Below are 144179 nucleotides of genomic sequence, written 5' to 3' on the forward strand. Positions count from 1 at the left end.
CAGCAAATCTCAAGCAGCACCTCGTAAATCCGCTGCTTATCCAGGATCTCGTCGACAAGCTTCCTGACAGTGAAAAACGACAGTGGGTTCGCTTCAAGCGGTGCGCCGATGAAGTAACATTGAGGACATTCACAGAGTTTCTGTCAGAAATAGTGTCGGACGCTTGCGAAGCGAATGTAAGCATGGAGTACAAGCTCGCGACTAAACCTGCAAGCGGTGGCCAGTTCGGGAGAGAACACGCAAAAGGGAGAGGAGCAATGTACTACCATAGTGAAGAGGAGAACTTGGATGAAACCGCGAACGTCAAGCGGACAAGCTTTCGGCCGTGCAAAGTGTGTCAGTGTACTGACCATCGTCTGCGGCATTGTGCAGAGTTTAAGAAATTACGATATGTTGACCGGCTGAAGGTTGTGAATCACTGGAAACTTTGCTGTGTTTGTCTGAATGACCACAGCGGACGGTGCGGTTTCAAAATACAGTGCAATGTGGGAGAATGCAGAGAACGACACAATCCGTTGATGCATCCGGTGAATACCGTGGTTGGTATAAGTGCTCACATCTGGAATCAAACGAAAGTTATGTTTCGAATGATTCCCGCTCAGTTGCACTTTGGAGGGCGATCGATTACGGTACTGGCGTTTTTGGACGAAGGACCGTCCGTTACACTCATCGAGAAAAGGATGGCAGATCGTCTTGGACTTGTGGGTGTCCCGGAGAAGCTGACCATTAAGTGGACAGCAGATATCACGCGAGTGGAGAAGGATTCCAGCCGGATGAATGTGTGGGCATCGGCAGTCGGAAGTAAGGACAAGGTGCTGCTGCACACGGTTCGAACGGTAGAGAATCTGATGTTGCCGCATCAAAAACTGGACTCCAAGGAGATTGCAACCCAGTTCAAGCACATGCGGGGATTACCGATCGCGTCGTACGATGGACAACCCGGAATACTTATAGGGCTCAACAATGTGCATTCATTTGTGCCGTTGGAAGCGAAGATCGGTGCGACTGCAGAGCCAATAGCGGTGAAGTGCAAACTTGGATGGACTGTGTACGGCCCGAGACAGTCGAACACTGCTTTTGATGGTGGGTATATGGGTTATCACCACGAAGTAAGCAACGAGGCCCTGCATGACCTGCTGAAAGGCCACTACGCTCTGGAGGAATCGGTCGTGGTGGTCGCGCAGGAATCGGCAGAGGATAAACGAGCGCGAGAGATAATGGAGCGGACCACAAAAAGGGTGGGAAATCGCTTCGAGACCGGACTACTGTGGAGGACAGATGATCCACGATTTCCGGACAGCTTTCCGATGGCTCTGCACAGGATGAAGCAGCTGGAGAAAAAACTGGAGAGAAATCCGGAGTTGCACAAGAACGTTTGTCGGCAGATAGAAGAGTTTCAGCAGAAAGGATATGCACACCTGGCAACTCCAGAAGAATTGATCCGTACGGAAACAGATAAGGTGTGGTACCTACCGTTGAATGTGGTGACAAATCCCAGAAAGCCTGGCAAAGTGCGCTTGGTATGGGACGCCGCAGCTTCGGTGCAAGGAGTGTCACTCAACACGCAGCTACTGACGGGACCCGACTTGCTGATTCCACTGGTGCAAGTGATAGTAGGTTTCCGGGAGCGACGGATTGCATTCGGTGGCGATCTTCGAGAAATGTACCACCAGGTGAAGATCGTCGAACGCGACAGACAGGCTCAACGCTTCGTGTTCCGGAAGAATTTCGGGGAGAAGCCAAGCATTTTTGTAATGGACGTTGCGACGTTTGGCTCTACATGCTCTCCTAGTTCGGCACAGTACATCAAAAACAAGAACGCAGAAGAACACGCTGTTCAATATCCAGAGGCGGCAGCGGCCATAATCCATCGTCACTACGTCCACGATTATTTCGACAGTGTCGACACCGTCGAAGAGGCCATCAACCGGGCGATGCAGGTGCGTACAATTCACAAAAATGGTGGGTTTGAAATCCGGAACTGGGTTTCCAATGTACCTGAAGTTCTCCGAATGCTGGGGGAAGAAAAGCAAGTCACGCCAGTACACTTTGGTCGGGACAAGCAGAGTTGCAGTGAACGAGTTCTTGGCATCATTTGGGATCCAAACATGGATGAGTTTTCCTTCTCTACGCTGCACCGTCCGGAGATGATGGCGTACTTATGCAACGAGAAACGACCCACGAAGCAGATTGCATTAAGCTGCGTGATGGGATTCTTTGACCCGATGGGATTGCTGTCTCCTTTCACAATCCACGGCAAAATAATCATCCAGCACCTCTGGCGATTGGGCTGCGATTGGAAGCAGGAGATCGACGACGAGAGCTGGCGCTTATGGAAGCGATGGACTGGCCTGCTGCCAGAGGTGGATGCAGTTCGGATCACACGCTGCTACCTCGGGAATGCTGCGTCTTCAGCCGTTGAGTCGCTGGAACTTCACATCTTTACTGATGCCAGTGAACACGCATACGGATGTGTAGCGTACTTGCGAGCGGTGATCAACGGAAACGTACGATGTAGCTTAGTGATGTCACGAGCGAAAGTGGCTCCACTGAAACGTCAGTCGATTCCACGGTTGGAATTAATGGCTGCCGTCCTCGGTGCTCGACTGAGTCGAACGGTTCTAGGGATGCACTCCCTGGAAATTACACGTTGCATTTTATGGACGGATTCTCGTACGGTGTGTAGCTGGCTGCAATCGGATCAGTACAAGTTTAAGCAGTTCATAGCCTTCAGAGTCGGCGAAATTCTTGAACTGACAAGGGTAATCGACTGGCGCTGGTTGCCGACGAAGCTGAATATTGCGGATGTGCTGACTAAGTGGGGATCCGGGCCCCCGCTGAGCAGCGACGGAGAGTGGTTCAACGGGAAATCATTCCTGTATTATCCGGAAGAGGAGTGGCCGAGCAAGGTGATGCCGTTTGAGGAAACTAGCGAAGAGGCGAGAGGAGTAGTGCTATTCCAAGAACTGATCGACGTCAAGGCTACTTCGCGGTGGATGGCACTGGTGAGAGTGACTGCAAGCGTGGTTCGCTTCATTGCGAATTGTCGGCGAAAAAAAATGGGACAGCCGATCGTGACGTCGAAAGCCACGGAGACTCAACAGCGGTCGATTAAGTCGAAGTATTTGGCGATTGTAAAACCGCTCCAGCAGGAGGAACTCCTGGAAGCCGAAACGATCCTGTGGAAGCAGGCGCAGTTCGACAGTTTCCCGGACGAAATGAGTGCGTTGACCAAGAATCTCAATCTGGAGCCGGGACAGATGCGTTCGAAAATACAGCGGTCGAGTACCCTGGTCAAACTGACTCCGATACTGGACGATGAAGGTGTGCTGCGGATGGGAGGAAGATTCGAAAAATCGGACGACATCTCGTTCGACCAGAAGTTTCCGATCATTCTTGCTCGGCAGCACGACATCACCAAGAAGTTGATTCAGTGCTACCACGAAAGGTTCGGACATGCGAATCGAGAGACGGTTTGCAACGAGTTGCGTCAGAAGTTCTGGATTCCGAATATCCGTGCAGCGATTATGGAAGTGATGCGGGAGTGCATGTGGTGCAAAGTCCATAGATGTCGTCCACAAGTACCAATGATGGCGCCTCTCCCGACTCGACGCATCAGAGCAGGAATTCGTCCTTTCAGTTCGGTCGGCTTAGACTACTTGGGACCAGTAGATGTATCGGTGGGAAGAAGAAAAGAGAAGCGATGGGTGGCCGTGTTTACGTGTCTCGCCATCAGAGCGGTGCATCTCGAGGTGGTGAACAGCCTGACAACACAATCGTGCTTGATGGCCATCCGCCGGTTTTCCTGTAAGCGGGGTGCTCCTGATATTATATTTTCAGATAACGCCACTTGCTTTAAGGGTGCTAACAACGAGATGCTGAAAACGTTACATGGCGATTGTGAGGAAGAAATCACAACTGCAAGAACGGCCTGGCGATTCATTCCGCCTGGCACCCCGCACATGGGTGGTGCATGGGAGCGAATGGTTCGTTCCGTGAAGGAGGCAATGAAGGCATTGGAAGATGGAAGGAAGCTGACAGACGAGATTCTGGTGACAACACTGGCGGAGGCAGAGGACATGATAAACACACGTCCTCTCACGTACATGCCTCAGGCGTCTGCCGAAAATGAAGCTCTGACACCGAACCATTTTCTACGAGGAATAGTAAAGGGCGCGGATCTCCTAGTGGACAGGGGTGGGAATCTAGCGGAGGCTTTGCGTGACGTGTACAAGCGATCGCAGTACCTGGCAGACCGGATGTGGGAACGTTGGAGCAAAGAATATTTGCCAACGATAAACCGTCGCACAAAGTGGTATGATGAACGAAAGCCGCTGGAAGCAGGCGACCTTGTCTTCGTCGTGGATGGTAAGGACCGGAAGAATTGGTCTAGAGGAATTGTCGAGGAGGTGGTTCAAGGGTCCGATGGTCGGATACGTGAAGCGAAAATAAGGACTGCGACAGGGATCCATAGACGAGCCGTCGCGAATCTGGCGGTGCTAGAAATCAAGGATGGTAAATCCGGATGTTCCGAGGAAATACCGGATGTTACGGGCTGGGGTGTCAACACCGCTGGACACACTGGAGTTGACCCAATCGACTAATGTGCCGAATCGGTTGAACCCTCTCCAGATTGACAGAGGATATGTGTTGATAAACAAATAGTAGCAGAAGGAAATCGTGAATTGAATTGGCAAAGTGTAGAAGAAGTTTTTTTTTGATATTTGGGAAAAGTAGAGATTTAGTAGTTTGTAGTTGTTGTGTCGACCTGTAAGTAAAAGCAAAATTCATTTAAAATTAAGTGTTAGGCGAAACAGTTTACTTACCCGTTTGTAACCTACCTGTAGACACACCTACGAAGGAATCTAGCAGAGAAGAGGAAAGGACACGGAAGAATCTGGGATCAGGTAGAGGATAAGAATTGACATTGTAAGTAAATTGAATTTATTGAAAATTTATCTACTGATACTATTCAAGAAAACAACAGGATAGTATATTTTCGGATTCATTACACCGGACGGTGAGAAGAGATTCAACTAGGGTAAAACCACAAATTGTGAGTCGAGTGTATTTAAGTTTAAACAAACGGTTAATTTTATTAAATTATATTCACAGTTTGAGCTGCTGAAAATTAGCTGCTACACAAAGGGTTTTAGTTCTATCCGAACACAACTAATTCCTGATTCACACCCAGAGCGAAAAGTTGGACACCGTGAGGCACTTCGCGTCCGCCTGATATCGGACAGACTCTTTCAGAAAATAGTGTGATATTTCGTAAATACGGATGATTGCGACATTTCGGCTAAAAAGCCAAAAATATGAAATTGTGTAAAAGTCGTAAGTAAAAATCATATCCAACGAACAGTCTAGATGTGCTCTAAATACTCGTCGGAAATCTACGCTATCATTAATACTAAACTGAATCATTTTTCTACAAATAAGTTAAAATAACCTAAACGAGTATAATACCGACTACAACTTATATCACAAGCTGCATACCATCCTAACTGTATAACGATGCGGTTGAGATATCACCGGTATCTCCGCCCGTACCGTCTTTGATGAGCACGTCAGCTGTTCGCTGCTTTGATCCAAATGCTCAGTGGTCACGGGTAAGATGCGGCACGGGAAACCACGATTCGTACAATGTGACCTACCCTGCTTGCTAGTACTTGGGTGCCTTGGTGTGGGTACGTTTTGCGATTTTCGACTCTCGATGAACACGTACCGTAGACACAGGGAGCGCGGGATGAGATTTAAATCCAATATTTACTCCCGTATGTTTTGTTTTTACGCTTCCGCCTCCTTCGCTGGCACCCACCCGCCTCATTGCGTCATCGGAGGGATAAAAAACGCGAACAGAATAAATGAAATATTTGTTATGATTTTCGGCCCTTCTCTGTTTATACTTTGTTCGCGTTTAGTTCGCTGCTTTTGTATCCTGCCCTCACCGAACTTGATCCCGACGTGCATTCATTTGTTAGTTAGCACCTAGCAGCTAGGTCGTGGACGGAATAATTTTGGGATAAATCCGGTGTAGGGTGAAGTGACTAAGGGTTGCGTAGATTTCGGCACAGAACAGGTTCACCGATATTAATGAGTTATGGGCTCTTACACCAAGAAAAGACTTTTTGTTAGGCAGTCACAAGAGCTTTAAATCATTTTAATTTGAAAATTCGATGCGTGCAAAGGATAATACCATAACGGATCACAGGATAGGTTTGCTCTCACTTGTTACTTCGATAAGCCTTGAAATATCAAAATCATTTGTGAGGCACACTGCGATTCCGTTTTCACTTTCGCGAACAATATACCGGGATTTTATTATTTATGCTCCGGGGGAGTGGTCCATCACTTATTCACGGCATGGCGTCCATTTTTCAAGTACCCCCTACCTACTAGCTGGGAACTCAGAGCGTTCTAGCGGACAGCAACTGATTGGATTTCAGACAACTGGCAGAAAAGCCGTCCACCCACTTCAGTTCAGGTTTAAGCTGATATGTGTTGTCGAGTGATATTATTATAGACTTAGGTTGCGGAAGCCTTGCGTAGATAGGTTTTGCGATGACAGTTGGCAGGGGAGGGTTGATTACTCTAGCATCCCATGGACGGAGTATTAGAAAACTTTTTAGATTGAAAATAAATATTTAGGGTGGGTGAGCCTCATTAGTAATGTATTGTATTGATTTTTTTTGCGTTTTTCCTGTAATATTTCAATCGTTCCTATATGAATCTTATTTATACGAAATCAATCTTAATCAATTTAATGGTGTAATTATCTTTACAAACGTCTTTTATTGTAATGAATATGTATTCTGTAGTTTAAGGATGTTATATTTAGCACATATACGCCGAATTTGATTTTTGTTTCCTTGCACGATACTTTTGTCCAAAGCGTGTAAAACGCTTTGTCGAACTTACACGATTTATTCGAATAAAATATTAAATTATAATTCACTATAGGAATCACGACCTGACTTTTACGTAAAACACCACCTCAACTTTAACGCTTCTACAGCAAATGTCATTGTAAGATGCCTGGCCGTCGAGAGGGGAGAGGAGAAGGGCTGCTTTCTTCCGGGCCCGGAGTTGTGGAGGGGCCCGGGGTTTAAACAGAAGGAATGATTCTGACAAAGATTATTTCAGTAACAATTTATTCGAAAATGCAATTATACTTGGTATGATTTAATTAGGATAGCTTGTCTAAATTCAAAATTGCAGCTTGTTGTAAAACAAATATATGACTTTCTCAATTAGAATATCAATTGAATCAGAGGTAAATTATTTTTTGTGGTTCCAAAATATAGCTAAGGTTCAAACTAAAAATTAGGACCAATAATCAATAAATTCTTTCTCATTTACCTACCTAAAAAGGCGATTTGCTTGGGTAGATCCGAATAGCTCCGGATTCCCTAATATTTTGCTCCATATTTGTCTTTTTCTATTTTAACCATTTTTGACACTTTTTTAAAAATTGTCCCATTTTTTCAAATCGTTTAACCTTATCATGTTTTTATATTTTATCTATCGTTTTATTGGTTTCTTTTACATCCGTTTGTTCAATTAATTTCATAACATTTATTTAATTTATTTTACTAATATTTTATTTAATATTATTTTTTTCTTTTTTTATTTTCAATAAAAAAATTTTGGCGTCCTTTTTCCATATTTTTCATTTTCAGGTTTCTCTCTTTTTCTAAAAAAAAACATTTTTTGTAGCTTTTGTTTTAATTTTTATTATGTTGTGAATTTTTATATTCTCCATTTATCATTTTTTAAGTTTTTACTTTTTTTGTATGGCTTTTTTCAATATTCTCCCATTTTTTTTACTGTTATGTTCCACTTCTTTTAACATTTTCCTTTATTACTCATATCAACAATTTTGAATTTCATGTTTCTTATTTTATTCATTTTCTCATTTGAACATTTTTACCAGTGTTGCATTTTGAACCTTTTGCCTTTTATTTAATTTTTAATGTTTTCCACTTTTATTTTATTTTATTACTTTTTAAATTTTCTCTTATTTTTCTTTATAGTAATATTTTTATTTTCCCCATTTCTTCTAGCTCATTTACCCACATTTTATCCATTTTGATTTTACATATTTCCTATGATATCACTTTTGTATGTTTTGGGCTACTTCCACATAAAATTTGGGAAAAATGTTTTCTATTTTTCTTCAATCTATTCCATCGAAGTTTTCCCATTTATTTCTATTTCTCTTATGCCATATTCAATTCTAAATTAGTTATTAAACATTATTTGTCTGCTTTTTAATTTTTCGTTGTTATTTTATTTTTCTCTATTTTTTCCATTTTTGTTCTTATTATTTTTTTTCATTTTGAAATATTTAATAACATGTTTCCTATTACATTTACATTTTTTTTGTCACCAATTTTTATATTTCAAACATTTTGTATTATTGTTATTTCTACGTCTAACTCAATTGATCCATTTTGTTCATTTCTATATTTGTTAACGTTTGTGTAGCTTTGTTTTTTTTATTTTTTGTCGCATTCATTTTTCTTCCTTTTGCTGGTTTTGCTATATTTCATGCTTATGATATTTTATTTTTCATTTTGCCGTTTACTCGTTTTTCATTTGTTTAACCACTTAGCAATATTTTCCTATTTCTTAGATTTTTGTCTAATTTCCCTTTTTATTTCAATTTGTTTTAAATATCCAATCTATCTTATTTTGCTATTTCTTCAAATTGTTCACATACTTTCAAATTTTAACTTTTCCAATGTATTTCTACTTTGAGTTTTTTTCTTTGCCATTTTCGATATTGTTACGTTTTTGACTATTTGCATATGATTATTCTTTTTCCAATATTTTATGTTTCATATTTAAGCCTTCTCGTTTTGTTTAATTTCTACCTATTTAGTAATTTTTCCTGGCTTGTTCCTTTTTTTCTCTTCATGAATTCTCTGCATTGAAGGATCTTTTTGTTTTTTAACGAATTCTGGATAAATATGAATTATTGATAAATCGACTCCTTTCAAAACCACTAAAAATTTCGCAGGTTTTGACATCAAAATTTGGTCGATTTGACGCCTTTCTAAAAGAAAGTGGCGCAGCAAAAAAAAAAATTCGGGGGGGGGGGGGATATGGATATTTTTTGCACATGTATGAAAAAAAATTCAAAGGCATTCTGAGCAGGAAAAAATGTACAAAAACCAACAACCCGACCCGCTAATACAACTAATCTTGCACGAAACCTGATTACTCCCCGGCATTACTCCGAGAAGAGATTTTGTTTTGTGTGCAGCACACACTCCTATCCAACTAGTTCTTTCAGTAGGGTTACAGCACCCATCCTCGACACGCTACTAGTTTTCGACCATCCGCACTACGTGGCAATTTCGGTATAGTAGTGGGAAAGCTATCTGTGGGTCTAGAATTCGTGCTCTTCCCCTACGAGGACAATCTGGGCGGCAAACTTCAGACTGTCTAATTTACTGAGCCCTTCAGTTCCCTTGTGCGTTGAGCTTCCGACTGGTTCACGAACTACTCGGTTTAGTTCCCGACGATGGATCTAGTCTACTCCGACAAAGAGTTCCCCTGCGAGAGAAGTTCAAAAGCAAGCCAACCAGCCAGGTGCCGAGGTCAGTTCGGCGATTCCAGTGGAGTAGGGCGTCCGTCGCGGTCTACGTAGTCCAGTTCCCGGTGGTGAATCTGACTGTACGTTGACGAAGAGTTCACCGGCAAAAGAAGTTCTCCCGATACCGATTATTATTAAGCTTCAGTACTACAACTTCTTGAGCCCTTTGGCTCCGTGATCGGTGCCATTTAGCGCCGCAACTCTTTTAAGCCCTTTAGTTCTCTTCTTCGGCCATTTGGCACTACTTCCTTGATGAACCATTCAGCTCCTCGACTTGTTCGCGAACTACTCGCTCTAGTCCCCGACGATGGACCTACTCCAACAGAGAGAAGTTCTCCTATAACCGAGCGAATCAGCTTGATGCCGAAGTCAGTTCAGCGATTGCGGTGAAGTAGGGCGGTACCCCGAAGACCCTCGATTGGTGGTGTCTCGTCGCGGTCTACTCAGTCTAGTCCCCAGCGGTGAATCTAACTTACGTTGACGGAGATTTCCATGTCGAAAAAAGTTCTCCAAATACCGATTCTTCTTTGGTTTTCGCTATGTTTCTATCGGAACAACCAGTGGGGTGCCGTGGTCGGTCTGGCGATTCCGGATGGAGCGTGACTTCCGGTTCGCTGGTGTTTCGACGATTCATACTCGGTGCTCTGTTGCAGTCTACTCGACTAATCCTCGGCGGTGGATCTAGCTTATTCCTGCGGAGTTCCCTGGCGGTGATTGCTCTCCCGAAACCGTTGCTCGATGTTCATCACGCCGTTTCCGCTGTAAGACGGTCATGATCTGCATCATAACTCTGTTTACTGCGTTCCACCTCTTTACGTCGCTTATCATTCTGTAGCCGGTAGGTCCACTTTACTTTCTCCGTATTGTCCCATTCCTGCTGCCACATCACCATGGAATCGACTCTCATCATCTTTCTCACGTTTCTGACGTTTGATTGATTGTAGCACTTGATATCCTCCGCCAGGGGGATGCAGATGGGGATCATCTTGGCGATAACGCATACTGCCTTCGGTACGCAATTGCAACTCGTATGACCAGCAACCGGAACGTCCTGTTTAGCTTTTCGCGGTTCCACTTGGTTTTCAGCGCCAAACACCAGGCAGGAACCCCATACTGCAGTATCGATGATGAAACAATAGATATAATACCGACATTTTGTAGGTGTAATCAACGTGGTTGTTAAAGCTCAACCAGTCGTCGATTATCACTCCCAATTTCTTCAGTGCACGCTTCGATGCAATCACATGCCCTTCGACGGTTATCTGTATCCGCTGGACCGCTTTGCAGTTGCTGACCAACAACACATTTGTCTTGTGGTGAGCTATTTGCAGCTTGAACCCGTTCATCCATCTATTGTCTCGATCGCATCTATTGTCTCCGTCATCAACACCTCCATTTCTTCAAGTGTCTCACTCATCACCGTTAGTGACACGTCGTCCACGAAACCCACGATTTTCACTTTTCCGGGCAGCCACAGTCTTAAGACCCCATCGTACTTCTCGTTGAGTTGGACTAATAATGGAGCCCTGAGGAACGCCCGCTACGACTCGCATTGCCTTCTGCCCTTTGTTCGTCTGGTACAGTAGTATTCTATTCTGGAAGTAGCTCTGCAAGATCTGGCTCATTCTTTTGTGCAGCGCTGAGGCATTTTGATCTATACGAGGCTGGATAGCTCGGTTACTTCCCTAGCTTTGGCAACAACATCAGCTTCTGTACTTTTCGGGGAAACTGCCATCATCTAAAGACTTCAGCAGTAGCATCCTGAACATATCCGGATATGCCAGGATCGCAGCTCTCAGCGCCACGGTTGGTATTCCATCCGGATCGGGGGTTTTCTTATGATTTTAGTCACATCGACGCTTCGTTGAGCTCGTCGTTAGTCGCTTGCCACTCGACTGAGTTACTTCCTTTTTCTTCGCCGTACGGTGTCGGTGAACAGGTAGTTGAATCGTGCTTCGGGAAGAGACCCTCAACGATTATCTTTAGCTTACCCGGGGTATATTTCAGCTGGTGTCGATGGGCCCTCATCTTCGTCATGACGACTCAGTACGTGTCCCCCAGTAATCTCCCGTTTTAAAGAGCTCCTAGCTTCTTGAAACGTCGCTTGCGCTCCTCCCTCACTCTCCGATCTTGCGCTCTGAGCCCGCCTTCTGGATCTAAGACAAGCAGCGTGTAGTATACTGAGCTACTACTCATTTAACCAGTAAGCTGCATGCCGTCTACTGCATGGCTCCAGTTTTCGTGGCATTGTAACGTCACAAGCCGTCATAATCGTTCCTGTAAGATCAGCCGCATCAACGTACTTGATTCCGCTGTTCGCCAAAGTGACTCAACAAAGAGGTTTTTGTTAAAGACTTTCATCTTCCACTTTGGCTTGCCGGTCGTCCTCCGTACTGCAGCAGGGTTCCATTGGCCGTTGCGGTAGTGAATCGCCTGGTGGTCGCTATGGGGATTCTTCTCGCACACTCTCCAGTTGGGGAGTTAGGGTTTCGTCCCCAACCCCCCCCCCCCCTCTCTTCTCTTTGTATGACATTCAAAAAATCAGCAAAACCCTCAATTGACTGCTGGACGAAAGATACCAATAAAGCAACACAGCGAAATTTCGCTCGCGTATCGCCTGAATCCGAACTACTCGAGCAACACCGTTTGTTGACGTTTGTGCCAAAGGACAAGAACCCTCCCAAAACAGTAGAGCTCGAACCACTCGAGTAATATTGGTCCATCGTCAAGCGGAACCGGAAGAAGACCAAAACTGTTTAAGTAAACTGGCTGTGGCGAACAAAATGGACGAGGTAGCTGTACATAATTTCATGGCAGATATTCAAAGACTCTCGACTGAAAGCTTAGCTGAACATTTTTCTGTATTTTATACTAATGGAATTTATGCAAAAAACTAGACGAATCGAATTTATTCAAACGACGGTGCCTTTGGTTGAGTGGTAAGCATAACCGGTACTCAACCTAGTAGGACTGGGTTCAATCGTGGTCGTTGAGATTTTGTTAGGTGAAAACTCTATATAACGTCTTCTTTCACAAGGGAAGTAGAAGCGTTCGTCCTGGTCCATGTGTTGATGAACCCATATCTTGTGTGGAGTCACCTCTCTGGCGTCGATGATAAGCACTCTGTGCGGATAAAGACCGACGGAAAAAACAAGAAAAAAATTGACACCCTTTCAAATCAAAAAAAAATTATTTGAATTAACACCACGAAGTTAATTCTGCTATAGTTTCACAATACACAATAGCAGAGAACTATTTTTGTCGTGATTAACGACTTACTTTTCAATATAGGAGCCCCTTTTCAGAATTTCAGAAGAAAAATGATGTAAGATTTTGTTGTACTGAATGGATTTAATCAATTTCTTCGGCATTTTGTCGAAAATATTTGTACCAATGTTGTATTAAATTTTGGAATATGTAGGACATTCATTATCAACAGAAAAAAGTGTTTTGAAAAATCTTTCGAAAACGACTCGGTAAAGTGATATTTTCAGCCCATCCCGCACAGAGCCGTCAATATGGTGCACCAACCGAACAATAAAATGATGAAAAGTTTTGAATAAAGGTCCACTACACTGTTTGTTCCTATGATTATTATTCGTATTGGGTTGCTGACGAGAGTAGTTGGTGGGGGGAAAGCCGGCATATTCGTTTTAATTATGCCATTAGAAGCCGGACGGAAAGGAAAGGCTCATGCACGGCACGAGAACGAGCGAGAAAGCGATAGTAGTGCATATTAGCGAAAACGTTACGTACATTTTGAACCTTAGTAACAGGTTTTTGCAAATCCTTTCAAGAAAATCAGTGAATGTGGCAACTCTACCACTAAGCGAAAGCTACACCAAAACGAATCATGAAAATATCTTCATTTATCGCACAAAAGGAGGGCCTTTCATCTGCACCGAAAAGTTAATAAATAGGAACGCCTTGATGCAAAGCGTGCTCATTCGGTGTGAGCTGCGAAAGGGGAATGATCATATGTGTGTATGCAGTAAAAACAATCATCGGCAAGGTTTAAATTGTTTCAAAAGATTCTTGTATCTTGTATCAACATAGTTATCTACAAACCGTCCTTATTAGGACGAATGCAAAATGGAAAAAGAATTTAATTAGAAAGTTTCTTTTATTAACTAGTATTAAGTTTGCGCTTGTTAATTATGTACTTTTACCAGTGAATCATAAGAAAACGTTTTTCTAATCTACAAACCCGAAAGTTTTTGCAAATCCAAGAAAATCAGTGAATGTGGCAACTCTGCCACTAAGCGAAAGCTACACCAAAACGAATGATGAACATATTTTCATTTATCACACAAAAGGATGGCCTTCCATCTGCACCGAAAAGTTAATAAATAGGAACATAATAACAGGAGGTGTCGTGACCACACTTCGAAGTTATTTCAAATCTTGCAAAGCATAAATTGACATAATTTCAATGATTGTTCCTATATGAATGAAATGACAAATTTCCAGGTCAACGCGGCAATAACTTTGCAATTTATAGAACAATTTTATATTTTTAGTTATCATATTAACTGTCATCTCTTCCAAACAACTTAACCCTCTGCTGCCAACCCCGTGGTTTTGCAAGGTTAAGGAGAATCATTGCAAAATGTCCAATACACGATTTTATGTTGTTACCTCCACTAAAACCACTTCCGAACACTCCCACCTGTCATACATGTACATTGTCTGCTTGTTGAAATCATTCTATGAAATGATTGACCTGTATTCAATGCGGAGAACTCGGTAATAAAATTGTTTTACTGAATATACTAACGAACGGGATCCCCAGGAAAATTTCGCTGAGCCCGGTGAATCGAACTTAATGCGTAAAATTTAGCCATTTGAAAGAGATACAAGCAGAATTTTAAGAATATGATCATCGCGGTTATGTCCCGGACATTACCCGACCCTAGTTTTTCGCTAAGCGTGATTCATTTCTGTACGCTAGGAAAAAGATTCCGATGGTTGTTTCGAGAGATTTTAAAATCTATATGTCAAAACAAGAAAATATGACATTTGTTCATTTCATGAATGAATGTCTCAACGAGCTTGGAATTCAGCGCATCCCCTATCAACGCAGACGCCAACAACAAAGGTTCTTTTCAGAACCACCATAATTGTTATAATAAATAACTTGAAACATTCCCACATATTTTATTTAGTATCATTCATACACTCCGGTTATGTCCTAGACATTACCCACCCATCTTTTTCCAATAGATTTCGAGCTTAACCGATTCTATGTCGAAAAATCTACAATGATGGAGCGGTCCTTATGCTAGACCCCCGGGCCCGTAATTTCTCTCTACAGCCCTGGTAAAATGTAACAGTTATATATTTTAACATTGAAAAAAGCAATGTTTTCCATATATTTTTCAGGAACAACATTTAGCGTTAATTAACTGTTTCATTTTCTGTTGGATAATGAAACATATTGTTACATGAAGTTTAATTGTAGATCGACTGGGAGAATGCTGCACCAAACTATGTGGCAACAGTAATAACCATAATATTTATTGTATGTATATGTGTAAGTGTGTCATTAGAGTAAATACTATTTATAATTGAACTTGAGCCATTAGGTCCGCACATCCATTCGGGTAGTCCTTGGCGGTGAACTTCCGTGAGCTATTTATCTCAAATTTCCGTGAGCCAAGCTTCCAGTTTTGTCGCGATCTACTTGGACAGTCCCCGGCAATCCGACCGAGAGTTCCCCGCGGCGGCGGAATTTCTCCCGATACCGATCACCGTTTCCGTGTGCCATTTAATTTTCTGTGTTGTCCCGATCTACTTGAAAAGCCCCAGCCGTTGTCTAGTCAACTCAACGGACCAACCAAGTAGGTGACGAGGTCTGTCCAGCGATTCCGGACGACTCGATAAGCGTTACTCCAAGGATTGACATTATTGTATCGCATTGCATTGTATCGTATTGATTCGCAATCCCTCATTAACGCTTCCGTCAGTTCGCAGCATCGCTGTCCATGCGAACAGCTTCGACGAGAAGTTCCTTGTCAAAGTCATGGTCGGATCTCGTTCGCTCTACTGCCATAGGGTTCCGTTGGTCAATGCTGTAATGAATAACTGATGGTCGCCTATAGCTCCAGTTTTTCAGAGGTTCCCGCAGGTTGGACCCTCCTGCGTTGGTTTGTCTGCTCCTCCACTCCAACGTCCAGATATTGAAAGCTCCTTCGATGACAACCGGCCGTCGCCCAATCAGCTCGTCGGTTTGTTGTGTTACAGTAATAATGAAATCACAGTTTACCTCGTATACCAGACATTTTTAACCCTCCCGTCATATGATCATATCCGTCCTCCTTTGTGCCAAGTACTTTGTATGTGCGTGTCCCGTCTCTCTGGCGAGGTTGCTGACATTCGCATCGTTCCACTTGAATACAAGCAGTCACTAGCACTACTATGATAAGCATTCGCGATCTACCGCTGGATGTCGATCGTCAGATGTCACGAGAACCAATGCGACACGAAGGACGCTTCGCTGTGAGAATCAACTATCTTGCTCTCTACATCTTCTGTACAGATTAGAGCTGTCCGGCTATTTGCAGTTTCTCGCCTGGTGACCGAAGCATCTTTCCATTTGTTTAGAAATTCTAGGAACAACGTTCAACGACCACGCTGACCACCGAGCCTTTATTCGGGTTGTTCCAATCAGTTTACTAGTTACGTTAATTGAAAACCGTATCGACGCCGTTTGCGTAGCATCCTAATCATTCCTCATTCGGATTACCATTGGTGCATCTCCCGTATAACATTGCTGCTTCAGCGAACTTCCCAGCTCGTCCTTTGTTATAAGGGCGTTCAGTTCTTCAGCCTTACGGTTTCCCCGAACTTTATTTTTTGCGAACTAATGAGTGGGTTTAGCCGTAGTACGTTTAGAATTTTAGTATATATTTGTCGTACGTTTGCAGCTACTAAGTTGCCACCATAGATTAGGATACCTGCCTAGTTTTCGTACTCGTACAATACGGACTTTACAACATCGACTCCCCGAGACGAGATAACACGACAACGCTATACAATACATAACATTTGAATTGTGAAGCAGTGAACGAATTGAGCAGCACAGAAATCAAACTGGTCGCACGTGCTTCCAACAATAGATTCACAAAACGGAATTCACCAACCATCCAGGAGGAGGTCGGAGATTCAATAAGGAATCTAACAAAGGTCAACTGTCAGCACGACGACGGCATGAATATAGCACTTATGACTTATGATTGCTACGAGTTCTATAATCTGGACCTTCAGCCCTGTCAATGACGTCACCCTACGGCTATTCAATATTTGTTATTAAATTTGATTCATCCAAAAATGGGGTGCTGAGAACAAATAAAAAGAGACTTTCACGCAACATTATTCCGCTGTCCAACTGTGGACAATGCAATACCAATGCATACAAGACCCATAGAATCCCTCACGCGCTAACCCTTGATGCGAGATATTTGGTAACTAATTTCAGAAATTTTCTATACACAAAGCACTCAGCCACTCGTACTTAGCTTAATGAATTGGATTCTGCTCGGAATGTGAGAGATCGCATTGAAGCTGCTGCTGCTGCCGCTGCACACAAAACAGCCAGTAAGTAGATGAAACGTAAGATAATGAACTTGGACTGGGCCCCGCCAAGCCAATGTCGGGAAGAAGCGAGAAAAAATGTGCGTGTACCGCACTGCATGAATAATATATGGTTGTTGTTTACTCGAATGTCACCCTCGTCAAGTTGTTAAATTTTGTTTTTATTACAAAGCCAGAGATGAACGCAAAAGAGCCTGATGGACTACACACAGCATCAAGCGACGTTCGAACGGTGGGTTTGGGCTGGGAGGGGAGAGCATATGAAAGCAAAAGGAAAGGCAAAATATGTATAGCTAGGAAATGAGAGTGAAACTGTAGAAGGGATCTCATGTTTGTGTGTGAGATCCGGAGGAAAAGCCAATAAAATTTAGTGCACTGTACGGACTTTAATGGCATGGCCAATCAAGAATATGATGTACAGTGCTATGTACGACCGTCGCTGAAAGTTTCGTGTATATTTTTGTTGTACGTGTTCACTATTTTGTTCAGTATGAGTGAAGAGTGATGCAGTGGATACGGGGGTTAACACGTTCTAACTGACGACCTAAAAGCAATAGAACATAAAAGTCTGAACTTTATAAGACTAAATCCATTACACTGTTACTTGAGAACGAGACCTTGTATATCTATACAGAATCTAATTAGGCCATTATATTCTGCACTCAAAAGTACACCATAAAGAGTCACTCACTTGACTTTTTTATTTTTGTTAATTTTCCATGCACTTCGTGGCTTTGTATATAAGAGAACTGTGCCCAAGACGGATATATTAAGGTTAAATATCAAATTCAACTCATCCATTGATGCATTGCTCGTAAATTATACGCGAATCTTGATTTGAAATCATATTCTATCAATTTAATAACTTATACTAATAAAATTTCAAACAGAAAAATGCACAAAATGATTTTTTATTCAATTCATTTTTTTATAAGGCACGTTTGCGTTATGGCAATATGGTTTGACGTTTTTATCAGTGAGATTATTGGAGCAAATAATGTTTAACTAAGGGGGACAATTTTTACGACTATCTTAAAAGTAGGAATAACTAGAGGGCGTGATTGAATTTTGTAAATATTCGTAATTAGAGTTATTTTATTTGTGGGTAGAAGAGTTGGGCATTTTCAGCGAGATTATATAATATAATAGTTAAAACTAGAAGAGACAGAAAGAGCTAAATGCTTCGGGAAGATATGTGGGGGGTAGGGGTGTTCTGGGTATAAGAGTGAGGGGAGGGAGGGTGGACAAAGATGGCAGGGGGAGAAAATTATTTCAGTTTCAGGCATCGACAGATCTACGGAAGGATTACAGACTCGGGTGGCCTTCATCAGGATGAATCATAAACTGGGACGCCGGTCCTCCTCAAGATGGCAGGGGTTTCTCCAGACGATTTCGTAGTACGGCTCAGATGTGGATCGGCTACATTTCGAGTTAAGCGTGTAATGTTCGTGTTGTAGGTCCCGTGTTTGTCGGCTCATTCGACAGAGATGCATTGTGTCGCCTTGGAGTCGCATCAAACCATCGTGGGTGTATGATACAGGTAGAAGAGGCCGCTTCTGAGAATGATAAGGAAAATAAGAAGGGGCAGTTAAATTTGCATATTGATGGTTTTTTCGAAGATGTATGTAAGGGACATATAGAGGACTTCGCGGCTTGTCAGCACATCTCGAACCGGGACGTTGGTTGGTCTTCCTCGGGCCCGGAGGGTATCCATTAGCCGAGACCTGGCGGAACTGTACTCGGTGCACGCCCAGACAATGTGCTCGATGTCGTGATAGCTGTCGCCATAAGCGCACTATCCACGAGCGCAATACGCCGGAGATGTGCATCCAGCGTGTAATGGTTTGCCATGAGTCGGTACATCACACGAATGAAGGCACGACCCACATCCATCCCCTGAAGTAAGGTTTCGTTGTCCCTTAGGGATTATCGAATGTAGCCACCTTCCTAGCTCCCTACTGCTCCACGAAGTTTGCCAACTTTCGAGGGTTCTCTGATGAGTAATACTAAAAAATTCGCTGAAGCAAATTGGTCTTTCATAAACGTCACCTTATAGGACACCCACCTTAGCTAAGGAGTCCGCCTTCTCATTGCCCGGAATGGAGCAATGAGAAGGGACTCACACCAAGGTAATCTGGAAAGATTTGTCAGATAAAGCACTTAGTAGCTCCCGTATTTTCCCCAAAAAATACGAGGAGTGCTTTCTATGTTTTGTCGAGCAAATTGCATCAATGGAACTGAGGCTATCCGAAACGATGAAGTAATAGGGTAGTGTGTAAATGACCCCAAGGGTATACTGAATAGCAGCTAATTCTGCGGCGTAAACTGAAGCAGGTCACTGATTTTGTAAGAGGCGGTAAACTTTTGATTGAAAATACCGAAGCAAGTGGACCCTTCGAGACTTGATTCGTCAGTATAAAACATCTTAGAGCAGTCGACTTCTCGGAATTTATTATAAAAAATGTTTGGAACCACCTGCGGGCGTATGTGGTCCGAAATTCCACAAATCTCGTCTTTCATGGTTGTGTCGAAGAAAACAGTAGATTCAGAAGTACTTATGAAATGCACACGGTTGGGATTGTAAGAAGAAGGATTAATATTCTGCGCCATGTAGTCAAAATACAGGGACATGAAACCGGTCTGAGAACTGAGCTCAATAAGCCATTCGAAATTTTCAATCACCTCCGGGTTCAAGATATCGCATCGGTATGAGAGTTCCCAAAATAGATTTTTCAGCGGGAAAACGCCCGACAGGACTTCGAGACTCATCGAATGGGTCGACGGTAAGCACCCTAAGGCGATACGCAAACAACGATACTGAGTTCTTTCTAGTTTATTGAAATGTATGTTCCTGGGTGGGCACTCCATCATGTTCCGGTTATTGCACGACGAAAGTTGGTCTTTTGTTGGCATTTTTGGTTCAGATACCAGATGTTGCCTGAGCGATGGTTTGACCCATTAATAGAAGCTGTAGTTGTGCTGATTCACGCTTCCTAGAAAATATAACTAGCTCGATTTTCTCCGTTGAGAATTCGATACCCAGCTTAATAGCCCAAGCAGATAAATTGTCCAAGGTATTCTGTAATGGTCATTGTAGATCGACAGCTTTGGGTCCCGTTACAGAAACCACGCCATCGTCTGCAAATTGCCTTAACGTGCAGGAATTGTCAAGACATTCATCAATGTCGTTGACGTAGAAATTGTATAACAGGGGGCTTAGACATGAGCCCTGGGGAAGGCCCATGTAGCTAAGTCGTGATGACGATAAGTCACCATGCGAAAAACGCATGTGCTTTTCCGACAACAAGTTTGGTAAAAAGTTGTTTAAAGTCGCTGAAAGAACCTTCTTGGCGAAATTGAATATCCAACGGTTTGAATATTCCACGTTCTCGTTATTACTTTTTCGGTTTCGCATACGTCTGGCTGTTCCCCAAAGAGTGCTCATCGATGTTTCTCTCGTTAATCCGTCGACGAACCGGCGCCAAGAACCGCGTTTCTTGGCTTTCATCAAACTCTTTATTCGTTTGTCTAACGTCGCGTACTGTCGAAAACTAGCGGGTAACCCGTCGTTCCGGAAGGTCTTATACGCGGCGACCTTCTGTGCGTACACGTCTTTATCCCGCCACAGATTGGGAGAACGTTTTTGTATGTTCGCGCCGGGTGCTGGCTTAGTCTGAGCTTGATTCGCGCTGTCGAGAATCAAGCCAGCAAAAAAGCTGTACTCTTCCTCCGGAGGAAGTTCTTGAGTAGATTCGATGTTGTTGGATATCGCGGCAGCATAGCTCTTCCATTCGATATTTCGTGTGAGGTCAGACGAAATATTGATTGTTTCCAATGGCCTTGAGCCGTTATTGATTGAGATCACCTTCCACGTGCAATCTAACTGTAGCAAGATCGAGCAAAGGGATAAATCTAATGCGCTGGGGCGCGCTGGTGGGAGAGGAATCCGTGTCATTTCACCCGTATTTAGAATTGTCATATTGAATTTGTCGCAAATAATGTGAATTAAAGAAGAACGGTTATCATCATAGAGGCAACCCCATTCCGTACTGTGAGAGTCTTCTAATACTAGTCGCGATGCAGGCAGGGAAAACGGCCTAAAACGGCCAACCCCGTACTGCAGCAGATCCTCGCATGTCAAAGTTTCATCGGTGACAACGCCTTTAGACTAATCTTTTACAGCTGGAATATACAAGTAATCCTTCGTAAAGTGCTCGCAGCAAGCAATATCGTTTACCTGCTTTGAGTTAGTCAACACGACCCTCAGCCTGTCTGAGCGGACCTCTTTTATTTCGGTCACAGCCGAGAACCGTTCCGTCAGGTCTTTCGAAATCTGTAATAGATTCAGCGGTTTTGTTTTGGGCCGAAAGAGGATCACAAAGAGTCGAGAGCTCTGGATATTGGGTCGGGGGAGAGTCTTAGAAGTCGACTAGATTTCCATTTGGCCATCCGGGGTGGGAGCCATCGGCACCGTCTATGTCAAAAAGATGGATTTCACTTATCTGTATATTTGTTTCCCACAACGCACCAGTCCAGCTTATATAGCTGGTTATTGTTCAATCCTCACTTTGCGAACAAAAGGCTGAGGAATGCGGCCTAACAGTTAACACACACACAAGAGAAGATAAAAGTTCAAAACCTCGAAGTGGCAGAGAATGCGCAAGATAACCTTGAACGCGGATTAGCACTATTCTTTGTCGCACGGACTGGAAACCAAACACTTGTATCTCGATCGAGCGCTCGAAAACGAATGGCCCACTTCTTCATTGAAAGCATAGGGTATTAGGACCAATTTCTTCTTCTAAGTGAATTTGCTAGTGGCGAATTTTGATTTTTTTTTTTTTGAAAAATGGGCCGATTTTGGGTTAAATTTCAAATTCATGCCTGTTCAAGTGCTCCTGGACTGTCTTAAATTTTTTCAGCATGTTTTTCCAAATAGTTAGTTTGAACAAATTTTGGATTATAAGAGCGGCAGAGCCAATAAAACTTGTAAAAAGTGCAGTTTTAGGTGTTTTCCATTAGTTTTACTTCAAAACTGGGTATCCACAAAATTCTCAAAGTTAAGGAAACACTTCAAATAGTTGAAATAGTCGCGGGTCATCGGGGCACCAGTGAACCGGTCGCTCTTCTGAACCGGAATCGCCGAACTGACCTCGGCACCTAGCTGATTGACTCGTTTTCTGGAGAACTTCTCTTGCCGGGTAACTCTTCGTCGGAGTAGGTCAGGTCCATCGTCGGGGACTAGACTGAGGACTGAATAGTTCGCGAGCAAATCGGGGAGCTGAATGGCTCATCAAGGAAGTAGTACTAAATCGCAAAAGAAGGGAACTAAAGGCCTTTAAAGAGTTCCGGTGCTAAATGGTAGCGGACACGGATCCAAAGGGCTCAAGAAGTTGTGGTACTGAAACCAACGATGAATCGGTATCGGGAGCTTCTTTCACCGGGGAACTATCTGTTAGCGTACAGTCAGATTCATCGTCGGGAAGTAGACTGCGACAAGACGCGCCGGGGCTCGAGCAAACCAGACGCCCTACTCCACCGGAATCGCCGAACTGACCTCGGCACCTGAGTAATTCGCGATCAAGTCGAAAGCTCAACGAAGAAGTGGTACTAAATGGCATAAGGGAATTGAAGGGCTCAGTAAATTAAAAAGTCTGAAGTTTGCCGCCTAGATTGTCCTGGTAGAGAAAGAGCACTTATTCTCGAACCACAGCTAGCTTTCCTACGACCATACCGAAATATCCACGTTGTTTGGATGGTCGAAAACTGGTAGTGTGTCGAGGACGGGTGCTGTAACCCTACTGAAAGAACTAATTACTAAGTAGTTGGATAGCAGTGTGTGCTGTGCAGATAAAAAACCTCTTTCCGAAGTAATGCCGTAAGGTAATGCCGTGGAGGAATCAGGTTCTCTGCAAGAGTAGTTGTAGTAGCGGGTCGGGTGGCTATCCAAACCCGTTCTTTGAGTTGTTGGTTTTTGTACATTTTTTCCTGCTAAGATTGTTATTGAACATTTTTCTGCTCTTTAAAAAGCATATATTCATACATACATATATTGCATATATACAAAACAAATTCATATCCCTCCCGAAAAATTTTCTTGCTACGCCACTGGGTTTATCCATATAAAACCTTTTCAAAACTCTAAAAGGAGAATATCAGTCGATTTATAAGATCATCACGATTCAAATTTTGCCAAATAGGTGGTGGAAAAACTATTGATCGATCGAAACGGTGCTTTTGAAAAAGTGGCTGTGATTTTTTTTTTCACACTACCACACTGGGCTGGGCACGCCACACAACTGAGTAATGCAAAATACCACAGCTACTTTTTCAAAACCACCGTTCCGATCGGTCAATTGTTTTTCCGCCAACTATTTGGTATAATTTGAATCGTAATTATCTAATAAATCGACTCAACTCTTTTACAGTTTTGAAAAGGTTTTATATGGATAAACAGGTGGTAAAGCTGAACACAAGTTTTCCTACGCATGCTACTAAGCGTTTAATTCTTACACGCGCTCAAAAATTTTTTTGAGCCTTAACAAGGTCCAAAATATGTGGGGGTCCAAATTAGGTTGGTTACCCTACTGGTCGCAGTGGTTCATCTTCTACAAAAATATTTAATCGGCTCCCAATATTTACTGATGGGTTTTGTCTCCCGAACCCGATTATTTCAACACATTTTCTTGAAATGGGAGATCCTAATTAAAAAACGTTTTTAATCCACCTAACAGTGTGATGAGACATTTCTTATAACTCCTATCACTCTTCGGATATTATATCGTTTGAGAACATTTAGAACTTGATGCTTCGCGATGTTTTTGATAACACATACTATATGGGATAGTGGCAGGACTCAGAGAATCGCTCAAATCAGCATAGGACAACATCAGTGCTAGAAATATCAAACGAAATCAATGGGAAAGCGAAAAAATGACCCATAAAATAGACATACCAACGAATTATTGTTAATGCTCTGTTAATAAAATATCTATATTGTGGTGGGAAACTGAATCTTCCTAAAGGGGTTATACATTGTACTGAGCCAAAAAAAATCGAAATTTTTTTTTAATCGATTTGAATTTTATACTTTACTCAAACTTCCAACGCGACTGAGAACTAAGAAAATGAAATCGCAGCTCCTGATATCACGCTATCACGTAGTATCCTTGATTTGAATTATTATCGCTAATCCTAATGCCAAAGATCAAATAAAAACATCTCGAAAACGAACCGTTTGGGGAAATATTCATCATTACTGGAATTTTCATTTTCACGAAACTTTTCGATAACCTTCCGTCACTTGCGTTAATGCACTGTGTGCACAGTGCTCTAAAAATCTAACGAAATCGTCTTAAGGCACCAGCGGGTCTGTAAAGAATACTAAAAATTAATTTCTATTCCATAATTTTCAGTTCAGCAATTCGAGAGATCGTGCTCACCGCAAGCCATGAAGAATAGACCACGTTGTGAAGCGATGGTCACTATTTATTAAAAAATCACGGTTAAATAAAAAATTAAACTATTAAAAAATTTCAAATAGTTTATAATTTTCACAAACTTATTAGGAAAAATTGTTTAATAAGCTTTCGTAATATTATGTAGGAAAAAAGCTGAAAATTTCAGTATTTTCTCTATCTGCAACATATAAACCCTTAAGTATACCAATTAATTGGTATACGAATTGGAATAGGTTCGCCAAATTTTGGAAGAAGTCTATAAAATAACCCCTTGAAAACTACCTAAAAATTGTTGTAATTCGATGCAATAAAAAAATCTCCAAAAAAGAAATGTACCTATTAATGTGAAACACAGCGAATAATACATACAATAAAGACCCATTTTAATCAGTCTCATGGTGTATTTTAGACTGACAAAATGGGGACATTGACTAAATCGGGCATTTTTTTTCTTTATAATAAACTGAAGCTGTTAAAATATTCTTCTCCTCCCTTGATGTAGTCTGATAACTACTTCTGATTATGATGAACTTTTTATTTTCGCGTATTTCGCATATCTTCATGATAAGGAAAACATGCTCAAAAAAGGATTTACTCGAATTCAGTCTTGTTCGTCTGCTAGAGCCCATCAAACATATGTTCATATTTGGCTGATAAAATCGGGGTTTCAATGTATTATAATAGATATTCAGCATTCGAAGAAGTTTCTTTTGAACGAGTGTAGAACGACTTTGTTTCTACTTGAAATCAGCGGCGTAGCCAGAAATTCGGTTTGGTGAAAATCTATCATACTGTCCAAACGGCATAATTCCGAAACCGTAATTTTTGAAGTTTTAAAATTATGCAGAATTAATTATTCAGAAAATAGTAACAGATTTCTTGTCTTTAGCGAATTTGTTGAGACTTTATTGTAGTCATGAATATTAATCTGAGAAAATTCACCATAAATACTTCTTGGACGATATACCGTCAAAATTATTTTATCAAATGATGCGCTGTTTAACGTTTGTAAAACTCATCGAAGATACTAACCCTCCGAAATTGGCGGTTTCAAAATGATGCTATCTTGACCTTAAATTACTGTTTTTAAGCATTTGACCTATACATATAATTGGTCATACTACAAAAATCAAATGCTCATCAAAATCGATCAGAACCTGCTAGAATCGAATGGAAATCGTCATTTTTCATAAATTTGTCTCTACATTCGGAAAGTGTTATCCTCGTTATTAATCATATTACTTTTTCGTCTCAACTCGACGCATTCCCAAAATAAAAACCTGTTTTAATCCACCTAGTGGTGCAATTGTGCTTGTCTCATTTGTCCAGACTACGATTCCATGGCTGGTTATGTTCAATACAATGGTGGAAATGAATATTACATGTTCAGTACGATTTGCACATACATACAATGGATCGACAGCCACGATCTTGAGATACTATGTGATACTGAAACATCGCTTGAAACCAGCGGCGGACCATGGAGAAAGATCCGGGAGATCCAGGTCCTGCCGAAAATTTTCAACTTGTTAAGAAATTTTAAACTAGTTTTAATTTTAAAGTAGCAACCCCTCACTGCATACTCCCTCCCGGCCGGTATGATTGACGATTTTTTGAGTGATTGCATAACCTTTCTATATGAGAAAGGCAAAAATGTACCAAAGTCCAAAGAAGTCAATTTTTGTCAAACATCTCAATGTTTCATGTATTTTAAAGTCATTTAGCTTCAAAAATACAAATTTGATTTTGAAAATTTTTCATTTCAGTTTATATGGGAATTTGCTGTGTGATTGCACTCTTCAACTCGTAACTCCGGAACTGGAAGTCCAATCAATAAAAAATTCAATAGCAGCCGATGGGAAGGTTGTACCTTTCATTTGAGACTAACTTTATGCAAATCGGTCCAGCCATCTCTGAGAAACAGAGGTCACATTTTTTCTACATACACACACATACATACATACATACACAGACATTTTCCGATCTCGACGAACTCAGTCGATTGGCATATGACACTCGGCCCTCCGGGTCGGAATTAGATTGACGAATTTTAGAGTGAATGAGAAAGGCAAAAACATTTTTAGCAAATGTTGAAAGTTGCATTTTTTGGTGAGCAGTTCTATGTTTCATAGACATTAAATCAATTTTAACTTCGCTTCCTATTAAATAAAGACCCTTATTACAGTACATCTCTACAAAAGCGAGCTCAATTTGAAATCTGAGGATTATGATTGATTACAGAACTCTGGAATTTTCTATTGGAATGTTTTCAGGCAGGAATTTGATATTGATGCTATTAGACAACTGTGAAATCAAGACCAATAGATCAGTTACATATCAGGACCCCATTCCGATAATTTATCAAAAGTTCTCATGATGTTTACAACAACAGGTTATCAATCTACGGATCAGATAATTGTTATTGTAGTATTGAATTAAATCAGTCTGCATCAATAAATTTTCAACTTCAATCCAATTTTTTTTTTGTGTGGTGGGGGGGGGGGGTTGTATGGCGTTAAACCCCAAAACCTTCTCTTGGCTACGCCTTTGCTTGGAGTTATTTATTTCGCTTTTCATTTTCCGATATGTTTCAGATCGATCCGATGGTTATAAGTTAGAAAAATTGCAGTCAGAAGGTTCGCACAAATGAATATTTTTGCACTGATAAGTTATCAAGTTCCTTCCAGACAACTTGAAAGTGTTCGGTGATTATTTCTAGCGGTTGTAGATAGAAAAATGAAATACAAAATTCGTTTTATCGAAATAATATTTGGCTTATTTCAATGGATTATTACTATATTAAACAATAAATAGGCGACAAAGAGTAATCAACAAACAACAAGCCATAACTTTTAAAGTATTCAAAATAGATATTTAAAGTCTTTAGTAAAGTTATTCGCAAAAGTAAGAGCTACAAATTTGCTGAAGACATCATTTCGATATAATCACTTCCAAGAAAATTTGTGAAAATATCTCACTCATAGGGGGATTAATCAGCAAAAGCACAATACCAAAAGAAATTCCATTAAATTCTCCGAATATACTATTGACCTAAAATAAGCCGTTTTGGCGTTAATAATAGATTACATGTTTTTGGTCATATTTCTGGCAATGGGAAATGATAAAAATCTTTCGTCCGCATTTAATGTTAAATATCTCTTTTGATAATAGTCCAATTTCAACAATCTATAGCTTGTTCGAAAGGTATTCGTTAGAGCTGTCTAAAAATACATAAATTAATAATCTATATAGTCAATTTCGGCAGATAATTTAAAAAAACTGCAAAAAACGCCATTTTTACGCATTCAAACATTCATATCTTGGAAACTTAACATCATAATCAAAAACAAATTAATAGCGTTCATACTGTTTTTTAGTTCTTTCATTTAAAATTGGTTTGGATAAGATCGGTTCAGTCATTGCTGAGAAACACGAATGAGAATTTGTCCGTTACATACACACACACACACAGACATTGTCCCAAATCGTCGAGCTGAGTCGATTGGTATATAAGACTCGGCCCTCCGGGCCTCGGAAAAAATCTTGAAAGTTTGAGCGAATTCTATACATTTCTTTTATAAGAAATGTAAAAAAACCAACAGTGAATATTTCCAGATTTGGTTTTATTATGTTTTTAAAAACTAATACAATTACTCCTATTTTACGCCATCGATTTCGTTCCGGTTTTCTCAAAAGAGATCATTGTTACTATTTACAGCTGGTATAAGTTTGATAATCATCAAACAGAACAAAAAACAGTTTCGCCCCTAAGCTGGTAGCAAAAAAGTAAGAAAACAAATCGACACGTTTTGTGTGTTTTATGTTTTTCAAAAAGTGATGCTATGAGAAAAAATAGGAGACCCAAAAGAACTCGTCAAGTGCATATTTTATCAACGATTTCAACAAACCTGAAGCTGAATAGTGTGTGAAATTGCTGCTTGTAATTTCGCGTGGAAAATATCGTTGTATAAATAGCTAATAACGCAAAAGTACTGCAGTGATTACTAGGGCAAAGCAAAACTGCGACTGTGAAATATTGAATTCGATCTAAAGCTTGGTCGCCCCAAATTGCCGCAAAGTAAAGGTGTTCAAACGCAGTTTTAACGATTGCTTATCTGAAATTGGGAAAAGAAAGCAACAGTCATGTACAATATCTGAACGTCACACACAAAATTCAATTGTGATAGGAAATACTATCCGTTTTCCAGAAAAATATTCAGAGAAGTACATCGGAAATATCTTATCAAAAAAATTAAATAATAATTTTATCTCTACAAGTCCATCTGCTATATCTGCTCTGAATATTTTTGAAATGAAAATAGAAACTAATAATATGGCCAGGGACTGTAAAAAATTGAGTCCCGCGATAGAGCTCTAGTCATCTGGTCATTTAAGTCAAACCCCTCAGCGCACATTTGTTTTGAAGAAAAAAAAAATAAATTTATTGCTCAAACTCATCTTTAACCGCACCAAGTTATGCAATGGAGGGTAGATAAGAATGCGTAATAAAATTTTATTGTTTTGTGCTGTTGAGATTTAACAATCAACAAAAAGTAACTATCCTCACATGTTGTTGCTTTCGTAAGTTTCGTCGATTTTTACTTTTTTGACAATTGACATACGAATGTGAGTTTCATAATCGAAATAACCGTACTAAATAATAAGCTATCGTTATTAAAAGATTAAAAATTTCTAGAAGAGGTCGTGAGGTGCCAGCCTTGCTTCCAATTACTCACAAGCAAATCCCACATTTTATCTCAATTAATCATTTTTTCTACAGATGCCTATCTAACTCAAGGTCTATTAAACTTCAAGACATGATCTTCATTATATGTACGTTACTAATCAGGTAATCGCGGCTTGACGTTAAGCCTCTTCCAGTACTCGGAGAAGAAGGAAATGTAAAAGCTAAAAAACAAGTGTCATTGTTCCAACCGAAGCGAATCCATAGCAGGAAGCTAATTTCATCACATCAATAGTGCCGTGTCTGAGAAGTGATCGAATTCTCATATTATACATAACAATACCGAAGGTAGTGGGTGCACGGTAAAGGGAATGACCTAAGGTTTTTTTGTTTTTCATTTGACTACTGATGTTTGCCGAGCTTTTCACTGATGGACAACATCTACACATTTTGCTGGAAGCGATGTTTCATTTATCTAGGGTAAAGAGCTAATCTTGGCTCTATTAGAAAGGGTGCCGCACTATTTTATTGATTACGTAGCCTACAATCGATGAAATGCGTATAATTTGCATCGACATCCTTCCTTCGTCCCTATGAACCAATATATGTACCGACTGATAAATGTCAAAAACTCTCCAAAGAAGACATTAGTAGTGTACAAGATTGTTAGATAGATTATCAAAGTCAATTTGACATTAGATTTTGACGTTCAGATACTTTTTAGTTGGACAATGGTCCAACTAGCGGAGCGGCTGAACTTGAATCGAATGCTCCTAATCTCGCACTACAATTTGAGCCAATGCATTGAACAAAGATGGCAGATGCTGCTCTAGCTGACGGTTTCAAATGGGCAGGGTGAAAATAGGCTCAATACCCTATGCCGGTTGTATGGATAAGTTCAGTCGATACGGTGTAATTGGACAGGCGGGGCTTACTTAACAGTAATTTCGTGAATATTTACCAAATGATTTTAATAACAAATTCCGATATCATCCCATTGTTCGAAAAATTTAATGTCATGATTTAAATACTGACTGGCACGCATGTTGAACTAACAAATTCGATTCACTCGTTGAATCGATTGAGATATATGTTAAAATAACGTATGCAATTAACAAAATGTATTAATTTCGGATGGCGATGAAAAAATACAATTCTTAAATTCTGCGCTTATTAAGCCTTCGACAAATATGCTTCTACGCCTTGCAGAGAATGATATCGGCATGTTCTTCAGCTCGTTCGTGACCTAGGCTAACAACTGCTCCTTTGTTCACTCCATTCACTCTACCCTTGTCCCATGTTCATCTTTTCCAACTAACGCCGCATGTCTAGCTTAGCCATGGTGTTATGGTTTGAAATGAGGATTTTGTGCCTCATTTTCACAACCATTTTAAACATCTTTCTGTTTGAATTTTTATTAGTAGCAGCTACGTGGTATATTGATGGAACATGATCTCAAACCACGGTTTGCTTGCAATGCATCAATCGATAAGTCGATTTAGCTATTTAACTTTCAGGTGTCCGTCTTGAGCTCAGTTCCCCTAAACCTTTTCATGAGCATATTTTTCTTGTTCAAGATGCAAAAATAAAAATCACTAAAGAGGAATATTTTAACAGCTTCGGTTTATTGGAAAGAAAGGGAAAATGGCTCAATTTTCTCAATTTCCCGATTTTGTCAGCCTAAAATACACCAATGAGCTGATAAAGAAAGGCTTTTCACTGTATAGATTTTTATTTATTAAGTTTTGCAAATAGATGCTGAAAGACTACTAAACTATTGAAACTAGTTTTATTCTAATCCAATAAATATATATACTCTCTACAATGCTATATATCTACAATATGTATTCACAAATCTATCGATAGCATTCGACTCAAACGGTTGTAATCCATACTAGTCACTCTTCGTTGATGTTTACCTTCACGATTACACTCGTGATGAACAATGAAAAGTTTCGGTATCAACTTGCGTCTAAATGTAAACTTTAGTGTTTTCTATTCATAAAATTTTATTACACCATGAAAGAATATAATCATAAACAACTTCATTCGTCGCTAGTATTATATGTTATGTACACTCACACGTATAGTAGGTATTCAAGTCAGTATAAATATGAGTGATGAGAATATTGGATAAGTTCGAGCGTTTATAATTCATTAAGGTAACTGTTCCCAAACTATTTAAACTCTCTATTTATCCTGCATATCGGCACACATTAGACCAAATAGAAAGGCATTCAAAAATTGTCACTGTAACCGTATGGAATTTATACAATAATTTACAGTAAAGTGTAATGCCTTTTTGGGTTTAGTATCCAACTGTTCGCCAGTACGGTGCCAGTTACTGATGAGATTGCTATATTTAAATAAATTAGGTATTGTATCCTTCTTGCACAATTTTGATCAATTCAAATTTACTATTGAGAAATCTTTTTCGTCAGCATACTGTCTAGCAATACCATTTCGGATTGAATTCGTTTGAATTAATCTAATAAACCCATCATAATAACCAGTGGTATGGAATTCAATCCATGTGTAGTAAATTTCACAAATTTTTAAAGCGTTGAAGAAATTGACCATCTTTGCAGTCAAAGGAAAATAAATTTTTATAGGCTCAAAACGGGTCTCAACCAAATAGTTATTATTCATGATTTTTTTGTAGAATTGTTAATTTACTTTTTTTAAAGTTATAAAAGTTTTTCTGTAATCGTTCGCGGGGAGACTTGGCCAAAAGAATTCGGAAATATCAGAACAAAAAAATGTCCCAAAACATTCTGTAATCATTTTTTGCCTATCTCAATAGAAAGGTATTGCAATTGCTTTGCAAACCGACTTTTTAACCGAGGCCCGGAGGTGTGCCGAGTGAACCGAGTAACATATACCATTCCACAGTGGTCCAGGAAGCGAAATTAGCGGGAAACAATTAATTACGCTTTCATCTTTGGATTTCGAGATTTGGTGTCTTAGAAACATTTATTGTGTGTGACAAACTGCATCTTTTGGCTGAAACGGTCTTAGGGTGGTCTTTAAAGTTTCAAAGTTGTAGAAATTATTTCAAATTTTAGTTGAAATAGAGTGATACTTTCTTCTACAATATTCTAGAACAATCAATTCTGAGCAACTTTGTTGAAGATTCTAACTTTGTATCTCAAACAGTTTTCATTTTATAGTGAGTTCCATGTCATTACTTAGGGTGTCTCTCAAAAAAACAGTTTTCTCCGTACAGTTTTTTAGTGTGATTTTTCTCACAAAAGTACTCTTCTGTGTTCTTTTAGAGCATAATTAGGGGCAACTTTTTCTGAAAGAAGAAAATTTTTATCTTGTCTGGTTCAAAAGTTATACATAATTTTCACTGAAAAAACGCCCTTTTAAAATGTCGATATCTTAAAAGGGGGCAAACGAAAATTAATAATTTTGATTGCATTTGAAAGGCTGTACTTGTGCCTTTAATATATTAAAAAATTGGAGAACGCTTTTTTCTCTATCTCAAATAAATCAAATTTAAGTAAAAGCATTTTTGCATATATTCCTACAGCGCTCATATAACCAAAAATATTTATTTTACGCAGATTCTGTGAATTTTTACCAAGACTTTTCAAGGACCACATACATTTGCAGGCTTTTCATATTGATGATAGTGTAATGACCATATTTTGAGCCTATTCGTTAGGGTGCCGCACTATATCATCAATTACTCGATCTATGTACAATCGTTGAAATGCATATGAATTATAATCAATGCGTTAGGGTCAATATTTGCCTTATTCCTGAGAACTTGTATATTAAAGAAAAACTTGCATGTAATCGCAATAGAAACTAGAATCGCTTTCCTCTCACTTCCACCTTACCATACTACCAACAATAATGGAGCCAGCGAGAATGCAAATACCAAATATACACTGAAGTCTTTTACGCGCGTATTCCCTGCGTAAAGGAACCTTACCCAAGTAGCAACTGAAGTTTTATGACACTCTTGAAGGAGCTCTCAAAACTTAGACTGCTCTTGTAGTGTGCTATAAAACTTTAAATGTTACTTAGGTAGTGTACATACATTTTTATGGTACAGGGTTATGTTTGTCAACTGTTGTTACGGTATCTAATTAGCAAGGGACTGGAAGGTGAAGTATATTTTTTAATATTAAGAGCCATAGTACTCAAGGGAGAGCAAGGAGTTGAAGGGAGAAAGTTTAGAAAAGCGCGGAAGGGTCATTTGAGCAAGCTTAAAGTTTACCGGCGACTTAACCCTTTGTCTGCTACCGTAGGATTCAAGGTCTTTTGGCATTAGAAATGCGAATCACCTGAGCCTACGGCATGTCCGGACAAGCGTAAAGTAACTTGTTACTTCATGCTGTTGGAACCGACGTTAACAAAAATGGTTAACAAAAAATGGTAAAAATAGGGTTATGTTTGATGATTTAAAATTCATAATTAGCACGTCTTTTAAAGATGTCCAATAGCGGAAAGCGTTTCCAAACATCTTAGCTACCATGAGTCAAACTCTTATCAGTTCACCATTTGATAATCAAAATAATGCTTAGTTTTGGTATTGCACATGTTGTATTCAAGCGCTTTGCAGAGTGGTTTACCAAAACAACGACAGTTTTGAAAATTCGTGTGGGTTTAATTGCAACTTGTTTGAAGAAAAGAAGTAAATCAAAACAAAGTTTAATGACAGTCACAAAGCCAAACAATATTTATGCACCTAATCAAATTTCAGTGAATGATACAGACATACATCTGTACATATTCGTAAATATCTGTAATATAAATCTGTAGATCGGAACATAACTGTATTTCAAAAAGCTTGAAAATGTGTGATGATTTTAAAAAATCTTGGCGATGATTGGAAGCAAATTATAGGTCGGCATTAGTGATACAGAACGGCACCCTAACGAATAGGTCCAAAATAGGATCATTACCCTATCTACAAAATAAAACAGCCTGCATTCTTGAAAAGTGTTGGCAAAAATTCACAGAATCTCCGTAAAACAAATATTTTTTATATGAGCGCTGTAGGAATGTATGCAAAAATGCTTCTACGTAATTTTGGTTTATTTGAGAAAGACAAAAAAGCGTTCTCCAATTTTTTAATATATTAAAAGCACAAGTACAACCTTTCAAATGCAATCAAAATTATCAATTTTCGTTTGCCCCCTTTTAAGATATCGACATTTGAAAAGGGCGTATTTTTCAGTGAAAATTATGTATAACTTTTGAACCAGACAAGATAAAAATTTTCTTTCTTCAGTAAAAGTTGCCCCTAATCATGCTCTAAAAGTACACAGAAGAGTACTTTTGTGAGAAAAATCACACTGAAAAACTGTACGGAGAAAACTGTTTTTTTGAGAGACACCCTAAGTAATGACATGGAACTCACTATAAAATGAAAACTGTTTGAGATACAAAGTTAGAATCTTCAACAAAGTTGCTCAGAATTGATTGTTCTAGAATATTGTAGAAGAAAGTATCACTCTATCTCAACTAAAATTTGAAATAATTTCTACAACTTTGACACTTTAAGGACCACCCTAAGACCGTTTCAGCCAAAAGATGCAGTTTGTCACACACAATAAATGTTTCTAAGACACCAAATCTCTAAATCCAAAGATGAAAGCGCAATTAATTGTTTCCCGCTAATTTCGCTTCCTGGACCACTGTGCATTCGATTCAGTATGGCAGTATGGTAAATGTCTGTGTGTGCATGTGTACGTGCGTCCGTGTCAATTTTCTAAGAGATTATTTTATTTATATGATGTTACATCAATTTATTTGATATAATCTGATCTTCTCCATAACACTCAGTTCGCGGCTGCCTCTCTCCACTCACGGTTGCGTCCTTCTGGATACTTGGTTCGCCATAGAGTCTAGTGAGCTTGTGGTTCATGCTTCGCCTCCACACACCGGCACGCCGCCAAAGATAGTCCTAAGCACACGGCGCTCGAAGACTACGAGTGCATGGTCCAGGTTTCGTGCCCGGAGAGAACCACCGGTCTGATCAGCGTTCTGTACATGGTACTTTTATTGATGGCAATTTCTTTTGGAGCCCATAGTAGGCGCGACATCCATTGATGATGGTCTTCGGATTTCTCGACTGTTATTATTATCAGCCGTTAGCAGAGATCCGAGTTATGCGAATTCCTCCACTACCTCCCCCTAGGCGGGATCTTTCCCGTTTGGTCCCTCCAGTCAGTATGTACTTTGTTTTAGACGCGTTCACCACCAATCCAACGTTTGCTGCTTCTCGTTTCAGTCGGGTGTAAAGCTCAGCGACCGTTTCAAATGTTCTACCAATAAGGTGTCATCCGCAAAGCATACAAATTGGCTGGATCGTGTAAAATCGTGCCTCGGTTGTTAAACCCAGCTCTCCGCATTACACCTTCTAGTGTAATGTTAAACAACAGGCACGAGAGACCATCACCTTGTCTTAGTCTCCGGCAAGATCCGAATGATCTTAAGAGTTCACCCGATATCCTGACACAGTTTTGCACCCCCTCTATCGTCGCTTTACTTAGTCTTGTGAGTTTACCGGGGAAGCCGTGTTTGCTCATAATTTTCCATAGCTCTGTGCGGTTGATGCTATCGTATGTCGCCTCAAAACTGACGAACAGGTGATGCGTTGGGACCTGGTATTCACGGCATTGCTGGAGGTTTTGCCGCACGCTGAAGATCTGGTCTGTTGTCGAGCGTCCGTTGACAAAATCGGCCTGATAACTTCCCACGAACTCATTTGTAATAGGTGATAGGTGTCGGAAGATAACCTGGAATAACACTTTGTAGGCGGCATTCAGGATGGTGAACGCTCTATAGTTCTCACATTTCAACTTGTCGCTGGGGCAAATAACCCCTTGCTTCCACTCCTCCGGTAACTGTTCAGATTCCCAGATTCTGACTATCAGCGTGTGCAGAGAAATGGCCAGCCTTTCCTGGACCGTTTTGATGAGTTCAGCATCCAATACCAGCTGCTTTATTGTTCTTGATCTGTTGAATGGCATCTTTAACTTCCCCCAGCGTGGGCATAGGCTGGTTTCCATCGTCCGCCGTACTGACGTAGTAGTGTCCTCCGCTGCCTTAGCCTTCTGCATCCGTTTCTTCATTGCCGTTAAAGTGTTCAAAGTAGTGTCGCTTCAACCTTTCAGTCACCTCTCGTCTCTCCGTCAGAATGTTTCCATCTTTGTCCCTACACATTTCGGTTCGCGGCACGGAGCCTTTGCGGGATGCGTTAAGCTTCTGATAGAATTTTCGGGTTTCTTGAGAGCGGTACAACTGTTCCATTTCCTCACACTCTGCTTCTTCCAGACGGCGTTTTTTCTTCTGCATTTGGCGAGTCTGTTGCTTCCGCTTCTGTCGGTATCGTTCTACGTACAGCCGCGTTGCATACTGCAGCATCAACGCCCGCGCTGCGTTCTTGGCTCTACACCCCTCGTCAAACCAGTCGTTCCGTTGACTTCGTTCCACATACCCGACGACGCTTTCAGTTGTGTTGTTTATGGCTGCTTTGATAATGTTCCAGCAGTCCTCAAGAGGGGCTCCAACGAGCGCACCCTCATACGGCAACACCGCCACCAGATTCTGCGCGTATGTTGCGGTGACTTGTGGTTGGTTCAGTTGCCCAAAATGATACCGAGGCGGGCGTCAGTATCGTACACTGTTAATTACAGAGAGTTTTGGGCGCAGTTTTACCATTACCAGGTAGTGGTCCGAGTCAATTTTAGCGCTACGATAGGTTCTGACGTCGATAATGTTAGAGAAGTGCCGTCCAGCGATCAAAACGTGGTCGCTTTGTGATTCAGTCTGTTGTGGTGAACTCCAGCTGTACTTATATGGGAGGCTGTGCTGGAAAGAGGTACTACGTATGGCCATATTCTTGGAGGCGGCGAAATCAATTAGTCGTAGGGCGTTGTTGTTCGACTTGCTTACCTTACCTCACCGTTCAGGCTAGCACCTTGTTGTCTCTTGCTGTATGCAGAAGCCGTCTCCACTCCACTCGGTCCATTGCTGCTTGTCGCCAGCCTCGCAGTTTTCGAAGGGTCCGCAGGTCGTCCTCTATCTGGTCGATCCACCGTGCTCGCTGTGCGCCCCGTCTTCTTGATCCTGTAGGGTCGTCCACAAGAACCATCTTCACCGGGTCGTCGTCCTACATCCTTACGACGTATTCAGCTCACCGCAAATGTCCTATTTTTGCGGTATGCGCGATGGATGGTTCTTCCAGTAGCTGATGCAACTCATGGTTCGTTCGCCTGCACCACGTTCCATCTTCCATCTGCACTCCACCATAGATGGTACGCAACACCTTTCGGTCGAAAACTCGCGTTGGCCCTCCTCGATCATAGTGTAGGTCTCGTGACCGTAGAGGACAACCGGTGTAATCAGCGCCTTGTAGATAATCAACTTCGTGCGGCGGTGAATTTTGTTCGACCGGAGCGTCCTCCGGAGTCCAAAGTAGGCGCGATTTCCAACCAAAATCCGTTTCTGAATATCTCTGCTGGTATCATTGTCGGCGGTTACCAGTGAGCCCAAATACACGAATTCGTCGACCATCTCGATTTCATCACCGTCAATCCGAACTCGGGATGGGAGGTTCACATTGTCGTCTCTAGAACCTCTTTCTCTCATGTATTTTATCTTCGAAACGTTGATGGCAAGTCCAATCCTGCTGGTTTCAGCCTTCAGTCTGATGTACGTTTCCGACATCGCCTCAAAGCTCCGTGCCATTATGTCAATGTCATCGGCGAAGCCAAGAAGCGTGACGGACTTCCTGAAGATCATGCCACTCATGTCTATCCCGGCTCTCCTTATTACACCTTCGATCGCAACGTTGAACAGCAGGCACGATATGCCATCACCTTGTCGTAACCCTCTTCGAGATTCAAAGGGACTCCAGAGTATCCCTGATACTCGAACAACGCTCATCATCCGATCCATCGTCGCTTTGACTAATCGTGTTAGCTTGTCCGGAAAACCGTACTCGTACATTATCTGCCATAGCTGATCTCGATCCATTGTGTCATATGCCGATTTGAAATTGATGAACGAATGATCTGTGGGCACGTTGTATTCACGGCACTTCTGAAGAACCTGCCGAATCGCGAATATAACTGTGCAGTACCACTAGTCTAAAATGGGTTATGAAATGGGCGAACTGAGAATGCAATCTAAACATCAAGAACTTGTTTTATTTAAATGAATTTTACTTTTACTAAATCACTGTATATTTGAATTATTGATTGTGTGCATGTTTGGGTATGTGGGTTGTGGGTTTATACTACTACGTACAGCTGCTAATGCTGCAAGTTGTTGGTGGGTCGAAGCCGTTCTACGATCGCTCGCATGACTGCTGCTGACGACGATAGGGTTCGGGAGCTGGTGACAATGGTGGCTACTTTATTTCACTGGTGGGTTTGGTGGGCTGTTGATGGCGTTGGTGAAGTCTAATGGCGGCCGCTGGCGTCTTCCCCTATTGACTAGATATCGACAGGCCCACGACGATGCCGAAATGACCGTGCTGAGAGAGGTAAGTCGTCCTTAGCGTTTATAGCTCAAGGCCATAGGCCGATTGTGGGTCTTTGAAGGATTAGGCGTAGCAAGCATCGAGGGCTCGGTAGACCGAATCGTGTGCTGCCGGGTGGGGACAACCGCGTCACCTCAGGCAATGCAATTTTTATTAAAACCAAAAGGCAAAAGGTCCTGCGAGGTTGTTCAGGAGAAGGGTATTAGTTAAACCCTTGATTACTCTCATCGAGCTGTACTTCAACCTTTATATTACCAGAACAAATATATCACACCTCACTGATATTTTCACCTTTATTTAAATACTCCACTTCTTGGATGTTGAGCACATGAACGCTAGATTATTTCTGAACTTTGGTGGGCTCGTCAAGTAGTCTAGAAATCTTGGATGGCGAAGCATTTTGGCAGTTTTCCACGGTTTTTAGGGGCGAACTTTGAGTATATCGCGCTACCATTTTTCACCTGCCGTATAACAGATTTTCTCCCCTTTCATTATCTGTTATACGATTTGGTTTTCGTTGGTCTTACCACCCACTTGTACCCACTGTGTGTGTTGTTTTAGTGTGTTAACAATTATTTGTGTTTCGTTTTTATACCTGTTAATCCTAATTCTAACAATTAACAAGTAAAAAATTATTCAATTTACATTTATTGTACTAAACCTACTAGCAAATAACCCTTATATTATTTAGAAACGTGACAGTACATTAAACATTTAGGCACATACTTAAAATAAACAGAGGACTTTATAACAAACGGTTATAGAGTATTTCTGAATCGATAAATGGCAAAACAAATAAAACTAATTAATAAATCAATGTTATTACCGCACAAACCTCAACTTTCGTCAATATTAGAATAAAACTGCGGCCAATTTAAAACTAAAACAATGAACTTAGTGCATGTCCAACAACGTTTGATTTTATATAGGCGCCACAAAGTAGAACTGGAATTGAAATATTTACATCCCCAGCATAACGTTTTGTTCCGAACAGGTAAAATTTTAAACTGATATACGCCACTGTTCTATTTGTTGCCCAATTTAAAACAAGTTTATCGTGTGCTCTTCGGCGTGCTGTGCGATTTGAAACTTTGCATACACGATTGAGTTCGTCTGTGCAAAGTTTACCATGCCAACACTGCCGAAGATTTATAGCTTGTCCTACTTATCGAACTGCCCGGACATTATTGCCCAGATGTTGCTAGTTTGAAAAGTGAGCAACGACCGATACAAATGGACGCGCGGTACCTCTATAAGCAACCTCCTCGCATCTGATTGAGTTACTTAGGTGCTCCTCATTGACGACTCTTCCCGAAATAAATTGACATCCATGGGAATTTCTACGTTTTCCGAGATCTATTCATTTTGCTTGTTTTTCAATACTGTGCATGAAAACATAATTTCAATTAATTTCGAAATGTTTGGTGGTAAAAATGGGGAAATTCGTCCATAAATAACTAAGTGACATCGATAGATTTTAGAATGACACGCAGCCCTAGATAGTGCAGTAAGACATTTCCAATGTCAAAATTTTGAAACTGGGTAAAGTTAGAGCCCATGATGGACTGATTAATTTTTTTTTATAAAAATGAAAGAAAACTCTTCTTTGAATCATATCTACAAAAAAAACAAAATTTTAAAAATTTGTTTTTAAAAATTATAAAACATCAATAACTTTGGGGCGCGTATTAATAAAATCCAACTTCGCTCAAATGTTGCCCAATATTTGATACCTTGCTTGTTTTTAGACCGGCGACGGTCAAAATTCCAACTTCGCGCCCAGAGAGTTGTCTCAATGTCACAGAAGAGCGGTAACAAACTTTCTACATATTCCTAAGATGATGAAACGCACGTTTTCTTTTGCGGAACATTAACCATTTTACTTCACGAACAGTGGGACGCATCTTGCTGTACCTAAAATCTACTGCTACTCTATGTTATATTTCTCCTTAGTGAAGAACAATTTTGGTAAAAACTATATTTTCTCTATCAAGGAGAAAATTGTTTAAAACCATCTTTGCTCGTGAAGAGCACATAACCTGTAACTAAATTAGTTATGGAATTTGCGTTTTGACTTCGTCTCATCAGAATCCGACACTAACTTAGTTAACGGACTACGCGCCTAGCTCCGGATTGACACTAGCTCCAAAAACAGAGACACGATTTGTGTCCTTAATGAAGAAAAAATAGTTTTTGCCAAAATTGTTATTCACTAAGGAAAAATATACCACAGTGCATGCTGCTAAGCCAAACCACATGTTTCGATTGCATTAGTTCTCATCAGATCAAAATGAGCTTCTTTTTTGCGGGACATCACGCTTGACTACATGTTTTCTCAGGGGCACAAATTGTGCCCCCGGTTTTTGGAGCTAGCGCCAATCCGGCGTTAGCTTAGTCCGTTAACTAAGTTAGTGTCGGATTCTGATGAGATGAAGTCGAAACGCAAATTCCATAACTAAATCAGCTTCTACTGTTTTCCATAGCATGGCATAGTGAAATGAATTATGAGTGTTAGGGTTCAAAAATGCTTAGTACTCTGCCACTAATTGAATATCGTCGAAATGTAAAATGGTAAATTAAGAAATTATAGAGTATTGAATTTTTATAGCCAAAATATGTTGTACTAAATTTTAACAGATGTTTACTATCATGGAATATATTCTTTAATTTGAATGATATATTAGAAAATAAAGTTATCCTAGGAAGATGTAAAAGCTGTTCTACATTGATGTTTCAAGTTTTTCGACTTGGAAAACTGCCGTTAGAACTGATTTTGCTTTTGAACTTTCAACATTTTATCCAAGGTACACAAAAATTACACTTACACAACTCTTTTGGTTTTTTTTCCTGATACGCCTATTGTCTATGTCAATAACGTTAATAAAAGACGATAGTAGAGTAGCGTAGGGTCAAGTAGGTCAGTTTTTTTTTGATGAGCTCGTGTATTTTTGCACTGATTTTGACAAACAAACACTCGTTGGAAAGGTTATACATCTGGCTACGTTTTTGGTAATTATGATTTTATACATTGCTAAATAATTTTCAAGCTAAATCCAATTAAGCGAAGGTACTTTAACGATGTTTTTCAAATTTGGGGGTTACGATAAGTCACTATATTCGAGGATAAATATAACAATGTAGAATGTACACGCATAGAAAATCAGAAGTTGCGTCTGGTTTTGTACTTGAAAACACGCTTCCTTACTGGTCTCGATTTTAGCTCATTTTCTCTCTTGCAAGCAGTTAAACGCAGTAGGGCTGTTTACTATAGAGATGGGCGAAACAGTTCACTTCGAAGAACCATTCCCGACTGAACAGTTCTGTAAAAAGAACTAGTTCAGATGAACCGTTCTTCCGTTCAGCTGATAATTTACTTGTATCTAGCGAATGTCTCTCAAAACATTCGATTCTTGGAGAGGAACCAAACAGATGCTGCCCAAACTATTATACCCCTGTATGCTTAACAAGTTCATCAAGGGTAGCGATTTCTTCATGATGTATAACTAGAGAAATAGAGAATGTGATGAGTCGTTCTTCGCCGGTTCCATTCTGGGAGAGCACAGAGAGCGGTTTGTGGGACGGCAAGTCGGTTCATTTTCATTCGTTCGCCTAAAAATCGGTCCGAGAAACTCGCCAAACGGCTTTAGGTCAGGTTCAGTTCATTCGCTTTGAAGAGAATTGAGAACTACCGTTCTTTTAAAAAGAACTTCCGTTCGCTCATTCTCTTCGAAGAACCAGTTCACTTGAACCGTTCGCGAACGAATGGCCCATCTCTAGTTTACTAGCTCCCACCGAAAGCGAGAGAACACGCTCTCGAGAATTAAGAAATTTTTTTGTGTTCACACATATCGCTCTACCACGCAGGGGGGATGGTAAAGTATTGATTCTCGCCCAATTCAAGAGGGAGTGTTCATCATCAGATGCTCAGTTACAGAAAGAGCATGTTTGAAAAAAATGCCAATAAAATAAGATGGTTTCAAAAACAACAGAATGGCGATATTTTATATCAAATGAGTGCTTTATTTAGGCTTTGCATATTCAAACCAGCCATTTATATGTACACACTAAGCAAACCCAAACTTGTTCGGTAATTTCATTTGACGGTTTGCACAGTAATATTTAACGGAGATCAGCAATTGATTTAAAAAATTGCGAAAGTGTATTCATTTTTCAGTGACTTTGGTAGTTAATTAATCAAATAACGAGTAATTTGCTGCTAAAACCTGGAATATTTTCAATTGAATTTATTATTACTTTTGCTTTTTTCGGTAAATTATCCACTATGCAGTAAAAAACTGATTTGTTCGGCAAAAGTTAAACGTCATAGAATCTCGTCAAAAACTTCCAAATCATGTACAACAAACCATCTACCATTTTCTGAGAAAAACATTAACTCGACGTGTTTGAACATTGCGAATACTTCTTAGTCTTTCTTAAAACCATAAAGTTTCAACAAAAACCAGGAAAAAAGCAGTTATAGTGAAATTTTTCTGGTCGTCATTATGTTTGAGATATTGACTTGAGCAATTTTACACATGACGATTTTGTATAAAGGATTTGACTCGCAAGTGTGATAGTTAGATAACTAGCCTGATAGTGCAAGGAAGTGTAGCTTCAATCGCGAAAATGTGGAAATAATTCGGCTTTATTGATAATTATTGATAATTTTTGCGAACAAGCGATTTTTTTGATAATGAGAATGTTTTGTGTTAAGAAATCCCGGGCTAAAATTCGTAATCAAGTTCAGGAAATGTAAGATTTCTTTCGATCGTCTTTTAATTTTCTGTGCAACCATTAAAAAGCTGGTAAATTAACTTCCACTACCAATTCGTCAAATTTAATGATCAAATTGCTGAACAAGTCATCAATCCCCATCTGAAAATTTGCTGAGTATTTTTCACGATTGAGTAAAAAGAGAATATTGCGGAGAGTTGGTAACAGAAGTGGTTTACTAAATTGACTACCAAAACCCAAGTAAAATTTTCCATTACTCAATAGTTCAAACTAAGTGTGTAATACACGTTCGGTAGAGCAAATTAATAGACATTTGAGCATTACACTAATGTTAGGACCCTTTTTTAAACATGTATTTGAGAATGATTTGAAGACAACGTTGGTTTTATTTTTGCAATGATTGGATTCAGGTAGAATATTGGTGTTTAAACGCAACGAAAATTTAATTCGAGTGCTCTAATTTTCACCCTGCTATTTGCGACACTGTGATGAAGAAAGATGGCAGACGCCGATTAAGTAAAGGTTTCAAATGAGTAGGGTTATAATATAATTACGATGAAAGTAGTCTCAATATCCTTTAAGGGGTTAAAAAACTGGTTGGAACTCAGAAAATCGGAAAAAAAAAATTATTAGATGTTCTTAAAGTACATGCTTTTGAAAATATCTGTGCAAAATTTCATCCAGATCGAACCATTAAATGTTTAATCACAGCCGTTTGCAGCGCGCTGGTTCTTCCACTAATGAAGTAAGCACAAAACTTTAAACGCTATCATCTCGGAATGAAGTTGTTTGAAAAGTGCCGTTGCGGTGAACGTGATGTCTCAAAAGCTTCCAAAAGAGCTCCGATTTACATAAACTTTGTTTTGAATTGTTTGTATTTACATTCTCGTGTACTTGAACGGTTGCTTTTTCATCTAAAAAATTTCGATTCTTAGCAATAAATTTTTGTTTAAAATTTTTAACACGGAAGAACTCAATTTTTTGGTCAATATGTTTTTTTTGTAAGATAATAAATTTCTTTTAGGAAACCGATCCAATTAAGTACACCACAATACATTTCTCTTCAATAATCTTTAGTTTTTGATTTTCTGTTGAGCGGTTCGGCTTGGAGAGCGTTCACCACAAACCTTTGCCAAAAAACATGCTTTGGGGGATGCACCATAACTCCTTCAATATTTTTTTTAATTCAACTTGTGTTTTCTATCTTCGGTAGTGCTATCAACGAACTTTCTTTCGCCTATTCAAATAAAATTTGCATAAAAAACTTTAAAAAATCACGAACTTAGCTCACTTTTTCGCCACTTATATGTAACCCCTTAAATCAGTCTAATTGGCATTTTAGTGGTTACACCACCGTAGAACTTTTAAAACGTCGAATTTTTATTTATTAGTCTAAAATGCGTTTTAGGATGTTAAAAATTATATCCCAAAAAATGAAAGACGAATACGATATATAAATGCTCAAATTATCAGTTCTTCCGCAACGCTTCTTGTGTTAACCTCATATCCACTTTTTTGAGTTGGCCGGAAATGCAACTCAAACAAATGGCTTTTGATCGTTTTGAAATTTTTACAGCATATTCGAAATGATTTCTCCAGCAACGTGCGTAGGATTTTAATTTCATATTGCTTAATTTTTGTTAAATTAACAATTTGTTTCGATTTTAATAGTATTTTCGGCGTTTTTTCATTTAATAGTGCGCCATTTCGCGAAAAAGCCAAATATCGAAAAAATCCTTCGTAAGTCGCTTACTACTGTCATAAGGAATAAAAAAACATTTTTTTGACTCTAGGTTTAAAATTACGCGAGATAGTTTACAGGCCGTGGACCTCTACCTAAAAAACTTGCATAGGGGGAAAATGCTGCACAGATGCCATCTTGTGATAAAATTACTAGAAAAAATTATTTTTCTGATTCAATACATATGTTATAAATCCCTTTTAACAATATTTCAACTCATCCCTTTATTGTGCCAAGAAAAAATCCGAAATATGCTGAACTGGGAGCTGCCAATTCAAACATCTTTACTATTCCCAGAAGATAAAACATGGATACTTATCATGAAAGCCGAGTGAAATATTTGAACACTGATGTGAAGTGAACTAAATTTGGTCCCCTGAGGGTAAAGAGGAAACTATTTTATTCTCATTTGCCAACTGAGCAATTTATCTCCGTTGCTCCACCAGACTATGATTAGCTAAAAGCAGAGCATCTAATAAAGGTTTGCTCTGTCATAAGCAAGAGGATTCAGCAATGAGAGAATGTGGTTTCTCTCTGCTCTCCTAGTCACTGGGCAAAAAATGCGCACCAAAATAAAACTCATGTTATATGGGGGTAAAATATTTCTCTATCTCTTCGTTGCAAAGATGAGTAAAATGAAGCCTGCTTGAAAATGACATCTTCGGTGTCCTCGTCGCCGCCAGTGTGTGGAATTGAAGTTGTGCTTCGGAGTATTTTTTGATGCTTTTTTCTCTGTTTCGATTATCTACTCCAACAAATCCTTAAAATATTATATTGTTAACTCACGCGAAATATCTGGCGCGCTTTCATTGATGACGAGCACTTTCCTTTCACACAAACACTTAATGTTTCGAACGGAACCTTGAATTGAGTAGAGGCTGATCGAATACTGTCTCCATTTTAAACAGTTGCAATTGCGTTCTTTATATCTTCTTCACTTCGCTGTGGCGTTTTCGCACGACATAGCTCACAATTTACAATTATATGCATCAAAATAATTCATATTTACCATATAGTAGTGACCTATAGTGTCCCCAAACGGCTGACCTATCGTGCCCCCAAGTATATGTTTCATGTTGACATCTGTATTTTTTTTCAAAAACAAAAATATCGAAAAATCAACACAATACTCGTGTTCAGCATTAATTTTTACGTAAGAAGAAACTCACTTGACAGTTTTTTACATTGATTAAATGTGCTGTACTAATGACTAAAAACAATACGTTTTCGCAGAACAACACGCGAAAACATAAATGAGACCGTAACTAATACAGCTGATCCACGGTAACAGCCGAAATGACAGTCGTAAACGATATTATCTATCATGTATCTAACCCACGCACTTTTGTATAAATATACGATAAAACACTAGCGCCTCCACACCAACTTATCCCAACAATCCGTCAAATCTATTCCGGAACCGATTCGAAATCCAGAATGGATTCAGTATGGAATCTGGCTCCAAGAAAACAACCGATTCCGGCTCAATCGGTTGATGCACTTGAGCTGAGCTGGAATCCATGCTAAATCCACTCAGAAGTCCGAACCGGTTCCGGAATGGTTTGACTGGGTAGAGGTATAACCGCTATCAATTCAATCGAACTCAGCCGCTAAAAACATGACGATAGTAGCGCACCTGGTGGAGATATCCCAACTATCTTCGAAAACGTTAGGGATTTTTACACAAGTTGAATGCTGAAGATGGACGTCCGTTCTCTGTGATGTTACGATCTAACCCGCTCGGACGTGCCTGACAGATTCCCCCCCCCCCCCCCCCCCCAAATAGCCGGCAGCGAAATAAAATTCTGGCAGAATTTCTGTGAGTCTGTCAGTCTGCCGGCTCGAATTGTTTCTGGCCGAATTTTGCGCCTTACGGCTATTAACGGTTTTTCCTGCCAAATTTCTGCTAGGCACGTACCGACAGGACCGATTCTGTACCGCTTCGGGCTTTTCTTGTATTTCCTCTCTATTTTTTTAAATTGTAAATATATTTATAACAAAATTATGTCTTCCGAAATTGGAGACATAAAATTAATTACTTACTGTGTTTTAAAACAAAATATTTGTTTCTCCATATATTTTTCATCTGCTAAAACTATCCTTCTTGGAAGTTTGTTGCAAATGTGGCGAAAATTAAACGGCGAATCTGCCCGGCATAACTGGTAGGAGTATAGCTGAATTCTGGCAGCGCCATTTTGATAATTTTGACAGCTGCCGGAACACTGACGGATTTCTGCTGGCTGCCCGATTTTTTTCCATGCGGGAATATAAATCTTTTCATTTGTAATATGAATCGATTAAATTGTGGATCGGCTAATACAGATATACCTCGATAGTACGTACATTTTGCCTCGATAGTACGTACACCTACCATCAAACATTTTTTTCGTTTGATTTTTTAAACTTCAACAAAATAGGACAAATTTTGTGAAAGTTCTATGGGTTTCTGCATACTTTAGAGAAGTTGTGTGCTACTTGGAGTAGTTCTGTAAAGTCCAACAAAGTATTTCAAACTTTAAGTAACTCATAAATTTATCGTGGCAATCTAACAAGTTTAAAAAAAATTGCAAGCTTAAAGGACGCCCTACCAGTTTCAGGAAAGTCATTTATATTTCGGAGACGATTGCAAACTTACAAGGGACACTCAATACTTCAGATAATTTATACGACACCTGTATACCTGTACACATAATTGGGCCAGTCAAATGCTTTTTTCGATTTTTTTTCCGATGCTGCTTACGTTAAAGATACGCAATCGAACTTTTTTTCACTTTTTGTACGAAAAATAACAAATCTTTTTTCTGGGTTAACTGTCAAAAATGCTATCCCATGTGGCTAAATTCCATGTCATGAAAGCTCGATAGTGTCAAATGATGACGTGCTTACATTTTTTTAGAAAATCAAATAAAAATCATTCTGAAATTTTAAAGGTTGAACGTACAATATTGTTATATATAGTAACATGAGCTCTAACGATTTTTGAAATAAAAAGAGACATTTAATGGCCCAATTTCAATTTATGAATAGAATGTATCTAAAAATGGCATACTATTAGCATAATTCAACCACCTCGCAGGAAAATATGTTTATGCACAGTGCCAGATCCATCTCAAGTCAGCCGTCTTAACCGGATCGATAGCTTGCCAAGACTGACTGTGTTGTGCCATCGCTAAACACTGTACCGACCGGTTCGTTCCGAGTGCTGTGCTATCTGTACTCTCACCCGACGATTGAATGACGCGACGAAGCGAAGCAATCTCACTCCAGAACACTTTCTCGGAGAACCATACACGGCCAGCATGAAACCGATGGGGGTATTTGTTTATCAAGTTGATTAGTTCTCTTGGATGCATCAAATGGCGCACCTCTCCGAGGGGTTTTGGCGCGCGAAACAAGTTCAAGGTCATCACACCGTCGCAGCCGGAATGTCTGTGCTCTATGGGTTTGTGCTTATAGAGCACGTATATGTAGGTGTTCTGCGTGAGCGAGAGTGTGACGTCCGTTACACGGTGTATGACAGTGGATGTGCCTCTTCGCGTCGCATAGGACGAATAAAGTCAAAAAGAAACATTTTCCCACGCTGATGATGCTTTCAACTTTAACCGCACACGCGCTACTGCATGCCGGTAGTGCGTTACCCTGGCCGGGAGAGGTTGCACCGAATGGGTCAAACCAGATCAGAAAGTTACACGATGGTTGTGAGTATTCTCTCAATGAATATGGTGGTTTTGCGAAAATCCGAAATAGAGCTTTCTGGAATTTTCGAATTTTCCATATACTTTGTGATTACCTGCATGGGTTCATTCATGATTATTAAAGCACTTCACTGGGACGCAGAACGAGTAAAACCAGTCTATTGAACGTACCCCAAAAGCATTGTTTTGATATCTTGAACTGAACATCTTAAGAGTGTGCACATAAACACTTTAAAGCACATTTTTTCAAACTCTCACTTTCCACAGATCCCATACATCGGAAGAAGCTAACTGATTGTCGGCCAAGTATTGAAGCTTTTCTTCCGGGAAAATCTTTGCACCAATCAGCAGCAGTTGGCCACCGGGAACTGGGCCGTGAGCGACTGGATACTGGATCTGGGTCCCACACCAGTTCATCGTTTTCACCAAACTACCAACATAATGGTGGTGTATCCAGGAATCAGGATGCGCTCGAAAAGTGCAGTCTTGTTTTGACGGCTTTTGTGTGTTGGCTGGATGCAAAAATGCGCTCACCGGAGAATTTCCGCCGCTGCGGATTGTTTTTTGAGAGTGTGAGTAGGTGCCAAATGAGCAAGAGCTGGCGCTCCTTGTGGGGACGTTGAACACGTGATAGTTTTTGGGGGTAAACGCCTGGTGAGTACCCGACGAAACCGGACATTTATAATTAATTCTGGGTTGGTATAATTAGGGTATTAAACAAACGATTTTGTTTTGGTCGATAATAAGTAATTTACGGTCGCTCGAAAAATCAAACCGAATCTTGACGTTTTATATATGTGATAAAAATAGAAATAAAAATAGAGCGTCAAATTTTCCAACAGGGAACACTTTCGTAACAGACATCGAACATTCAAATTTACTATGACAAATTTGACCAGTATTCTTTCTCAAACGTTTCTACATTTTGAAAATTCTCTTTGAAAATAAATGCTCTATGTGACCAGTGGCGTAGCCAGAAATTTGGTTTGGAGGGGGTTTTGACGAAAATCTTTGATTTTTCAAAAATGATGGCGGGTCTATTGATGACATTTAATCTGTAGGTCGCGATCGACTGGGTACTACCGTGTTCTGCAGTAATAGCGAAATGGGATGGTGTGAGCGGGCATGGGCGCTATGACCATACCGTAGGCAGAACTAAATACCTGTCGCATGTGTCAGTTATGTTGGGTGGCGGACTACGAGACAAGTTAGGTCAAGTTCAACGAGTGGCCCAAAAACACCACTTTACTAACAAAAACATGAGCTGAAAACTCGCAACTTCGAAGCCGTAGCATTTGAGGAGCTTTGATAAACGGGGCAGAAGGTGTGGAAATGCGGGGATCGAGCGACGGCACAAGAGCTAGACAAAATGCGCCAACGCGTGATCAAGTGGCAGACCATCAGCGAATGGATGTGTGTAGTGTGGATCAAAAGCCATATCAATGTGCACTGACCTCACATCCGCCGGGGGCATTGTATAAACCGGTTATCGCATAGAATAGTCTGTACACTTTATAAATAATGTGCAAAAATTCTCACGATTGATAAGTATATTATGACGAATACCTAAATAGCGAAGCAGTAGACGACAAGAGTATTGCAAGAATCAGCTTGGAGTCGAGCGCAGTCGACGACGGATTCCGGATCTGCCTAAGATTCATGAAAAAATAGGACGGTTGAACCGCTGGTAATGATAAACTGTCATGTGAACTACTCAAACGCAGAGTAGAGGAATTGGCTAGAGCACTCCACTGGGTGCTTTTGAAAATCTGGAAGGAGGAGATTTCACCGAAGTATAGGAAGTAGGGAGTAGTATGTCCCATCTATAAAAATGGTGTTAAGCGGGATTTTTGCAACTAATTACCGATTAATCACATTACTGAACTGCCCTTGTATGCAAAGGTGACATAAACGCCATCCAGCATATTTTTCAGGAAATCAATTTTCAAATCTTGCATGGTGCGGGTAAAAGGATGCTTTCGCCACTTTGCTTTTCGCATTTCAACAGGTATTTTTTTATTTTCATTTGAAGTCGTTTGCACTGAAAGATGCGAATTTTCGTAGTGAACATAAAAATACGAAAAAGTTAAATTTGACCAAAGTGGCGTTGAAGTCACTTTTGCATACTAGGATAGTAAAAGTCATCTACAAGGTATTCTCCCAAATTCTTTGTTGCCGCCTATAACCGTTAGTAAGGGAATTCGTAGTGCAATATGGGCTATAATGCACAAATACGGGTTGCATTCATATCTTCAACCAATCTATTTGCAATAACATTCTTGAAAACTTTGCTGAAGATACTAAATTTTATTGGAATTAGTACTGCATCCAACTGGAAAAATTAATCAACAAAATTATGCTGCTAAATACTAAAGCTGATGGTTTCCAAATTATGGAATATTGGCGCCATTCAATTCGATACCCAAATGTACATCATAAAAAGCGAAAAACGTTCAAAAAATTTTTTATTACCGATCTTAGCTGGTGGCACTTTACATAAATGCACATAAAAACCGATTCTGACCTGTTAGAGACAAGCGTAAAACGCCATTTTGCATCAGTTTCTATGTAGGCGTTTTCATTGAGCCATTTTGCTTGATATTCACATGATTTATCAACTATAGGATCCTCACTAAAATATTAGTTACAAGATCCCATTCTCACAATTTACAAAAAGTCCCCATAACGTTTAAAACATTAGGTTCTCAATGTAATGAACAGATAATAAACTTCCAAAATTATTATTTGAATATTCAAATAAGCATCAGCATCAAACTTTTTTTCTTCAATTCAAATATTTTGGTTTGGAGGGGGTTTTAACCCCCAAAACCCCCCCTTGGCTACGCCACTGTATGTGCAAAAGGTGCCCACGGTCGAACAACTGAGTATACCATTCGTCGCCTTATAGATCAATTGCGCACCGTATGCGCTCTAATAAACTTTCATTAAACGTTGCATTGCGTTGCGTTGTGATGATGATTTTTGTTGAATGCACACATGGTTTCATCATGTTTCCCTACTGATTATCTAATAAGAGTGGCATAAGAAATGGTACGCACATTAAAATCTCAACAGCGTGATAGCCACTATTGCTGTCTCTCTCATGTCCATCGATTACGAGGAAGAATGAAGCATGGGTAGACGGGAAGTGTTGATGATCTACATCTACTAAATGGAAGAATGACGATTCACCAAATCTTTCCATAGGTTAATACTCGAATGTACGATGACTCGAAGAAGAAATGATCTTGTTTAGTTTTTGAGTTTTTTTTAAATCTAGAACACCAATCGGACGTGGGAATATTGCCTAGATAAGCTAATCTTATCCTCGTAATTGGTGGGTTGATTATTTATTGCAACATAATTTAGATAGATTTTATTATTTATTGGGTTGGAAGCTTCCGAATGATAACGGAGTAATCGTTATGATAACGCTAAATTATATAGACCAACTAGGTTTTTTCTTATTCTTCATATAGCATTGTTAGTGAAATACGAGCGATAATAACGGGAGGGGACGAAATAATCGATGGACATGGGCATTGATATCCGAATATACGAACTTGTTATCATTTACGATACTTGAAATTGGATTCAGAAATGCAGCCGCGATGCATTTCCATTATTGGCATTAATCAGATCATAGTCGGAGTAGAAACGCAGTAGCCGTAGGCGCCGGATGAAAAAGTTGACCTCCGTTAATTTTTGAAAAATGTATGTGCCATGATATCAAAAATCTTTGGGTTTATCTATTGGAATCTATTCTTAGAAGTATTTCGGGGCGATATGAAAATTTATCGCGAAATGGCTGTATCATAAGCGTTTAAAATTGGACCACTTTTCGCTACATATCATTTTTGTAGAATTTGCAAAGTGCACTCCTATATCGAAAACAAAAACGTAGTCCTACGTCAAAAAGTGGCAGGCGCTTTCAACTCAACGTTTGTGTTAAGGAAAAGGAACTGCAACATAGCGGTATTTTGGAAGATATTACGATTACTGGCAGAGGAATCCACAACCAGGGAAGTGCATACCGCATTGAAGTAGAATTATATTGGACCTCGTATTTATCGCAGGGAAGCTCGTTGTGCTTACGTTTGGAATTTTTCATACTTTTTGATTGACCCTCATCCAACAGAAATTATCCAAATAGTTAGATATACAATGAATGTAGGGGAACCTGGGGCTATTCGGACCTACCTACGCAAATCGCTCTTTTAAGTGGATAGATGTGAAGCAATTTATCGGTAAAAGGTCCAAATGGTTAGCTTGAAACCTCAGTTACCTTTTGGTACCATAAAAGCTCATTTGCACCACTCCATGGCAGCACTGGGCGACGATGTGCAAACGGTTTTCCATCCTTTTACAACGCAGGGGTAATTCGGACCTCTCTACGAGGCAATTCAGACGGCAAATTTTTTTCTATTTTTTCTATAATGAATTACCTATGGAATATTTATTGGAGAAACTCCTTAAGAAGCCAGAAAAAAATTGCTTTCCAAAAATTTAATCTGGTTAGTCACAACTGTCAATTGGCGCATCATGTATTTTCTTTGCTGTGGCGTGTGCAATCGTGTGCGTAGCCACAAGACGCTGAACGGTGGTTGATGGAATAGGGAGTCCAAATAGCTTTCGTTCAAAAATGGCGAGCGTCTTGAAAATGTCTATGGTTTCACCCAAACAAAAATCATTCCATAAAATGGGAGCCTCGAGCTTTCCAAAACACTTACCTGTTATTTTTTTCACTTTTATTTGTTGCTTTAATCACGGTTTTACCACTATAATGATTTTTGTTCTGAGGATGCCAAAAAATGAAACACGTTGTATCTCCTTTCTAAATCAGCCAAAAAAATAGATTCAGCTGTCAAAATTAATATTTTAGAATAGCAGTTCCACTAATATGTACCGCAGTCTGAAAGTCTTGTCTTAATTGCTCTTTTAGGAATTTCTCAGTGGATATTTCGGGAAAGATAATACTATTGTCGTACCTTGAAGATTCTTTTATTTTAATGAAAACCACTCTCACTGTTGAAATTATCTGAAACTAACTTTTTTTCAAATTGTCGGTAATTAGATTATTCATCGATTGTTCATTTTACATTTTTGGTCATAATTACAGTTTGATCACTATTAATAGTAGATACAGAACAATAGATTAGTATTGTCGCTGGTGTTCCCATTGTTTTCGCCTCGGAACATGTTTGTTTTGCTTCTGGTATATATCTGTCAAAGTATCGAAAGTCTCTCTAGTAAAAGTCTTTGGTCCGCACTTTTGGTACACGCAGAAAAATATGGCCTGCTTGTAACCACAAACCGTTTAGTTGAACTTTAAATTAGTAAAATGCAGCTTGCCTATTTTTCATTTCAGTCTCGTTTATTTTGCTGTGATTTTTATGTATTCAAGACTGAAAATGTTCAATGGATAAAATTTACAGCAGAATAAACGAGAGGTAAACAGAAAAATGATGTGATATCTACTATAAAACAAATTTCTATGTGGCATACTATTATAACTTCATTAATTTTCACATGATATCTATGCGTGACAGGTAAGTTTTATGTGCTACTACAAATTGCAAAAAATTCTAGAGAAAATTTTCAATAGGACGTAAGTAACATTGAGAGTCTCTCTTTGTTTACTTTCTCTTTCGTTTATTACGACGTCATTACAACACTTTGTACTAATTTCCCAGTACATATCGAAAGCCGACGGTTTTTACTACAATATTATGCAAAGAGTAGAGTAGTAAATGTTGAAATGGCCGAGTAATGAACAGAAGAGGAAGACCTCAAAGAGAATCTCTCATTGTTACTTACGTCCTATTGAAAATTTTCTCTAGAATTATGTGTGAAATCAATATATTCAATATAACGAATTTTCTTGGTGTAAATTTTTGACTGTTATTGTTATGAAATGAAAGAATTTGTATATACCGCACAAGGAAATGAAAATTTACACCGCACAAAGAAATGAAAATTTATCAACATATGAATAAAATTTGCATTTCCTGCAAATTTTTATATTTTTTCTGTTCGACTAGGAATTACTTATCGAAAAACTAATTTTAACTAGTTTAATTCAATCAATCAATGCTTAATCGATTACGAATGAAATGAGGTATTGTTGATTGAAATCGGGAAAATATAGCAGTTATGAGTGTTTCTGCGAACTGTGTAATCGCTTAATTTATCCTAAGGAAGTCATGGAATTCGTTTTGTTCTATTGTTTGTGGCTCCGTGGGTAAAGCTTCCATTTATGCAGATTTATCTGCATTATACAGATTTTTAAGAACAGATACAGACTTGATACAGAATACAGATTTTTAATACACAGTACAGATTAAAACAGATTTTTTGAAATTTCAATTGACAACGTTTTTGACGGATCCTTCCTGCAGCCGTTTTCATTCACTATGGCCATTTCTTCTATAATATTTTGTCAAATTTACCAATTGTATTTAAAAAAATTAAAAACTATTGAGCCGAAAAATGTATAGATTACTTTAAAATACTCAATTTAAATTCCTGTTTAATGCTCGAATTTATAGTAGACAATACTTCAAAATTATAAATGCGCATCAATTATCAAAATTCCTTTTCTTTATTGAATACAGACAAAAACAGATTTTTTAAAACGAGCATACAGATTTTTAAAAATCATCTGGCAGCTCTGTTCGTGTGTAACGCCTCAAATATATGTTGGCGAATTACAAGAATAGACGCTTTCACTAAAATCTTATAACTTAAAGCTTATAATCCCACTATTACTAGATAGATTTTAGCCATTACCAGCCAATTCAGAAATGCCTGATTTAAATATTGGTGATAACTATAATATCTGTATATCTGTATAATAAAAGTAGTCTATAGAATAAAAAAATTAAAAAGTTCACGAAAAAAGAGAAAATTGCCATTCATGAAGCAGCTTTTTCAGGAAGAGACGTAAATAGGAAGCACCTAAATGCCTCAGCAAATACGAGAGGTTTTAAATAGAAGTGCCGCTTGTCTGTTTAAATCAACTGTTGCTCGCATGCCAAACGAGCAATATCATGGTGGATTTTAGGTAGTGCACCGTGCTTTAAAACGGCTTCTTCGTGCTCATAATTAACAGTGTCTAGACCATTAGATTTAGAAATATAGTTTGTTCGGAGAAGTTCTTGCCTTTATGATTACGCAACTACAGGAGTAGGTCGTTCAGTGATTAATTCACCTATAAGTGATGTATAAAATTTATGTTCTGAACTAATCATGATAAAGACTTGGTGAAGACACTATTCTAGCTTTACTATTTTTCAAGTTATGGAACATTTTATTTGGAAGGTCCCTAAAATTATGTTTTAAGCCATTCTCCTACCTTTTTGAAATCTTTCACAGAGTTGTTTGCGGTATTGGCATTAATATTTTTGCGAAACAAAGTAACTTGCTGTTATTTGAATTTGAAAGAATATTTCAAATGTTGTGACATTTCCACCTCCATCTTCAATAACCCGTTAAGGAGCAAACAACATCAAAATATTGAAAGTACTAACTTTCTTTTGTAACTACTAGAATAAACTACGGTCGCCACAGCTCTGTTACCGGACTTCAGCGAGTTTTCAATATAGTAGCCACAAGACTTTCACTAGACCAGAAATACGATTAAAAATAGTTTTTGTTTATCCTTAACTTATCTGTAACTAGGCTAAGAACCATTTGGGGTCGAGGGTTGATTGTTGACCAAGCTGTTGGTAATGATACAAATAAACAAATAAAATACTAACTTTTCACTTTATATATGGTGGCTCAATTGTTTTTCGAACCGAATCTGCCCGAGTGCTATTTTCAAAACAAAATGCCATCGCAGTGGTGGAAATATTCAAGCGGTGTGGCAGAACACACGGTTTGCCAATGTTGTCTACCAAAAATATGTAAACAATCCAGAATCACAACGGGTCGACGTCAGAGAGTTCACACGATTTAAGCGCGATTCAGACGATAAATCAACTTCTGTCAACGTCAACGGAACGTCACCGCTGCGTCAGGATAAGTTAAATACGTTTCTCTTGTGCCCGTTCACACGTGCCATACGTCAAAACGTTCCGTGCCGTTGATGTTGTGTGTGAATGCCTCCATTTAACTGCATGTAACTTATCCTGACGGAACGGTGACGTTCCGTTGACGTTGACGGAAGCTGATGTATCGTCTGAATCGTCCTTTAATAGGAGCGGAACGAACGGTACGACGAAAGCAAGTCATTTTATTCTGAGATCACTCACACCACTCATGTAAGATTCATTTTACGAAGACCAAAGTGCCATCTTAGCCACACCTGTATATATCACATTGAGTACAAATTTCCGTGACGAAGTCTCGCCAGAGGTAGCAGCTAGGATTACTATATCCACCTATTTTTCTGTAATGTCACAGATTTATTGCACAATTTTTGGTCACAGATTATTTTTCAGATTTCATGACAGTGCAAAAAATTTGTCGGTAGTATCGGCAATTAAATTTAAAGTAATTAGAATAGATACGCAATCGAACAACTTTCAAAAACAGGTGAAGATTAATATAGGTGTGTTATTTGATACTGTTCCAGTTATATATAATGTGTGTCATCAATCATTTTGGAACACATATGTTACAGACCCGTGTGCAAGGGGAGGGTTTTGGGGGTTCAAACCCCTCCCATGAGGGTTTCGATTTACTTTTAAAAACTTATGAACTTCCTGTTCAGGAAATAAATATACTGCAAACCGTTTGGACACATAAAATGTCATTGAATTTAGTCACTCTAGAAAACAAGTCGATGAAGAAAACAAAGAATAAACCCTGCAATGGTGGCTGGAAAGGGATGTATGTCAAGTTGGTTGGCTTCTCTGATGGATCGGTACACATTTCGAGAAGTTTCGATATTAGCAGTTGTAACTAGACCAGTTCCACACTAAGGAAGAAAAGCACGAGGTTGGAAAAAAAACTTGATATCGTTATCTGGAGAAATTTCACCACCGATGATCACTCCGTCGGAGTGGCTGACAGCTAAGTGGATCGTGCAAATGGGCATCGCTATCAGGTGAAATACCGCCGCCAAGGAACTCTCAGATAGCAGATAAATAGGAACGAGTAGCGTCAAGAAGGATAAGAAACCCTGCAAAGGTGCTTGTGAAGAGATGTAAATCATTATGGTCGACACCTCCGGATCGGTTTGTGTCTTGCCAGGTTGGAGCAGACCAGAGCAGGTCAGATAAACCGTGAAGGTTGGACAGCGAGCAAAGGAAAGCAGCGAGCAAAGGAAAACATTAACACAACACAAAAAAAGAGTAAGAGCACAATCCCTACTGAAGTAGTACCTAACGGTTGCCCAGACGGATGAGAATTGCGAGATACAAGAGGTTTAAGTTAGGTTTAGGTGATGATTCCTTCTCGATAACAAACATTTACTCAATCTATTGAGCTGAGACGATTGGTACACAAGACTCGGCTCTCCAGGCCTAGGAAAAAATCTTCAATGTTCGAGGGTTTCTATACCTTCCTTTTAAAAGACACATAATTCAAACCCTTCCCCTTAAGAATTTTCTGCGCACGGGCCTGATATGTTATATAACAAGCGTTGCTACGTCGAAAGAAACGAGAATGTAGTCCGATGATAGAATACTGCATTAATGTTTTTACAGAATGTGAAAGAGTCCTTTGTGTTGTATGTAGCTGAGATGGGGTTTTGTATAATTCGTCCAATGAACTTCGACGCGCAGTAAGATGGGACGATCATGTTTGGTGTGAGTGGTTGTAGGGGTAATCCATGTGCCATATTATGCAACCAATTCGAACAGACTTTTTCATGCAAGCTTGTATACAATAAATATTTCGGTTGGAGATGCGCAATGTCATACCAGGTTTACAGTAAAAACACGTTTTTATCAGCTTCTTTGTGATTTTTATGCTAATAAAACGGGGACGTTGAAAAATTCGGGACATATATTTTCTTTTCCTTTTAATAAACCGAAGCTCTTAAAATATTCTTCTTTTGCCCCTACACTGAAAAAAAAACCAAACGTTAATTCTATTCACCTCAAACCACTTAAAATCCATATGAAAAAGAAATGCTAATGTTATCACGCGCACACATACCTTCTATGTGTCAACTGTATAAAATATGTATGCGCACACTGCGTATTGTTATGGAATCGGGTTTTATGTGCCTTATAGTTATGAAATGTGAATGTAAGATTAATATTTCTTATAAATACACACATTAGGTTTATGTGCTAGCAAATAGTGTCTATCTGCCTCCGCTAATTGCAAAAATCTATGTGTAAAATCAATAGGCATAACGTTTACATTTTTTTGAGTGTAGATGTAGTCTCATAACTTTTTCTAATTATTTAGATTAAATTTTCCTTAAGAGGGTCTGACAGTTCGAAATTTCGAAAAAAAAAATTTTTTTTTATTTTTGCATATTTCGGATCTCTAAGATAAAAAAAAATATGCTCAAGAAAGGATTTACTCGAATTCAACTTGGGTCATCTGCTACAGCCCATCAATCTACCAACTATCAATTTTCATATAAGGCTGACAAAATCGGTTCAAAAACCTAATAAAATCGGAGGTGGACAAAATCGGGGGCTGATAAAACCGGGTCTTCACTGTATTTGCTTTGCGCTGTGTTGCTAGTTGGAATTTTTTTATGTCAATGAGTTTAAACTAAATTGTTTAGGGTTGGATTACGATCTAACTTGAGATATCTTTGAGGAACGATGAGTTTCATTCTGGTTTAGTAGTCTGCGACTATCACAAATTCTGTTTCGTTTCCTTTGTCTGGAGAACTGCTACGTCCGTATTCCAAAATACGTGTTGTTTTGCTAGCTGAATGAAAAATGTTCAAATGGATCATTAGTAGTAGGCTATTGCTATAGGCGGTGAAAGTGATTTTGCATGTTGTTAAGGTTCAAATAACTTTCGGTGAGAATTGAACGCTTGATAGTATGTGTTGGAAAAATGTGTTCAGCTTTGCCACCGGATTATCCATACAAAACCTTTTCGAAACTCTAAAAGAAGAAAATCAATCGATTCATTAGATCATCACGATTCAAATCATGCAAAATACCTAATTTTTTGTCACACTACCACACTGTGCTGGGGTACGCAACACAACTGCGCAATAAAAAAAACCATAGCCACTTTTTCAAAAGCACCGTTTAGCTAAGCCGATGGTTTTTTCAGCAAGTATTTTGCATGAATTGAATCGTGATGATCTAATAAATCGACTGATATTCTTCTTTTAGAGTTTTGAAAAGGTTTAAATGGATAATCCGGTGGCAAAGCTGAATACAATTTTTCCTACGCATGCTACCATGCGTTCAATTCTAACACATGCTTAAAAACGGTAACTTGGCTACTACCAAACCCTGGCCAAATGAGAAAAAAAGGTTTTTTGTCTTTTCCCCTTTATTTTTCGTCTAAATTAGTTTTCGAACCATATTTTAATGAATGACTCCAGGAAAATAGGTTAACTGATATTTTTTATATATAAGTATTTGAAAATGGTGAATTTTTATCACATTTAAATAATTTTTTTCACGATTTCCTAATTTGCAAAAACTAATTATACAACATCATTACTTGTTTAAAAATCGTTACTTTCATAACTAACACCAACAACTGTAACCAAAGAAAACTCATTTTTCCTATTTTCTTTCTTTTTTTAGAAGAGCTATGAAAGCGCATTTTTTTTTCAACATCACAAAAAAATTGATAGTGAAAAAAGTAACTTGTCGGGCCTTGTCGGCCAGTTCTGTTTAAAGAACAAAGTTATTTGGGTTATCTTCTCCCAGTTTCACAAAGAAACTATTCACATTTTATCCCATTACGGTTTTTACAGCAGTTTAAAAATGATATGCCTATGCTGAAATATGGGCAAAATAAAAAAAAACAAATACTTCGTTGGGGTTGTCCTAGAGAGCTCATGTGGCCAATGCAATTCGCACTATGCAATATTTTTCTTTAGCGGAGAAAAAATTTGGTGAAACTATTTTTCTCCATTAAGTTGTGTTTAAAACCATCTTTGTGCGTGAAGAGCAAATTGACGTCGAATTGACGCTAGCTCCAAACATCGGACACATAATTTGTGTTCCTCAGCACACCTCTAGTCAAGCGTGATATCCCGCAAGAACATATAATTGTGCCTTCGTTTTTTGGCGTTAGCTTAGTCCTGTCACTAAGTTAGTATCGGATTCTGATGAGACGAAATCGAAACGCAATCTCCATAACTAATTTAGATATAGGTATAGGTTTAGATGGTTTTAAACATTTTCTCCTTATTGGAGAAAAAATAGTTTTTACCTAAATCTTTCTCCACTGAGGAGAAGTATAGCATAGATATTATGATCCCACTACCGCCTAGTCTTTGGTTAGATAAGTTGATAGTTTTTGTTTTCTTTGAATTATATTTTTGCAGGACTGCGTTTGTTAGTGTTACATTATTTTATTTTTTCGCCTGTTGGTATTTCCGTCGTCTATGGAAACTCTTACGGTTCCAAGAGTTTTCCTTAAGTAGATGATAGGGCTATTATGAAATAAAAACACTCGTAAAAGCGTAGCCAGGTGTGTAGAGATGAGCGTATCTACGTCATTGCAGATCGTGCCGAAAACTGTCATGGTAATAGATAGCCTAATAAACATCGTATTTTTAGAACCTAACGACCTCTTCAGAGTATTATCTAAACAATAAGTGGAATCGTTGCACATATGGGTTAAAGTTCGGGTATAATTTTTTTTTTTATTAGGCTAAGCTCAATTCAGCTACTGCATGTAAGTTCCAGGTGTTTGTGCTATGCTATGCTATTAAAAGTGGCATATTTTTGAAGTTATTTAAAACTAAAAATTTCTAGCAACTTAAAAGTACGCTAGGCAAAATTAAGTGCACATGCGTAAAGAAATTTACATGGTGGACGATTTTCATTGTGAGCCGACTTAGATTGAAAGGTTGATCTTTGGAAGGATTACAAGCCTTTAGTTTAAAAGACAAACAAAAACGATGGTAAACATACAAGTTAAATAGTTCAATCCTTCTAAAATGACTCGAATAAGCTACGACGCATTCAAGCATCAAAGAGGAAAACTGCTGCACCGCGTTGTTTGCATATCACTACCAAACATAAATAAACTACACCAACATAAGGTGGGTAAAGAAGAAGTTAAAGTAAACATTCGTAAAATTATGAACAGCTGAGAGAGATGCTTCACGTTTGCCGCCGCACCGCGCGAAACTCGAAAGAGGGTGTGGCCTAAACCTCCGGTTTGACGGCTGTGACCATTTTTTCACCACCGTACGAGTTTTCCAATTTGATCATCGAACGTAGAGGAAAGAAGGAAATACCAACCCGTACCATGCATGGCTGCCAACATGGAACTATTTCACATTCTTCCACTTCCACCGTTTGGATGATTCTATCCCGTTGAACATATTCTTATTGGAACGATGTTAGTTTTCGCTCAAATTCTGATTTCTTTTTTTCCATCATCTATTTCGGTTGAACCAGCATGTAAACGGTCTGCGTTGCGCAATACCAAAAATAAACCTGCCACGTAAACAGTTTCAGTGTCGAGATATATTGTGCAATAGTGATACGATTTTAGCAGGCAGTGGCCATGTCTGCCCGGCTAGCTCAGTCGGTAGAGCATGAGACTCTTAATCTCAGGGTCGTGGGTTCGAGCCCCACGTTGGGCGTGATATTTTTTTATGTATGCAGAATATGTTGTTCAATAGCGCCAACACTAATCCATCTAAATAAAATAAAGAGTATTTTAAAGTGAGCGCGAGACCACAGGGGGGGGGGGGGGGCAATGCGGGACGCACTCAATGAACCATCTTCCTATTGAAGATGATGTTGCGTGTGCATAGATCCTATTTGTAAACTATAGTAAGAAGTTTTCGCTAAGATTCATGACCTGATTCTTACTCATGTGGACATAGACACCATGAGAATCAGAGTATTTTGGTTCTATTTGCACGTTCTCCACGCGTTGTTCGTTGCAGAGGCAGGATACTCACTCTTTCTCTCCCACGCGTTGTAGCAATAAATTTTTACGTGCACGCATTTATCGCGAAAAAATATTATACAGTGTACAACATTTTTGTAATTGTAGACCCCGTTTCTTAAAAAAAACGAATCGAGGATGTTGATAAAAATTAAAGCAAAAATCAACAAATAACGACTAACCATCTTTCTAAATAGTAAATGGGCGCGTAACCATATAAGTGTTGTAGGCTTGTTACAATACTCGATTCATGTTCCATGTTCCCACATACTCTGGAAGAAAAAAACAGCAGAAGAAACTTGCTCCTGTTAACTCTATACCAGTCTTCTACCAGAAGAGGAAGAGAGAGAAAATGAGAACTTCCTTGCATGCTCCGATGTACATACTTCCAGTATCTTCAGGTTTTGGAACAAACCAAATGAATAATTCGTTGGTGAAAATATTAACTATCAATTACGTTGGATAGGATAATAAGCGTATTTTCACCATATTCATATTATCCCCATACCTATTTAAAGCCGTCGATCACAGTAGCGTCTGCCATTACACACGAGTATTTCACCATTGCCATGCCATTTTGTCATTGTACTGGTTTCTAGTACACAATCAAAGATATTAATATCAATTTATGAGCATTAGATCGCTTGAAAGCCGAATAATCAACGAAATAGTGACACTCACCTGAAAAACCGAAATAGGCTCATCACCCTGGGCAGGCTAGAACTCACCACATTCAGCCTGAACGTGAACCTACAGAAAAGCATATCGAAATGTTTCAGGCCACATAAACAAATTCACCACTATGAAATTTTTCGAATGTTGAAATATAACGAGCGTTTGGCTAACTCGAATGCACCAACGCCATTGTAAACCGTAACGTCCCGCACATCACTACATATGCGAACCCAGTGTGAATAATGATGCAGGTCTTTATTTTGTTCTGATTTCGTTCGATATTAGCCCTAGATTTAACGTTTCGATGAACATTGAAAGTCGTTCGTTGAACGATTTTATCAAGAGGGTGACGTAACGTCATATTATCGTAGCCAACATAAGAACATTGTTTGTAACAAAATGAACGAAATTATTTCTAAATACGAACAAGGAGCACTTTAGTTTACATCAAATCAGATGAAGTGTTCATTATTTTCTTTTGTTTACTGCTGCTGTTGTTTGTTGATGACATTTCAAGCGATGTTGACTTTGTCAAACTGACCACCATCGATCGGTGGAAAAACGATGTTGCCTATTCTCGACAAACATGTCAAATGGTCCTAACTGGAAATGAGAGCCTCTCTTTGTTTACTTTCTCTTTGGATTATTACGGCGGCATCATAAAACTTCAATATTGTTTCATGATATATCGAAAAAAATTGATTTCGACTAGCATATTATGCTAAGAGTTAAGGAACAAACGTATAAACGGCCGAGTTCTTAGCGAAAGAGAAAGTAAACAAAGAGAAACTGTCATTTGTACTTAGGATCATTTGACATGTGTGGCTAGTATTATCAAACTCTGTATGTAGAGATAGGGATGCCAGCTGCCAGGATTTTATCCTAAGAGGGAAACAGCACAACCAAACTTTGTTGGACGACTTGTCGACCGTTACCCTGTCAAAAAAATGCGGACGAACATGGTCAGGCGATTTAAAAAGTTTGACGTTTGACTCAACTCGCCTGTGCTAATTGCCCCTAGGAACAAATGCAATATGCGAGTGCGATTTAAAGGCAATTTCAATACTTAGGCAAATTTTCTGGCGGCTGAAATGGACTTGGTTGTTTTTCGCGTTTTTCAAACATGGCGGTTCATGTTTGGTTTAAGCTGAAAATTGTTTTTTGAACAATTGGTGTGTTTTCACTTGTACTTTGTTTGTCTAGTGCACTTCATTTAGCCAACGAATGTGGGAAATTGTGGAATCGTGTGTAAGTATAGTAGAATAAGATCTCTGACCTAAAGTCTTAATGAACGTCAGATTGTGATAAGTTTTAAAGTGCAATACCAATTTCACCATTGATTCTTCCTATAATTTGGTGGTGATTACCTAGTATACTGGTAAGTATATGTGAGTAGATAATGAATCCGAAAATAAGCATTATTTTTAATATTCATATTAGGCAATTAAGGGCGATTAAATGGCGCGTTCCGTGGGCGATTTGGGGGCGATTTAAGGGCGGGTTGGGCGGCAAAAAATGACGGCGGCAAATCGCCCAAATGTTGCATTTGAAATAGCCCCCTAATTGCCAGCAATTTGTTGGCAAATTGAATGGCAATTAGCGCATCCGAGTTGGCAAATAGCCCCCCGTTAGCCAGCAACTTGCCCTTTTTGACTGGATATGCTCAGTGCTCAACGAATCGTTCAACATGGCGCTATTATTGGGCCAATTCGCAACATTTTATTAGGTCTAGAGTATAATTGATACTAGATTCTACACCAAGCACGCATTGCGCTGGGCAGAGGACAACATCAATTACAATAAATAATAATAAATATAATAAATCATATAATTCGTTTAAAATATAACGATTAAAAAATATACAAGTAACTTACGTAACAGTTTGCATATTATAAGAGTCAATGTAATGATAAACTGAATGGTAAACGTAAGATATTTTGTAACTTAATTTATATTGATTCTGCTTAGTTATTTTTGTTACCGATGAATTATACTCATACTGTTCTTATTCATACGACACTTCTAGGTTAATATTTGTCACTATGAGAAAATATCTTTTGTCGTTCCCATGCACATACTTCTGTTAAAATGAAAAACAAAATTAACCATTTCATAAATTTTACTAGACATTTCTTTGCATTGAAAAAACAGCGGATAGTAAACAATTAGGTCATACTGATCGCAGTGGCAGATGCCCAATCGAACACTTTATGTAATCCATTTTTTTTTTTTCAAAAATCCATACGACATTTTAAATATTACAAAATCTAATCCCTGGGGACGCTTACTGAGTCGTCATGATGAAGATGAGGGCCCGTCGACACCAGCTGAAATATGCCCGGGTAAGCTAAAGATAATCGTTGAGGGTCTCTGCCCGAATCACAACTCAATTACCTGGTCACCGACACCATACGGCGAAGAACACAGCCGAGTGGCAAGCGACTAACGACGAGCTCAAAGAGGTGTCGATGTGAATTAAATCAAATAAAACCCCCGGTCCGGATGGAATACCAACCGAGGCGCTGAGAGCTGCGATCCTGGATGCTACTGCTGAAGTCTTCAGATGATGGCAATTTCCCCGAAATGAGGAAGGTACCGAAACTGATGTTACTGCCAAGGTCAGGGAAGTCACCGGGCCATCCAGCCTCGTACAGACCAATACCGCAGCGTTGCGCAGAAGAATGAGCAAGATTCTGAAGAGCAACTGCCAGAGTAGAGTACTGCTATACCAGACGAACAAAGGCAGAAGGCAATGCGATTCGCAGCGAGCGTTCCTCAGGGCTCCATTCTCTGTCCAACTCTTTGGAATGGGATGAACGATGGGGTCTTAACACTGCGGCTGCCCGGAAAAATGAAAATCATGGGTTTCGTGGACAACGTATCACTAACCGTGATGAGTGAGACACTTGAAGAAATGGAGGTGGAGGTGTCGGTGACGGAGACAATAGATGTGATCGAAAGCTGGACGAACGGGATCAAGCTGCAAATAGCTCACCACAAGACGGATGTGTTGTTCGTCAGGATCCGCAAAGCGGTTCAGCGGATACAGAAGTGGTGATCGACGACTGGTTGAGCTTTAACAACCACGTCGATTACACCTGCGAAATGTCGGTCTATTATCTAGTGTTTCGTCATCGATACAGCGATATGTAGCTCATGCCTGGGGCGCGGCTCTGAAAACCAAGTGGAACCACGAAAAGTTGAAGAGGACGTTCCGGCTGGTAGTTGTACGAGTTGCGATTGCGTACCAGAGGCAGTATACGTTATCGCCGAGATGATCCATATGCATCATCCTGGCGAAGGATATCAAATACTGTGAATGTCCGAGGTTTGAAGTGACGTGCAGGGAGCTACTTAAAACGGGAAGGCCGGACATCAACCCGGATAATGTAGCCTACAGAATGACAAACGACGTAAAGAAGTGGAACGCAGTAAACAGTTATGGTGTAGATTATAACCGTCTTACGTAAGCTCTTCTGGCTTACTGAGTGGCATCAGCGTTAGCAGGTACATCAAGATGTTCCACCAATATACCAACAGTTAAATTGAAGCTACTACCAACAAAAAAAATTGACCCGAATATGCGGCAACCAAAGATTCAAACAACCCACTACCAAAGTCTGGCGGCGACTGAGTTAGGTAAGGGGGCAAACAGTGATAATAAATATCTCAAGCCTTGAGCGCAGTCCACTGGACCTAAAAATAGATCACGAGAGAGATTTGGCCCGATCGATGAGAGGAAGAGGTGACGATCTGCTTATAGGAGACATTGGGGGTCGATGGGTCAATTGCGAGGAATTGGAGGCTGCGGCGGTGATCATGATACTGTTAGGAATATGTGATGACATCCTTACAGTTCCTCTATGGCGGAATGGTTAACGCACCCAACTAGAGACTGGGAGATCGCAGGTTCGATTCCTGTCGATAACATCGTATTTTTGGCATTATGTTTATAATTATTCTTTGTTCCTCCAATATTACTTTTCTGTGCAATTTAAGTTCTCCGGAAGGCGTTCTGAGTTGTATTTGTTTTCTCTTCGGCGTCAAATTAAAAACCGAAAAGTATTTAAGAAATATACTTCAAACCAACAACGAATTTCTTTACATCATCTTTATTTTCTTCTTTGGTAAGCGTATAATTCTATATAAAACGTTTTGTATAATAATTATATTTCACAAATGATCGGTTGCACACTTGCTGTTGTTTCCTGCCCAAGGTGGTCCGGTCCAATCCGGTCATAGACACATCATATATAAAGACTGGGTCAAAGTTCGAAATGAGCCAAGCTATTATTCATAAAAAGTATATAATATAGCCCTACGTTGTTTAACTGAAAAGTAGACGTAGTTCGAGTTTTGGTTTTATCCAGTCTTTATATTGGGTATCTATACTTGTCATTCACACTTTTGTTTTACTGTTTTTGTGTGGGTTTTTGATGTGCAGAACATGTGAAATCTGCTTTAGTAGTTAGTCGACGATTTTATATACATATTCAATAATAATGTTTGGCTAACTGTCCAGGTTGTGGGAAGCATTCTTGTTTAGTATCATCTATATATTGACAAAACAATTAAACATGGCTGTTTTTGTTTCATTTGTAGCAATATCGGGCAATGCTTTTCCATGGAGTTTAAAACGGTAATTACATAAGTCTTTTGTAATGTCTATCTATCGAATAAGATCACTACTTGCCTTCTTGTCTGTCATGTAAAAAAGAAACTTTTCTATTTGAGTTTTATAGGTCATCAAAGGAAGACTTTATCATCTGGTTTTGTATGTGGCGCTTGCTCTCGAGTTCAGTTATTCGCATATTCACACAACTGTGTTTTTCTCCCTGCCTTGTCTAACGTATAAATTACTTCCTGTACAGTATTATATATCAGTAAATATTGCTTTTGTTTGACGAATTTACTCGCATGTTTCGATCGGCTATGATAAGCACTATCCCTTCGGTCTATACTAGGCTGTCTTTTTTTCATTCCGAGTGTTTACTTTGCATCCGTGCGGCGACTGTTTACTGTCCGGCTCGTTCCAAACCGATCAGTTTGTCAAAAAAGAAACTGTAACTTCGGTCGTTGTTGTAGTACAGTGGATCCTCAAGGATGTCCTTGGAGTGGGCTAGTGTAGCGGCGGCCAGTTCACCTACGGTCCACTTGCGGTCCTTTAGAATTCGACAGATTGTGTCCAGCTGCAAATAGGTGTGAAAAGTAAAGTTAGTCGTATTCTGTGCCTGGTGTATTTATTGCTATAAAATGTCCAATTGTTTATATTTCCGATTGTTTTGCCTAGGCTGTTCGGATATTTACGTGTGGGAAGTAAGAACGTCGTACCAGAAGAAATTAGCATAAATATTCGGTTAGATAAGTAATTCACAATTGCGGAAAAACTAAGTAGATTCATTTCAATCGGAGCTGTGTGCATTCAAAGTCTTGTTCCGATTTCTAAGATTCCTGAAGCAATTCTGTAATTTTTTATCTGTTGCGAAGCATTCCATACTATGATCGTAGATTTGTAATAGTGTCGTACGAACAAGTGCCAAGCACGGCCATTAGCTGTTTGAAAGCTAACTTGAAAAAAATTACGTCACTCATCAATTTCCGTCATCTACGCGTCAAGTTAATTTCAAAAATACCCTGGTACTACGTTCACATTACGAGTTAAAACGATGACATTTTGGTAGTTGCTAATTATTATAATATGTTTGTTGTGTGAACATAGTATTATGGTTTGGGCTATAGAGAATATCGCTCAACCGGAAATCGCCATCTTGGATTTCAAAATGGCGCCAAACATCCGTTTCCACCATCTACTCGTCAAGCACATTTCAAAAAATATCCATATTGTTATCACAGCTAACAGACGTTTAGGCTAGAACAAAATGTCTTCAAAAACCTGTGTAAACTTTCAAATTAATTAACGTTGGTAATCCGTGTTTCACTATTGCCACCTACGCAACTGTTTACTACTCGTGTTTGACAACTGTATTCCAACTGCATTGCATCGATCACTGCGCCACCTACAAACGTGTGCCAAACGGGTTTCAGACATCTGATGAATTCGGAATCTCAGTAGCACACGTTTCGAATCGAGCCTAAACGTCTGTTATCTGAATTGTTAAATTTATCAAGAATATTGCTCAATCGGAAGTCGCAATTTTGGCTTTCAAAAATATTCCAGAATCCAATTTCATCATCTACTTATCAAGCCCGTTCCAAAAATGCCCATATTGTTAGGGTTATCAAGAATATTACTCAAAGCGTTCATGGCTTTCGGGCAGTGCAGACGAACTTTCGAGAAAACTTGGGGTCTCTAACCCAAATAGATCAATATCAATTGGATTTATACGATATTTGCACGTCCAATACTGTCATACAAATGCTTTGTGTGATGTCAGAAAGGGGAGGTGGTGACGATTCAGTCATAGCTCAACCATCAGCAAAGAATGGCGCTTCCTGATTCTCCACATGGAGCTGTACAAACAGCAAGTAGGGGAAGATGGGGTACAAAGCACCCTCGGGGCAAAATACATTCCTTGCTTATATCGAAAACAGCTGAAAATTTCTAGAAAACGGTAATACCAGTCAGAAGTCCGCCATAGTAAACATACACTGTCAAAGTTTGATAACCGCACATCAATAGCAGCTCGAGAAATAAACAAAAAACAATAACGTGCTCTTCTCATGTAATTATTGTGGCTCACGAAACAAGGATTTTCCGCTCTTATAAATACTGTTTTACTATTATATTAGAGCATTCCAGTTCTATTTATACCGTTGTTCATTATTCTGTCGCATCTTAATTTATATCTCTGCTCCATCGGAGGCAAAATGCCCTCTTCTCTAATTTTACTGGTTTTTAATCGAAATTAGAAAAATCGTTCTGAAAACTTATCAATTGCAAAACCAAAGGCTATTTAATGGCACACTTTTGTGAAATCTCGTTAGAAAACAAAACTACTTGCTTGTTCGCCGAGCATTATGCCCCGTTGTTGCGGTGCATTCTACCCCATTGTTGTGGTGCATTATGCTCCGTTCTTGTGGTTCATTTTGCCCCCGCACAGGTGCGTTTTGCCCCGCTTATTTTTCAAAAGGTGATTTTTAATGATTTTGAAGAATTGAATTATTTTCATGTTTTTGAATATTTTGCAAAGCGTTATGATTTTGATTACAGAGAAAAATGTTGGCTAAACGATATCATTAATTAAATTCTCCCAATTGATGTTCTATAGCTTAGTTATGATCATATTTCCTTAGGGGGTGCGTTTTACTCCGTCTTCCCTACTAAACTGTCAGGATGACCCGACGATAACAAAATCACGAAAAGGCAAAGCAGCGTTACCACTTCCGTAAGCGACCAGTAGCATTCAAGGTGGGGGAAGATGCCATGTTGTCAACGTCGGATCACATCAACCAGAAACTGGATCCGAAGTTCATACAAGCTCGCCGTTTTCGGAGCGTGAGAAAACGATCCTCGAGTGCGGGAGCGTAACAGTGAGAGTAGTAGGAAATAATAGAGGATGGTCGAAGCTTTCTGGGGGAACTCCGGGAAAACCTTGAGCCGGCACAGTAGCGTAGGTCGAAGAAGACGGACCGTTCTGGGCTCTCCAAACAAAACGAAAGTTAATTACGAAGGGTAACCATTTCAGCGAGATACATTGAGCTAAGCCACAATATTCACACGGTGACAGATGTAAACGCGCCAGCCATTTTCGGTACGGGAAAAACCGAGACACAGATCGAAGCTAAGACAACCGCGCGTAGCTTTCACGATTGGAATGTATATAGCCCCGAAATAGTTTAGCGTGAAACCTTTACATTATTACTGTGTGACCGCACTCTTCAACCCGTAACTACGGAACTGGAGGTCCTATCCACTAAAAATTCAATAGCGTTTTATAGGAGCGTTACACCGTTCATTCGAAAGTTTGTGCAAATCGGTTCAGCCATCTCTGAGAAAAGTGAGTGACATTACTTGACACACACATACATACATATACACACAGACATTTTGCGATCTCGACGAACTGAATCGAATGGTATATGAAACTCGGCCCTACGGTCCTCGGTTGAAAAGTTGATTTTTGGAGTGATTGCATAGCACTTCTTTACATGACAAAAGCAAAAAGCCACATTTTAATCAATCATAAATCAACTACATTTACAGACAACAATATTGGATATTGAAGACATTGAAATCAATCAATATTATCTTGAATCATAGTGTGCGATTCCAGGTTCATTCATTTTAGATATTTGCATTTTCGCTGCAGGAATAGAACGATTCTTTGAAATAGTATCTCTTCATGCACAAATTGTTGGTGAGGTAGATTTTTGTTATATATTCTGACAGAAGTTTTGTGCTTTCTTTTATAGTGAACGGTTCGGAGAGGCGAAGATAGCAAACAAGTGCATTATAAGTAATATTATCATTTTCATATTCAACGAATTAGTGTCTCAAAGACGGCGCCGGTAGTTAAGTGGCAAGTCTAGGGTTTTGATGGTAGAGTCGCCTCTCTGGTGTCGTTGATAGGCAATGCAGAAAGAGACCGAAAGGAAAAATAATAATAACAATAATTAGCCTTTTCACCTTTCCAAAGTACAAACATTTGTTTGCATAACAATTAAGGTGTTGAAATTTTTTAACACCATCATTGTTATGCAAACAAATAAACATAGCGAAACATCGAAATTACTCGAACCTATTAATATGAGCAACGCAATTCACTTCAATAATTCACTACCACAACTATTAGCCATAAATATACCATAAATAACAGAAACGCAACCATCTACCAACGAAGCCCTTCAAAGATGAAAAGCAAACGCTGTATCACTTAGACTGCAATATTGTACAAAATATAAACCCAAACATAAACGAATAAAAATTTAAGCTAAAAGAATTCATTTCAATACCAGTCATGTTAAACAGTGGTATTTTGATACCTGATTTTGACGTCCTAAAATATTTTTAATAAGGGACCATCCATAAATGACGTAGCATTATATGGGGGAGGGGGGGAGTTTTGTATTTTGTGATGATGTGTGACGACAGGGGGGTAGGGGGTCATGTCACGCTACGTAGCCTTTGTAAAGGGGAATAACTAACATAGCTTTTCATTTTAAAAAAAAATGCGGGGACAAGGGGGGGTAGAGTTACCGTCAAGCTACGTAATTACCAGGGGGTATTTAGAACTTTGTGACGAAATGCTACGATGGGGGAGGGGGGTGTTAAAAATCACTCAAAAAATGCTACGTCATTTATGGATCGTCCCTAAGGCGGAGTGTCGTACGAAAATAACATAATTGGCTCTGCACCAGACTACGACAGCATAATAGAAAATGCCTAATCTGGCCGCGAAAGTATCGTGAGACCTCAAGAAACCCAGGAGTCATGTTTAGAGGTTTTCATGTAGTTTTACTCATTCACAATCCCTGGTGTGATGAAGAAGTGAAAATTTGCCAATCGCGCGGATCGCTTGCCAAACAAGGATTGGGTACCGAATTTTGACATTTTCTTCTTTCACTTTCTTAACAACTTCTTCTTTTAACAACTTTCCTGTTTGGTGCCTTTCGAACTTTCTATGCGAGTTGTACAAATTTTTTTTATAGTTTTTGCTCAAAATGAACTGACGCTTGAATCGAAATGTTGGAAAGTGTGAATTAGTCCAATACCATCCTGATCATGCAGTGCCTCGTTTCCTACGCTTGATTGTCTGGTGTTCTTTAAACGTCACATGGGATAAGGTGCAATGTGCGAATTCGAGCAACTGATCCATTGTTACCCACACGCTAAAGAGCAAACAGTTGAGTATTGCTATTTTTTGGAACATAGCCTTCAAAATGATTTTGTATTCATCCTAAGTTGGGGTCTCCTAAATTCCTGGGGCCCCTGGCCCGGGCTTGGTGTGCCATGCGTAAAGACGGTACTGCTGACAGACGGATGTTAGTTGAAGATATTGGTGAGCAAGTAGATTGAGTTATGTTAGAGCAGCTTCAGTTTGTTTCAAAAAGTTGCGAAGCTAATCTATAGCGATTCTTGGTAGTCAACCCAAAAGTAATGCCATCTGACCAAGATAAGGCACTGATTGGTTTTTATTGTTATCACAGGTTTGCAAGCATTAGTATTCAATAACAATCAAATCTTTTAGGAATATCAGCATGGTATTTAACATAAAAGTTTAAAAGTGGAATTGAAATTAAAACAAACACATCCCCAGCAAACCGTTTTGATTTATTATTACGAACAGATTTGTTTCGAATTTCAAAATCGGTGTACGCTGTCGTTCTCATACTCTCCCAAGCTGAAGTTTGACCGACAAGTAATCCGTATTAACCGTTATGTGTCCGACGCGGTATCAGGGTACTTTTTTAGGTTTCAATTAATGAAATTCCCATGTTTTATCCATAACTGGAAATTGAAACTTTGTGACATCTCAGAACTACACAAAGTCAAGCTCTTGGGTTAATAATGTTGTTGATATAGTAAGGGGGGGGGGGGGGAGTGAGGAGGGGCTCCTGAATTTTTTTACTACGTAACAGGCCGACGTGGGTACCCAGGTACCCACAAAACTGAAATGCCAATAACTATGGTTATTTCCAACCGATTTTGATATTTTTGGATGTTTTGGATTCAGAAACTCACCCACTTTTAGACTTGGTATACGTGAACCGGGTTACTTCATTCGGTTCCCGGGAATCCGGATTACTGGAAGTATGTTCCAGTGTTGGGATACTATTTGTAAATTTCAATGGAATATTAGCAATATGGGTATCAAAATTCTTGGAATTGCATCAGTAGGCTATATCGGGTGGTTATGGAACCATTTGGTGATTTGACCCCGAAACGGACATTCCGGAGCAGGTTCCGCTGGGGCCGTGAGTGGTCATTCCATTCCCATTTTTTAAATTGCCATGCGGTTGCCAGACTTCGGAGACAATGTGAAGATTGTCTCATATTGTTTTGATACTCATATTGGTAGGACTTTATAAAAATTTACAAATCATGCCCTAGTACTGGAACATTACTCCGGAAAATCCGGATTACCAAGAACCAGATCAATTCATTCAGAACAATTTTACAGAATCAAAAAGTGGACGAGTTCCTGAATCCAAAACATCTAAAAGTGTTAAAGGAGCCATAGTTATGAGCATTTCAATTTGTGGGTACCCGGGTACCCTAGTTAGCCAGTTAAAGGTTTTTTTTTGTTGGACACATAACGGTTAAGGTGAACGGTAAAGAACCATGTTGTGTTTCGGGAAATTTTAGTGCAAATTTCGTCAAAGTCAAATTTTATTTTACAATAGGTTATTATTTAGTCTTGGTTCGAATGATGTATTTAATAATGATGTACAACTATTGATTTTGCGGTTGGAGTGAATATACGTTTTTTGCATTCTGTACCTTTCGCTTCCCAATGACATACCTTTGAAAGTTTATCGCTTCCGGCGGTGTAATAGATTAGATATGGTAAACCGGCAACGCTGGCAGCCATCCACTGGATCACCATCTTGAGCTGGACGTCACCTCGTTTGGAATCTCCACAACCCCAGTTACCGGTTGCCACCGGTCTTAGATTCACATTGAATGTCCGTTTCTGAGCTAGTTGTGATATCTTTACCAAAGAGACAAAGCGTGATTAGTATCTCCTTCTAGCAATACCTCAACTGAGTTAGTTCGACACGTCTGATTGATGGAAAAGCACTGTTACAAAGTAAAATAAAATAGTAAAGGAGAACGAAAAAAACATCACACTTAGAACGGTACTACCTTGAGCGTTACATCATCGCATTTGACATCCTGATAATAGGAAACGGACCAGTTCGGTTTGTAGTTCTGTAGTCGAACCTTAAGCGACGACTGCCGCTCGGAGGGTCTTTTGCGGGTCTTCTTTTTCACCCGCGGAGGAACCACCGGGCGTACTTCGGATGTGGTGGAACAAATCGAACTGCTGGAACGTAACCTGTGCAGCAGTTTCCGCTGGTCCGTTTGGTTCAGCTGAATGTTGGGGCACTTGAAGAGCTTAGCCGGCTCCAAAGCGAGATACTCATTGCGCTAGTGCGATGATCGGGTATGTTTCGATTGAAGTAGCGGGTGATTGTATATGGTACAATGAAACCAAACCAAACCAAAATAAGGGGACAGGAATGGGAAACGAAAAGAAATCAAACGGTAGATTTTTTTTTTTAAAATAACCTAACTAAAGAAGCAAAACCGTTCTACCAAACCCAAGCGAAGCTTAGCCTTTGCCAATCGCTTAGCACTGAGGCGATGAAACTTACCAACTGTGCTGCAAGTTTGTGTTTGTGCTTTGCCAATTCCAACGAAAGAGACCTTACGTTCAGAACTACCTTGCTTTTCTGATTTCCATTGCTTGTGATCACAGTTCCATCTACACACTTATCTTCAGTCAACCCGTCGTCAGTCAACGGTATACCAACAAAACTTTCACTCAGTGTTCGTTTCAACAGGGAATTGGCAAATCTCAGCACAGCTTCATCTCGGGCATCTAATTTCTTCGGTTTGTCACTACTGATTGGTTCTTCGAGCCACCTAAAGTAAAAATTGTTAATTATTTTTAGTACGATAGCTAGCATATCAACTTACTTTGCAAACTTCTCGTAAACCTCCTCCAACTCCGATCCCAAATCCGAATCGAAGCTGTACCTGGAAGACTCGTTTGTTTCCTTTCTTTCCAGCAGTCCATTCGGCTTTCGGTTACATCGGTCGAACCAATCTCTCTCCTCCGAAGTACTACCCATTGATCCGTCCAGTACGAACCCATACGAACCGCCCCTTCTCACCCGAATGTCGGCGTCCCTCGTTTGAGATCCAGCCACACTAATCCCTACCGCATAATTGCTATCTTCCGTGCTAACGGAATTATTGTCTTGCAACGCCTCACGCAGTTTTTGAGCAAAACTGTACCTTCTCTCCGGGGTGTCCAGCTCGGTTGAGTACTTCCCCGCTCGCAACCCATCTTCGTCGTCTTCGTCGAAACTACCTCGAGCACTGTGGAATTCATCGTTACTAGATTCGCAGCTGGAAAATGAGTCCGTACCAGTTGCGATCTGTAACGGATGCCGATTTACGGGAAGGCATTCACCCGATGAGCCCAGGATTATAAACTTCCCTCGGTGACCGCCCGATACCACTCCACTCGTGGATCCCGTTGAGCTATGCAGGGGAGATCCATTCCCCAGCGGTCTTTCCGGGGACAGCCACGAACGTCTTTTATTGATGTCTTTCTCCAGCTTGTTTGAGTCGCTGCTGGAACGTTTCGAGTTGGAAGTGGGCTGCCGAATGAATATGGTAGTAAACACATCTGGTGATCCCGGGGTCGAGCCCTCCCGGTCTCGTTCTCCAATCGGAGATAGTCTACCTAAGCTGGAGTTTGTCTCTAACTGATCTAATCGAGTCGGTCGTTGCTTTTCGCTTGGCTTCGGTTCCACCACCGGACAGGTTGTATTCTGTCTAAAAGCTAAAAGGCACTTGTTCAACTCACGCAGGATGTCATCCTCTTCGAATTGATGTGAAGGAATCGCTCGATAGTTCTCCGCATCTATGCAACACAGAGACGTTTTCTTGGGCTGCTCGATAGTCTCAAACAGTGCCCTCCCCCAAGGTTCCAATATCCGAGCCATATGGTGAGCATTTTCAATCTGCAGCGACTCATTGTCCTCTAAAGCCTCCACGTACAACAACACAGCCAACATTTCGGGGAAGGTGAAAAATTGCACCGATTCTTGCGAGTCTCCATCAGCTAACACATTCCCACCCAATCGAGCGTTGGCAAATACCGTCTGCATGGTATCCGAGCAAGCTTTGTCCAAACGCCCTTCGTGCTTGATTTCTACATCACACAACGGCAAACCACACTCCAACCAATCCTCTATCGTTAGCCACTGCTTCCCAGTCAAAACTTTCCTGCTTACTTTAAGTGTCCCATCTAACATCTGCGGATTAGCCGCTAACCTGTCGAAATAGTTGAGGAAGCTCCGGAATTTGGCCTTTTGTACGTTATTGCTGAAAATAGGAAAATTGTTACTCAGCACAACAAACAGATAGTCCAGTGTTCGAAACTAACTCTACTAAACCTCTAAAAAAATATGTAAAATTGAAGTCTTGTAGCGTCGGATGAGTTTTTTCGGTACGTTTTGGAAATGTGGAGAAGAAGGCATTCGCCAGGAGGGATGCCACCAGCCGGTATCCAAGCTCGTAGCAATCGGGCTGTTGCTGAAGGCTGAAGCTAAGCCCTCGCGGTGGACGGTGCAATTTGAGATCCCGTGCATGCCGGGCGATATGTTTGATGGTGTGATGCAGGAAATGTTTCCGCTCCTCCCCGGACAGTGTCTGCTCGACAAAGTGTCGCAGCCCGTCGAATACCGCATTGTCTTTGCCGTCGTCGTCCGGATCGAGACTTACGCTGGAAGATGGAAGATGCGCGGTGGTTAGATAAAGTGATATGCGGTAAGGGACGAAACTTACTTGCACAGTTCGTGCAATTTCTGCATCACTTCGACGATCACATCCAGTGAGAGTGCCTCCTCGATTTGGATGAGTTTCTTCTGGACGTTGGACCACCAGGGTAGATCGCATGGTAACATTACCAGTGCCATCTTGCATTGATGCTTGGAAGTAACGGATTGATGGTTCGTTGAATTTGGCCTTGTTTGGAGTCGTAACTTAATTATAGTTTGAGCAGTGTAGACATCCAGTGTCTTACGCCATATTTCTGAAAGAGTAGAGAAGGAAATTGTTAGCTATTATGTATTCGAATAATGATTTTAACAGTTGTGGTTGATGAAAATCGTAAATATACTTAAATTTAATGACAAGTTTTTTAAAGTTCAGAAATAAAAGTAATTCAACAGATGTCATTCCAGTCTACAACGAAGAAGAATCTATATAGAAGAGCTTTCAAAAATCTATAGATTATTTTCAATAAATGTGCACCTTTAAAGTGGTATAAATATTCGAAAACTCGCTCAAGGTCACACATTTCGAAACCTTATACTTTGAAGGTTTAACAACTTCGCAGAAGTTTTTAAACACAAAAATCACAAAATTAGTCATGGAATTTGCGTTTCGACTTCGTCTCATCAGAATCCCACACTAACTTAGTGACAGGACTAAGCTAGCGCCGGATTGACGCTAGCTAAAAAAACGGAGACACCTTTTGTGCTCCTGAGCAAGCCCTTGCGGGACATCACGCTTGACTAGGTGTTTGGCGTCAATCTGGCGCACAGTGGGAAGAAATCCAAAAAAAGAACCGGACATTAATATTTGGGACGAAACTATTAGTTAAAGTACTTCGATGTCTTCAAAAAAGTTTCTTTATTTTGTAAGGTGCCAAATTTTAATTTAAGAGGGTGAACTTAACTTCAGATGAAAAACATAACTTTTTCATTTATTATTGAAATGGTAAAGTAAAAGTGTGCAGAGGACCTATTTTTGAGAAGCTTTGTTGAAGATGCAAAATGTATATCTCTTAAAAGAAAAAAGTTATAAAATGAAACAGATGTACATGTCGACATACCCCCTTAAAATGAGTTTATTTTTGTTATATTCATTTTATTTGAAATTTGACATTTTTATGATGTTTGGGAAAGTTGTAGATGCTTCAAAAAGCCACATTTTTGTGGAATATTCCAATCTCTTCTCTTTAAGGATTTATGACTGTTTTTTGGACTTTTTCACTCTAACTTTAAGGGACCTATAAAATCCAAAGTAGCAGAAAGTTGCAGATAATATTTACAAAGTTGTTGAAAAAATGTCTAACAAACATTTAGCAATCGAAAAATCAATCGAATCTAGTAAGACTTTTAACCTAGGCATTTTTAAATTAGTGTTTATTTCGTACAACTATTAACAATTTTCAAACAATAAATTATTGTAAGTTTTTTGTGCTTGTCACTGGGAAGAAAACAGAATGATGCATGATTAAAGAACATACCTTCAACGTGAGAGTAATTTTTTCTTAACTATCATAGGCTAATTCAATGGCGAATAGTGAATTTATGAAATAACAAATTTTTGTGACGCAAACTTACATTGGATTTAACGTTTCCGACAGCTGTCGGTAATAATTCAACGGTTCACAGAGTCATCTGTGGTGAACTGACATCATTATATGGTGCAATGGGAATGCAAATTATGTAAAAAAATCAACAGCCGTAAAAGAAAAACTTGATTTTTCGACTTTTGGCCAGCTTTTTGGGATTTTTGACCACTGTGCGGCGCTAGCTTAGTCCTGTCACTAAGTTAGTGCCGGATTCTGATGATATGAAGTCGAAACGAAATTCCATAACTAATTTAGCAATAGGTTTTGTGCTCTTAACGCGCAAAGATAGTTTTTGACAATTTTCTTCTTAATGGAGAACAATAGTTTTTATCTAAATTGTTCTCTACAAATGAGAAAAAGCGCCATCTGGATGTATCCTATTTCAACATTGAACAACTCCGCCGTTTACCAGCCGATTTTGACAGATAAACACAATTCTTAAATGTCATTTATTGCCATTTTAGCTATGAGTCGATTTACACCAAAAGGACGTGCTGTAATTGTTTGAGTGCTCCAAAACAATCATCGGGCGTTATTTTTTCAAAAAGGAAGAGACCATCGACAGCGCACGCTACCGTTGGATTTGGCTGCACTTTGTCTGTCCTCCAATGCATAAAAAAGGTCGGCTATTTTGTTCGTTTCGGTTTAAGTACGATTTAAAAGTTATATGGTTCTAAGGTGTGTGTGTGTGTGTGTGTATGCGTGTGTGTGTGTGTGAAAACCACGTGATGTATTTGGTTATGCGTCATAATCACTTTACTCGCTCCGCTCTAGGTAACACGCGGCTAATTGGTGAGAAAGGTAAATTGGTCAATTTCAGTCATAAACTACAAATTGACCAATTTACCTTTCTCATATAGAAGGGTTATGCAATCGCTCCAAACATTGACTTTTTAACCGAGGCCCGGAGAGCCGAGTCTTATACACCATTCGACCCAGGTTGACGAGATCGCAAAATGTTTGTGTTTATATAGCGAATGATGTTGCCTCTGTTTCTGACAGATGGCTGGACAGATTTGCAAAAAGTCTCTCTTTGATGAAAGGTACGACCTTCCCATCGACTGTTATCGATTTCGGTTCTATCAGGATTCCGGTTCTGGAGTTATTGATTGAAAAGTGCGTCCGCATAACAATATGACCACTATCAAAATGAATTTAGTAAAATGGATGCTAATTAAAGATTCATTGATCCTTTGAATATCTGCATTTATATATTTTTGTATTTTTTATTGTTATATTTTTGTTCTTGTGTTTGTGATTTTTGTATTATTGTTGCGTTGAACTGCTGAAATTTTTAATTTTAGAATTCAAGATTTTTTAAATTACTGAATAATTGATTTTTCAAATTTTTGAATGTTTGGATTTGAATTTCTAAATTATAAAATTTTTTGCGACAAGAATTTTTAATTTTTTAATATTTGAATATTGGAGTTCTAGAATTCTTGAATATTTGAATTTTCAAATTTTTGTATATTTTAATCATTGATTTTTTGAATTTCTGAATCTTTGAATTCCCAAATCTTCGAATTTTTATTTCTTTTTCAATTTTTGAATTTTAATTGTTTGAACTCTTGAATTTCTGAAGAATTGAATTTTTAAATTCCTGAATTTTTTATATCTTCAATATTTGATCTTTTGAATTTGAGAATTTTTGAATTTTTGGTGCCATTGATTTTTTTTTTGTATTTTTAGTGCTTTTGATTTTTTGTAATTCTGAATTTTTGCATTTTTCTTCTTGTATTTGTATTTTTATCGTGGTTGTATTAATTTGATTGGGAATTTTTACATCTTTGTATTTTAGATCTACTGAATTTGTAATGCTTGAATTGGGGAATGCTTGTATTATTTGAATTTTGTTTTTCCTTGGATTTTTAAATTTAATAAATATTGATTTTTTTATTTGCTAAATTATAGAATTTTTGCATTCCTGAATTTTAATAGCATTATTTGAATTTTTCAATCATTCTGTTCCTGAATTTTTGGAGTTGGCAAAGCTGTATTATCGTGCAACATGAGGCCATGCCGCCATTCACCTTTGATACAGAACACCTATCCCCTACCTCCCCGCGGTGCAAACCGGGGTACAAGCTACCTTTTGCCGTTTTTGCTTAAACTCGGGACTGGGTCGGGTTCTATCCCTAACCGCTGTCAGTTCGTTCACTTCGAAAGGTTGACGGATTAGAGACCGTCTCAGTTTCGTTTCGAGCGGAAGTGGCATTAGTGGCATTAGATCGGCTAAGATCTGTGGTCGTATGCTGACAGGGAAGGGGGACAAACGACGCGCGCGTGATACTGATAGTGTCTCCGTCTTACAGAGTGAATCTTTCGGTTCGGTTTGTATAAAAGCCTCGATTAATATTTTTTCTCAATGAATAGTTTTTCGGAAATTAGCCCCAATAAAACATTAATCTGATTAGTATTGATGATCACGAGTCAATACGTACTGAAAATTCGCCGTGTCTCTTTTTATGAATCTAATTTCAATTTACGTTTTTGCTGACAAGCCTGCAACAGGTAAACGATTCCCTTCAATCTTGAAGAAAGAATTACAGTGGTATGAGAACAGCTTTGATATAAAATCGTAGAAATTTGCTTTAATTCTTAAAATCATTAAAAATAAACAATACTCCATCCTTCTCCAGCCCAGATTTCTTCTGGATAAACATTTTGAAATATCTTACCAACTAGCTAATGTATATTCGGTTGCAGAATCTTGCCGCAACTCTTTTATGGTTGTCAAATACGAAGCGTATTAGAGGCCAAACTACATTTGTTTACAACAATCGTGTACTTATTGTGGTTTTCTACTCACAGTAGATTTCAATTACATAGCGAATAAATACGCTGAAAAATTAAACACGATTTGATGAAAAATAAGCAAATTTTAAGTAAAATTTTAACTTACAGGTTATGTTTTCAAAAATATTTTGAAATTTGTAGGATTTACAAAGTTTTTATCATAAGATTATTTACCTTTATTTACCCGACCAACAACTTTGTCATAGACACCATCTTGATATCTAGTTCCATTGAAAATACGGTAAAAGCGTCGGCCTAGGGACTGAATTTCGAAATAATGTGTTATGACCAAATAATGCGCTATATGTTATGCAACAACTTTACCAAAGAAACCACAACTCTAAAACGAAAGATTAGAAAATGTACGAATTGTGAGTTACTCCTTTTTGGACTTCAGACACCCTTAGGGTTACCAGGCGCAGTCCTGGTTCAATGTGCACTGGTTGAGCATCCGTTGCTCACTGCGAATAAAAGGAGATCGTATATAAATTCAATCACTCCAATGTTCATTGAAAATATCAAAGATGAAAAGCCAAATGCTGTATCACTTGTAATGTCAAAATGTACAGAAATGTAAAAACCTAAATGAAACAATAAATATTTAATGTAAAAAATATGTTCTATGAAGTGATTTTTTTAAGGAATGAGTTCAGTTTAATCTTCTGCAGAATAGAATTATCCGGGTGTTTTAGATAATTTGTTCGCTTCACTGTTCGTCGTCTTCTATGGAGTGAGTTACTGCAGTTCAACGAGCTATAAGGACCTCTGTGAGCTTATGGAGGACGGGATGCTTCCAATACAATTTTCATGGTAGATCTGTTGCTATCACGAATTGATTATCCTTTTGTTATTAGTAATAATCCGAATGTTAGTTTGTAAGTGTTCAATTTGTAGGTATCAATGATGAAAATTATAATGTTAAGTATTGATCCGTATCATTTGAAATTTGTATATTTATAATCTGTTAGCACAAAACATGAGAAAGTGAAGAAGATGCCTGCTGGAACGCGAAAGTGATAAAATCTCAACTCCAACGAACTTCTATATTTTCAAACTATTTCACTGTGAACAAAAGGTGGACTAGTTAAACGCTTGGCATAATGGTTCAAATAAGATTGTTTTTTTTTTGTAATTACTAAAAACTGACACGTAGTTAACACCTAAACGCGCTGGTTGGGATTTTCGCCGCATTTTATTTAACTTTTGATAGAGTTGACCAATTTTGATGCCTTATATGTCAAAAGAACCGAATATTCTTCTAGTTCATACTAATGGCGACTGGACCACCATGGTCCTAAAACACCAAAGTTGTTCAGGATTGGGTTGGGTTAAGTCGGTTTTGCACTTTGGTTTTTTTTATTATTAACATATAAATTTTCTATAGGATTAACTTTAAACTGTTTAAAAACCAAGAGGCCAATAATAAATGCTCATTGGATCCATTGAAACAATGACTCCAAGAAGTGTAGGTGGTAGTAGACTATGTTTAAGAACCATTCCAACCATTTTGAAACTACGACGACAATTGACCGATTTTCCGGTGAGTCCAGAATATGGTCCCAGGGTGTCACTTTCATCACATCGCAAACCTTCATCATGCGACATATCAAAATCTTCTACTGAGCTTCGCAAGATGGTTGAAGACATTCAAAGCAAGTTTGGAGGTCATTTGGCAACGATGGTTAGTTCCATTGAATCCGTAATGTGGCCCCCCGTTATGTCATTTTTACGAAATTGCCAACCGTCATCATGTGGTCAGTGTTAAGTCAGACCGGACTAAGTCGCAAAAGAGGGATTCCATGAGAAACCGGCCGACCGCAAAATATGACGAACGAAACTTTGCAGGTGTGTTCGCTGTATGAATCTCCATGATATTCTCTGGCAATTGGAATATTTTGATACAAGAGTAATTTTTCAACAGGGCGTAAACGTTTCTACGTGTATGAATTTCAATTTTTTTTTGTTCGATTACTGTATTTTGTACAGCAAAACTATCTGAGAACAAGTTACAGGGAATGAATAGTTCTGTCCGAAAAAAATATACACTGAAAAAAATGTTGTGTTTTCAAAAAAGTAAATTTTTTATATTTTGTTACCAAAAACCTAAAGAGAAAAGAAACATTTTGATTGTGATTGCATGATGGAGAAAAAATCGGTAAAAAAGTTTTTCTAACAATAACTTCGCACATGTTTTAAAATTTCATACTAATTAACATCCAAAATTGTAATTTTATTACAGAATATATTTCTAAGCACCATTTAAAATCAAAATGCATTTAACAAAAATCTTCCAAAATGCGATAGTTTTCGAGATATTTGCTACTTCAAAACAACTAATTCGTGTAATTATGCTCTTTTTAAAAGTTATCCGCGTTACCCCATCAAAAAATGTCAAAAATTTAATGTTTTAAAGACGTAAAAGCAACCTTTTTAGTGTATTTGGATCATGGAGAAGCTTTCAATAAAAAAGTTTTCCTAACAACAACTTTTGACATTTTTTTATAATTCTTACTATTTGCAGTCAAAAATACAATTTTCTTTTTGAATATGATTCTAAACGCCATTTTAAATCGAAATGCTCTTAACAAAAATTTTCTAAAATGTAGTAGTTCTCGAGATATTTTAACTTTTGTTTTAACAACACAATTATTTTGTTTTATTACGACCTTTTCATAAGTTAGTCGCGTTTCTTCATCAACAATAATAGGTTTTTTCAAAAGGCCCGTAAACTTTCGTGCAACTTTCTCTTTGACATCAAGGCGATATTGTAAACCATTTGAAAGTTACATGAAAGCAACCAAAATATATTTCAACCGTAGGGTCTGTTGATTAAACTATATAGCTGAATCATATGTTGGTTGTTTTCATGTAACTTTAAAATGTTTCACAATATCGCCTTGAAAGTTCAAAATTGTTCTAAAATAGCAGATAAATTATTTTTTTCTTGTTGTAATCTTGTAATATGCCCCACAACAAGAGAATGGTATGACCCACAGCAATCGGTGAGTATGCCCCGCAAAAATGGGTGGAGCATTTTAGCCGGAGATGAGCTGTTGTGAATGCATGAATAATTCTACACGCACACATAGTTTTAAGCCAAGCTAAAAACTAAGATAGTAACTATAACATTCTAGTAAACTACTTGAAATAGTTCTATCAAATCCGACTGTTTCTAATTGGTTGTGATGCTATTGGAAAAAGTGGGAGCTTACATCAAAGTAGCTCTTTTGAAACTTTTGTGTATATTGTTGTTTTGCAACATATTAAAAATACCAAACTAACTTAGTACGTTGATTTCATGAAACGATACTGTTATCAGATTTTTTTTAATTTTTAGATAATTCAGGAATCCTGGGAATTGAAGAGGGGCATTTTGCCCCGGTGGGGCGTTTTATACCCTTTTACCCTATGGGAATCTGCGGTGTGGCCGACTCTTCAACCCGTAACTCCGGAACCGGAAGTGCAATCAATAAAAAAATCAATAGCTGATGGGATGGTTGTACCTTTCATTTAAGACTAAGTTTGTGTAAATCGGTCCAGCCATCTATGAGAAACAGAGATGATTTTTTTTCCACATTCACACAACAATTTTAACTTTTTTTCGGAGCACTGCTAATTCAAATGGTAATTAAATGCACAAATCATATGCAAAATATGAGCTGTTTCCGATAGTTCTAGTTCACCTACAAGAGGTTTCAAGTTTTTATGATAATATATGTTTATGAAAACTATGGAAATAAAAATTTAAAATCAATTAAAAAAGTCCACAATAACTCTGCCGACCTCAAAATTTATGGTCACATAGCTTATTTCTTAACGAACAGCTTTATTGATTTACCGATTTTTTTTTAATTTTCTATTCTAAGCAGAGTTAAAAATAATCGAAGCTTTTTTTGACGGATGAAAATGAACCTGCTGCGACTCGCAGTGAATACAAAAAATATTCATTCAACTATCCATCTTATTCGTTCAGTTGAATATCGTACAATATATTCATTACACTAATTATCTAGGAAAATGTTTTCAAATGCCGATAAAGCATATGAAACAACAATCATCATCTCTTACATTGTGCCAGGGCCTACTTTGATGCGTTTAATTCGTTGCTGCACGGTCGCTTCGTGTAATAATCGGAGCCGAATGAAAATCTGCATGGATGAATGGGCGGATTGTTCGTTTGACGTTTTCAGCAGCGTCACTGAATATTGAAAATGAATGCGGCCGAATATGATCAATTTTCATTCAATGAATTTGAATATTTTCAACTCTGATTCTAAGCATGTGCAAGAAAGAGAGGCAACACATAACTTTATCTTTTTACTGCAAAATTGGATCAATTTGCAGTCTTTGGCAATGTTGATCCTTACACCTTAAGCTATATATCTGCAGATTACGGGATGCACAAGATGATGCTGGCATTTTTACTAAATTTATTGTTTCTTTTGTTTATTTTTCATATATTTTCACATACACGCTTGAAATCTCTTGTGAGTGAACAAGAGTTTTCGAAAAAAGCTCATATTTGACAAATGGTATGTAAAGCCAATTACCGTTTGATTAAATAGTGTTCCGAAAAAAGCCAAAATTGTTGCCAGCCTAATACACACATACATACAAACATTCCGATCTCGACGAACTGAGTCGAATGGTATATGACACACGGCCCTCCGAGCCGGGATTAGGTTGACGATGTTCAGAGTGATTACATAACACAATGGGTGGGTATGAATGGGTTAAGCTGGTGCTTTCCCGCCTCTATCTATAATACACGTTTGTTACTTGACAGATTTATTAAAATAAGCAGTTTTGGTCAAAAAGAAGCAAAACAATTAATTTGGTTTTTTTTAACTAACGTGATATCGTCTTTGTATTTATTGGCTCAAATCAAAAAAATGTTTACACAATTTCATCAAAAAACGTTAAAGCATCCACATAGAACTTTCTTTGAACAATTTCGAAGCCTAATGATTTTTTAATCACGATGTAATGTGTATTCTATTTAACGTTTTAGTATTCTACACTGTTTCTATCTATGTTTATGTGATCTATGTGATATATTTAGAAATAACACCATTAAACGACGAATATATAGTGATAATTCCATTTCATATTTCAAGAAGAATAATATGGCCTGTCACTGTAATTAAAAACGGTTTTCACTTCGTCACTTTAAGGCGGCTCGCAACGTTCGATATGGGAAATCGGTATCTAGCCACATTGACTATTAAATGCTTTTATCTCGGAATAATATTTTCTATTTAAAGTCTGTTTACTGCGATCAAGATACCTTAGGAACTAATGAGCCGATCAATCTGAAATTTCGAACATTTGTTCCTAATTGTAGCAGCCATTTCGGGCACGAAAATAATTGCAATTTTCCAGACCGGTTAACTAAATTTGTGCTACGTATGAAAGATGAGTTGTGCAGTAATGGGTTAAAAGTTGTGTACTGAAGGTGTATTCTTTCGATTGTATTGAAACAGTTTCAGTAAGCTTAATGGAATTTCATTACAAGCTAATGTGGAAAAAAAAATAAAAAATGTGGCAATTTTTCATTTGTGGTACCAGAAACAACCTGTCATAATATTTCCTGAACTGGTTCGCCTTTTAAATAAACATATAAACCTAGGAGCAGAAACATTCCACTCGAAAAAATGAATAGGAAGAAAGCAGAATCTTGATTCGGTGATATGTAAAGCATTCCAGCGTGCACGTTCACCTTCTACTATAATAGACGTAGCGGGCAACTGTCCGGCAGACACATTCTAGAATATTTTTACAGGTTATTGGAGAAGCAAAAAAAAAATTTCTTCTGAATTTAAATTATGGTTTTGACCATTGATTAACATTTTGTAGAGGATAGATTCAAGACAATTTTCAACAGTATGTGTGCGCATGCATCAATCAATTGGTTTTTATATATTCAAAATAATTATTTTGATTTTTTCGATAAACTATCCACCCTAAACAACTTAAATTTTCCGTTAAGTTCAAACTCCTAATGTCTTGACCTTGTACAATTTTTAACGAAAAGGTTCCCGTATGTATTTAATAAATTACAATTACAATGACCCTAAACAGTCCATGCGCATCTATATTCAATTTGTTTTGCATGACTACATTATATTTATAGCCGTATTACTGTTTAGGTGTGATACGAAACGATCGGGGTCCCTTTCAGCAGCAGGTGGTTCAATCGATTAACGCTTTTGGCAAGTGATAAATTGAAAGTGTTTTCTCGTTTCTTTTAAATTTAAATTAAATTTTTGTATGCAATCTTTTTGATTATTAACAATGAACGAGTTAGAAGTGGAATGATGTATCGTGACAGTTCTGGATGTTCCCTGTCAAAAAAAATGCGGACGAACATGGTCAGGCGATTTAAAAAGTTTGACGTTTGACTCAACTCGCCTGTGCTAATTGCCCCTCGGAACAAATGCAATTTGCGAATGCGATTTAAAGGCAATTTCAATACTTAGACAAATTTTCTGGCGACTGAAATGGACTTGGTTGTTTTTCGCATTTTTCAAACATGGCGGTTCATGTTTGGCTTAAGCTTGAAATTGTTTTTTGAACAATTGGTCGGTGTTAAGTCAGACCGGACTAAGTGACAAAATAGAGATTTCGAGAAAAACGAGTTTAAAGTTTGAATCGCAGCATCCTTTACATTATAAATGGAAATTAATTTTTGCCATAATTCTTGCTTATTGTTATATATTTCAAATCTGGCAAAAGTCGAATGTAGCTGACGTAATTCTTTATCCATTGCTCTCATTATCTCATTTTGTTATGTTTTGCGACTTAGTCCGGTCTGACTAAACACCGACCAATTGGTGTGTTCTCCCTTGTACTTTGTTTGTCTAGTGCACTTCATTTAGCCAAAGAATGTGGGAAATTGTGGAATAATGTGTAAGTATAGTGGAACAAGATCTCTGACCTAAAGTCTTAATGAACGTCAGATTGTGGGAAATTTTGGAATGCAATTTCACCATTTCACCATTGATTCTTCCTATAATTTGGTGGTGATTACCTAGTATACTGGCAAGTATATGTGAGTAGATAATGAATCCGAAAATAAGTATTACTGTTAATCTTCATATTAGGCAATTAAGGGCGATTAAATGGCGCGTTCCGTGGGCGATTTGAGGGCGGGCTGGGTGGCAAAAAAATGACGGCGGCAAATCGCCCAAATGTTGCATTTGAAATAGCCCCCTAATTGCCAGCAATTTGCTGGCAAATTGAAGGGCAATTAGCGCATGCGAGTTGGCAAATAGCCCCCCGTTAGCCAGCAACTTGCCCTTTTTGACTGTGTTTACTTATAATTAGGGGAGTCCGGGGCTAGTTGGCGTTTGGGATAAGTTGGCGGAATCCCATTTTTTCCGTTTCTAATAAAGCGCTGCCTCTCATTGTATATCTCAAGTAATGTGAAACACATTATCCGATTTGTTTTTGTTGCAAAACATTTTGTTTTGTAGAAGTTGGGGGCAATAATGTGTTTTCGAGCATACCAAGTAAATTTTCTAAATTTTGAACACTTTGTGTTATTTAGGGAGATTTTCAATCTATTTCTCGAATTTCGATAGTGCGTGAAAGGAGATTTCAGTATCTGTTCTGTATAGATATTAGACCTATCCACGAACGAAAGTATTTTTTTACCCTTTTTCGTAAAATATGCGGTTGGGATAAGTTAGCAGTGACGCACGCGGGGCAAATTGGTAGTACTATTTACAGTGCAAAAAGTTTGCCAATATCAAAAAGTGATAACTTATACTCGTATAAAAATAGTAAAACAAACATAATTTTCCCATTTTGACATGCATTTATCCTATAGGTGAGCGTGAACGGAAGATTTTGAACTGGAAGTTCATCATCTAGAAAATTTTATTGTGAACATTTTTGCTGAACTATAAAACAGCTGAACATAGTCAAATAGTCAAAATTAACAACCAAACATACAAAAATTGTAGATTTTGTGTCTTTGTTGATAAAAATTTTTGACGTTACACCAAAATTTATTGTTAAGTTTAATTTGAGCGGCATGTTTGCTTGTATTAGGTACACGAGATTATTCCAATTAATAAAACATATGCAGATAAATTGTATTCAATAGCAAGATCACGTAATAAATTACAAACAAGAAGCCTCATAGTTCGCGGAGGGCATAAGTTGGCGGAGTTCCTTTTTCTTCGATTGTATTAGGCATATGGTCTCTCGTTTTTAAATTAGAATTCATATGGTAGACGAGCCCTTATTCATTTCATTTGTCAGAATGTCACATGATTTCGTTAATGACTCGACTTAGAGTGACTGAATTGCGCTTAAATAGGTATCATAATCTTTGCTTCGTTCCTACGAAGCAGTACAGCTAATACGATAGAGCAAAGCGAAATGTCGAGCACAACGTACCCTTATTCAGCCTACCGTTTGAGCTAATGCGTTGAAAATAAATAGTAGACATTGCTCTAACTAATGCGTTCAAATAGGTGGGATGAATAGAAGAGCTAAGATGGATTAGGGAGCAGTAACCCTATATGCTTTCAATATAGGGGTCCCGTTTCAAAATATCGGCTGTGGCAGCCGCGTCAGATTTTGAACGTTTTTAAGAAAATCATTTGATGTTTGGGCCATTTTGTCGAAAATATGTTCAGCAATGTTGTATTCAAATTTGGAGTATGTATAACATGCATTAGTAACGAAAAAATGTGTTTTGGATAATCTTTCGAAAACTACTCGGAAATGGCCAAAATTTTCAGCGCGTCTCGGTCAGAGCAGTCAATATAGTGCACCAACCGAACACTTATATGATGAAAATTTTTAAATAAAGTGTCTACTACAGATTAGTATCTTTTATCATTCATATTTGGTTGCTTGGTGCGAATAGAGGGCTATACAATACCGAGAAGGAACATAGCTGATGGATGCAGCAGTTTGGGTCGTTACGAGCTACTTGCAGAAGCTACCATTTTCATTTCTGATGGGTTGAAGATAACACACACACACACACACACACGAAAAAACTGATTTTAAATCATCTGACCGAAGCTCGTTCGTGATGGGTTCCCGCTAATTTCATGCACCGAGCAAATCTTAAACAGTTTTTGTTCGAAGCTCTTCTTTCTCGATGAAAGTGAACTGATTTAATTCGATGGCCGAATTGTTATTTCAGTCGGTTTCAGCAAGTCTTGTCAGATGTCCGAAGACTGTATGTCAACACCAGCAGAGAAGGTGATTAATAGGATTCATCTTCGCGGATTAATTTATGCAGCTCCGTGCTAATAACCAGAATCAATTGGAACAAAACTCTCCCACAAGGAGAATATTTTCTTTGGTTAACGAATTAGCCCTTATTACCGCTATCAAACTACTGAAAAAAGATTTTAAAATCTTTTCCTTCGCTATTATTTTAATTTTCTTATGGGTGGAAAATTTCGTACAAATGGAAAAAACAGATTGTAAAACATCCGACCAAAACTCGTTCCTGATTGGTTCCCGTTAATTTCATGTACCGAACCGCTAATGTTCAGGAAGTATTGATTGGAATGGTCGTTTTCTATTAGTTAACCTTGTTTTATGGACTATATTTCAACATCGGGAGAGAAGGTGATTATTAAGATTCAGTTGGCTATGTGAACTAATTTTAACAATTAGTTTGTGATAGTGACGAGGGCCGATTGCAGGGCCGGCGGAAAGCGTGGGTAGTATGGGTAGTGTACTACCCACTCGAAAATAACGGAGTGGGTAATTACCCACTCGAAATTTTGAACCATTTCAAAAAAATTTGATGTGCAACGAATGTATCTCGCACTACACACATTTGAAAACATCGATGTACCACAATTCCATTTGCATTAAAGAACATGATTTAATGTGAATGTAATGTAAGCGTGTGCATTGCGAAAAGGGAAAAAAATCCTTACTAATGGACCCCTCACCCTATGGTTTCTACCCACTCCACAGTGGCTCAAAACAGCGTTTAGAGGTACTTAATTCATTGGAGTCAAAACTATTCATATTAGCGATTTTACATATGCTACAATGTTTGTGTGTGTAAAATGCGCCATCTTTTGGCAACATTGTTGTTTTAAAAAATTAATCATAGTAGGCTATAAAAAATTTAACTTTTGAACCAAAAGAGATATCGCTTGGCCGTCTTCGACAAAGTTGTAGAGGAGAGTATTTTCATGAATTTTGCAGAAGACATGTTGTCTCTGTCACTCACAGTTATTGAGTTATAAGATATTTTCTATGATAAAGTCCTACAATTCTTATTTTTAGTTATAACTTTTTTGTTTCTAATTTTTCGCGTTAACAATGTTCGAAGGTATTTTTTATCATTACAAAACACACAATTTTTTAGAAAAAACAAAATAGCTGTGAATGCTGTGTAAAGACTTATGGCTGATTTTGATTTAATTTTAACCTGTTTTCGAACCCCTGTAGCTTGCCTATCGGCAAAAACTGTAATTGCACTATCAATTATTCTAAGAGGACTGGGTTTCGCCTACAAAACGAAGGCAAAACCGTTTGTCCATAATCACCCGTTCAGAAGTTATACCCTGTTGAAAGCTGTACGTCTGGACCTCTTGAAGTCGCGCGTATGGCTCACTAAACGAGTAGGCGCTGGTGTTCAAAGACGCTTTCGTTTGTTTTTCTGTGTGGCGCACACTGTGTACTAGCTGCGTCTGCTGGAAGGTTAACATCGATATTGCATGATGTTCTAACGGGTAATGTACAATTTCATTTCCGTCCGGGTTACCGTATGAATGTTAGCTTTAGGATATAGAAGATGCACAAAATTGCCACGGTATGAAATATTTAAAAATATTAAGCCGTTTAATACAGCGATTATATGTAAAAGTGTATCTTTTACCTCTTCTTCAATATCCAGAAACTAAAATTCATCCGATTAACTGGAAAAGTACATCACCCGTTAGAACATCATGCAATATCGATGTTAACCTTCCAGAAAAACAAACGAAAGCGTCTTTGAACACCAGCGCCTACTCGTTTAGTGAGCCATACGCGCGACTTCAAGAGGTCCAGATGTACAGCTTTCAACAGGGTATAACTTCTGAACGGGTGATTATGGACAAACGGTTTTGCCTTCGTTTTGTAGGTGAAATCCATTCCTATTGGAATAATTGATAGTATAATTACAGTTTTTGCCGATAGGCAAGCTACACGGGTTCGAAAACAGGTTAAAATTAAATCAAAATCAGCCATAAGTCTTTACACAGCATTCACAGCTATTTTGTTTCTTCTAAAAAGTTGTGTGTTTTGTAATGATAAAAAATACCTTCGAACATTGTTAACGCGAAAAATTAGAAACAAAAAAGTTGTAAGTAAAAATAAGAATTGTAGGACTTCATCATAGAAAATATCTTATAACTCAATAACTGTGAGTGACAGAGACAACATGTCTTCTGCAAAATTTATGAAAATACTCTCCTCTACAACTTTGTCGAAGACGGCCAAGCGCTATCTCTTTTGGTTCAAAAGTTACATTTTTTATAGCCTACTATGATCAATTTTTTAAAACAACAATGTTGCCAAAAGATGGCGCTTTTTACACACACAAACATTGTAGAATATGTAAAATCGATAATATGAACAGTTTTGACTCCAATGAATTAAGTACCTCAAAACGCTGTTTTGAGCCACTGTGCACTCGGGCGTAAAGTGTTTCGCCGCCCCTGGCCGATTGGAAACAAAAGCTCCCACTCAGAGAACCTTATTGGTTTCGGGTAATTACATACACCGAGCAGCAAATCTTGTACAGTTTTTGTTCGAAGTTCCTCTTCTTTCTCGATGGAAGTGAACTGATTTCATCCGATGACCTGCCCATTTGGCTTCTAACAAAAAACTGAACCGATCACAAACACACTCTGTTTAAGGGGTAGTGTGCGAGGGATGCGAGCGTTGATTTTATTTCCTTTCGCCCCCTTTGGCTTCGAACGTAAGCTGAACCGAGTGCAACACCGGGGTCGTATGCCAGTGCGGCACCATTTGTGTGTTACACCCGTACTGGCAACATGCGCTCATCTGGTCGCGGTGAAGAAAAAGCAAAAATCCCGCTTGATTCGAGCCAGTTCCCAGTTTCCTGTCCATCGTTTGCTGAGAAATGGTCAATTTCCCATTCAAACGGGATTCCGTTGCATATCATTAGATTAGAATTAACGTCCCGAAGTGTAGTCATGACACTCCGGTTATGTCACAGATAGTAGCCACCATTACGTTTAATTTTAATAATTTGAAATATTCCTCGGCAAAATCACTTTTTATTCGGAAATTCTGATAAGTACATACGTATTTTTTTCTGCCAAATCTCAACTTTTTCGCATCTTTTGCCGAAATCTCAACAGCTGAGATATCAGTAAACCATTTTTTTACTGTGATCTCAACAAAAGTGACATTTGATAGCTGAGACTCATATTTCACCGAAAACCAGCAAAGAAATCTCACTATATTGAGATATCAGTTTCTAAATTTGCCAACCACACGGCTGTTGGGAAATTGCCGAGCCAAATTGAATGTTTATCAACACATTTGAAGTATACCGGCTTCTTATGTATTCTACATCTCTTCGGTTATGTCGCAGACATTACCCACATATCTTTTTACCTCAACCTAAAATATGTTTTCATACGCTACATTTCATTTTATTTTGTAGAATTCATGGGTTACGGATTTCGAATGTAGTAAGCGAATTTCCTTAATTTCTTTAGGTTTGTGTTATTTACGGTGAGTTTTAATCTATTACATGAATTATTATATTATTTAACCAATTATAACCCAGGGTATTCTAAAGTGAGCCAAATGAAGTGATATATTCAATTTCATCAAAGATTGTATCGAAGATTATAGGGAAACACAAAATCACCACTCAAAATGGTTTTGAAAGTGAAAAAAGAATGTTTTCCTAACAAAAAAATATTAAATATTTTTAACTATTTACGGTCAAAAATACTATTTTCTTATTGAATATAATAATAAATGCCATTTCAAATCAAAGTACTTGTTCGAGAGTGGACTGTAACTTGGTGACTATAGACGAACCGACGAACTCCGCGAGTTTTCCACCACGTAATTCGGAAACCGGATAGAAACACTTGCGTTTAGTTTTAATAATGTATTTTCGTCTAATTACATGTGTTACTCTTGCTTAAATTTGCTTCACTAAAAAAAACTAATTTTCGACTGCATGTCTTAACACGACGAAAGTACGATTCCTTATGCCATTTATCCTCCAATACAGGTAGCATTTTTCTTCCCTTTCGCGCGCTTCGTTTGCGTTGCGTTTGTTACGCTGACGTGGCGCAGCGGTGCGTGTTGCCATATTATCTAGGCAGGCTGTGTTTAAAAGTTACACACAAAATTTTCATTCGTGACGTTTAAACGGCCCGAACATCCTCCCCCGCGAGAAGCTGGTTGTCCAATATAGGTAAAGGAGCCAGCTTGTGAATTGGGCGCTTCAAGATACCAACCCTGGTTCGGACATCGACAACACGGATCAATCCATCCGATCCTGAGTAAGTTTTTTCTACTCTTCCTAGTTTCCAATGCTGCGGTGGTAAGTTGTCGTCTCGAATGATTACCACCATTCCAGCTTTAATGTTCTCCTTCCTCTTGTTCCATTTTTGTCGTATCTGCATCTCCTGCAGATATTCTAGAGACCAGCGTTTCCAGAACTCCTCACGCAAATGCTGGACATACTGCCACCTGGAAAGCCGATTAACAGGAATTCCGTCGTAGCTTGGCTCCGGAATAGCAACTAAAGGTCTGTCGATCATGAAATGTCCCGGAGTCAAGGGTTCAAGCTCTGATGGGTCGTCGGAGGACGCATATAATGGCCGAGAATTGAGCTGAGCCTCAATCTGGCAGAGTAATGTCGAAAATTCAGACATTGTAAGTAGGCATGAATTCAAATTTCTTTTCAAGATTGCCTTCATGCTTTTAACCCCTGCCTCCCAAATTCCTCCCATGTGTGGTGCATTTGGAGGAATCATTTTCCATTCAATCTGTCGGGATTGACAGAATTCTTCTAATTTCAAATTGGTGGTTCGATCCTTGAAAAGGCGGTGCAGTTCGATTAAGTCGTTTCGGGCTCCGATAAAGTTTGTCCCGTTATCGGAAAATATTTGCTCAGGGACGCCACGACGAGAGACAAATCGCAACAATGCGGCAATAAATGCATCAGCAGACAGGTCTTCAACCAGCTCCAGGTGAATTCCCTTAGTAACCAAACACACAAATACGCTCACATATCCCTTTACAGGTGCTACCCTTCTACCAGTCTGCTTAATTAACATAGGACCTGCAAAGTCGACGCCCACCTTGGTGAAAGCGAGAGCTTTGTCGCATCTTGCTAACGGCAGGTCCCCCATGAATTGGCTTGCACACGGAGGTTTTAATTTGAAACACCGCACGCAATTTCTTGTCACCTTACGTACAGCAGAGCGAGCTCCCAAAATCCAAAAGTGACGACGAAGCTGGGCTAGAAGAGCCGACGGTCCAATGTGTAGATTCTCACGATGTACAGCTTCAATCAATCGTTTCACAATGACATCATCCTTTGGTAAGACCCACTGATGCTTCACGCCGTACGGCAGATTTGAATGCCGAAGACGCCCGCCGACACGAATCATTCCATCGTCCATAAAAGGGTTCAACATAGAAAATCTCTTGCAGTACTCACCGGACTCAATGATGGCTGCTTCCTTACCAAAATGTTGCAGTTGAACCACCCGAACAATCACCTTCAAGGAGTGGCGCATTTCAAACACAGTTGGGAACCGCTGTATGATTCGCTTCTTCTTCACCTTTTCCTTCGCGTTCCAGCAAAATCGTAAAACGTAGGCAAGGATTCGCTGGAGCTTCCTGAAGGACTCGAACTTCTGAAAAATCGGTAACGGCTCCGATTTCATTGTCGTAGAAACAATAGTGGATCGCCGCAACTCAGGTACATCGTCATCGGACAGCGGTTCTGGATCAACCACCTGATATTCTTCATTGCGCAGGAACAACGGTCCATTCCACCAAAGGTCGTTGTTCTCAAGACCATCAGCAGTTTGACCGCGTGACACTACATCGGCCGGATTATCCAGCGTGTGAACATATTTCCATTTGAATTTCATTCCTGTCGCAGTAATTTCACTAATTCGATTGCGTACAAACACTTCTAAATGGTCCGGATTCTTAGCTAGCCATGCTAGCACCACTTGACTATCCGACCATAGTGTAATGTCACGAAAAGACAGTTCTAATGCTGAAATCACTGCGCTCACCAATCTGTGCAGCAAAAGCGCGGCTAGAAGCTCCTTTCTTGGAATGGTCAACACTGTCTTCGGAATAATCTTCGACTTGGCACACAGCAACCGTACTACCGTAGCTTGACCAGACACGATTGACCTGATATACACGCAAGCCCCGTATGCCTCCATACTTGCGTCACCAAATCCATGAAGCTCGAAAGCAGCAGCTCCAGTCACTATCACATGACGAGGGATGCGAAGGCGTGTAATACCACACAATGCACTAAGAAAATAATCAAATTTCTTCCTCAAATCACCCGTGAGCTCTTCATCCCATTCCACTTCTTCTTTCCAGATATTCTTCATTAGAAGTTTGCCGACAACGATAACTGGTGCCACAAGTCCCAACGGATCAAACATTCTCGATACCAGTGAGAGCGCTTGTCGCTTGGTTACGTCCTTTTCACTCACTACTGGAAGGGAGATGTACTGGAGAACGTCCAAATCAGGGTTCCACATTAGCCCTAATGTTTTGATCACCTCACTTGTTCCGCTTTCATCAATACTGACCAGTTCGTCCCGGTCCTTTTCCGGAATACGCTCCAGCAGTACCGGATTGTTTGATGCCCATTTGTGCAAATGAAATCCACCAGCCTGAAGGAGATGAATCAACTGCACCTGAGCTTCACTTGCTTCATCCAACTTGTTGAATCCGAACAACGCGTTATCGACATAAAAACTGTTCTTCACTATATCTGCAGCTAGCGGGTACTTGGAGCTTTCGTCGATAGCCAGCTGCAAGAGTGCCCGCGTTGCTAAAAACGGGGCAGAAGCCGTGCCGTAGGTGACAGTTGTCAGCTCTAGGACGCGAAGGGGATCGGAAGGATTTTTCCTCCAGAATATACGAGATAGCGGCGTATGCCGCCGATCGACTAAGACTTGCCTATACATTTTTGGCCACATCAGTAGCCAACACATGAAGCGGAATACGGAATCGAAGTGAAATGGACTGTAAATCGCTCTGGATGATAGCACCAATCTTCATTACGTCGTTGAGCGATCGACCAGATACCTTAGCGGACGCATCGAATACTACACGACACTTAGTAGTGGTATTTGAAGGTCGCAGAACAGCATGATGTGGTAAGTACCACTTAATGGTGTCTACTGGATCCTTGTTTACATCAACTTCTTCACAGTGACCAAGACTCTCGTACTCGTCCATAAATTCCTGGTACTGCTTCATCAAGTCCGGATACCGTAACAATTTTCGTTCCAATCCATGGAACCTTTTTAATGCCATCGACCTAGAATCTCCCAGCTCGCTGACGGACTCCTTCAGAGGCAGCTGGACTATGTATCGCCCGGACGCATCTCTACGATGGGTAACCTTAAAATGCTCTTCACACTCATCCTCATCATTGCACGATTTATCAGCACTAGCAACATCTTCGACTTCCCAAAATCGTTGAATGGACTGGCTTAAATCGTCCATCGTGATTGTATGCGAGTGAACTGCTCCATCTGATGCCGCACCATCATTATACACGCCACCAACAACCCAGCCAAATTGGGTCTCGCGCAAAATGGGTAGACCCTCAGCCAACATGATCTCACCAGGTAGCAACAACTTCAGGAACCATTCGTTACCCAAGAGCATATCCACTTTGCTAGGATGCAAGAACTTCGGGTCAGCCAATTGAACACCAACGGGAATCTCTAATGCACTGTTCATAGCCGACGTAGGGAGATCTGCAGTGACCTTGTCGGTGACAAGGCATTTGATTTTTGCGTGGAAATCAGTGTACCTTGAAGACAGATGCACCACACAATCACTAGTGGATTCTATTTTCGCGCTATTGACTCCGAACAACGTGACCTTTGAAGCATTCAGCATCAATCCCAGCAGATCAGCCGCTGAACGTGAAATCAAATTTACTTGGGAACCACTGTCCAATAATATTCTACACGGGTGGGGCTTGTAGTTTTTATCAAAAACATCCACTACCGCCGTGAGCAACAGCACTTGCTGCGAATGAGTAGCCAAGTTGTTGCATGTTGCTACTGTCGGAACCGTTGCTGATGGTGCATTCTCTTGCTCTATTACAGGTGGTTCCGGAGCCACCTTAGGTTTGTCCTCTGCGTGCAACAGGCTATGGTGCCGACGCTTGCACTTCTGGCACGATTTGTCCGACGAACCGTCGATACTTCGATGGCCTCTTCTTAGGCAGTTGAAGCAAACGTTTCTCTCACGTACCTTCACCAATCTTTGCGGAACCGGTAGAGATTTGAAATCAGCGCAGTTATGATTTGCGTGTACCTTACCGCAGAAATCGCACTTTATTTCCGTCTCGCTCGACGAAACCGTTGCATGTACCTTTTGACCCGGCGGTTTGCTAGGTGCATAAACAGATTTAACGGGAATTGTAGCCTTCTGGTAGCTGATTTCAATTCTCTCCAGAATGAAAGTCTGTTCCTTCAGGAACGCCAGCATTTTTTTGTATTCGGGGAGCTCTCCATGATTAACCGATGACTCCCATAGATGACGAACATCAGAGTGCAACGCTGCGGCCAAAAGCTGAATCACGAAATCCTCTCCAACACCTTCGAATTGTCTTTCAAGAAATTTCAGCCCTTCGACATGTTTACTGCATTCATCCACCAGATTGCGTAGCTCCAAATGACTCTTCTTAGTCATGCGCTTAAGATTCAGCAGACCGTGAATATGGGAATCTATGGCATGACGCTTGTTCTCGTACCGCTCTTCCAGGATTTGCCACGCATGGGCATAGTTGCCCTCATTGATTGTTTTTGCATCAATAAGACCAGCTGCACTACCGACCAGAGCTTTCTCCAGATGGTATAGCTTGACAGCTGGTGGATCTGGACCTCTGTCCACGAGGTCCTTGAACATGGCCTTGAATTTTGGCCAGCTTTCGTACCGACCATCGAATGTGGGAATCGGCATGCGAAGCGGTTGGTGAATTACAACTGGTGCTTGCTGGTTATTGCCATTCCTTGTGAGCTCTGTGGTAGCAGCAGCAGCCGCCGCGGTTGCGTTGATCCTGGTGAGCTGTTCCTCCAACATAATAGAAACATTATCGTACAGGATGTCGAACTCTTCATACTGCTGGTCATGTTGTTCGTAGTCCTCGACCGCCGTTAGTTCCATTATTCGCTCGTGAACATCGTTGTAATCCTTTTGAGCTGCATCTAGTTTCCGCAGATACACCTTAACCTCAGCTTCTGTCAGCTGAGCCACTTCCTGTTCATCGGGGCATATAGTATGGAGGATACGAGTAACCTTACCTTTGGCTACGCCACGGCGGTGGACGAGCTTATCCATGTTCTCTCCGGAGACCAACTTCTCCGTCAACTTAACCTTCTTCTTTTTCTTCTTGATGCGAGGGGTTGAAAAATCTAGAGTAGACTGCCCAAGTGCAGAACTAGCTCCAAATTTCGTTGCTTCTTTATGCTTTGGATCACTTCTTTTCGACATGCCACCGTAAACACCACATCAGGTCAAGCCCTATGCTCGACGATGGTTGGGAACACAGCCAAGTCTATGCTCACGCAACCGGTAACTCAAGGGCACAGATGGTCAAATCGAAACCACGAAGAAATCCACTTTGTTTCCCAGAGCGCTCAATGCTCGCTTTTTCAACACTCACAAAAACACTATAAAATGGCTACCGCACACCAGTCTTCAAGCTCATAACAAAATGGCGCTGGTACTATTCCAATATGGCGGACATTTTCCAAACCACGTTTTGCGTAACCACTTTTCACTATGCTGATTTTCTTCCGGTTCCGTAACAGTCGGAGCCGTCGGAGCACTTCACAACCTTAGATTCGGTTCGATGGACCAAATTATGTTCGAGAGTGGACTGTAACTTGGTGACTATAGACGAACCGACGAACTCCGCGAGTTTTCCACCACGTAATTCGGAAACCGGATAGAAACACTTGCGTTTAGTTTTAATAATGTATTTTCGTCTAATTACATGTGTTACTCTTGCTTAAATTTGCTTCACTAAAAAAAACTAATTTTCGACTGCATGTCTTAACACGACGAAAGTACGATTCCTTATGCCATTTATCCTCCAATACAGGTAGCATTTTTCTTCCCTTTCGCGCGCTTCGTTTGCGTTGCGTTTGTTACGCTGACGTGGCGCAGCGGTGCGTGTTGCCATATTATCTAGGCAGGCTGTGTTTAAAAGTTACACACAAAATTTTCATTCGTGACGTTTAAACGGCCCGAACAGTACTCATAACAAAATGTTTCAAAAATGCAGTCATTTTCAAGATATTTTGAATTTTACTACTTCAATGGTACCAATATTCGTGTTTCTCCATCAAAAACAATTGATTTTTCAAAGGATTCCAATTGGCAAATGGTTCACAATATTGCCCTGATGTAAAAGGAAGGTTACAAGAAATTTAATGTGTAGTTTGGAAAACCTATTGTTCTTTATGAGGAAACGTGAATAACTTATGAAAAAATCGTAATCCAGCGAAATTGTATTTATTGAAACAAAATTTAAAATATCTTGAAAACGAGTACAATCTGAGCAAACCCCTCGTTAGGTGTGATGTTTCGAAAGAACAGAAGCTCATTTAAGCTGATGAGAACTAATGAAATCGAAACATTTGTTTTAGCTTGCGTCTCCGTTTCTTGGAGCTAACGTAAATCTGGCGCTAGCTTAGTTCGTTAACTAAGTTAGCGTCGAATTCTCGAGACGAAGTCGAAATGCAAATTCCAAAACTAATTTGAATTTTGGTTGTCAGCATTTTGATTAGAGATGGCATTTAGAATATTCATGTTCCATATATTTTTAACTGCAAATAGTATGAAATATAAAAATATGATGAAAGGTGTTGTAAGGAAAAGCTTGTTATTGATAGCTTAAATTGGTTGTCTTTTCGTCTTTGAAACGATAAACGTCTCATTGCTGACAGTAGTAACTTATGAAACGGGTATAATTTCTGGAAATAATCGTTTTTTGTTGAAACAACATTTCAAATATCTTGAAAACCATCACATTTTTGAAAATTTTATTGAAAAGCTCTGCGATTTGAAATGACATTTATAATCATATTATTTAATAAAAAATTATAGTTTTGTATATCAATTACTATGAAATTTAAACAAATGTTTAAAGTAATTATTAGTAACACTTTTTTACTGATAGTTTCTCCATGATATAATGACATTTAAAATGTTTCCTTAAAATACGTGAAATATCTTATTTTTGCGATCTAAATCATTTTGTGAAAAGAGCCACTTTTTTCAGTGTATATTTTCTCACGCAAAAGTATTTCTTCCCTGGAACTCTTTCTAGGATAATTTTGTTGTACAAATACAGTAACCGACCAAAATTTGTTTGAGAGTCATGCATGCAAAAACTTTCTTCACCCTTCTGAAGAATTGCTCTTGAGTCAAAATGTTCCAATTGCAGGAACAACATGGAGATTCAGAAAACGAAAGCATCTGCAAAGTTTTGTTCGAATTCTCGATGGTCATGTTCATGGTCGGCCGCTTTCCCATGGAATCCTTGTTATCCTATTTGCTTTAACTAACTTTTCGGTATTTCTCGTCAGAGGGCATTCGAAAGTTAGCAGACCTCGTGGAGAATATCTCCCTATCGTATCGTATCGTATTGTTTAAAAAGATAGATATGGGTCGGGATTTCCTTACATCTTCGTCGTACTGGACTTGTAGAAAGCGATATCTGCACTTGTGATGATGGTATCACAACTTCGAGCATGTTTACTGGGCGTGCGCCAAGTGGTGTGGAACCAATTATCAATTATTGGAATCCATTCACTTATCGTTCCGATACAAAATAAAGGAGATTATAATTAAACCAATTGAATAAAACATGGTAACACATCAATTACTTTGTTGAGAATTACTTAAAAATGTTTCAAAATCCTAGGAAAAATTATTCAATCGCCTGTACTAACCTTTTCATTCAGCATCGATCGGTGGCTCAGCCGATGAAGTTTCAATAAATCTTTCTATACATGTATAACGTAGAAAATCACTTTTCATAGCATTGAACAGAATTGATCTGAATCTATCGTTTAACACAACGCACAATTCACACTTTACTAAACCTGTTCGCTACTGAAACCGAAATATTCAAATCACATTTGACATTTTACACTGCACTGAAATTTTCTTCTACCATCTTCGAATAGATTTTATTTGCCGGTGAGATCAACCACACGTTACCGCCTCACTACTGCCGATTCTCTACTAGGGTGAGAATAAGCATTGTGTTTTTAATCTATCTCGCCAATAATTTGCCCTGTATGAAAACGAAACAAACACTTCAGGTAAGCGGCTTTTCTTCCGTTTCCGAGCGGTGTGCTGCATGCAGTGATGAGGTTTCACAATGAAAGCGAAATTCCAAAATGCAGGAAATGAACTCAACACACTAACTGCTGCCAAGCGAAGAAATCAACGAAGAGTCCGATTTCACACCACGTACTATGCTTCTTGCAGACTACCGGGATGACGACAGTTTTTGTGCCACCCTGCCGAGATCACCGTCAAGGAAAAGTGAAAAGTCTATTTTCTCGACAACATTTTCATTGCTGCTGCTGCTGATGCTGTTATTGCGGTTGTTGTTGTTGTTGTTGTGGTTGCTGCTGTTGATTATATTGGTATAGCGGAGGAGCTATTTTTAACTTCTCACATATATTAGACATTTTTTCTGTACCTACGATGGCGGCTTTTGCACCGTGGACTTTTTTTTGGCACACACTTGGCGGATACTGTGCATCACCTAGCGATCTATATTTTGGTAGAATTTTTGGTAGAGTGCAATGGCAGCTATGTTGAATGTTTTTAAAAAGAAAATGTACAACCGTTCACCTAATCGTTTAATCGATATTTTTAGGAATTTCTGGAAAGTTGTCATCGAAACGTTTACTATTTGTTGATCGCCATATATTTAAAGCATGACCTTCGGCTACTGAATGTTTCTCTTGAATTACAGGACCCTAATCATTTTTAGAATATGATGAATCTCATTTAAAATAATTATTCGATGATTTACAGAACAATTATTGTTTTATACTATACTTACATAAAGACTTCCGCACTTTTTCGACATACTATAGTTCGGTGAGCTCGATCGCATTTCATTGAAGTACCAGATAGGTCCAGTTACCAAAATTTAATTTTTTGACACAGCCTAGAGCGTTAGTGTAATTGAGCCGTAGCATTTTTTTATATTTAAAATATGTATAAAAAAATAAAGAATTGATTAAGCTCGTTGGAATTTGGGTGTGGCTGTGGTTTACTAGAATGTGGAAGACACGGCCTAGAAGCCGTGTGATATCTGGCGGGTTGAAGTACCTCAGCCAAAAAACACTCCGATAGAATCCTGCTGGTTGGCCTAGCTGATAAAAATTCAAACATGCCATTTCTTATAATCGTTGCTTAGAGTAAACCTCACAAAAAAGCGGGGCTAATAAGGAAAATGAAACGCAAGCTGCGCTATTATCACAGATAATAATTGATTTCTGATTTTTTTTCTTTATTTATGTAAGATATACGTACTTACAAATCTAATAGAAGATTCATGAACATTTTTCAGTCTGATTAGTGTAAACATTGTGAAATTCTACTCAGTACAATGGAAGTTATCGACTTTCAAAAACACTAGCCTCTGGTTCTTCCGAAAATTTTGAAAGGGGTTACAATAGTGAAACGATAGTCGTACACATGAACAAAAGATCACGATTTCGTGAATTGAACGATGTACGCAAACCGTGACCAAGTTCCTGAAATTATGAATAATAAACCTCATGAAACTATTTGTATTTTCAAGAAACTAGTTATACACGGCGTTACATTCGAATGTTTGGTTGTGTTACTGTTGTTATTGTTGTTGTACTATTCTTATTCGTGATTTAGGAATGCATAACCGTTCATAATTTCAAGAACTTATTTGCGACCGTGCTATTTTATTTAATACCTTACTATTGGATTGTTTTGTTCATGATTTCTATGAGATTTATGTTTATTTATGTTCATGATTTTAACTCACGATTTTTGAAATATTGGTCACGAGTTGTGTGATTTACAGTCATAATTTTAGAATCTTAGTCACAATTTTCGTAATTTCTGTTTACGTTATTGTGATATTTTATTCTAGAACTTACTTTCGAATTTGACACGTGGAGTAATGTGGCACATGTTCGTGATATCAGCAGTTTCATCTGTTATTTTTTGTTACGATCGGTATTTTTTACTCGGAATAACGTGACAATATGAACTGGATCATAAGAGTGTAGCTGATTCGCGGTATCTTGTTCTGTGAACTATACCACGAAAACGATTTGAGCGCTGAGCAATGTTTTCGTTTTCTGTCAAGACATCAAATAAATATCGCTGTTCGATGCAGGGTTACCACGTATACAGATTATTTTGTATTTTACAGATTTTTCTTGAAAATCTACGACCAAGATTCTGTATATACAGACTACAGATTTTTGACTAAAATACAGATTTTACAGATTTTCTGTGTAGATATGTAGTACCCAGCGTATTAGAATTTCGAATAACACTTAAAAGACACCCGGTACAATTCAGATCATAAGAAACCACTAAACCGTGGAACAAAAAAAAAGTACCAACTTTTGATATCATTTGTTCTCGAGACAAAGATTAATTAATTTTTCATTGTCAAAATATTATTTTTTGGGAAGCTTCGAATTAATTTTTGAATACAGGTTTTCGATACAGAATTTTTTTCCCGCGATGCAGATTTCCAGATTTTTTCACGAAAAATTACAGATTTTAATATGGCAACCTTGGTTCGATGTTTTAATAGTTTTCTTATGCATGGAACAAAAACGATTCCACGAATAATACTACAAATTTTGTGAAATAGCTCACGTGAAAATTTCATTACCATTTACCACGGAATTGAAAATGATTAGTGATATCTTCTAGATATCACCAGTACGCAAATAGATTGTAAATCATTTGTATTTGTATTTGTATTTGTATTTGTATTTGTATTTGTATTTGTATTTGTATTTGTATTTGTATTTGTATTTGTATTTGTATTTGTATTTGTATTTGTATTTGTATTTGTATTTGTATTTGTATTTGTATTTGTATTTGTATTTGTATTTGTATTTGTATTTGTATTTGTATTTGTATTTGTATTTGTATTTGTATTTGTATTTGTATTTGTATTTGTATTTGTATTTGTATTTGTATTTGTATTTGTATTTGTATTTGTATTTGTATTTGTATTTGTATTTGTATTTGTATTTGTATTTGTATTTGTATTTGTATTTGTATTTGTATTTGTATTTGTATTTGTATTTGTATTTGTATTTGTATTTGTATTTGTATTTGTATTTGTATTTGTATTTGTATTTGTATTTGTATTTGTATTTGTATTTGTATTTGTATTTGTATTTGTATTTGTATTTGTATTTGTATTTGTATTTGTATTTGTATTTGTATTTGTATTTGTATTTGTATTTGTATTTGTATTTGTATTTGTATTTGTATTTGTATTTGTATTTGTATTTGTATTTGTATTTGTATTTGTATTTGTATTTGTATTTGTATTTGTATTTGTATTTGTATTTGTATTTGTATTTGTATTTGTATTTGTATTTGTATTTGTATTTGTATTTGTATTTGTATTTGTATTTGTATTTGTATTTGTATTTGTATTTGTATTTGTATTTGTATTTGTATTTGTATTTGTATTTGTATTTGTATTTGTATTTGTATTTGTATTTGTATTTGTATTTGTATTTGTATTTGTATTTGTATTTGTATTTGTATTTGTATTTGTATTTGTATTTGTATTTGTATTTGTATTTGTATTTGTATTTGTATTTGTATTTGTATTTGTATTTGTATTTGTATTTGTATTTGTATTTGTATTTGTATTTGTATTTGTATTTGTATTTGTATTTGTATTTGTATTTGTATTTGTATTTGTATTTGTATTTGTATTTGTATTTGTATAAAAAAAGTCCAACTGACAATTTGTCTTAATGAACTATACTAAACTAAGGTAAACTAAACATAATTAAAATAGTGACAATACACGACGACGAAACTGCGAAGAGTTCATGACGAAGTCAAAAATTTCAGCAAACTCGTTGAAGCGACGACTCATTGCTAAAATTGGACTATTGGTAGCGTAGTTAGTGCTGCGCATTTCAGAATGCAGCAGGGCTCGAGGGCGAAGTGAACGGGTGGGCGCGTAGAGGTTGATTTGCGCTAGTAGCTCCGGATCATCATATTCAGCCAGCAGAATCTTTGACACGAAAGTAGCTTGCGCTGCATGTCTCCGGCGTGTTAAAGTATTAAGTCCTAAAAGACGACAACGGTCCTCGTACGGTGGCAGGTTTAATGGATCGTTCCACGGCAATTCACGTAACGCATATCGTATGAATTTACGCTGGACTGCTTCGATCCTAAGGCTCCACGTAGCTTGATACGGGCACCAAACGACGTTTGCGAATTCCAACTGCGGGCGCACCAATGAGCAATAAAGAACGTTGAAGCATAGAGGATCCCGAAATTCGTTGGATATTTTGAAAATAAATCCCAGCAAACGATTGGCTCTGTCGATGGTCGCTGAGACGTGATGAGTATACGTTAGCTTATCATCAAGAATGACTCCTAGATCCTTCACGTGGTCAACGCGTTGTAGTAGAGTTCCTGCGATGTTATAGTTGAAGGTAACCATATTTCTCGTTCGATAATAGCTGATGACAAAACATTTTGCAACACTAAGTTCTATCATGTTTCTTACACACCAGCTATAAAAGGTGTCAATAAGATGCTGTAGCTCACGGCAATCGGCTTCATTCCGTATAACAAGAAAATACTTTAAGTCGTCGGCAAAAACAGCTTTCCTCCACGGCTTAGAACGAAAACCGCATCGTTCACGAACAGTGAAAAAAGTAGTGGACCTAGCGTACTACCTTGAGGAACTCCGGAAGTGTTGAAAAAGGATTCTGAAACAATATCGCCAATTTAAACGGTGCACAAGGTAGAATCGAACCCAATGGCTGAATCTAGTGGAACACCCTAGCTTATCAAGCTTTGTTATCAGTATCTCATGATTAACTCTATCAAAAGCTGCCTTTAGATCTGTATAAATAGTATCCACCTGCAATTTCTTAGACATTTGTTCCGTGCAAAATGACGTAAAGCAGACGAGATTCGTCTCGACTGAACGTCCTTGGAGAAATCCGTGCTGAGATGTACTAATGTAGTGTCGACAAGCAGAAAATAACGCCTCGTTGATAATTGATTCAAACACTTTAGATTCAACTCCTAGCGAAGTGATTCCGCGATAGTTCGCTATGTTGCGTTTGTCTCCTTTCTTGAATACCGGGAACATAACTGAGCATTTCCAATCCTCAGGAAACGTTTGCTGCTGAAGCGATAGGTTAAAAATATATGCAAGTGCTGTTACAAGTAAGTCCGAACATTTTTTCAATACAGTTGAAGGTATAGCACTGAGGCCGGGTGCATAAGATGACTTGGTTTTCCGAATTGCAGATATAACCATTTGTTCAGAGACAGTAAACACATCCAAATCAACAGCACAAGCAGGAACGTCGCGAGAGGCATTTTCGAGTTCGTTTGCGGTTGGCGAGTCAGTTGAAAAAACACTCGAGAAGAATCTGGCAGACAGCGTACATTTCGCCACAGTTGTCGTAGCTTCTTCGCCGTCGTAAAGCATCCTTGATGGAAGTCCAGTTTCTTTTCGCTTCGTGTTGACAAATGACCAAAAGCCCTTCGGGTTTCGACGTAGATTATTCTGCATGCGGTTTACATAGCGTTTATACAGAAGCTTGTTGTAACAACGATACTCATTACTGGCTAAAGTGAACATGCGCTTAGAAAGAGGACACCGTCGATTTGTGTACGCACGTAGGGTTTTTGCTCGAGTACGTTTTAGCTTTCGAAGAGTGCTGTTTGACCAGGGCGGCTTGCTAGGAGGCTGACATTTAGGCACTGAGGTCTCAACACAGTTCAGTAGTAGTCGCTTGTAGATGGCAACTGCAGCATTAACACTCACTTGGGCATGCAGTACACTCCAATCAATTTGCGACAGAGAACTGCGCAGCTTTACAAAATCAGTTTTGCGAAAGTGGAGACGGTCGACAGAAAGAGTTTCTACATACTGAACTGATCGAATAGTGCCAATTGAGATTTCAAGCGCGGGATGAAAGTTGTCAAGTGGAACAATCACGCTGGATACTTCATTGACGGAACATACAGGTATAATAGTTTCACTAACAAAGACGAGATCCAGAAAGCGTGACTGGTGGTTAGGAATAATGCTTACTTGACTGAGCCCGTTGAAAGCAAATCCGTCCAGTAGCAAACGACTGGCGATGTTGGTTGTCGAAGCAATCGGGTCTGGGTAAGCGTAGTCGTGACGGCACCCAAATGAGCCCTGGCTGATTGAAATCACCAAGGACAATCATCGCGCCATCCGCGCCAGCTTGTGAAGAAGCGTTATTCACAGCATCCATGTGAACCAGTTCACGAATACATGAATAATATATTATTATTTCGTGAACTATTTCACGAATATAAATGGAATGACTATTATACTAGGCATCATGAACCAGCTCATAAATACTTTTGTAAACTATTTCCGAAGCACGGATATTAGATCGTGATTAATATTGTATGAAACGTGAACCAGTTCACGAATATATGAATAGTATTTCATGATTTTGTGAACTATTTCATGAGAACGGATATTGGATCCTGACTAATATACAGTGAAGACCCAATTTTATCAGCCTCCGATTTTATAATCCCCCGATTTTATCAGCTTTTTGACCCGATTTTATCAGCTTCGTATGAAAATTGATAGTTGGTAGTTTGATGGGCTCTAGCAGGCGAATCAACTTGAATTCGAGTAAATACTTTTTGGAGAATATTTTTCTTATCTTGGAGCTCCGAAATATGCAAAAATAAAAATTTTAATCTTTAAGGGAAATTTAAACAAAATAATCAGAAAGGGTTCTGAGCATATATCTAGTGACTAAAGAAGAATACTTTAAGAGCTTCGGTTTCTTAAAAAGAAAGAAAAATATATGTCCCGATTTTATCAATGTCCCTGTTTTATCAGCCTAAAATTCACCAAGGGGCTGATAAAAACGGGTTTTCACTGTATTAGGAATCCTGAACCAGTATACAAATACGTGAATAATATTTGATGATTTTATGAACTAGTTCACGAGCACGAATTAGAGGTGTGCGCCGATGCATTTTTAATCGGCAGCGGCGTAAGCGACATATTTGGCCGGCGGCGGCGGTGTTGGCGGCGTCACGCCGTTGGACCCTATCGGCGGCGGCACGCCAGCGTGTGTCGGCGTGACGATTATTGACGCCTATGTAACTAAAAAAATTCTTGGCAGTACAATTCCTTTCCCAAATTTTCGGTTTCTATTGTATCAGGCACATACAAGCAGACGTTACAGCTTGAAGAAAATTCTAAAAAAATCATCGCCCACAATGTACTACCGACATCTGTTGAACACATTGAACAAAATGTAATTCTCGCAACCACATCATTTTTTTAACTGCAGCTCTAAGGGGCCGTTCATAAACCACGTAGACTCATAGGGGGGACGGGGGGGTCTGGCAAAAGGCTACGTTTGTCTACGAGGGGGGAGGGGGGGTTCTTTTAAAAAGTCTACGTAGACTTATTTTTTGTTATTCTCGTATTACTAATTATAAATGAGATTTAAAGAGAGTTGTATTCAAAGTATCGGTCTATTCAGTTAGGATTAAGTGGATTAATTTTATTTTTATTTTTTATTTATTGATATCGGTGGTTAAAGCAGTAGTGTAATTAAAATTCTACAACAAAGAGTTTACTCGAGTTAATCAGTTTCTTTTGCAATCATTTACACTGATTTCAAAATAATTAAACACCCGTTACATTTTACGTCTTGACCCTACGCAACTCCGTGCAGACCGGTTCTACTATATTTATCTTCGAAAATATGCGGAGTTTGATACTTTACGATAATATTCTCAGGTGATATGGGTAATTATTACATAAGAAAAATAAATATATTTTTGGGAAGATTTAAATAGCTTCGTTCCCTTAATCACATAAGGCAATTTATATTGTCTTATTATCTTAGAACTATTGAAATTCGTTAACAAAAAATGAAATTTGTGTGCATGTTTAGTTTATTATTTTAATCTAGATGATAGTACACACCTACAGTATTATTTTGTAATTGTTTCTCATAATTTAACAATTTTGAATGCACTAATAAGGCTCAAAAAGTGGTTATCAATTCTACATTGTTGGTGTAGGTAGCACTTCGGTCAAAATTTGAACTAGTTGTAGCAATATATCTTTTTACATATACTTAAGTTATTAATCTTGAAAAGAAGTATTCCGCTACACAAACGTTGGAAAGCACATTGAATTGGTATTAATTGATTTGATCAATCATAGACAAAAACCAATGTAAAAACCTTTCTTTAATATTTAAAAAGCTTCAAATAAATTTGAACACTAATTTTTTATTGAACATTATAATGTGCTTCTTGCTAATTTCACATTTCCCGCGAATAAAAAAAAATTAAAGTCTACGTAGACTTTTGGCGTGGGGGGGGGGGGGTTGGTAAAAGTCTACTAAGGTCTACTAGGGGGGAGGGGGGGGTTAAAAATTCTCAAATTTCGGTCTACGTGGTTTATGAACGGTCCCTAGGGTGGGCACTACCCTCTTTGCGAAATGCAAAATAATAAATGAAAGGTGAAACTATTTTTACAGTTGTTAAATTTTAAGAACGAAATAGAAAAATTGTCGATGTCGCATACTACGACTTTGCATGAAATAATGATTGCAATGGACAAATTTATTATAATTGTTCTATTTATTGTTCTATATTTGGGAAATTAAGCAACGGAAAAACAGTTTTTGTTTTGTTTGAGGAAATTAATTCTTGTTGTCGTTTCATTGTTTTTTGTTTCTATTTAGTCTTCTTTACCGTCACTCTTTTAGAATCCCGCATATATCAGGTACCCTAACACGATGCGTTATTAATAGTATTACTGCGCAGAAATGTCACTTTTAATGATCGTGTAAGGACACCTTTCAAGACATCCCATTTAAGCTCAGCCGGAAATGAACCGGGATTCTGGCTGGTTCCAGTTCGTATTCCTGCTCCAGTGACACAACCGATTGTAGTTAGAATCGGTTGTGCCACTGGATCCCGTGTACGAACTGGAACCAGCCAGATTTCCAGTTCAATTTCGGCTAAACTTTACTAAGATTACTTCATTTTCCAGGCTGGCGTTTACTTTTACTTCTTGTAAGTACGAAATCGCCGCGATGATAAAGCATATACGATTCCATGGCACTACATTAAAAAAAACCCAACGTAAAATTTGCTTCTATCTTGAATGCAAAGTATGCTCGATGTGCTGGAATCATACAGATCTACACCCTGACGAAACCTAAATATACAGTTACTATCGTTCATAATTCCACGACTTGATGTTTTAGCTCCTATTGGGTTGAAACTGATCACTAAACAAGCCTGATTGAAATTGGTCTGAGCGTATCTCTAGTTTTCGTAGCACCTGCACCCCGCCAATTTCTCCAGCAGTTCCGGGGCCCAACAAGTTCTAATCCATTGCATACATCTAGTTAGATTCGATACATCGAATCAATTAAAGTACTAACACCCTATTATGTGCTTACTCAAAGATCGGCATCGTGTTATAACTTAAGAAGTGGTTGTAAACAACTCCCGCCTTGGGCACTTCGACAAGAATGAGTTTCACATGTCCAGCCTATTTTATTTGTTTTGGTGTGCATGAGATTAAAAAGACGGTAACGTTTTCGGGTGGGTGCAGAAACTAAGTAACGCATTTAGCTCTGTGTCAAAATCTTTTCACTAACGCCACGCTCGCTGATATGGCGCCTTTTTGTAATTTAAATCGACCGTTTTTCCTACGAGTGATGAAAATTCATCTCGTGTTACATCCTATTTGTCTGTGATACCGGGCTGATGCAACTGACACTGAAAATATTCCTGAGTGGGGCTAGATCACACGATGAATAATTTATGAGATCAGAAATCTTACCCTCTACATCACCACATCAGTGCACCAACGTCGCGAAAAGTCAAGATCACTCTGCCAAACTATTCTTAAAGAAAATAAATTCAAAATAAGTCACGATTCAATCAATGATAAATAAACCTCGTATTGAAAATAATGTTTGTGTTATACAAAATTAGTTATTGCAAAAAAAAATAATCCATTATACTGAAATGTTTAGTAGGTGGTTGTATCTTAATATGTTTAATATTTTTATGATTCTAGTTCATAACTTGATGATACATTGATTTATATTAACTTTATTGACCAAATAAGTCCAGAATTGAACGATGTGCACTAGGGGCAGATCACTTGTGAAACATTTTTAAAAATCAGCTAAATTAAATGCATTTCTTTCCATCAAAATAGAAATTCATAATGTATTTTGCGTTGCGTGTATGACGTCAAAACCCTACAAAAAATTAGCCCTAAGTTCAACAAAACGTCGAATAAAGTGAATCAGCGTAGGACGTTTGTTAAACAAACTTTTCTGCGAGGGAGTGCAAAGTTGATGCAAAAATGGAAATTAATTGCATTTTTTCTAATTTGATGCAAATTTGTTATACATTTCTAGAGTGATCTGCCCCTAGGATGTGCAACGATTTTCGTAAATTCTCGTCGTGTTATCGTGATATTTTAGTCTTGAGCTTACCGTCGGATTTTTTACACAGAGTCACGTGTCTTATAGCTTTCTTAATTATTTCACGGACATGAATTGTAGCTAGGTAATGTATTTTTGGTGCTCAGCACAGTTTCATTTAATTTCGAAAATTACACTGAATCTTAACAAAAGATTAACGGGGTTACAGGTCCTAGAGATTCCTTGTATCTAATGCTTGCGCCTATGAGACTGGTTGCTAGCAGTTGTACACAATAGCTCACATAGAAATTTCAAAACCAAAGAGTAGAGTGAATAGTCCATAAATAATAGTCCGAGTTCCTTGAAATTGTTTACGTAAGTATATTAAGATTATGTGAAAGATTTATTACTTTATGAACTATTTTATGAACAGTTTCACGAGCTCTACTGGTGAATCGTGTCTAACATATTAGGAATCAACTATATCTTGAAAGTGGAAGTATTTTTTTTTGAATTTGTGGACCCTTCCACGAATGGTGAATTGTAACTTATATGCTCGCAATCATAACCAGTTGACGAAGGAAGAATGGCTCCATGAATTATATTTCGAGTATCGTGTAATGATTTTCGAGAAAATATCAAGACTTTGTTAATTTTGTGATCTAATTCACAACCACTAATGCCAAATAAAGATCAATGTGATAAATCATGAATCAGTTAGCGTCTTATATTCGGACCATAGACAGTGTTCATAGATTTGTGGATAAAATTATGAGTCAATGATTATCGAGTTCGCGAATTGTCGGCGTGAGAAAAAAGCGTTGTCGGCGCGCCGTCGGTCTACCTTTCGGCGTCGGCGTTTGTTGAAATTTACCGGCGGCGGCGGCGTGGCGCGGTGGCGCACAGGTCTAGCACGAATGGTCAGTCGTGACTATTATACCCTAGTAACAATTTAGGTTTAAGGGACCATCCATAAATGACGTAGCATTATATGGGGGAGGGGGGAGTTTTGTATTTTGTGATGATGTGTGACAACAGGGAGGCAGGGGGTCATGTCATACTATGTACGTAGCTTTTTTAAAGTGTATAGGGGTTGAGCTGATGCCACAACAACCTTACCCGTTTCATCTAACTAACATAGTTTTTTTTACTTTTTTTTTATTTTTACGAGTACAAGAGGGGGGGGGGGGGGTAGGGTTACTGCCAAGCTACGTAATTACCAGGGGGGTATTTAGAGGTTTGTGACGAAATGCTACAATGGGGGAGGGGGGGTGTTAAAAATCACTCAAAAATGCTACGTCATTCATGGATGATCCCTTATGGTAGTTTTAAAGCCGCTCATAAAACTTAGATTGCACTTGTAGCTTGCTATAAAACTTCAATTGTTACTTGGGTACTACTACTATACTAGGACCCATGAACCAGTTCACGAATAACATTTTATAGTTTTGTGATTTATTTCGCGGGCACGTGACTATTATACTAGAAATCATGAACCAATTCACGAATACATGAATAATATTACATGATTTTGCGAACTATTTCACGAGCGCGAACGTAACTATTGTACCAGGAATCATGTGCCAGTTCATGAATACATTAGTATTTTTTATGGTTTTTTGAACTATTTCGCGAGTACAGATATTGGATCGTGACTAATATATTAGAAATCATGAATTAGTTCACGAGGATTGAATGAATTCATGAATAAAATTCCGAGTTTTGTAAAATAGTTTACGAGACAATATCCAGAATGTTTTGATTTTGTGAGCTAATGTTCCTAAATCTATGAATAACATCATGCGTCAACTTTTAGTCTTTCGAAAAAAGTTCATAAAGTTGTGAACTAGTTCTCGTACAGAAAATCGATTTAGTAATGACATGGCGGAAACCGTGACTAAAGTTCACGAAATAAAAACAAATATTTCCACTAATAAAATCGTTATGCGGGCGTCTATTGTTCATTATGGGACTTATATGCATTAATGGATAATTATCCATTATCATTTCTATTTCAAACTTCTCACTCTCACAACTTCATATATTACGAGCCCTGGGTTTGAATGTTAGATTCAAAATCAAATTCTTATTCTGGAATAAGGTTCATTTGGCACTTTATACATTGTCTGGAGCCACCAGCAAGATTTGGAATGTATCCATCCATGATTTGCGAAGAAATAAACGTCTACAGCAAGGGGAAACCCCAGAACATTCCATATGGAACTTACCGATTTAAGGTTTAATGATGTCTGGAGAAAAATAATAGACAATAACATATCAATTCACTAGTGGATTATAACCACAGTTATTATTCAAATATTGGGACCGGCCTACGAGCTACATTTAATAATATACAACAGTGATTCTCAACCTGGGGTCGCACGAAGTCGTTGCTGGCGGTCCGCGTAGAAAAATACATTTTTCGAGTGCATATTAAAATTTCAAATCTTGTTTCCTAACAAATTAAAAATAACATATTGATAGCATACAAAATTGATGTTTATCTGTGGGGGTCCGCAGCAACCCAGTGTGATATCTAAGGGGTCCGTGGTGCGAAAAAGGTTGAGAACCGCTGCTATACAAAGAAATCTATACTTTAATTGTAACCATGCATCTTATGGATTTTCTTTGAGTGCAGAGGTACTTTGTAGAAGTAAATGGTAAAAACTCCTTATTTACGACTTTTTTATTGGATGTTACAAGTCACGATTGAAATTTCCATGGAAAACAGTATGACTATCATATCAAAATGATTCAAAAACAATTTAAATGGATTTATAAATGCTTGCATTTTTGGTTCACTCTCGAATCCGGAAATGGCTAAATTTTTGAATTATGCTTATATTCGAAAAGAACGTTGAAATCGACATACATCCTCTTCAATTGCCACTAACAACGTTATTGAATTTTTTTCATTTAGGTACAGGTAAAACGGTACGATAGATTCACTCGCCCCAAAACATTGACTATATTTTTGTCAAGCATTCCTCGAATACTTGTTATATTCTGTCTGAGGGACACTTTTATTTTCCAACTTCACCTTTTCGTTTGCTGTGCACCGGAACGTGCAAATCGTGCCGCCATGAATGTGTCGTCATTCGGAGCTGCTAGGCTAACTGCGGAGTCTTCTTTCGTTAGTTCTGCGCCGTCAAACCTCGACCGGGTTGGTTTATTCCACGAGCGAGATAACATCAGGAAAACTCTCGTCCCATCTGCCCCACGAGAGCGAGTGGGAGCTGTGTTTTTCTCCTACACCAAGCATCACCACCCACTTATCCATTCATTCATGCAACACGGCTGCTGTCGATTCGTGAGTTTTCTCCTCTCTTTGTCGTCTGCTGTGTGTCCACCAACCAAACATCTGTATTAGTGAAGGTTTCGGAAGATGTTAGATGGAAAATTATGACACAAATTTCACGGCAAATTTTCTTTTTTTATGTTCTGTAATAAACTTCTATTGAAAATCCAACCATTTACACTTTCCTGCGCAGATCAAAGCGGCGTATCAATCAACAATAATCGTTGGCAGCAGCAACAATGAAGGAAAACGTCGAGCGAGAGAATAGAACATTTTCACAGTTGAAAGAATCGTGATTTTTTTTTTGCTTTGTTCCACTACCGTAGAATATGAACGCATTAGATTTTCTTCTTGATATTCATAACGTTCTCCGGAAGATTTTTCGCCAATTTGGCCATATTTAATCTTTATAGCTTCATCAAAATTACTTGCCAAACTTAGAATAACACCAATTTCAATCCGTTACGTGTCGCCGATTCAACCGATCCGGGCGGCTGTGAATATTTTCGTTCGAAACTGTATGCTATTTCAGTTCAGATAGCAAAATCAAAACCGGAAAAAACTGCACAGAAACCAGACAAACATGTAGGAGGTAGATATCACGGAAAACGTAGCCACCCCTCCACTCCGCGGTCGCTCACTCAGGACTAAGGAAAATAGAGAAGGAAACGAACAACCGAACGAACGAACGAACGCAGGCACGCACGCACTTCAATGGCAACCGCACACGGCCAAGATCGAGGGAAAACTGGCGGCTCTCGTACAACCGTCGACCGAGAAAATTGCTGAAAACTGAACTGCTTTTTAACCACCAACACCGTCAAATCTCGACGGTCGGTGAATTTCCTCGTCACGTCGTCGTCGACGTCGGGAGGTAGATTTAACGTTCGATGATGTATCGTGTGTAGTGGGATTGTCGAGGAAGCATTGCTTTCGCATCCTGTGTGCGGGAGAGTGATGGACCAGGCAGTGTTGGCGGATTTGCATTGACCAAAGGAAGGTTCGATAATAAAAATATCTTATTACACGTGTTATTCTAAAGTATAAAACCTGATATTTGGCCAAAGCCCATATGTAGAAACAAACGCTGAAAGTTTCATCAATACATCCTCACGGAAATGGGAGATCTCTTTTAAAAAATATTTGAGTGAATTTTGGTGAAAACCGAGCTTTTCTCCTAAAGAGGAAAGGGTATACCCGCGTTTGCACGTTAAGAGTTCTACGCCATATAACTAAATCACTTATGGAGATGTGCTTCGATTTTTTCCATCAAAATCCTACACTAACTTAGAATCGAACTAAGCTAGTGTCGGATTAACGCTAGCTCCAAATATGGTGACACAACTTTTGTTCTGGGGAAATCAACAATTCAAGCGTGATTCTGTTAAACCTGATGAAACCGATGGTATATGCAAAAATTTTAGGGTTAAAATTAAATCGGGTAAGCCTCGTGAAGGACAAGAAACCTATCACCAAATAAATTATGGAGATGCATTTTGAGTTCCTCTCACCACAACAGGTCTACGTACCTCAGAACCGGTTCGTAGACAACTCCATCGATATCCACTGTCTTTGCAGGGACGAACGTATATAATCAAGCTGCAAAACGTTCACAATAAGCAAACTGGTTTGCCCGGTCGAGGTCATGAACTATAACACGTATCTTATTACTTCAAACAGGTGTTGTCTGGTTTACGGCCGGCTAGTGAAAAGTCAAGTCCCGCGAGATCTCTAAAATATTCAACGACTTCGAATTGGGTCGGAAATTGACTTAAATCGTATATCTAGAAAACGGGATCTTAGAAGTAGAACCCGATCAAGGAAATCAACATTTCTTCCCTAGAACCGATTTCCTGCCCCAACCGAGGCACCCGCGAACAAAAGCTCTACCTCAGACATAAACTTACCTTCCCAAGCTAAGCACAGCACACAAAAACGATCTGCTTCGATCGAAAGCTCGGAAACGAATGGATTATTGGAAAATACATTAAAAACTACAAGAGACCTATAACGTTGTACGAACTTTGATGTAGGAGTACACTACTACACAGTGAAATATTTCGTTTATAATATTATTCAACTTTTTATTAGTATAGTTTGCTGTATAATAACCATCGGATTTTTTTTCGAATGGTTGAAATATTGGTCATTTCGCGCGAAGTGGTCAAAAAAATTTAATTTCAAACTTGAAATTAACCTTCACGGAATTGACCCAATTTTGGAGGAGTTTTGTACCCTGTGGGCCAACAAATAAAAAAAACCTTGTTTTTCTTTTGATTTTATCTCAGGTTCTTTTTACTGTAGAATCAAATCGCAAGATGTTTTTTGAAGTAATTTGTTCACGGAGTCCAGAAAAAAAATATAATTTTTTAGGGGCCGTGCTGCCAACTATGCGATTTTTTCAGTTAAATATTAAATGTTCATTTTTCTCGCAACACGATTTTTTTTTTAATTTTAAAAAATTTAATGCCATCGTATTCCTCAGATATTTTTACATAAAAAACTCTTATGATCTCAATATAATTTGAGTCTTTGATATTTTTTCCAGACTTCTTGAAAAAACGTCTTGCGGTTTGATTCTAGACTAAATAGAACCGTAGATATAATCAAAAGAAAATCAAAGGTTTCGGCAATTTGTCAAAACGGGAAGTGTATCCATGGTCCGAGGGGTGGTTCAATTGACACAAAAAAATGGGTTTCTGAACATTGGCCCTAGATGAACAGTTTCTCCGAAATTGGTTCAAATCCGTGAAGGTCGATTACACGTGCCTTATCACTTCGCACGGAATAACCCATATGTTTCCTTCCAAGTTCCGCTGGAGATTGTCTGTGTAAATTTGAACGAATATGTTCTGTCACTGTATCATAGATAGCTGTGATATGAAGAAAATGATTAGGGACCATTCATAAATTTCCTAATGCAGAAATTGCCCCAAAATTAACTCCCCCTCCCCTATAAAACAAATTGTCACAAATTTATTTATCCTCTCTCCCCTATTACGTAACAAATGCTTAACCCTTTATAAGGCAGTGGCAACTATATTGCCACCTCTACGTTGCGTTCAAAACGCAGGAATATGAAGTGAAAAATGTTTCAATCTTATGAAATCTACTTCTTAGGAGTCTGGCAACTCTTCTTATAACTTTTTATTGAGATACAGTGAAAAGTGCCAGATTTGGGAGGAGTTTTTTGAAAAAATACGGCAATTTCCTTTTGGACAATAAAATTAGCTCGAATTTGAAAAAAAATACTCTAGACCCTATAAGCTGGTGATGCAAATTTGAAAAAAAACAACTATTTTTAATCCGAAAATTTGGTTTATGAGTGATAAAAATTGCAAAGAAAAAAATAGAATAAATGAACGTCTGTAATCTGGGGTCTCATTTTCCAACTTATCCTCAGAATCCAGGGGTTATTTACTCTTAATCAGGTAAAAACCAGTAACCCACCATAATTTCTTTTTGAATTTCTGATCCAGCTCGAAATGACTTTATATTTGCACCAATCTCGTTGGAAAAACATCAAACTTTATAAAGACTGACGTTTTCTAACGGGCGGTAGCCGTATATTTTCAAAACAGTTTTTATTAGGAAATATATGTAAATATATTCTAAACTAAGTGAGAGAACCGTGTTTCTATTAATATAACATTCATTAATAACCCCAAACTCTGGGCCTTATAAAGGGATTTTTTCTTCAGTAATAACATTACGTAACGTTCTAGTTTACTCCACCCCAAATGTCACAACATATCGTCCCCCCCCTAGAAGCGTTACGTAATTTATGAATGGTCCCTTAGTCATGTTCATATACATAATAGAAACTTAGAGGGCAACAAGGTGACTAAGGGGCGATTGTACGGAAAATACGTAATAATCCTTCGGATCGGTAAATCCGGAATGTTCTTGGCAAATACTATTTCGATGCTTTAATGCTCCTTAGTGGAGAAAATCCTTCGGGTCGGTAAATCCGGAATGTTCTTGGCAAATACTATTTCGATGCTTTAATTCTCCTTAGTGGAGAAAAATGAGTTTTACCCAAATTTTTCTCCACTATGGAGAAATATAGCATAATGCATCTTGCATTGGCTTGCTAAGCCAAATCGAATGTTTCGATTTTATTAGTTCTCATAGCCTTAACACTCGGAATACCAAGAGGGTAAAAAATGGAAACGCTTACTTTAACCAGTCATATCTCAGCTGCAACCTAATTTTAAATCTGTCTTCACCACTGGAAAGGTATGTCTTTTGTAAACATAATAAACATGAAAAATAGGATAATAGAGTTGTCTACCGCAAGTTATAGTAAAAAAAAGAAACAAAGTCAGCTAGCAAAAAATGGGAACGCTACTTTGACTGGCCATATCTTAGCTCTTTGTTCACCGATTTCAATTTTTTTTACCTCCTTGGTAATCAGCATAACTTTTCATCCATTTGGTATTCCGAGTGTTGAAATGAATTCTGTTTCTTGCGGTACATCACGCAGAACCACGAGTTTGCTCAAAAATCGTGCTTCGTTTTTTAGAGCTAGCCTCAATCCGGCGCTAGCTTAGTCCTTTCACTAAGTTAGTAGTTCCTCTATTTCCCAGTCACGAACCCAAACTACTCATCCTTCGAAATGTCAATGTTGAGATTTGCATTGTCATATGAAAACGAAAGTTACTACTTCTGTTACTCGTTTCCGTAGAATCCAAAGAAAAAGAAGGAGTTTTGTCTTTATTGTTTTGTTTTGTATGTATTTAGTAACGAAGGAAGAAGTGAAAAGACTAAAGTGAATCCATTGAGTTTCATCGTTCATTGAATGGATATGAGAAACTCAGACCCTGGTACAGCGTAACGAAAAAAACTGATTCTCTTATGTGTTGAAATCAAAAAGATATGTCAAATGTTCTGATGATGAGGGGTTACTTACATCTTGAATAAACTGTTAAGGAGAAAACAACATTATAAGATACTAATAGTACTGGCTTTGTACTTCCTTATAGTGGTAGAATTGTTAGTGGGACCGAGCTTCAACTATTCATGGTAAATTACATAGAATGCATGCATTAATTGTATACTATGTACAATCGAGTGAAATATAGGGATTAAGTATATTATAGATTTTTGTTCTGAAGGCTTCGAGTCTAAAAAACATATCTCACGGTAAAGGGAATCTCGTCTCTCTTTACCATGACAACGATTCGCAGAAACTATGCCTAGACCTGCCAGCGGAACTAAAGATCAGTCCGTAAGATATCAATGTGCGGGTAGTGGAAATTTTCCTAATAATGTGAAATTTTGTAATGCTTAATTGTATAAATCTGAAAGTGGTCTGACTTCTCACGCAATCAAATCTACCCACGCACCGTTTTGTCAATTCGCAAAAGTAAAATTTTGTTCCTTCTACCTGCTGTGCGAAAATTGCACAGACGACGAATAATGTTTCTAAATAATTAACTGGCCCGTTGTCGGTGTTGCTGGGGATTCTGCGACGTCTGTTCGGGCAGTGGAACTGTTGTTAAGAGTGAACATGGAGCTTAATGCAGCAGATGTTCACACTCAGCAATTCCAGCACATTAAGGGTTTCAGCATAAAAAAGAATACTTTTTTTTAAATATTTTTGGAAATTTTGGTGAAGCGAATTGAACGAAACTTTTTTTACAGCATACTACATCATTTTAATAACATTTTGTAAATTTTCCATGCAAAAATATTGACAAGCGACTCGGTGACGAAGCTTTTTTTAGAACGTCTCTGGAAAAAAAAAACACGATTTGCGGTGTTAACTGCCATTCCTAAACTACTTATCCGATTTATTTCTAACTTTCCATTCACATTTTATGTAAAAAAATACCTAACCCCTACGTTGGTTTTTTCAGGATAATTTTTCAGTTAAGGGGATTTTCTTCTTATAAAATAGCAAAAAATTTCTTGAAAAGCAGCATTGCCGCCATTTTATGAGTAAAAAAACCCCTGATTAAAAATATCTCAAAAACTCAACGAAGGGATCAGGTTTTTTTACATAGAATGTGTATGCAAAGTTTTAAATAAATCGGTTAGGTAATTTTTGAATGTCAGTTAATACCGCTAATTGTGTTTTTTTAGAGACATTCTACAAGAAGCTTCGTCATCGAGTCGCTTCATTGAAAAATTAAATTTGTTGGTGAAAATTAAGCACTTTCAAAAAAAAACATATTTTTTTGGTTGTTGATAAAACCAAATAAATGCTCTCACCAGTAGTTAGCTAGAGTCTCTAGTTTTCCATTGATAACATATGTTTACATAAATATCAACTTGGTCAAATGTTATGGCTGAAATAGGTAACGCGTCCCACAATCGGTAAAATTCCCCTATATATGGATGATGATTCAGTCGAGGTATGACTACATGATCTGGCACCGCATAGTTCTGATTGCGCAATGAAACAACTCATGTCAAATTACGGAGAAGTGAACTCCGTTAGGGAAGATACTTGGAAGAACTCTTTCCCAGATGTTCCCAACTGTGTTCGAGAGGTAAAAATGCGGCCGGCAAAACCTATCCCCTCGTACCTAAGCTTTCGAATCAAAACCCATGGTGTTACATATACTCGAGAAACGCTAGCTACGCACCCGGAGCAGACCCCTACATCCCAGTTCTGTAGCCAGACACCGAATCATGGAAAACCATGCACTGCTCGTAGAAAAAGTCCATCTCCTGCAACAGACACCAACACACAGTCATCTTACGCTGAACCACAAATCAATACATAATTGTAAATCATAACCAAATGATAATGATACAAATATTGTACATAGATGTGTTAATATATACTTCTCAGTAAAGCTAACGCATTGAGCCGTCCCCGATAAAATTATTTTTTTTTAAATCTGTATGGAGGTTAACTATTTAAGTACAAACATGCGTAGACAATATTATGTCAACATGACAAGTAGGGGATACCGGGGCTAGTTGGCGGTTGGGGTAAGTTAGCGGAATCCCTTTTTTCCGTTTCTATTAGACATACATCTATTGTGTACCTCAAGTTATGTGAAACTCATTATCCATTGTTTTTTTGTTGCAAAACATTTTGTTTTGTGGAAGTTGTGAGCGATATTGTGTTTTCGAGCATACAAAGTAAATTTTCTAAATTTTAAACACTTTGTATAATTTAAGGTGATTTTCAATCAATTTCCCGAATGATTATATTTTTCGATGGTGCGTGAAAAGAGCTTTCAATATCCGTATAGATATTACATCTATCCACAAACAAAAGTGATTTTTTAAATTGTTTTTCTTTTATAAATTATGTGGTTGGGGTAAGTTGGAGGTGATGCACGTGGGGCAAGTTGACGGTACTATTTACAGTGCAAAAATAGTCATCAAAATTTTTATTTGCTGGAATTCACTCCAAAGTAAGAAAATCTTTTTCTTGTGTATCTCGTCAATGCGGGGGACATATATTTCGGCCAATCGCCTGAAGAATTTCGAAGATTTGCTTTTGAATATGGAGTACGCGTCGAAGTCAAAATGCCGGGGTACTGAGACTAAAATATAGTAGCAAATGCCGGTTAATTTACAGTTTTCTTGAAAAAACATTCAGCACGTTCCATTAGGACACTTGAAGTAATTGAATTTCCATTTGATTGCTTATTTTCGAGCGTATCCATACATACCGCCAAGTTACCCCGGGGTCGGGGTAAGTTGGCGGGTTTTCCTTGTCACATATTTGTATCTGTAAAAACAAAGACAATGCAACAAACACTTTGATAAAATTCAGGGGTTTCCAACAGTCTACCCTTTAATGCAACGTGTTCTATTTAGCAAGATCTTCATAAATTAAAGCAGTAAAATTTGAAAACTGAAAACACCGCCAACTAGCCCCGGTCTCCCCTATGCTTGAGGTTATAAGCACCCTTGTGAATAATAAAGTCGTGGGTGCCTTTCGATTTCGTCTCATCGGAAGCCAACACTAACTTATTGCTGGACTAGTTCAGCGCCGGCTTGACACTATGTTTCCAATCAAACGACTGGCCAAACGTGATGTTCTGTTAGACCAGGAATTTTTTTTAAGCTGATGGGACACAGCGACATGTTTTGTGCTTCTAAGCCATCAATATTAACTAACGATCACATTTTCTCATGGCGGTTCCAACAATTATCCAGCACTGGGTTTCATAACAATTCCGTGAAAGACTGTATGGTCATACGCCAATCTTCAAGAAAACAGTACCCATTCAATTGAACTAAACTGGTCGAAAGAATACATCTAAGGTATGTTCTGTAAATTTATGTCAGATCATTATGAACGTAAATCACATTTAACACAAAAAGATCTGTATTTTTCTTCCGGCAAACGAGCGGAAAAAATTAAAGCAGCAAATTGCAAAATCGTGCTGGAATGATATATTTGTGACGCGTTGCGTTGGCGTTTGCTCCGCAACAAACCACGTGCTTTACAAGAACAAGTAAAACGTATTCGTGCGTGCACCTACAAATACACATACACATGTGCTACGTTAACAAAATTTCCCAGGGGCACCCGTTAGTGTTGGTGACGTACGTTAGCCTGTTGGAGGAAAAGTGAAAGCGCTTTTCCCTCCGACTGCTACTGCCACCGATGCTGACGCCATCCGATAATGTCCCTTTTCAAGTAGCCAGCCTGCTCGGACGAAACACACCCAAAGCGATTTTGCAACTGTAAGCAATGTATATTTAGATTTTACTATAACGACATCAAGTAATGACGTCAACGGATGCGAATTTTCCCGAAGCTATAGTGACGTTGTGCGGAACGGAGAAAAATAAACAGAATCACGGAAAACCCCGCAATCACAAAAAATGAATATTGCAATTTTTGATTTTTGTCTGGACTGTTTCAACTAAAAATTGTTGATTCAACTAACTGTCCTGTTGATTTTCGCATCATCAATTGGCTGAATAAATTAGTTGTTTTTGAAAGCTGTCAGTTTTCAGAAAATAAAGACAGCAAAAAGGAAACAAAAATTTGCAAATTTTATTTAACCATTTCTTTAGTTGAAAAGGATACGTCAATTTTCTCGCTATGTTCATTTTGTAAAATTTTTGAGGCTAACATAAAAGAGCTTGATTTTGAAGTTTAGATTAATAAACCAGTTATAATACTTAGAAGTGCCTACCTAATTTAGTGATATATATGTGAATTTATGGAAGTATTTTTATATAATACATCAGGTAGACAACAAATTGCATGATTCGACTGATGTTCGAACGTGAGCAAATCTTCTGGAACCAGGTGTGTATGTTTCATGTGTTTTTACAAATCAGCCATCCAATTTTCTCACATGTTAACAAATGTTAGACATTAGAATAGGACATTAGTCTCCATCAGTAAATTGATCTGTATATTCTATCATTGCATAAATAATTGTTCCATGCAAATAGAGAATCTAGTGGAACATGGAACCATAATTCGTATAGAAAGATTGACTTTCTATACTTTTTATAAAATAGAAGAATTGTAAACGTATTGGCGCTGAACAGTGTTAATATTTATATTTTCTAGTGATACAACGCGTTTGGATAAATCAAGCCATTGATATGATAGCAATAAACTTCTTCGAAGATAATTTGGCTTTTTATTACTGGGTAATAAATCCTCCTTATAATTAACAAAATCGTTAGCTGTTACAACTGGTTGGGATATTTTTCAATAATACAATTGATTGAAACAACCATCTTGGTTTTTAGTTTCAACACGCACCAATCTTGAAATCAACAATTATATTAGTTGTTACAACTGTTTGGGAATTATTCCAATATTACAATTGACTGAAACAACCATCTCGGTTTTCAGTTTCAACTCGCACCAATCTTGAAATCAACAATTATATTAGTTGTTACAACTGTTTGGGAATTATTCCAATATTACAATTGACTGAAACAACCATCTCGGTTTTCAGTTTCAACTCGCACCAATCTTGAAATCAACAATTATATTAGTTGTTACAACTGTTTGGGAATTATTCCAATATTACAATTGACTGAAACAACCATCTCGGTTTTCAGTTTCAACTCGCACCAATCTTGAAATCAACAATTATATTAGTTGTTACAACTGTTTGGGAATTATTCCAATATTACAATTGACTGAAACAACCATCTGGGTTTTCAGTTTCAACTCGCACCAATCTTGAAATCAACAATTATATTAGTTGTTACAACTGGTTGGGAATTATTCCAATATTACAATTGACTGAAACAACCATCTCGGTTTTCAGTTTCAACTCGCACCAATCTTGAAATCAACAATTATATTAGTTGTTACAACTGGTTGGGAATTATTCCAATATTACAATTGACTGAAACAACCATCTCGGTTTTCAGTTTCAACTCGCACCAATCTTGAAATCGACAATTATATTAGTTGTTACAGCTATTTGATGAGCTGATTTGGATGGTGTGTGTCTTTGCTAACTGACAGCATCACATTTTCAACTAGATGATTTAGTTGTTTCAGCAACTGTTTTGTTCATTCAAAAACAAAAATGAAAGTTTAGAAAAATCAACAATCGTTTAGCTGTACCAAATTTTAACCAATCGATTTCAGAAATTCGACTAATATATTAGTTGCTATGCGATCGGGAGCGTTTCCGTGATGTTTGGAGTGATGAAAATACGTGATTAACCGTGAAACACTATAGTAGCAGTTCTGCTTCATTGCTGGTATTGCGCTCTTTTCCAAATCTATTGGCAAGCAACGTTATAACCTGTACAGTTATTACTTGTACAGTTTGAAGAATGAAAATAGAGTTCAATAAAGTGTAAAAATTCTCCACCATTCCTATATATGGCATGGTAAAGTGGGAATCAATTTACTTTTGAGGAGGTTACGTTTTGTTCACGACTCATCAGTATGCGACAGTTCTACTTGAACTGTTCATAGACGTGGACACTACATAATTGTGTTTACCAGGTAAAAGATTAGCGAAAAATACCGAACACATTGTTTGATCATATTAGGATCTCATCAGAACAGGTGTGTATCGCCGGACGTGATATATGGTAGCCACTAGCGTTTCCCACTTTATGGACGGTTCAAATAGAACTGTTGCATGCAGATGGAAAGAAAACGGAACGTAGGCTCTTATGAGATATTTTTATTGTTAGTAACTAGAAAAACACCATCAACATAGTGTTAACACACGTTTCACTTGTAGTGTAAACGTATTATTCTACAATTCGAACAATCAAAGTATGTATGTGTCTGTGAAATGAAAATATGAATATTCTGCAACACACCTTTCGTTACTAAGTTTTGACTCTATGTTTTGTATATTTATCTTACGCTGAACTTGTTTTTAAAAAGCAATATAGAACATTAACGATAATGCAATGATGTATCGACCGAGCTAAGGAGGCGTGTTTTTGTGTGATATAGACAGGGGTGCCAGATATCTGCTACGTATTAAAAAATATCCTAAATTTTTCGTGGATTAAAAAGCACAAAATTAAATAATTTGCAGTTTAGGACAATCGCGCGTTCTTAATCGAACCTATTGGACCTAACAATATAATAAGAAAATTGGAAGGAATCAGAATATATTGGCTTAAACGGCACGTTCCCCGTATATGCCTTGCCTTTTCCTCAATTCCTGAGTGGAAGGAAAGGAGAAGGAAGTGTGGGGAAGTAGAATTGGGAGGATGGGAAAATAATAGCACAAAGAAAAAACAAACAGCAGGTAAGTTAATCTCACAAGTAGTTCAACTCGCCTGCGAGTAAGCCTAAAGCTCCTTACCACATTGGACAAAACATTTTAGTATGTCTCTGAGTTTCAGTCGTCCAAACATGGTGGCGTCTATGTAAGGATGGCCGAAAACTCGCAATTGCGCTACTGCTGGACAGTTGCATATCAGATGATATGAGATTCCGTAGTCGGATTCACAAAGATCACATGAAAAAGGCTCAGCACGCTGAATAGTTGACATGTGATAATTGAATTTGCAGTGGCCGGTTAAAGCCCTGGTCAGCATGCCGCAGTGGAACTTCGAAAAATGTAAGGAATTTTTCAAAATCACTAGGCATGGTTGTTCTAGAAACGCCTTTGTTTGGCGACACGTTTGAAGACTTCTCCAATAATTACGATGTTCGGACGAAGCCCAGGACCGTATTTTTCCCTTATCCAACTTGTCTAAATTGGCAGGGTGGGCTCAGGACCAACGAAGTCAATCGCTGAACCTGCCCTGGCCAATTCGTTAGCCCATTCATTTCCAGTAATACCAGAATGTCCGGACACCCAGACAAGGTAGATAGTGTTGACAATGCTTAGTTCTTCGATTTGGATTCGGCACGCGATCACTAGCTTGGACCGTGATTTGTCTGAGCTAAGGGCCTTGATTTCTGCCTGACTATCGGAGCAGAAGTTTATAGCTTTGCTGGACAAACTCAGTTGAAGGGCCGAGTGTACCCCGCACACAATCGCAAAGATTTCTGCTTGGAAACCAGCACCAGCACGTCCCTCCATCAGAGAACTGTCTGTGTAACAGAATACTTGCGTTTGTTGTTGTCTTTCCATATAGCCAGAAAACCACTCCTCTCGAGAGGGAATCTCGCATGCTTTCTTGACTCTGAACTCAATGTGAGTAGACCAATTCAGTTTGAAATCCAATATAACTCAAACGTATTTGACTTGATCTGCACACAGTAACTCAGAATCAAAGAACTGCAAGGGACGAACCCCGGTTGTTATTCGCTTCTTCGTGAAAAGAACCATTAAAGTTTTGCTTTGGTTCACTGATAATTTAACTTGTCGACACCACCGTTCGACATCCCTTAATGCTTGTTGCATTGAGTCAAAGATTGTTCCGATGCAAAGTCCAGTATTTAGTATTTGGTAATCGTCAGCAAACCCGTAGGTTGAAAATCCAAGCTCATGGAGTTTCTTCAACGATCCGTCGGCAACCAAGTTCCATAACAAAGGTGACAGAACGGCACCCTGAGGATAACCGCAAATACTCAACTTCCGTATCTCAGCCTGTCGTAGTGACAAGCTAATGAAGCGGTTACTAAGCATTGCGTTCATCCAACCCGACATCCATGCAGATATCCCATGACCGCGCATCGCTTCAAGAATAAACTGGAAGGACACAGGTTTTGCCAGCCAGCTCGCTCTGCAAATCTAAGACATACGTTATATGCACTACGAGCTGACCTGAAAGCCCTGGAATCATCACGCTGACGCCGGTTCCAAGCTCTTCTCGTATCCTTTTTCATTCGTTCAAGCTCAGCTCTCCACCAAGAGGTTTCCCTACTCGATTTAACAGTACGAAGTGGACGTAGGATTGCTAAGATGAATGAGTTTGTTGTATCCACGACGTCATCTAAGTCGTCTAGTTGACTAATTGTTGGAAAATATCCATGAAATTTAGTTGCCAAGTTTTCCAAAAAGAGGTCCCAGTTTGTATATTTAGGATTACACTATGTTACCTTATTGAAGGTGACATCAAAATGATCGAAAAATATATATTTATGATCAGATAGAGACGGTTTACTTTCATTTGGAACCTGCCAATTTCCCAGCTCATGCGAAATTCTTTCAGAGCAAAGCGTTATGTCAAACACGTCCTCTCTTCCAGAACTCGCAAAAGTTGGTCGGTTTTCCACATTCAGAATATGGAAATTTGTACTACTTATGTACTCCATCAGTTCAAAGCCTCTCAGCGGAAACCCAACTCTGCTACAATATGATACAACGCTTTTGAAGTCATCAGAAGGAGATGACACAGATATTATGAGTTATGAGCTCCGATATGAGCACAAAGCATTTCGGCATTTCACATAGATTAGTCATGCTTGTCTTGTTGTAAGAAATGAAAACAGTGTTAAGTAACTTCCCAATATAGATGTTTCCTCTATGGAAATACGGTTCTTGAACCAATGCTGTGGAAGCTTTACCTTCCTGCATAAGTCGAGATAAATTCATAGTTGCTGTACGTTTATGCTGGAGAGTGACTTGTGCTATTCTAGCCATTGTTGATTAGAAAACTGCGCATTTCATTTCCAGCCTAAATTGCACAACAACTAGAGGACACCAAGCAAGTTGGGATGTTAACGCATGTAGCGAACCTCATCAGGTTTAAATGCGACACGACATCAAGTCCTCGGCAACTATACCATTAGGGACTCCTACTTTCAGTCGCCTCCTACGACATGGAAGCCGGAACCCAGTAGCTGAATTCTTGGTCGGATACCACACGGCCTCTTTTTTTCAATGAAGAATGCAATTTTCGCACTAACCCAGTACACGTGCTATTAGTAGATGCCAAGCTAACACACGGGGTGTACTGGAGTGTCGGGCTCTCATGGTGACACCATGACTAGGTAATACCGACTAAACTCCATTGGGCACCGCCATCGTTTCCCCCAGGGACTACGTCTCGGTATTACTCCTGGAGGGATGGCTGTACTTGATGTACTCACTCACTCTCGCTCACGCGTTCATACATCCTGTATGAGGCTTACTTGGGTGCTCTCTCTATCACAACTTGATTCACTCTCTAACACTCCACATGAGGCTTTACTTTTGTGCTCACCTCTACCATACCATGTGAGGCTGACTTTTGTGCTCACCCTTAACATACCGTGTGAGACTGACTTGGATGCTCACTCTTTCGCTCCTCTGCTACGCCACGAGGCATCGATAGCTAAGTCCCAACATACTTCGCTACGACCCTCCAATCTTGGCATGAGGCAGTCCACATGTACGCCTATACGCTCGCTCTTCTGCCTTGCTTCGGGGTGGCTGGGTTTACCCCTTACGCGGTTGCCAGTCGCTGCGCCAAACCTGCCTCAGCATGAACAGACCATTCACTCACTTTTCTGCGTTCGGCCTTTTTCGCTCCAACTAACCAATCACTAGTTAGTCGTGCCCGTCGTCTGTTGTTCGGTGCGTCAGATTACCTGTAGCCTGCTGGCAATTTGGGTGGTTGCAATCGAGACTGCGTTCCACTTCTCCACCGATTGACACATCCGCTAAATAAGGGTATCAGGGGTTGTGTCCCAGCCGCAGACGTCAAGCATTGCTCTCCTTTCGACGTCGAAACGAGGACAGACAAACAGTATGTGTTCGGCAGTTTCGTCCACACCTGGGCAGTCCGGACAGACGGGGACCTCCGCGTGCCCGAACCTGTGGAGGTACTGTCGGAAGCAGCCATGGCCTGACAGGAATTGTGTCAGATGGAAGTGAACTTCCCCATGGGGTCTACCCACCCAGCTAGATATGTTAGGTATCAGCCGGTGGGTCCACCTACCTTTCGAGGAGTTATTCCACTCACGCTGCCATCTGGCGACCGAAGCCACCCTGGTGCGCTCGCGGGCTCTCCTATTTCCACGTAGCTCGAAGCACTCCTCATCTTCCCGGATGACCAGCCCGACTGGCATCATGCTCGCTATCACGCAGGATGCATCGTGTGATACCGTGCGGTAAGCAGATATCACTATGAGGCACATCACGCGGTAGGTGCTCTCCAGTTTCTGTAGGTAACTGGTTACCCTCAGTGCTCTTGACCATGATGGGCCGCCGTACCTGAGGATAGATACGGCAACGCCTGCCAGTAGCCTACGTCTACTGGCGCACACCTTTGAGCTGTTGGACATCATCCTCGATAATGACATAGCTGCCGAAGGTCAGCTTGTCGTCTATCATGACTCCAAGAGACTTCAGACTCTGCTGTAAGGTGATCACGACTTCTCCCACATGGATAACTGCATGTTGTGCCGACTTGCGGTTGTTGACGATAACTACCTCCGTCTTATGCTGAGCGAGCTCCAGGCCTCTCGCGCTCATCCATTCCTCCACCGTGTTGATCGCGTGTTCTGCAGTTAGTTCTACCTCAGGGATTGACTCCCCATAGACCTCCAAGGTTACGTCGTCGGCAAAGCCGACGATCTTGACCCCAGGAGGGAACTTCAGTCTTAGAACCCCGTCATACATGAGGTTCCATAGCACCGGGCTTAGGTTCGAGCCCTGTGGGACTCCGGCGGTAATAGGAACCCTTTTCTGACCGGCATCAGTCTCGTATAGCAGTACGCGGTTATGGAAGTAGCTTTCCAGGATCCGGTACAGACCCACCGGTAGGCTAAGCCGGTGTAACGAGAGCGCGATGGCATCCCAGCTTGCGCTGTTGAATGCGTTCTTCACGTCAAGTGTCACTGACGCACAGTATCGAATGCCTCGCCTTTTTCGTTGGATCGCTATCTCGGCAGTCTTTATCACTGAGTTGATAGCGTCCACCGTGGACTTACCCTTCCGAAAGCCAAACTGGTTGCTTGACAGGCCGTCCGTAGCTTCTGAGTACGGGGTTAGCCTGTTGAGGATGATCCTCTCAAGCAATTTGCCAGTCGTGTCGATCAGACAGATTGGTCTGTACGCCGATGGGTCGCCTGGCGGCTTCCCGGGCTTCGGCAACAGCACCAATTTCTGCCTTTTCTATCTATCGGGGAAGCGGCACTCGTCAATGCATCTCTGCATAGCTAGCCTAAACATGTTCGGGTTCGCTATGATCGCTGCCTTGAGAGCGCTGTTTGAAACTCCATCCGGCCCTGGAGCTTTGTTCATTGCTAGGGAATTAGCCACTGTGAGCAGTTCTTCATTCGTCACTGGAGCCACAATTTCGGCCGCGCCCACACTGTCTCGTGGTGCAGGTGGCCACGGGCTTGTGGCTCGAGACGGGAAGAGAACTTCGATAATCGTCGCCAACCGGTCCAGAGACCGTTCTGGGGGTGAAGAGCCACCTTTGGTCTTGGCCATCACGATTCTGTAGGTGACCCACGGATTCGCATTGGCATTCTCACACAGGTTGTCGAAACACGCTCTCTTGCTGCTTTTAATGGCCTTGTTAAGGGCCAATTTCGCAGCTCGAAACACTTCACGGCGGTTCTCTCTTGCATCCTCGGTGCGAGCTCTTTGCATCCTACGTCTAGCTCTGAGACAGGCTGACCGTAGAGCTGCAATCTCGGCACTCCACCAATATACCGGGCATCTACCGTTTCTTGGCAGTGTTTTTCTCGGCATAGTGGCGTCGCACGCGCGTGATAGAACAGCTACCAGCGCATCCCCGCTTAGACTGTCGGTGTTGGCCTCCAGTCCCAGGGCCGCGGTGAAAGCTTCGCTGTCGAAGTGATTGGACTTCCACCCGCGTACCTGACAGGGATCTCCCGCCCTCGGATGCTGCACACCATAGTTGATCCTAAAGCGAATTGCTAAATGATCGCTATGGGTGTAGCCTTCGTCTACCCTCCATTCCATGCCTGGAGCCAGACTCGGGCTGGCAAATGTTACGTCAATCCACGCCTCCACCCCGTTTCTACGGAATGTACTAGCGGAGCCATTATTCGCTAGCACAGTATCGAGTTTCGCAAGCACCTCCATTAGCGCTTGACCCCTGCTATTTGTACAGCGGCTGCCCCACTCCACTGCCCAAGCGTTAAAGTCTCCCGCTATGACTACCGGTTTCCGGCCCACTAGGTCCGACGAGAGCCTGTCGATCATCTGGTTGAACTGTTCTATTGGCCAACTTGGTGGGGCGTAGCAGCTGCAATAGAACACAGCATTGATCTTGGCAATCGCGACACCCTCGGCGGAGGAGTGTATTACCTCTTGAGCCGGGAACCGTCCCGTTGTACAGATTGCCACCATTCCAGAGCCGTCCGACACCCAATTACCGTTGCCGGCAGGGATGCGATACGGGTCTGATAAGAGGGCGACATCTGTCCTCGACTCCGAGACCGACTGCCACAGCAGCTGTTGGGCTGCTGCACAATGGTTAAGATTTAGCTGTGTGACGTTCACGGCTTCTTCTTATTTCCCTCACCGAAGGGACACGAAGGTCCGCCCATAGCATGTTTATGGGCTTGCTTCTTAGCGGTGCAGATAAGGCACTTGTACGCCTTAGTGCAGCCCCGCTCCTTATGCCCCTCCTCGCCGCAGCGACGACATAGTTTGCTCCTGTCTATGTTCTTGCACTCGTAGGCTTTGTGGCCGGACTCAAGGCACCGATAGCACCTATCCACTGAAGGCGGCTGGGGTATGCTAATAGGGCATACCGACCAACCGATCTTCAGCTTCCCTTTCTCGGTTACCTTTTTGGCATCCGCCTTCAGTAGCCTGGGTGCCAGAGGGTCCATCTCTAAATCGCACAGAGGCCCGCTCGATTGTGACGTCGCATTGTTCCTTAACGGCTGCGACGACATCTTCTGCGGTCGTGAACTCGTCCAGATGCTTGCACTGGAGAGTCATTTCCGCCCCTAGCAACCTGACTTGGGCGCCTTCACCAAGGACCTCTTGGGCCAAGGCCTTGTATACCGCACTAGATTGTGCGCCTCGCTTCTGCACCAGAAGCATTTCTCCCGTGTTGGTGCGTCTCACGCTACGCACATCTTGCCCAAGGGCCGAAAGGCTTTCGGCCGCCTTCATCGACTTTAGGACGTCGGCGTATTTGTCATTGTCGGTTTTTAACCACAAGGCCTCGCCTCTGTCCTTGGCCTTCTTCGCGGGCCGCGGTACCTCCGGTGTCGGTGCCGGCTTCTTCCTGGTGACCAGCGTCCAGGGGTTAACGCCCCCCTGCCCCGGTCGCGCCGGGTTGCTGGTACCAACGCTCTGCTCAGCGAGGTCACTCTCGCCCTCGCTTACCTCGGCCAGACGGCGTTTGGCCTTAACGGTTGCACGCCGTGTGGTGTCGGTTTTTGCACCCTCGCCTGGCGACTTCCTAGGGCACTTCGCGTTCGACGCCGTCTTACGATTGCCCTTGCCTTTTCCCTTCGAGGGGAACTCCTATCAGATGCAGCACTCGTCGCTCCACTACTCTCCCCACGGGGGGGAGACCTCGCCAAACCACCTCTAGCAAAGGGGTTTGGCACCTCCGTTTGTTTGTTTTTGTTTTTTGTTGACTCCATGTTTGATCCCACGAGTAGCGCGAGAATAAATGTCCGCCACGCCAGAGCTCCGCATTAACGTGGTAAGGGACGCTTACTGTGGGGGTTGCCCAGGTACCCCACAGGCTCCGTTAACGATCGAGCATCTTTTTCACCCCCTCGATCACTCATCCCTCGGCACGGGTCGCTTCACGCCTTGGAATTGGGGTTATGACCTGTCTTGCTTTACGTGGTGACCTCGGCCCAGATCATCACAACCATCCTCCTTTACCAGGGCTTGGGACATGTAGCTCTGGTTCTCAATAGTTCAATGTACGTATATTATTACAGACATGCCACTATTGAGATCCGTCATTCGCTAGCGGAGTTTGCTCCTGTCTGTACCCTTACATTCGTTCAACTTATGACCGGACTCAAAGCACCGATAGCACCTATCCACTGAAGACGGCTGGGGTATGCTAACTGAACATGCTGACCAGCCGATCTTCAGTTTTACTATCACGGTAACCTTTTTTGCTTCCGCTTTCAGTAGCCTGAGGTAGGCTACTTACGTGCCGGAGGGTCCCGCTCTCAAGCGCACAGAGGCCCGCTCATTTACTGCGCCACATTGTTCTTTGATGGCAGTGACGACATCATCTGCGGTCGTGAACTCGTCCAGTTGTTTACACTGGAGAGTCATTTTCGCCCCTAACGATCTCACCTGGGCGCCTTCACCCAGGACCTTTTGGGCCAAGGTCTTCTATACCGCACTAGATTGTGCGCCTCGCTTCAGCACCAAGAGCATTTCGCCTGTATTGGTGCATCTCACGCTGCGCACGTCTTGCCCGAAGGTCGAGAGGCTTTCGGCCGCCCGCATTGACTTTGGGACGTCAGCATATTTGTCCTTGTCGGTCTTTAACCACATGGCTTCGCCTCTGTCCTTGGCCTTCTTTGCGGGTCGAGGTGCGTCCGGCATCGGCATCCTCCTGCTGACCAGGCCAAACGGCGTTTGGCCGTCACGGTTACACGCCGTTTGGTGTTACTTTTTGCACCGCATCGCGATTAGTGGCCCGTCCAACGCGTTAGTAGGGCTATTTCCTACCACTACTGAGGGGTCACTGGTGCTGTCGGATGCAGCCCCCGTCGCTCCACTACCCTCCCCACTGGGGGGGACCTCATCAAACCACCTTTGGCAAAGGGGTTCGGCACCTCCGTTTGTTTGTTTTTTTTTTCACTTTGCTCATTGTTCCCACGAGTAGCGCGAGAAAGAAAGGTCCGCCACGCCAGAGCTCCGCAGTAACGTGGTAAGGGACGCTTACTGTGGGGGTTACCCAGGTACCCCACAGGCTCCTTTAACGACCGAGCATCTTTTTCACACCCTTGACCACTCATCCCTCGGCACGGGTCGCTTCACGCCTTGGACTTGGGGTTATGACCTTTGTTGCTTTACGTGATGACCGCGGCCCAGATCGTCACATCCATCTTCCTATACCAGGGCTTTGGACCTTTAGCTCTGGTTCTCAATAGTTCCAAGTTCGTAGGTTATTACGGACGTGCCACTATTAGGATCCGTCATTTGCTAGCGGAGTTAACGGCCTCTTTTTTTTTTACAATGGAGAAGACCTTTATGTCCTAGCCCAGTACACGTGCTAACGGTAGGGTCCAATCTACCACACTGGGTGCACTGGGGGCGTGTCGGACTCAAATGGTGACCAGCCATTAATACCGACTAAACTCCATTGGGCTCCGCCATCATTCCTCCCAGGAACTACCTCTCGGTATTACTTCTGGGGGGATGGCTGTACTAAATGTACTCATTCACTCTCACTCACGCGATCATACATCCTGTATGAGGCTTACTTGGGTGCTCTCTCAATCACACTTTGATTCACTCTCAAACACTCCCACATGAGGCTGACTTTTGTGCTCACCTTTTACGTTCCATGCGAGGCTGACTTGTGTGCTCACCTTACTCATTCCTTGCTAGGCTTACTTTTGTGCTCGCCCTACCCATCCATGTGAGGCTGACTTGGGTGCTCACCCTATCACCTGATTCACTCTCAATCGTGCCACCCTATTGTACCTTTGTCACTCCCTCTGGCATCCCATGTGGGACATTTTTCTTAGGCCCCACTTCTGACATACCATGCGAGGCTGACTTTTGTGCTCACCTTTTTCATTCCTTGCTAGGCTGACTTTTGTGCTAGCCTCTACCAACCTGTGAGGCTGACTTTTATGCTCACCCTTAACATGCAATGTGAGACTGACTTGGATGCTCACCCTTTCACTCCTCTGCCACGCCATGAGGCATCGATAGCTTAGTTCCAACATACTACGCTACGACCCTCCCGTCTTGGCATGAGGCAGTCCACTTATACGCCTATACACTCACTCTTCTGTCTTGCTTCGGGGTGGCTGGGTTTACCCCTTACGCGGTTGCCATTCGCTGCGCCAACCTACCTCGGCATAAACAGACCATTCACTCTCTTATTTTGCGCTTGGCCTTTTTCGCTCCAGCTAACCAATCACTAGTTAGCCGTGCCCGCCGTCTGTTGCTCGGTTCGCCAGATTACCTGTAGCCTACTGGCAATCTGGATGGTAGCAGCCGAGACTGCGTTCCACTTCTCCAACGTTTGACACATCCGCTGAATAAGGGTATCCGGGGTTGTGTCCCAGCCACAGACGTCAAGCATTGCTCTTCTTTCGACGTCGAACCGATGACATACGAACAGTATGTGTTCGGCAGTTTCATCTACACCTGGGCAGTCCGGGCAGACTGGGACCTCCGCGTGCCCGAACCTGTGGAGGTACTGACGGAAACAGCCATGGCCTGACAGGAATTGTGTCAGGTGGAAGTGAACTTCCCCATGGGGTCTTCCCACCCAGCTCGATATGCTAGGTATCAGCCGGTGGGTCCACCTACCTTTCGAGGAGTTGTCCCACTCACGCTGCCATCTGGCGACCGAGGTCACCCTGGTGCGCTCGCGGGCTCCCCTATTTCCACGTAGCTCAAAGCACTCCTCATCTTCCCGAATGACCAGCCCGACTGGCATCATGCTCGCTATCACGCAGGATGCATCGTGTGATACCGTGCGGTAGGCAGATATCACTCTGAGGCACATCACGCGGTAGGTGCTCTCCAGTTTCTGTAGGTAACTGGTTACCCTCAGTGCTCTTGACTATGACGGGCCGCCGTACCTGAGGATAGATACGGCAACGCCTGCCAGTAACCTACGTCTACTGGCGCACACCTTTGAGCTGTTGGACATCATTCTCGATAGTGCCGCAACAGCAGTCGACGCTCTCTTGCACGTATAGTCGACGTGGCTGCCGAAGGTCAGCTTGTCGTCTATAATGACTCCGAGAGACTTCAGACTTCGCTGTGAAGTGATCGCGACTTCTCCCACATGGATAACTGCATGTTGTGCCGACTTGCGGTTGTTGACGATAACTACCTCCGTCTTATGATGAGCGAGCTCCAGGCCTCTCGCGCTCATCCATTCCTCCACCGTGCTAATCGCGTGTTCTGCGGTTAGTTCTACCTCAGGAATTGACTCCCCATAGACCTCCAAGGTTACGTCGATCTTGACCCCAGGAGGGAACTTCAGTCTCAGAACCCCGTCATACATGAGGTTCCATAACACCGGGCCTAGGATCGAGCCCTGCGGGACTCCGGCGGTAATCGGAACCCTTTTCTGACCGGCATCGGTCTCGTATATCAGTACGCGGTTTTGGAAGTAACTTTCCAGGATCCGGTACAGACCCACCGGTAGGCTAAGCCGGTGTAACAAGAGCGCGATGGCATCCCAGCTTGCGCTGTTAAATGCGTTCTTCACGTCAAGTGTCACTAACGCACAGTATCGAATACCTCGCCTTTTTCGTTGGATCGCTATCTCGGCAGTATTTATCACTGAGTTGAGAGCGTCCACTGTGGACTTACCCTTCCGAAAGCCAAACTGGTTGCTTGACAGACCGTCCGTACCTTCCGCGTACGGGGTGAGCCTGTTGAGGATGATCCTCTCAAGCAGTTTGCCAGTCGTGTCTATCAGACAGATTGGTCTGTACGCCGATGGGTCGCCTGGCGGCTTCCCGGGCTTCGGCAACAGCACCAGTTTCTGCCTTTTCCATCTATCGGGGAAACGGCACTCGTCAAGGCATCTCTGCATAGCTAGCCTGAACATGTTCGGGTTCGCTATGATCGCTGCCTTGAGAGCGTTGTTTGGAACTCCATCCGGCCCTGGAGCTTTGTTCATTGCTAGGGATTTAGCCACTGCGAGTAGTTCTTCGTTCGTCACTGGAGCCACCATTTCGACCGTGCCCGCACTGTCTCGTAGTGCAGGTGGCCAGGGGCTTGTGGCTCGAGACGGGAAGAGTACTTCGATAATCGTTGCCAACCGGTCCGGAGACCGTTCTGGGGGTGAGGAGCCCCCTTTGGTCTTGGCCATCACAATCCGGTAGGCGTCACCCCACGGATTCGCGTTGGCACTCTCACACAGGTTGTCGAAACACGCTCTCTTGCTGCTTTTGATAGCCTTGTTAAGGGCTAATTTCGCAGCTCGAAACACTTCACGGCGGTTCTCTCTTGCATCCTCGGTGCGAGCTCTTTGCATCCTACGTCTAGCTCTGAGACAGGCTGACCGTAGAGCTGCAATCTCGGCACTCCACCAATATACCGGGCATCTACCGTTTCTTGGCAGTGTTTTTCTCGGCATAGTGGCGTCGCACGCGCGTGATAGAACAGCTACCAGCGCATCCCCGCTTAGACTGTCGGTGTTGGCCTCCAGTCCCAGGGCCGCGGTGAAAGCTTCGCTGTCGAAGTGATTGGACTTCCACCCGCGTACCTGACAGGGATCTCCCGCCCTTGGATGCTGCACACCATAGTTGATCCTAAAGCGAATTGCTAAATGATCGCTATGGGTGTAGCCTTCGTCTACCCTCCATTCCATGCCTGGAGCCAGACTCGGGCTGGCAAATGTTACGTCAATCCACGCCTCCACCCCGTTTCTACGGAATGTACTAGCGGAGCCATTATTCGCTAGCACAGTATCGAGTTTCGCAAATGCTTCCATTAGCGCTTGACCCCTGCTATTTGTACAGCGGCTGCCCCACTCCACTGCCCAAGCGTTGAAGTCTCCCGCTATTACTACCGGTTTCCGGCCCACGAGGTCCGACGAGAGCCTGTCGATCATCTGGTAGAACTGTTCTATTGGCCACCTTGGTGGGGCGTAGCAGCTGCAATAGAACACACCATTGATCTTGGCAATCGCCACACCCTCGGTGGAGGGGTGTATTACCTCTTGAACCGGGAACCTTCCCGTTGTACAGATTGCCACCATTCCAGACCCGTCCGACACCCAATTGCCGTTGCCGGCAGGGATGCTGTACGGGTCTGATAAGAGGGCGACATCTGTCCTCGACTCCGAGACCGACTGCCACAGCAGCTGTTGGGCTGCTGCACAATGGTTAAGATTTAGCTGTGTGACTCTCACGGCTTCTTCTTATTTAACTCGCCGAAGGGACACGAAGGTCCGCCCATAGCATGTTTATGGGCTTGCTTCTTAGCGGTGCAGATAAGGCACTTATATGCCTTAGTGCACCCCCGCTCTTTATGCCCCTCCTCGCCGCAGCGACGACATAGCTTGCTCCTATCTATGCCTTTGCATTCGTATGCTTTATGGCCGGATTCTAGGCACCGATAGCACCTGTCCACTGAAGGCGGCTGGGGTATACTAATAGGGCATACCGACCAGCCGATCTTCAGCTTCCCTTTCTCGGTTACCTTTTTGGCATCCGCATTCAGTAGCCTGAGGTAGGCTACTTGGGTGCCAGAGGGTCCGTCTCTCAATCGCACAGAGGCCCGCTCGATTGTGACGCCGCAGTGCTCCTTGACGGCTGCGACGACGTCTTCTGCGGTCGTGAACTCGTCCAAGTGCTTGCACTGGAGAGTTGTTTCCGCACCTAGCGACCTGATTTGGGCGCCCTCACCAAGGACCTCTTGGGCCAAGGCCTTATATACTGCACTTGATTGTGCGCCTCGCTTCAGCACCAGGAGCATCTCTCCCGTGTTGGTGCGTCTTACGCTACGCACATCCTGCCCAAGGGCCGAGAGGCTTTCGGCCGCCTTCATCGATTTAAGGACATCAGCGTGCTGTCTTGCGACACGAACAGCTTTCCGGAGCTCCAGGAGGCTCAACTTCAACTCCTTGGCTATATTCTGCTTTCCGTTAGCGAAGTCGATTATAGAATCGAGTTGCTTCGCTACTTTGCGCATCGCAGATATTGGCCCCTCCTATGCATTGGTAGGGTTATTGCCTACCGCCGCTGGGGGGTCACTGGTGCTTTCGGATGCAGCACTCATCGCTCCACTACTCTCCCCACGGGGGGGGGGAGACCTCGCCAAACCACCTCTTGCGAAGGGGTTTGGCACCTCCGTCTGTTTGTTTTTATTTTTGTTTATCTCCATGTATAGTGCCACGAGTAGCGCGAGAAATATATGTCCGCCACGCCAGAGCTCCGCATTAGCGTGGTAAGGGACGCTTACTGTGGGGGTTGCCCAGGTACCCCACAGGCTCCGTTAACGATCGAGCATCTTTTTCACCCCCTCGATCACTCATCCCTCGGCACGGGTCGCTTCACGCCTTGGAATTGGGGTTATGCCCTACCTTGCTTTACGTGGTGATCTCGGCCCGGATCATCACAACCATCCTCCTTTACCAGGGCTTTGGACCTGTAGCTCTGGTTCTCAATAGTTCCATGTACGTATGTTATTACAGTCATGCTACTATTGGGATCCGTCATTCGCTAGCGGAGTTGAGTTAACGGCCTCTGGGCAAGTTCGTCTGTACACATCGAAATTTGATAATCGAAATCCAGCAAAACTTCACCTAACTACCATCAGCTGAGAGTCTCAGCAAACCCCCAGCCAACAAAGTTCACCCGACTCTTCCTAAGCTACGTTTGCCATTGAGAATATTTTTAACCCCCTCAACAATTTTAACCATAGCACGGATCGCATGACACTATAGAACTGTGGTTGCCTGTTTGATGGGTTTTTGCCACCGGAACAGGTAGCCGGTAGTGTAATGCTTAGCCGGTTGAAACAACCTTTACCGACACTATACGGCTTATCTAGGCTGTTCGGAGAAAGAAGCTGACATTGTAGGACAGTTTCCATAGATGGCCGAACAGCCAGCATCTCGGTATTACCTAGTTGCTTTAGGCGTTCACGCACACACACACACACACACATGTTGTGTGAACTGTTTGGATTTAGTGCCTAACCAACGCCAGTTTGGTGTTAGTTTTGATACATCCTCTAACTGTTGGTGTGAGTTACTGACGAGTGGAACACGAAATAATAAAATCCAACTTTTCAAAGTTAGGTCGGGAAATGAATCTACTGGAAATAAGAATGTCAAGCATATTTTTAGGCCAGAGTCTTATACGCACTTCGTAGTCGACTACAGAAAAAGTTCA

General features: G+C 40.0%; 3 protein-coding genes and 1 non-coding gene across 9 annotated transcripts in view; 3 read left to right on the plus strand and 1 right to left on the minus strand.

Moving 5' to 3' along the window:
- Positions 1–4604, plus strand: part of LOC131680785 (uncharacterized) — a 5787-nt gene extending 1183 nt beyond the window's left edge. The window contains exon 1 of the mRNA XM_058961495.1: positions 1–4604. This exon is cut by the window's left edge and continues 1183 nt beyond it. Within this exon, the coding sequence (XP_058817478.1) occupies positions 1–4604 (4604 nt within the window).
- Positions 4605–48833: 44229 nt separating this feature from the next.
- LOC131680786 (uncharacterized) lies at positions 48834–49642 on the plus strand. Its single transcript, XM_058961496.1, has 2 exons — positions 48834–49022; positions 49287–49642. The coding sequence occupies exons 1-2, from the start codon at positions 48848–48850 to the stop codon at positions 49640–49642; spliced, it is 531 nt and encodes a 176-aa protein (XP_058817479.1). The 5' UTR covers positions 48834–48847.
- A 13009-nt stretch (positions 49643–62651) lies between these two features.
- Positions 62652–62724, plus strand: Trnak-cuu (transfer RNA lysine (anticodon CUU)). Its single transcript has one exon. It is a non-coding gene; the product is annotated as a tRNA-Lys (tRNA).
- Positions 62725–67806: 5082 nt separating this feature from the next.
- On the minus strand, positions 67807–118590 carry LOC131684645 (uncharacterized). 6 transcript variants are annotated; one of them, XM_058967695.1, is made up of 9 exons: positions 118282–118590; positions 103789–104083; positions 78196–78442; positions 77795–78133; positions 76315–77733; positions 75990–76260; positions 75478–75762; positions 75134–75322; positions 67807–68899 (listed from the first exon to the last, which is right to left on the minus strand). In XM_058967695.1, exons 3-9 carry the CDS (start codon positions 78324–78326, stop codon positions 68726–68728), a joined length of 2808 nt encoding a protein of 935 aa, XP_058823678.1. In that variant the 5' UTR covers positions 78327–78442; positions 103789–104083; positions 118282–118590; the 3' UTR covers positions 67807–68725. The 6 variants fall into 6 exon arrangements, with proteins under 6 accessions (XP_058823678.1, XP_058823675.1, XP_058823677.1 ...); XM_058967692.1 differs by having other exon boundaries at positions 103789–104135; XM_058967694.1 differs by having other exon boundaries at positions 103789–104135; positions 118175–118590.
- Between the last annotated feature and the right edge of the window lie 25589 nt (positions 118591–144179).

This window comes from Topomyia yanbarensis, chromosome 2 (genome assembly GCF_030247195.1).
Source record: "Topomyia yanbarensis strain Yona2022 chromosome 2, ASM3024719v1, whole genome shotgun sequence".
In the NCBI taxonomy this organism is placed as follows: Eukaryota; Metazoa; Arthropoda; class Insecta; order Diptera; family Culicidae; genus Topomyia; species Topomyia yanbarensis.

Bases quoted from the DNA above. Each gene is read 5' to 3' on its own strand.
- LOC131680786 (XM_058961496.1), top strand. From the start codon at position 48,848: ATGTGCCTCTTCGCGTCGCATAGGACGAATAAAGTCAAAAAGAAACAT. The intron at 49,023-49,286 runs GTGAGTATTCTC...CACTTTCCACAG, and splicing joins CAGAAAGTTACACGATGGTT to ATCCCATACATCGGAAGAAG.
- LOC131684645 (XM_058967691.1), bottom strand. From the start codon at position 117,653: ATGACGACACATTCATGGCGGCACGATTTGCACGTTCCGGTGCACAGC. The intron at 77,734-77,794 runs GTTAGTTTCGAA...TCCTATTTTCAG, and splicing joins TTTTTTAGAGGTTTAGTAGA to CAATAACGTACAAAAGGCCA. The intron at 68,900-75,133 runs GTATGTCATTGG...ACCTATTTGCAG, and splicing joins GAAGCGATAAACTTTCAAAG to CTGGACACAATCTGTCGAAT.